At 38.6% G+C, this 144,179-nt stretch overlaps 1 protein-coding gene across 1 annotated transcript; it reads right to left on the reverse strand.

Annotated features, from left to right (window-relative positions):
- Nucleotides 1–17,607: 17,607 nt before the first annotated feature.
- LOC6036988 (transcription factor Sp9) lies at nt 17,608–74,195 on the reverse strand. The gene is made up of 4 exons (XM_038254666.1): nt 72,827–74,195; nt 23,883–24,193; nt 22,910–23,700; nt 17,608–22,849 (listed from the first exon to the last, which is right to left on the reverse strand). The coding sequence occupies exons 1-4, from the start codon at nt 72,929–72,931 to the stop codon at nt 22,467–22,469; spliced, it is 1,590 nt and encodes a 529-aa protein (XP_038110594.1). The 5' UTR covers nt 72,932–74,195; the 3' UTR covers nt 17,608–22,466.
- Nucleotides 74,196–144,179: the final 69,984 nt, after the last annotated feature.

The raw sequence follows: 144,179 nt of genomic DNA on the forward strand, positions 1-144,179 counted from the left end.
AATGTGTAAATCGCATAATCGAAATTAAAAAAGGACCTTTTATTCAAAGGTTCTCAACGACTAGATTGCAACCTTCAAGCAGTGACATTGGAATATTACCTTGTTATAAGTTCCAAGAATCTAGCCTTCCGCAATTTCCGATTCAAATCCGTTAATCGGTTTCGCGGTAATTGAGAAATCAAGTCATAACCACGACGCGTGAGTGCGCAAACTATTTACGCGGTTGAATTTAATTAATCCACCGAGCTGCTGCTGCTGCAGGTTCAGGTTTCAAAAACCCCGCGACAGATTTCTTGTCAACGGCAACGGAACAATTATCGGCACACGCTGAGCTGAGTGAGCACAGAGTCATTGTATACCGGTCCATTTAACAGCATTGCTCAGCTGCCCCGGACCTTGCCCTCTTCGCCCTTGTCCCGAGGCATCGAGAATCTTGAAAATGTTTTAAAAAGCCCTTCTTTAATTGTTCAATGCACTCGAAGGAGGGACACTTTCGCGGTTCATGGACAACCCTTTTAATTATTGTTTTATAATTTAGCCCCTTCTTTCGTGCGATTTTTACGGTGAAGGGATTCTTTTCATCTCACATGTTTTACTTTTTTTTTTAAATGTTAAACAATCAACAATCGACATTGTTCACAGCAAGTGCGATCGAACGGTTTCAGTGAAAACAAACAAACTTAACCTCAAAAAAAGAATCAATTGGGCACGCTCACCGCGTGTGGCTTTTATTTAATTTCTCGTTTTTTTTGGGTTGGACGAAAGTCGATTGAACTGTCAACCGCACGTTTCTTGACTCATTGCTACGGAGTTCAGCGAGTTGAAAAAGTCGTTATCCGTCATCGAATTAAAATCTTAATTAAGAATAATTAAACAATACCTTGCGGCAAGCTGTTACTTTAAGCTATAGATTTTGTTTACCAAATCTGATAAACCCGTTTTTTTATTTAAAAATAAATCTAAAATCTCTCTTTCCAGGCCCAGTGAAAAAAATTTAACCCAAAAATGACGAACTTCTCTTCACAGCGTCCTGATGTAAAGATCGAGATCGAGCTGTCACAGCCCTGCGAAATTCGATGGCTGACATATCGGGCGGGCAATCAAAAAAACCAGCTAGAAGTCGCCTGACAAAAACATTTGCTCAATAATTATAATACATTATAAAACCCCGAAACAAATTCAGATAACAATGTAAATCCTCAAATAATAAGCAACAATGTTCGACCAAACCTTGCAAATTACCAGTGAAATTGCCATCCATTCCCACCAACCCTGCAACAGATGCCAAACATCCCGTCAAAAGAAATCCCAAAGTGTCACGGAAAAAGAAGGGTTCCCAGCGGCACTGACACATGCACTAAATCAACAAACAAGAAATGACATAAAACGATGAAGAATCCCATCAAAAGGGGGGAAGCGTTGCTACTGTTTTTATTTGCTTCCACACCCGAAAGTCACCGATGCAAATCGATGCTCCTGTGACGTCTGCCGACACGAGCATATTCGGAGAGGAAAGTGTCAAAAAGCAATAAATTAGGTGCGCTAGAGTGTGAATATGAGAGACAATATTTAAGTTAGAGCTCTAGATTTACCCCAATTTTGTTGGAGGTTGACTAAAGAGTTGAAGCTCTATAGGGGAGAGTGACTTCAGGTGGACATTGGTGACAACAATTGGTTTGAAAACGTCAGTTTAACAGCAGTTTGACGGTTTTCTTTGATTTGTAAATTTGATGAATCTAACTACAAATTAATATATCTATCAAAACATTGTAAACGGTCCAAATACAAAATGCAAACAAACAAGTGCTTGATCTAACGTATGTCACAAATAATATTAATATTTAATTTTTGACGAAATCTGAAAACGATCGCTTTTTTCCTAATGTTTCTATTCAGCAAATATCAAAAGCAAAGGGAGAAATCATTATCGTTTAATGAACATACACACCAAATAGCTACGCGCTTATGATCTGTCAGATTTTATTGCCTGTCAGGGCCGCGACAGACCTTAGAGCGGGCCATGGAAGATGGTTCTGCTACTTAAGGGGGAGATAATTAATGAAGTGGTTACGAGAAAGTGAAACCCGTTAAAGCGATGTTTGGGTAAAAGTCGTCATTACTCAACGAGCGTGTACGAGAGCGTATTTATAAACAAATGAACGTCAGGCTGCACGGTTAACTTGGACCAGTCAGAAGCGCCAGATGTTGCGGACTTTCTTTTGTTCTCGTCGGAATTTGAAAGGAGCGGCAACAGTTTGAAAAGAAATGTTGCACAAAAGTAATTTTTCTCTATTGTCGGTGTCATAAGTGTGCCAATTAATTGGAAAATTCTCGTCATTTGCAGCTTTTCAGTGAATTTTGAAAGTGTGGCACGACACGTGCCACCAGAAAACAATAGAGTTCCTTGCCAAAGTTTTGTTCCGGAACCCATTTTTTCAAGCGAAATTTGCCAACCTTATTAAAAACCGCAAACAACATCTGGGTAAAGAATGTTGCTGCTCAAAATTGCGGAGATGTTTGCGCAAGTTGTTTTTTCATGACCGAGGGGAGAGACGATTGTCACACACACAAAAAAGCACCAGCTTCGCCAGTAAATCGAGAGTTTTTTTTTCCTTTCTACTCGAAGAAATTCAATTTCGATGCTGATGTTCTTTTTGCGGGCGAATAAATTTCCATTTCATGAAAGTCGTCCGGATCGTCCTAATTTCACATTCAAGTCAATTCAACGAGAAGGCAGCACAAAAAAAAAAAAAATCTCGAGACAAATTTACATATTTTCACCATTCGAATCACACGCAAATTCTTGAGCTGCGACAAAAAAGACGACAAATTTGCGGTGTATGACGAGTAACTTCCAAGAGTTTCCGCTCCAAATAGGGGATGATAAAATAATGAACAAAACACATTCCGAAAACATCATTTATCTCCTCCTTGTTGTGTCATTCAGCACCAGTCAAACCCGACAATGACGGTTAGAGATCATTAACGATGGTAATGTCAACTCGGCAACCCCCTCGGTTCCCACAACAATCTACGGCGAGGGTGACACTCGGCTTGCTGCGATTGCGGCTTGCTGAACGAAAATGGGGGGTGGTTGCCTTTTTGACAGGCCAAACATTTAGGCCGTAATGCCTTGGCCCTAGGCTTGACGGGCTAGGGGAGTTTAGGCAAATTGATGCACTGAAGAAGCGACCATAACGAGTGGAGTGATTTGCATAAACATCTGGGAGCAATTTGGTGGCAGTTTTGAGATTGTTATAATAGGTACTGGCAATGGAAAATACTTTAAAACTTAAAATATTTAGTTCCACTAATTATTTAGAAAATAGTATTTTATTCTTGATTCATGATTTTTTTTTTCATTTGGAGAATATTTTTGTTGTTTATTTACATTTTGAAAGTACAAACTGGTTTATTTTGGTAATTCTCTATCTCTCTTTTTGATGTCTAGGATCATTGTATATCGATTCCTTCAGCCCAAGGAAGGAATTTTGTAAAAAAATTAAATAAATTTCATAAAATATTTGCACCGGTTGTATTAGTAATGTACAAAAGGGACCATCCATAAGCCACGTGGACACTTTTTTGAAATCTCAAACCCCTCCCTTTGATAATTTTTCCAGTGTCTTTTCGTACGATCTTTGTTTTCAATTTTGAATTGTGTCGATCCTTGACCATCAGCATTTTTTCCTAAATTTCCTGTTTTGCCCATGCAAAGATTGAAAATAAGGGAGAATTTTTTTTTTTGAGTGCATACACTCAAACCCCGATGGTTTGACACCAACTGTTGTCAAACGAACGGGGTCACTTTTTAGTTTGTCACTCCTATTACACGGAGTTCACACACACACACTACCAAACGTTTGTTTTGATAGTGTCCGTAAGCGCCGTGTAAAAAGTGACAGTTCGTCACTTTTTAGTTTGCCTTTGACCAACCAACGGGGTACAAACTAAAAAAGTGTCAAACGAAAAAGTGACCAACCAAGTAAGTAAGTAAGTAAGTTGAGTGTATTTCACATTTAGTGATTTGTTCACCTTTTTTGGTACCCTCCGCAAACGCCAAACCATACAAAATTGCTGCCGGATCTTTTTCCGGATCTCTCCCAGAAAAGATCCGGCAGAAATTTGTAATGATTTGATGTTTGCTGAGGGTGCCGAAAAGTTTGGTTATGTTCTGCTTGCAAAAGACAATATTGTGAAAGCAGACAAATATCAAAATACGGACACCATTTGTTAAAGACTGTTGCGCCAGTGTACACGCTTACGATAAACCACTCAGTGTTTGTTGCACAGGCAAGAGATATAAAGAAGGTATTTTATTTAAGTACACTCATCCCTCATATTCGGAACAGTTTACAGATCGGCCAATGTTCAATAAATCATATAAAATCGATAATTGAACATAATGATTTGCTTTTACCTTCATGTGAAAGCTCTTGCGATCTTTCGATTGATGTATAAACCGGCTGTACATTTTTACGATTTATATCAAGTTTTCGAAGAAAAACATTGACCATTGAAATCCACAAATTCGGAACAGTTTTTTCTTACGATGTAAACAAACTTTTTTTTTCTCTCCAGGTGTACATATTTTTTGCAAAATAATGACTTTGCACTCTGAAACCAATAGAACTCATGGTTAGTGATGTTTTATGAATGGTCTGATAACTTTTTTGTGAAAATATCAGTTAAATTCAGGTGTTCCACAATTGTGGGAGACATAATAACATCCCACAATCATGGAACGGGCAATTTGGAGGCAGTATTTTGCTGCTCTGGATAAAATAGTCTTGAAATGCAGTTTTTGTTTGAAAAGTATTACTTTTACTGGTGAGAGATTTTCAAAAACAAAAAATAACGAAAAAAATGGTTTGTTGGACCTTTTTTTAAACCTAACTCCAGAAGAATGAAGAGTATGAAGAGTAATGGCTCAAAAAGCCATGTGAATAGTTCTCTAACTACAATTTGGCAATTATTTTTCCCGATTTTCAAATTAGGATGAAACTTTTTCCAAGAATTTCTGCAAAAATTCATTTGTCATCATTAGTTTTTCCGTACAAGTCTCCATACAAATTAGTATGTAAATGTATGAAATTCCCTACATGAAAATAGCGGAAAATATCCTACCTTTTAATTTAACTTTTCATGACTAAAATGATTCCCCAAAATACGTATTTTTTTTAAATTTTTGATTTTTTTTTTCGAGTCGATCTGGCTCGGGATCGAGCCTGAATCGAGTCGAAGCTCGAAGCAAAATTCTCAGTGGGCATCTTGGAAGTTCAAAAAACAAACACTGGAAATCAGTATTATTAATGTTACTTTGGTAACACGAAGTGTGTTATCCTGGTTAAAATCAAGTCCCATGCAAATGTGTAAAAGCAAACTGAAAAATGTCTTATGACGATCGGCCAAAAGAAGAAAACAAAAAAAAGATTAACAGAAAAATCACATTTTTTCGATTTAAATTTTCAGGCAATATTCAAGGATATGATAAAATTTGCCATCAGCAATAGAATTCACGTGTTTTTTTCAGAAATTTATCTTTTTAATTGCAAAAAAATATGAAAATCAAAAACCCAAACAATGATTTGTTATGGGCAACCATTTGACAGCTAGTGCTTTTGTTGTGGGCTCTCATTTGACAACCGTGCTAATGTCGACTGTTGTTAGTTTGCTTTGGTCGGAACAGGGTTGCCATCCCCCCGGGACTAGAAATACATCTTTGAGCCATAGGGCGTTGATAGTGAAAAATTTCGTTTAGAAGATATTTTTATTAGAAAAATAAAGTTTTTGGAAATTATCAAAAATCTAGACAAAAAAAGTAATAAAAATAATTTTATTTTTCTCATAAAATGATCAAAGCGAGCCGATGTTGCTCACCTGACAATCGCAATTTTAAAGTGCGAATGTCCAGTTAGGTGAAAACTGCAACTGGAAATGTAAATAAACAACTGCTGGTTGCCTAGTTTTTAGAAATTTTGTTGTCAAAAGTGCGAGAGAAAAGTGCGGGCCAAATCCAAGTTACAGTGCAAGGATCAATATTTTTTTTGATAAAATTTGCCGTTTCCAAGTTATAGCTATTTTCACTAGCGTGCACAGGGTGGGGCAACATGGGGCAATTGCCCCACCATCCACAGAAATTTGTTCTAAATTTGGTCAGGGGGTATCCACTAATGACGTATTTTTTTCAAAACGTCCATAATATTTCCCCACCTTCCTCAAAGAACTGGGCACGCTAGTGGCTATTTTACATATTCGTTATTTTTGGAAAGCTAAGATTTTTTTTTATTATTTTCTCTTAGGAACTTTCAAAATCCCTACTCAAGATATAGAATTTCATACATTCATCGTTTTCCGTACAAATTAGGGTATGATTCAAAAAATGGGTAAGTAATTTTTTAAATCAAACCCCTAATTTGTGCGGAAAACAAATGATGAGCAATTCTCTACGAAATCGGTCTTTTTTCTTCAATTTTAATTTTTGTATTTTTTAATCCGGCTTAAACTTTTTTGGTGCCTTCGGTATGCCCAAAGAAGACATTTTGCATCATTAGTTTGTCCATATAATTTTCCATACAAATTTGGCAGCTGTCCATACAAAAATGATGTATTAATATTCAAAAATCTGTATCTTTTGAAGGAATTTTTTGATCGATTTGGTGTCTTCGGCAAAGTTGTAGGTATGGATATGGACTACACTGGAAAAAAATGATACACGGTAAAAAAAAATTGGTGATTTTTTTATTAAACTTTTTATCACTAAAACTTGATTTGCAAAAAAACACTATTTTTAATTTTTTTAATTTTTTGATATTTTTTTGAGGACATAAAATGCCAACTTTTCAGGAATTTCCAGGTTGTGCAAAAAATCATTGAGCGAGTTATGAATTTTTTAATCAATACTGATTTTTTCAAAAAATCGAAATATTGGTCGCAAAAAATTTTTCGATGTAAAATCAAATTTGCAATCAAAAAGTACTCTAGTGAAATTTTGATAAAGTTCACCGTTTTCAATTTAAATCCATATTTAGGTGACTTTTTTGAAAATAGTCGCAGTTTTTCATTTTTTAAAATTAGTGCACATGTTTGCCCACCTTTGAAAAAAACATTTTGAAAAGCTGAGAAAATTCTCTATATTTTACTTCTTCGGACTTTGTTGATTCGAACTTTAGTTGCTGAGATATTGCAATGCAAAGGTTTAAAAACAGGAAAATTGACTTAGAAGTCTAACCCAAACAGCCCACCATTTTCAATGTCGATATCTCAGCAACTAATGGTCAATTTTCAATGTTAATGTATGAAAAATTTGTAAAATTTTCCGATCTTTCCGAAAACAATATTTCAAAATTTTCAAATCAAGACTAACATTTTAAAAGGACGTAATATTGAATGTTTGGCCCTTTTGAAATGTTGGTCTTGACTTGAAAATTTTGAAAATATTGTTTTCAAAAATATCGGAAAATTTTACAAGTGTTTCATATATTAACATTGAAAATCGGACCATTAGTTGCTGAGATATCGACAGTAAAAAATTGTGGGCTGTTTGGATGAGACTTAGAAAACATCAATTTTCCTGTTTTTAAACCTTTGCATTGCAATATCTCAGCAACTAAAGGTCGTATCAACAAAGTCTGAAGAAGCAAAATATAGAGAATTTTCTCAGCTTTGCAAAAATATTTTTTTCAAAAGTGGGCAAACATGTTCCCTAATTTAAAAAAATGAAAAACTGCGACTATTTTCAAAAAAGTCACCTAAAAATGGATTTAACATGAAAACGGTGCACTTTATCAAAATTTCACTAGATTACTTTTGATTGCAAATTTGATTTTACATCGAAAAATTGAAAAATTTTTGCGACCAATATTTCGATTTTTTGAAAAAATCAGTATTGATTCAAAAATTCATAACTCGCTCAATGATTTTTTGCCCAACCTGGAAATTTCTGAAAAGTTGGCATTTTATGTCCTCTAAAACATATCAAAAAATTAAAAAAATTAAAAATAGTATTTTTTGCAAATCAAGTTTTAGTGATAAAAAGTTAAATAAAAAAATCACCAATTTTTTTTACCGTGTATCATTTTTTTCCAGTGTAGTCCATATCCATACCTACAACTTTGCCGAAGACACCAAATCGGTAAAAAAAATCCTTCAAAAGATACAGATTTTTGAATTTTCATGTAACATTTTTGTAAGGACAGCTGCCAAATTTTTATGAAAAATTATATGGACAAACTAACGATGCAAAATGGCTTCTTTGGGCATACCGAAGGCACCAAAAAAGTTTCAGCCGGATTAAAAAATACAAAAAAAATCGAATAACCGAAATCCTAGAGAACTGCTCTGATGCAAAATAACTTCATTCAACATAGGGAATGCATGGACAAAGTTTCATAAAAAAAATACAAAAAAAAGTTGATTTGCGAAATCGTAAAGAATCACTCATGTATACATAAATCATAATAAATATTTGTTTAAAACATCAAAATATTTAAATTAAAAACGATCGGTGAAGTTTGCTAAAATTAGTTTTATGCTATTAAAAGCTACTAAAAATAGTTTTTTTAAATGAAAACTGAGGCCATTTTTTGTGGAAAATTCTCACCATAACCTATAACTTTTTTAAAGACATGAAATCGTTCAGAAACTCCTTATATTAGATTTTTCCAGAGAGCTTTTGTATGAGCAATTTAAAGTTCTCTATCGATAGCCAATTTACTAATTTTGATGTAGATAGAAGATTGTCAATGATTCATAGATATAAAACAATACAAATTTGCGAAAATAAAGATATTTTTTCCTTAAAATTAAATATAAATTCAGGAGCTGTAAGAACAACTTATTTTCAAAAATAATAATAATTGTTGCGAATTTATTTCAAAATTTACGGAAATGCATTTTTCATTCACTAATTTTGACAAAAAAAATGCAACCTCTCAACCTTTCAAAATTCAATTTCCGAATACAGAAACCACTTGTTTAATAGAGCCTAATCCATTTATAAAACTTTCCAGTGGAGTTCTACGAAGCAAATCAATTCCAGTGAAATCGAAATGATACCTTTCCCCCCATTTTCAAGTTCAATCCGCCTAATAACAAGCTCCAGCAAAACTGGCGACAACAGTGTTGTCCGGAATTGAATTGAGATCTCTCAACCTCAAAGTCCCTGATTCAAATGGTAATCGAAACCCATCTTAAAATAACGCAAATCGCAACAAGTTCCGCGAAGTGTGCCGCCGCAATTTGCAAAGTGTAGACTGATGTAACGTGTACGGGACAAGTTTCTCAATCAATTAGACTTTGAGTTGTGTTCAGCTGCGCACGTCTAATTGGCGCTTGATTAGCGTCAGAAAAATCTCTTAATTAAGACGATTATTTGCTCGACGTACCTGTCGATTGCGTTCAATGTAATTATTTCAGACTGTGTACGACAAGCTCTACGCATTCATTTCAACGGTTGAAAATTGTAATTATATTAAATAACAATTCTTAAATTTGCTGATTTGTCTCAAGATCTAGCATGAGATGACAATTTCCTCAAATTTCCCAAGAATAGCGCCAGTCCACAATAACCCTTTTTTTCAAACGCCACTCCCAGCCACTTTGGACTTTTTTTTTCAAAGTTCTAAACTCCAACTCCGTGTCCAGTTTCCGCCCGGCCCGGAAAGTCATAATTCACACTTGCAGGCGCCGCCAAAGTCATTAAATCGGCCGACCCTCCCCGCTGGGGGACCCAGCTCGGAACCCTCGGACCATCGGAGATAATAAATTTAATTTGGGGAAAAATGTGTCAAAAGTAATGTTCTGGACAGCGGCGGCATATTCTTTCAGAGAGGAAGAAGGCGGCATGGTTCTGTGAGCGCCGGGCGAAAATCCGTGTGACGACGCTGAAAACCACACGCAGTGCAGGCGAATATTAATGAATGTATGTATGTATGTATGTATGATCCCCATACCCGCAGGCAACTTGGTCCTGGAACACATGTGAGCGCTAGGTGAACAATTCGATCATCTTTTACTCCGTAATCTGTACACCCACGTGCATAAGTTTTTTTGCACGAATTTTAGTGCCACAAATACCGGCGCAAAGAATAAAAAGAAACCCCTTTCCCCTCCCCAAGCACCGGAAATTTGTAGCGGGTGTAGGGACACTTTGTATAGACGCCCTTGCTCCCATCACGTCACTGAGGGTATGGAGCGACGAGAAATTAATAAGCATGCCCCCCTAGTCGAACCTTCATTAGAGAAGCAGGCAATCCACAACTCACAGCGAACGACCAAAGGAACACCCTACCGCGTATATAGTAATATTGGCGTGGTTTGTCTTTACTGAAGTGTATGGATGTTAGAGTGAATGTTTGTGTCAATTGGAAATAAAATGGAAAGCTCTCACCAAATACGAAGAATCTTGGATACAGCTCAATTTCGATCGCCTCGCAACATGACACTTGAAACTTCACAAATCTTGAATTCCTGCCTTGATCAGCAGAACCTCCGGCAGCAGTCTTGGTACTGCACGAATGACTGCAAGCGACCCAAAACTTTAAAGTGGCTGGATGATGAACGCCACCCACATCTGCTTCGACAATTCTTGAAAGACGTGGAACCACAGGAACGCTTAAGCTTATGGCCACTTCGTGAGGTTAACAAGCTCCTATCTTATTGCTGCTGACATCTCCTTCCGGTGGAGCAACTTTTCCGAGTCGTGGAAGACGTATTTCAAAATTTCACAAAATTGTCACTTCCATCAATGTCTTGAAACGGAAATAGGAACGAGATTTCCGGATTTTGCGAAACTTTTCACTTTTGAAGACAATTAAAAAGGTAAAAAAAATGACAGCAATCAAAAACGCGTCCGACCACGGGCACAGATTGCTTCGATCAGCCAGTGCAGGCGAATATTAATGAATGATGCTAAAAGGGTTAGTCTAACCCTTGGTTGACCAAACATCTAAAACTTGTTTGAATTCAAAAGAAGTCTTCAAAATACAAAAAAGCCAGTTATAAAAATTTCTTAAAATTTTTAATTTCAAGAATTAAAGGTCTCCGAACCTTGATCAGCCAAGGGATAGTCCCAGCGGGAAGATCTTCACGCTGCTCGCAGCGGGTCATCTTTATCATTTGTTGTGGTGGTGGACATGTGCAGGGACCGAAGTTGCGTTGCAAAGATTGTGGGAGATTGTGTGCCCCGGGTGAGTGTCAGCGCGCGCTTCGGTATGGCAATTACAATTAATTGAGAATTAAATCAATTGGTTCCCGGAAAGCGCGCGGCGGCGCCTTGGCTTCAAAGCAGTGGTTCGTGGCGCAAGAAAAAAACAAACCCGCAATGTTTGCAATGGTGATATGAAGTGGATATGAAGTTTTCTTTGAAAATTTTATAAAAATTTGAATAATAAAAAATGCATCTACAAATAGTTTCTTTCATTAAAATACCATGATCTGACTTTGCCGAGCCAGACAGGAGTTGAACCCATCACCTTCCGTTTACAAAGTGAAAACCGTAACCCGTAAGGCTGTTTATTGAAGGAAACCGTGAAATAATTTGTGTTGCCAATGCAAATTTTAGATCAAGTTTTTTTGCCCACCCCCTCAAAAAATCAGGATGCAAAAAAACAATTCCTTCTGTATTTGATTTTTTTATTGAGCAATTTTTTCAGATTTCGGTCATTTGATTTTTTTTGTATTTTTTAATCCGACTGAAACTTTTTTGGTGCCTTCGGTATGCCCAAAGAAGCCATTTTGCATCATTAGTTTGTCCTTATAATTTTCCATACAAATTTGGCAGCTGTCCATACAAAAATGATAAATGAAAATTCAAAAATCTGTATCTCTTGATCGAACTTTTGATCGATTTGGTGTCTTCGGCAAAGTTGGAGGTATGGATAAGGACTACACTGAAAAAAATGATACACGGATGAATTTTTTTGTTGATTTTTAATTTCACTTTTTATCACGATAACTTGATTTTGCAAAAACACATTTTTTTCATTTTCTGATAAAATGCCAACTTGTCAGAAATTTTCAAGATTGGCCAAAAAATTTCGGCCGAGTTATGAATTTTTGAATCAATACTGATTTATAAAAATCGAAATACTGGTCGCAAAAAATTTCAACTTCATTTTTCGATGTTAAATCGAATTTGCAATCAAAAAGTACTACAGTAAAATTTTGATATTGAATAACTTTTTTTTTTAAATAGTTTCAGTTATTCATTTTAAAAAAAATTTGCCCATGTTTTTACCCACCTTTGAAAAAATATTTTTGAAAAGCTGAATTTTAAAATTAATAATTATGAAAATTTCCAATATTGTCGAAAACAATATTTTAAAAATGTTCAAATCAAGACTAATATTTCAAAAGGGCGTAATTTTGAATGCTTGGTCTTTTTGAAATGTTATTTTCGAAAAGATCGGAAAATTTCACGAATGTTTCATATTTTAACATTGAAAATCGGACCACTAGTTGCTGAGATATCGACATTAGAAAATGGTGTGTTGTTTGGGTAAGACTTAGAAAACATCAATTTTCCTGTTTTTAAACCTTTGCATGGCAATATCTCAGCAACTAAAGATCGTATCAACAAAGTTCAAAAATGCAAAATATAGAGAATTTTCTCAGTTTTTCAAAAATATTTTTTCACAAGTGGGCAAACATGGGCACTAATTTAAAAAAAAATGAAAAACAGCAACTATTTTTAAAAAATTTACCAATTTGGCAATAATTTGAAAACGGTGCACTTAATCAAAATTTTACTACAGTTCTTTTTGGTTGCAATTTTGATTTTACATCGAAAAATGAAGTTTGCGACCAATATTTCGATATTTTTTTAAATCAGTGTTGATTCATAAAATCATAACTCGGTCAAAAATGTTTTGCCCATTCTGGAAATTTCTGAAAAGTTGGCATTTGATGTCCTCTAAAACATATCAAAAAATAATAAAAATAGTGTTTTTTTGCAAATCAAGTTTTAGTAACAAAAAGTTAAATTAAAAATTACCAAATTTTTTTACCTTGTATCATTTTTTTCAGTGTAGTCCTTATCCTTACCTACAACTTTGCCGAAGACATCAAATCGATCAAAAAATTCCTTCAAAATATACAGATATTTCATATTTTCATGCATCATTTTTCTATGGACAGCTGCCAAATTTGTATGGAATATTATATGGAAAAACTAATGAGGCATAATGGTTTCTTTGGGCATTTTAAAGGCACCATTAAAGTTTCAGCCGAATTAAAAAATACAAAAACTAAAACTAAAAAAAAGATCGATTTCGTAGAGAACTGCTCCATTAAAAAAAAATATAATTGGTAAAAAATGTTTTAAATGGTTGTATTTTTGGAATTAATCAAATTATGGTTTCAGCCTTTTTGCAAATTTTGGAACCACAAATTGAAAAGATCTAGAGATTTCTGGATTTTTTTCATGAATTCATTGATATTTTGTAAATTTTTGAAACTACCCCAACCGTTACAGTTTAGAATGCATTTTTGTGATATTTTGTTTCTGAATTTTGAGAACAGCATCCGTGATGAAAAGTTCAAAATCTTGAAGGCAAATAACATTCAAGAGGGGGAAACTATCGTTTCACAAAAATCTGGTGCAACACGAGAAAAGGGCGGATAAGCATTTTGACAGTCACAAAACTTGAAGTGTCAACCAGCAGCTGGCCTCCCCAACTACCTTTCAACACTGTGGGTTTTGTTAAATAGTTAACTATTGTCTCGGAGCTGTCAAAATGCTTATGCGCCCTTTCCAAAATGGACGTTCGTGCTGAACAAATCTTCTTTTTGCAGCTTGTTGCATATATTGGTATTCTTATTCTTAAAATTATTTTCTAATTTTCTCTCAAAAATATAATTTTTGATGTTTCAGACTTTATAATTTTATAGGTTATAAAGAATATTTAAATCAAAATAGCAATCGCAAATGAGTCCTAAAATTAAGCTTGAATTGCTGGTTTTAAATTTATTGAAATTTGTGTCATCTTGGTTCTGATATAAATTTTGCAACAAAATTGTACAGGACTGCGTTTTAAATGGTTAAAAAATAAGTGTTAGGATCAATTGGTAGCTTGACTGCATGTTTAAAATCTTAATCTTCAAGAAAATAGTTATTATTTTTTAATCTTGATGAAAAGTTTATTTTTATCAAATTGTTTAAACAGTGAGTAAAGTGAATCCATACTCTAGAAACAAAACATCTCTTTTAAACTTGCTTCTGTGACCAGTTTGAGAGTGTGTGATTAAGATTAACATTAATAAATAAAAAATCATTTAGAAATTATGTTTTTCATGACAATTTTCTTTTCTAGAACAAGTCATACTGGTTTTAGCTCTGCTCTTGAGAAAACTAGTATAGCTTTTTTGTTTTTTTTTTTATTTTTTTATTTGAAAATCCAACTTGTAGTGTTTTTTTACTCGAACCACCCCTTTTTTTATTCAAATATTTGAAGTAAGTTTTTAAAAATATTTTTGCATTAATTGAGTACCTTTCAAACGATACGAAGTTTTTAATTTTAATGGTTTTTGGTTTTCAATTTAATAAATGAATTCTCCTAGCACAAAAATATGATTTGAATTAAAAAATGAAGTCGTGAAAAAACAGATTCAGGGATAATATTCCAACGTCCTCACATTAATATACTGTTTTTTTCTGAAATAGAAATGTCTTACGACTGTTCTTTGAATTTAACTTACTAGTATTGTCAACCCCCAGTGGTTGGTCACTTTCTCGTTTGACACGTTGGTTGGTCAAAGTCAAACTAAAAAGTGACGAACTGTCACTTTTTACACGGCGCTCACGCACACTATCAAACCAAACGTTTGGTAGTGTGTGTGTGAACTCCGTGTAAAAGGGGTGTCAAACTAAAACGTGATCCCGTTCGTTTGACAACAGTTGGTTTCAAACCATCGGGGTTTGAGTGTATTCGGCAAAGTTGAAAATATTTTGCTTGCACAAACATTCAAAATTACTCAGTTTTCGTCAGTACCGAACTAACTCAGAAATGAGTAAATAGGGCATTTGTCAGATTTTAGTGAATTTCACTTCGAATTCAACGAAAATTGAGTGAACTTTACCCAGATTCATCATTTACTATTTTTTAGTAGGTCTGGTTTTGTAGCTCAAATCTTTTGATGAAAACTGAGTGGTTTGAAAAGAGGGTGTAGAACATCTAAGATATCTCAGGAAAAAGCTACAATCTAAAAAAAATACCATTTTAATGTGACTTTTCACACAAAATTTAATTGCGTAAACTATTTTTTTTAAATCTCATTTTTGGAAATCACAAAAAAATCCACCTTTTATCTTTGGCATAAGCTGGACAAAACTTATTTGGGAGTTTTGCCATTTTTTTCGATAATATCAATTTTTTTGGAAAACGTGGATATTTAGTAAAGTCGATTGTAAAACCATATTAAATGAATTTATTTGGATTTATTTTCACATTTTGTGACACTTTTAAGCTTAAAAACATTACTTAATGTCCTCACATTAATATACAGTGTTTTTTCTCAAATCCTATTTAGATACAAACGTTCTTTAATAGTAGTTGATGCAACAAGGTGCCAAAAGAGGGTTTTTTCCGCACGAGTCGTACATTTATCCAACGAGGTTCAGTGCTGAAAAGAGGCACTTTTCAGCATTTGTTTTGAAATGGGTTATTCGATTCTGAGATTTGTGGTACAGAAAAGTAGGCTGTTTCGTCGTTTAAGAATGACGGACGCACCTTCAAAATCACTCAAAAAAATCAAAATCAAATTATTCGCTCTACAGCATTGCCTTGGCATTCTCGATTGCGAGATTCCTACTCGAAACTAGGTGTCCGAAGGATTGGTTGTTGAGGCAACTGCAAACCTCTTTTTACACCTTAGCTTCCATCCACCCCGGGATTCGAACTGACGACCTTTGGATTGTTAGTCCAACTGCCTACCAGCGACTCCACCGAGGCAGGACCCAGGGAGACGACTCCTACACCTGTACTGAGCTAACGACCTAACCTTTTAGGTTAGACCGGGGCCAACATTTACTTCCCCATCCGACGGAAGGCGTAGTCAGACAAATCTCGTCTCGAAAAATGCCACCGGGACCGTCTGGGAAAATCACTCAGTTTTCGTCAAAACCGATCCTACCCAGCAATGAGTAAAAGGGCAACTGTCAGACTTGAGTTGCTCAGAATTCAACGAAAATTGAGTTCCCCATTTCTGAGAAGGTTTGGTTTTGATAAAAGTGAGTGATTTGAAACATCTCAGAAAACAAGCTACACTCTCAAAAAAAATTTCCCTTTTTTAAGTCGAATTTTCACACAAAATAATGAATAGCGCACAAGTTGGTCAAAACTCGTTATTCCTTAAGACATTGTCATGTATAAGGCTTTCTAGCCCCAGTGAAAAAAATATAGTTTAACCCAAAAATGACGAATTCTTCGTCACAGTGTCCTGATGCAAACAAAGACCGAGCTCGAGCTGTCACAGCCCTGCGAAATATGTTTGCTGACATATCGGGCGGTGAGTCAAAAAACCCAGCTAGAAGTCGCCTGACAAAAAAACTTTTGCTAGAAAGAGATAGGAAACCTGATGCAAACAAACGTCCAGCTGTGATGTAAACATACTTTGAATGTGTTGGTAAATTTCTGACTAGAAAGCCTTATAAGTGTTTTAGGGTCTTTTCAAGTGATATGGTTGATTTGAAAATTTTGAAAATATCGTTGATGATGGTTTTATTTTGAGACATTGAAATCGGACACATATATGCTTAGTTATCGTTACTTAAAAAAATCTACGCTACTTTGGTAATGATAAAAAAAAAAACATTATTTTTCCTATGGCTTCATCCATTATGTACGTTACGTTAATATTTGACAAAAATTGGCAACACTGTAATATGAGTTTTTACCAACTTGTGCCATGGATCATCAGGTTTGATTGTTTGTCATATAAAACTTGTCTAAAAACATATTTTGAAAAAATGAGAATTTGCAAAATTTTATTATTTTATGTATAAAGTTGAACTAAATATGAGTATATTTTTCAAGGCGTAAAGCTTTCTGAGAAATCCTACAACTTCGCCGAAGATACCATATTGATTAGAAAATCAGTTATCAAACTACAGATTTATAATATTAAAATATCCTTTCTGTAGGAAAAGCTACCAAAATTGCATTGAGACTTGCATGGATGAACTTAAGATGCAAAATGCATTCTTTCTTCTAAATAAAAAAATATTCTTAAAAAAATGCTAATTCCTGGAAGAATTGCTCACATACATTTGCTCAGAACTTGATTCTGAATCAATATGTGTATATGAAGTTGGAATGTTATAGCCTGTTATCAGTAAGGTGAGGAAGGTAAACATACGTTTTTGGAGTTCACAGATTAGTAAAAAAAGACGTATAAATTCAATGAATTTTTATTATGATCTCTATGATATTTTCAATCATAAATCGTTTGGCGATGCGTCTTAATGTTTAATTCAAGGTTGAAATTGAAAAGGAAATTTCGGACACTCAAGGGATGTGATATTTCAAAAAATTAAACAATTCTAAACCCATTAATTTTGCCATTCGTACAATTCAATGTTTAAACTTTTTTTTATTTTCCTCTGTTGTATTTGTTTAGAAATAATTAAAATATTTAATAAATTTAAGTTCCACTTTTTTTATCTTCCTTACATGCTAGCCTAGCCACATACTTTTCGCAAGTACACTGTAATAGTTTAATTTTTTTCATCTCCCTCCAATTGTTCTCATGTTCAACCTGTCGTCTTCTCTACTTCTAGTAGCGAAAAAATTCCGCGCAGGTGGCCCTGCGCTCGCGCATCATCGTTCGTCATTATTTGCAATTAATTGGTTATACTCATCGAATTAACAACGTGACTCGGGTCGCGACTGGTTCGTGCTCAACGAGGGGTCCACCACTGCACAAACTTGTTTTTTTTTTCTTGCGGCTAGTCGAACAATTACAATTTCGCCTAATAACCCCCTCGTCTTCTGTGCCTTTCGGAGTGTGGATTTTCGGGGTTGGGGATAGAAAAAAAAAAAACAAAATGCACGAGGGGATTAATTAAACTCCTTAATTTTTATTCTCATTACAGGTTTCGTTTTTCTCATTGAAGTTTGTGTCGTGTTTTGTTCTCTTGCCCAATTTGCTTCCACTTGTTTTTTTATTTATGTTATTCATTTGATATGTTACAATTATATTACATTAAGTTATAACGATAAGTATGTTGTTTTCCCCCGTCCTTCTCTTTTTCGCTCTTTGTGACCGGAGGGGGCCTGATCCGGTGGGACTAAATTCCCACCTCGTTACGCGATAAAAAGTTATGTTTCGTAATAAAATAGAATTTTACTTAGTGTGCTGGGTTTTGATCGTGTGTGAGTTTTCTCTTCTTTTTAAACTAGTTTGTTCTGCGAAGCAGCGAATAATTTACACAATTTAATTTTACTTTTTATTTTTACGATCTGCCGTCAATTAGTTTTCCGCTTTCGTCGTTACGAGCGCCCTTAATGGATAAGTTGATTTTTTTTGTTTACTTTGAAGAAAATAATTTAACAGTGTAAGTGTGCGGGGGGTGTCAGTGTGAGTGTACGTTTTAGTGTGTAAATGTATTTTTTCTTTATTGTTTATAACAAATTAACTATATACGAATAGACACATTTAATAGTTTAGAAATATCACCCAATTTACGCGTGCGCCGGGTCTTGCTACTTTTCTTGCGATTTAGCATTTTTTTAAAGATCAAGTTTTATTTACACATACAATAATTGTTATTAAGAGACATCACAAACTGATTTGATCATCTGTGTTCTTTTTGTGAGGGGGGAGGGGGTTGTTTGTTCGATTTGACAGCTTGCACGCTCATTCGAAATAACCCATTTCAGGGTCATTTCGCATTAAAACAAAATTAGCTTATTTTGACTCATATCAGATTGTTAGTGAAATTCATCAAATTCTCATTTAAAATCACCCAGATTTCGTCAAAATCGAACCAACTCAGAAATAAGTAAATGAGGCGCATCTGTTATTAAAAAGAAATAACTCAAATCTGATGTTTGCGCGATTTACTCAATTCTGAGTAGGTTCAGTTTTGACGTAAACTGATTGATTTGTAGGAAAGTGTATTCTGAAAAAATAACACTGAAATGCGTTGTTCCAAATGAGCGTGTTCATAGTTGTTTTTAATTTGTTTTATCTTTGACAAATGGAATTTTTGTCATCTTTGACAGTTGGAAAGTAATCTATCACAATAGGTATGCCGTGGGGGAGGTGAGTCAATGTTGTTGATGTTTTATTTTTCTACTCTGAACAAATCACATTTAATGCCACACACTCTGTGAAAAGAGGGCCCCCGCAGAACCAGTGCAACATAAGCTCGAATCGTAGGTTGGAATGGTTAATCTTTGACGAAATTGTCATTGTTTTCATTGTTTTTTTTTCTGGTTTAAATTCAGGGGGTAACGAAGAAAACGCCATCTTGGGAGTTCAGGAAACAAACACTGAGAATCAGTATTATACATATTGCTATGGTTACACGAAGTGTGTTATTCTGGTTGAACTCAAAAGTCCCATGCAAATGTGTAAAAGCAAACTGGAAAATGTGTAATGCCGATTCTCAGTGTACGGGCGCACTGTTTTGACGACCAAACGAAATAAAAAAGAAACAAAAAAAGGTAAACAGAAAAATCACTTTTTTCGATATTAATTTTCAGCCAATATTGGGATGGAATCTACAAGAGTATGATAGAATTCGCCATCAGCAACACAATTCACTTGTTTTTTCAGGAACTTGTCGTTTAAATTGTAGAAAATTTGAAGATCAAAAACCCAAACAATGATTTGTTATGGGCTACCATTTGACAGCTGGTGCTTTTGTTGTGGGCTCTCATTTGACAACCGTGCTAATGTTGACTGTTGTCAGTTTGCATTGGTCGGAATAGGGTTGTCAAACTCTTTTTAAGAAATAAATATCATCCACACGGAGAAAAAAGAGTTCCCAAAATTGTGAACAAGCGTTCATGAAAATGGGAACCTCAAACAAAGTGTTCAAATCCCATGGTACGATTTTGCCATGAAATTTGAACACTTTGTTCGTGGTTCCCATTTTCATGAACGCTTGTTCACGTTCTTGGGAACTCTTTTTTCTCCGTGCAGCTTTTATTATTATTGATTGTACTCAAGAAGAATATCACACGTTAGCCAATTGATTTGTAAAAAAATCCACATTTGAGTGAAATTACTCGTATTTGAGAAAACAATTTAGAATTTGAGAAATTACCAAAAGTTTAAGTTTAATATCCCCAAAACAATGTAAAACAATTCTGAGAAGGTTCTGATAAGGGGGGTAATTTGCGTATTTTTTTTTTAAATAAGCGTGTTTTTCTGACAGGTGCTTTTTACACGCTTAAATGTTTGTCTTGTCATTTGAAAATTTGGCTTCAACAGTACTTTAAAAAACATGCATTTTTCTATAAAATTTTCATAAAATGTATAGTAAACTTGGTCCAAAATGAAACAGATATCGTCAAGATCGGAATAAAAAAACAATTTTGAGTTTTTTACACTCTCATTCTAAATCACTTAGATTTCGTAATTCGTTACTCTTAGGGTTTCTATGGAGCTGTCAAATCAGGGATCCAAACAGAGACAAAAAAAAGCAAAAATAAGGTTGAGATCGTGAAAAAAACGAGATACTGTATGACAAGTTTTGTTGAACTATTGATTATAATAATGATAACTTTAACCAAAGTTTCACAAATTACGTCGAATCTAAAATCAAGTTTTTTTTTGTTTTATGTTCAAAATTATGTTGATTTGGTTGGAGTGAAAATCTAACATTTCCCTCACATACGCATTGCTCAAGTTTGGACACAGGTATGACGACCCAGATTTTGACAAGTGACAGCTGTTTGTTTACAAAACTAAAGTGTTCTTGTTGCTCAATTGGACACCTGATTTGACTGCTTATTTGGACCCCTCAGGGCAAATTTTCACCTCTCCATTAAGGTAAAGAAGACATCTTTCCATTTGTCTCGTCTCAGTGACAGCTGTTTGTTTAGTAAACAAAAAATGTTCTTGCTTATGGATATATTCTCTCATTTTTAGGTTTTTTTTTACTCATGTTTAAATGATTACTTAAATTATTCAAAAATACTCCAAAATTGAGCGAAAAAAATCAAGCTTTTTCAAACTTGAAAACCAAAAACAAAAGACAAAATTTGAGACAAAAATTAACGCAAAACTAAACTGTTTAGGATGAGCGTGCAGAATCTACACGCTCATTACAATAAATCAATTTCTGAGTTAGTTTCACTCAGATTTCGTCAAAATTGAACCAACTAAAGAATGAATTTCTGGGTGATTTTCTCTCAGAGGTCTTCAGAACTTTCAAAACTCATTCCTGAGTATGTTCAGTTTTGGATATGTCTGAGCGAAAATATCTTATAAATGAGTTGTTTGATTCGAGCGTGTAGCGATTTTGCCCTTGGTAAACAAACAGCTGTCATTTTTACGATTTCCCAAGCTGGACGTTTGTTTGCATCAGGTTTCCTATCTCTTTTTAGCAAACGTTTTTTGTCAGGCGACTTCTAGCTGGTTTTTTTTATTGACTGCCCGATATGTCAGCCAACATACTTCGCATGGCAGTGACAGCTACAGCTCGATCATTGTTTGCATCTGGACACTGTGACGAGGAGTTCGTCATGTTTGAGTTAAATTATATTTTTTTCACTTGGCCTAGAAAGCCACTTATTTCAAATAACTTATTTCTGAGTTATGTTTACTCAGGTTTCGTCGAAACTGAACCTGGCGTGAATTTCATCAAAATCTGACAGATGCCCCATTTACTCTTTTCTAAGTAGATTCGGTTTTGAGTAAAACTGAGTGATTTTAAAAGTGCTTGTGCGGATCTTTCAGTTGTGAAAACAATTAGTCAAAAATAGCACAAGAGGGCAGAGTTTGACTGATGCACGAAGTGATTTGTTTTCATTTTTCCAACTGTTCTAGCAAACGACAAACCATAAGGCTTTCTAGACCCAGTAAAAACAATATGATTCACCTCAAAAATGACGAACTCCTGGACAGAGTGTACTGATGCAAACAAAGAGCTGTCACTGTCCCTGTGACATTTGTTGACTGACATCGGGCTGTCAGTCTTAAAAAATTAACAGAAATGAGTCGCATGGAAAGGATCCGGTAGCAAGTTTGTTCTGGTTTGACGTTTGCCGTCAAAAAGTTAGGTTATGTTATTGCTTGCAAAAAACAACGAAAGTCAAACGTCAAAGATTACATTTTTGAACTGTCATCCACAAATTTCGAGGTTATGTCCACCATGCACTGGTCCCCACAAAAGGAAACTCCCAAACCCTAACCCTTTTTCGTCGCTCCTAAATTACAGTACTACGCTGTGTTGTTCAGTAGGGTGACCCCGTGACCTGGTGGTGGCCAAAGAAGGGCGTCGCCCCAAGCATTCCTCAAACGATGCCCGGCTTCACGTCCAGCTGCTGACCGTGACCGGGGTGCTGTTCCAGCCCTGGGCTAGGGGTGTGCGCCCCATGGTGCTGCTGCTGCTGCGAGGGGTGACTCAACGCACCGGGATGTCCCCCGCCCATGGCCATGAGGTGACCACCGCCACCGTGGCCCGCCAAGCCCGGGCTATGAGTGCCGACTCCGCCGCCAGCGCCGCCGCTTTGCATCTGCTGTTGGAGATCGGTTTGCTGCTGCTGTTGCTGCTGTTGGGCGTTGTTAGTGTCCTCGGAGTCGCTGCACGAGTCGGACGAGTTTTTCTTGGTTGGGTTGGCGTTGGAACCGGTGCCGCTGGATGACCCCGTGGCGCCGTGTGTTTTGACGTGTTTTGCTAAATGATCACTTCGCATAAATCTTTTGTTACAGACGGGGCATAAAAATCGCTTCTCACCTGTGTGGGTTCGTAGATGGCGCTGGAGTTCGTCGGAGCGGGTGAAGCGCTTGCCGCAGAACAGCCAGTTGCAGACGAAGGGCCGCTCGCCCGTGTGCCATCGAAGGTGAGCCTTCAGGTGACTTGTTTTCCCGTAGACCTTGCCACAGCCCGGAATGTGGCAGCTGTGGATGTTCTTCTTGCGCAGATGAACTCCGGCCGGTCCGAGCCGTTCCGCTTCCTGACAGTTGGGACAGTCGCAGGTGGCACGGCCGGAATAGCGGCGCTGGCTGCGGGGTGACGGAGCCTGCGGCGTTGGCGGAGCCGGTGAAGCCGGTGTGTGCGGCAAGCCGAAGCTGCCGACGCCCTGGGACGGCAGCATGCTCTTGTACGAGTCCGGCAGCAGGTGCTGCCCGGTCCCGAGCAGGTGGGCCGTGTTCGTGAGCGAGTGCGTCAACGTCGAGTAGTCCGAACTGACGGCAGCCGTGGCCGCGTAGTTGGCCATTGTGGCGGCATGCATGCCGGCGCTGCCCATGTCCAGCCAGCTGCCGGCCGCACCGTGCATGTCCCACCAGCCGGAGTTCATGTTGTCGGTCTTGTGGGCCGTGGCCGCCGACACAGCCGCATTGAACGGCCAGTCGTACGGGTGCCGCGAGTACACCGACCCAAGCGTCGTGCCCTCGACCTTGCCCAGAAGCCCGTGCTGCATGTGGGCATTCTCGGCACATGCCGGCGATGTGGTGGCTCCCGGGAAATACAAGTCACTGCCATAGGACGGCGCCGTACTGGCCGCGCAGGACGACGTGATTGGCCTGTTGACGAAAGTCGCTGTTTGTTCAAACCCTTCCGGAACCAAACCTCAAATGCCCCTCGTTCTCAATTTGACAGGTTACGTTACCTCCAGCGTTGATCGACATTGAACCACCTCGATCCAATGTCAACAAACACCCAGGTAACACCATCTGTCAAACCCAACCCCCACTCCCAAACCTACCTGGTCGTGACGTACGACATGGGACTAGCGGTGGACGAGGCAGACGAAGCGGACGACGTCGAGAGCGCCCTCTGTGTCGACTGTATCACGTTACTGCTGCTGCTGCTGCTGGGAACCGACGAAGTCTGGATCGACCCGTGTGAGCCCGAGTTGGGCGAGTGTGGCCCCGACGAAACGGTCGGGCTCTTCTTCCACGGGTGGAAGCCCTTGCCGACGGCGGCGTCCGCCAGCGGCGGCGGCGACTTGCTCGACAGCTTGTTGCACTGGGCGGCCAGCATGGCCAGCGGGGTGCCGCGTAGGCCCGGGTGGTCCTGGAAGGAGAGAGGGAGAGAGAAAAGGGGACATTTTAGTGACTTGAAAAAGCTTCAAATCTAGAACGGTCGACGTTTTTAGTTGATGTCAGCCCTACATACGGAATAAATCGCTAATTTCTATCGGGAATTTCGTTTGACAAAATGTTTTTTTAACTGTCAAAAACATTAAAAAATGTCAAAATTTACAAAATCGTCAATTTTGTTTAATTTGTCCAATTGTCAAAATTGTTAAAATTGTCAAAATGTCAAAATTGTCAAATTTGTTAAAAATTGTAAAAAAGGTCAAAATTTTAAACAAAGTGAAAATTGTAAAAAAAAAATAAAAAATATGTAAAAATTGTCAAAATGTCAAAGTTGTCAAAATTGATGAAATGACAAAATTGATTTTTTTTTTCAAAATTTAAAAAAATTACAAAATTGATAAAATTGACAAAACTGACACAATTGTCAAAATTGTCACCATTGTCAAAATTGTCAGAATTTTCAAAATTGTCGAAATTGTAAAAATTGTAAAATTTGTAAAAATGGTTAAAATTGACAAAATTTTAAAATATTACAAAACTGACGAAATTAACAAAATTGACACAATTGGCAAAATTTAAAAAAAAATACAAAATTGTCATAATTGACATAATTGTTTACATTAACAAAATTGTCATAATTGAAATAATTGCCAAAATTGATAAAATTTTAAAATATTACAAAATTTTAAAATATGGCAAAACTGATAAAATTAACAAAATTGATAAAATAGACGAAATTAACACAATTGGCAAAACTTAAAAAAAAAATACAAAATTGACAAAATTAACAAAATTGTCATGATTGACATAATTGTCAACATTGTCCAAATTGTCAAAATTGCAAAAAAAAATATAAAAGTTGTCATTATTGTTAAAAATATTAAAATTGTCAAAATTGACAAAATTGTCAACATTGTCAAAATGTCAAAATTGTCAAAATTAACAAAATTGACGAAAATATTTTGACAAAATTAACAATATTGACGAAATAGACAAAATTGACACAATTGACAAAACTTATAAAAAATACAAAATTGACAAAATTGACAATATTGTCAAAATTGGCAAAATTGACAAAATTGACACAAATGAAATTGAAAAAAAAAAATGTCAAAATTGTCAAAATTTGCAAAGTTAACAAAATTGACAAAATTATTAAAATTGACAAAATTGACCAAATTTACAAAATTTACAAAATTTACAAAATTTAAAAAAATTACAAAATTAACAAAATTGTCATAATTGACATAATTAACAAAATTGACAAAATTGAAAAAAATGGCAGGATTGACATAATTGACAAAACTGTCGAAATTGTCAAATTGTCAAAATTGTCAAAATTGTCAAAATTGTCAAAATTGTCAAAATTGTCAAAATTGTCAAAATTGTCAAAATTGCCAAATTGTCAAAATTGTCAAAAATGTCAAAATTGTCAAAATTGTCAAAATTTTCAAAATTGTCAAAATTGTCAAAATTGTCAAAATTGTCAATATTGTCAAAATTGTCAAAATTGTCAAAATTGTCAAAATTGTCAAAATTGTAAAAATTGTAAAATTTGTAAAAATGGTTAAAATTGACAAAATTTTAAAATATTACAAAACTGACGAAATTAACAAAATTGACGAAATTGACACAATTGGCAAAATTTAAAAAAAAATACAAAATTGTCATAATTGACATAATTGTTTACATTTACAAAATTGTCATAATTGCAATAATTGCCAAAATTGGTTAAATTTTAAAAATATTACAAAATTTTAAAATATTACAAAACTGATAAAATTAACAAAATTGACAAAATAGACGAAATTAACACAATTGGCAAAATTTAAAAAAAAAACAAAATTGACAAAATTAACAAAATTGTCATAATTGACATAATTGTCAACATAGTCCAAATTGTCAAAATTGCAAAAAAATATAAAAGTTGTCATTATTGTTAAAAATATTAAAAATTGTCAAAATTGACAAAATTGTCAACATTGTCAAAATGTCAAAATTGTCAAAATGACAAAATTAACAAAATTGACGAAAATATTTTGACAAAATTAACAATATTGACGAAATAGACAAAATTGACACAATTGACAAAACTTATAAAAAATACAAAATTGACAAAATTGACAATATTGTCAAAATTGGCAAAATTGACAAAATTGACACAATTGACAAAATTGTCGAAATTGAAAAAAATGTCAAAATGTCAAAATTTGCAAAGTTAACAAAATTGACAAAATTATCAAAATTGACAAAATTGACCAAATTTACAAAATTTACAAAATTTAAGAAAATTACAAAATTAACAAAATTGTCATAATTGACATAATTAACAAAATTGACAAAATTGACAAAATTGAAAAAAATGGCAGGATTGACAAAATTGACATAATTGACAAAACTGTCGATATTGTCAAAATTGTCAAAATTGTCAAAATTGTCAAAATTGTCAAAATTGTCAAAATTGTCAAAATTGTCAAAATTGTCAAAATTGTCAAAATTGTCAAAATTATCAAAATTGTCAGAATTGTCAAAATTGTCAAAATTGCCAAAATTGTCAAAATTGTCAAAATTGTCAAAATTGTCAAAATTGTCAAAATTGTCAAAATTGTCAAAATTGTCAAAATTGTCAAAATTGTCAAAATTGTCAAAATTGTCAAAATTGTCAAAGTTGACAAAATTGTCAAAATTGTCAAATTTGACAAAATTGTAAAAATTGTCAAAATTGTCAAAATTGTCAAAATTGTCAAAATTGTCAAAATTGTCAAAATTGTCAAAATTGTCAAAGTTGACAAAATTGTCAAAATTGTCAAAATTGTCAAATTTGACAAAATTGTAAAAATTGTCAAAATTAACAAAATTAACAAAATTGTCAAAACTGTCAAAAATGTCAAAATTGTCAAAATTGAAAAAAATGACAAAATTGACAACATTGACAAAATTGACAAAATTGACAAAATTGACAAAATTGACAAAATTGACAAAATTTCAAAAATTGACAAAGGTGTTAAAATTGTCAAAATTGATAAAATTGACCGAATTTGCAAAATTGACAAAATTAAAAAAAAATAAAAAATTTCAAATTCTAAAATTGAGAAATTTTAAAATTGTCAAATTGTAAAATTATCAAAATATCAAATTGTTAAATTATAAAATTGCCAAATTGTCAATTTTCGAAATGTCAAATTGTCAAATTGTCAAATTGTCAAACTGTCAAACTGTTGTTGATTGGCATTAAACAGACCGATACAAGGTTCATCAACAGTCAGGTAACATAGATTTTGACTAACCGAAGCAAGTGAAGCACGCTCGGAAGCACGCCAATCTTAGTTGAAGTTTGATCTAGAATCGACAAGTCCCAATATGTTCTGAACGAATTCCGGAATCATTTCGCCCTAAAGAGAAGCGCATCATTAGAACCCTTTTCCCGGACTGCTCGCAACCGCACTGATGAGAACAAAGCCAATTTCCCCACAAACACACCAAATCAACAGACAGAACTTCGGAAGTCATTGTCTGCGGCCGTTAAAAGTCTTCCGACGGCCCCTTTTCCGAGGAACAACCCCGGCTAATTCAATCGTTTTCTCGCGCTCCGCGCTCAAAACTCATTAATTCCAGTTCTAATTTTTTACCCTAATTTTTCAAACTCCTCTTTGCGGCCGGTTACGACCAACTCCAACTCAAGAGGAGACTTGAACGCGTGAGCCGGGAAGGGGAGGAAGTCATTATTTTCAGCGCAGCGTCTCTGAAAGACAACAACATCAACAGCTCCGGACCGGTTGACCGCGGCGCTACGCGCCCAGACACGCGGCGTTTATCATTTTTTTCGGAACTCGTGCGGTTGTTGTCCGGGGAAGAAATATTAATTCATAACGCCGCGTCCGCGGCCGGTCTTCCTCCCACACACCCGCTTCGGGGTTTCTCGGGATCGATTTTACGAGCAGGCCTTCGGCCTGTGGCTTTTTATGGTGCAATTTCTAGCTCTCTAACCTCATTTACAGCTTCCAGGTTGTAAACGACGCTGGGGAGCCTCGACTTTTTAAAGGGACGCTCATGCTATCTCACAATTGTAGCAACCTTGGTTGTTTTGACAGTTCTCTCGTTGTCGAACCGAGGGGCTAGACACTACGCCTCCTTCAAGATTTAGAGGCTCCCTAGTCCTGCCAACGGGGTTATGCAACCCCATCAGCGGGGGTTCTTGACGGACCTTCCCGGGAATTGTGGGCGATAAATTACTCTCCTTTGCGGCGGCGAGACCACTCACCGCCAAGGCCAGAGATCGGTTCAATATTTATACTGGCCTAGGTCGGTAGAATATAAAGCAATCTCGATGCCCCTTTCAGGGGCGGAGTAATAACCGTAAACAAATCAGCTCGAGTTAACAAGTGGCGCGTCGCTACAATGTTGTTGATTAGTCAGTTTGTTTTGCTTAATCGTGTAGCGATGACAGTTCGTTTTGTGACAGTTTAAATTGAGTTCACTTTCGCGCGCAGCGTGTAACGCTGACAGTTCGCGTGAAACATTTCACGCTGGCGTCAATTAGTGCCGGTGACCTCGAATGAGGTGAAATCAACGTAAACTTAAGTGGATTAGCGGCGCTACCGTTGATCGCTTTCCCGCGATAGGCCGCGCCTAAGTGATGCCTCCAATTCGTACGGGGGGCTTTTTTGGCGAGTAGCGGAGCCGGCTGGCTATCAAAATTGGAAATGTGAAGATCGATTTGTTGATTTGATTAAAGTGGTAGTGATTAGGGACCTGGACGTGCGCGCGTACGCCCGGCCTAAAGTGGTTCAGAGTTGAGGTTTTGAGAGTGGGGCGAAGGGTGTTCGGTGATAATGGAAAAGCTTTTATGCGCCGAAAACGGGGGGTAATTATGGGTGAAAGAGCGTTGGAAACGCTCTTTTTATCGAGGTAGAAAACGGGTTTGAGCACCGCTAGTCGCGGTGTTGGTGAGGTCGTTCCACCGAAATGACGTTTCACTTAGGTCATTGAAATGTTTCAAGCGTCCTAACAGAAGTCGGTAGATGCACATTCAAAATACATAAGGAGAAAATAAAATGAGTAAAATTTACCCTAATTTACCCTCCACTACTCATTTTTCACTAGGTTTGATTTGAGTGTGCACTCTCATTTCAAAACACTCAGTTTTAGACAAAATCAAACCTACTCAGAAATGAGTAAATGGGGCGCCTTTCAGATTTGGATAAACTTTACTCATATCTGAGTAAACAACACTCTATTTTCGTTAAGTTCTGGGTGAAATTAACTAAAATCTGACAGATGCCTCATTTCTGAGTTTCGGTTTTGACGAAAACAGAGTTATTTTGTGTAAACAGTGTGTAAACAAACCGTCTATTCTGCTAATTCGTAATGTAAACAACCTGTGACGTCAGCGGCATAGAACGCTTGTTTACACATCTCGAGGCGGGTTTTCAATCTGAATAATGTTTTGAAATGTTTCATTAAACAATTTTTACATTTTTTGTTGACAAAATGTGTGGCGGAATCGACTATTTTGTGACAAATGTTTAAAAAAACAATCAAAGTTATCACTCAATGACCGCTCTTGAAAAGGGGACCGCAAATTTAGCTTCAGCTGTCAAATGAAATATTTCAAGCACCACCTTGAAGAGGCAACTTCCGTCATTCAGGTGTAGGAATGCCCTCAACCTTTTCCGAACCGTTCGCCCTGATCCTCACCGGGCAAACGAACTAATTAAAGTTGCCTCAATGTTGCAAATTGCCTTCCGAGAAGCCATCCTTGGAGTGGTTATTGCACCTCGCTGTCCACAGTCCGTCGTTCCGTTCCTCCCCGGGTTGTTTTGTTTTATGATGATTATTTTCATTCATTATTGCCGATCAATTAGCGCTCCTCGAGAAGAAGTGGTCCTGGGCCCCCGCGGCACCGTCGCCGTCGATTCCGCGTGCGACACAACCTTGAAATGTTGCGAATCTGACAGCGCTTTGTTTACAAACAAAACGAGTTTTGGCGTAACCTTCAAAAGCACGATCCGTCACTTGTTTTTCTCGGAGAAAACAGAGTCGAGAGGTCGGATACCCGGAATGCCCATTATCGCCGGAGAGTCCGCACGCGATTTCGCGTTCCGCTGAGGGTAATTTTACTTTCCCAGAGGGTACCAACAATGTATGGAGCGGCTAATCTCCGCATGGAAGCTGGGCTTAGATGGCAACAAAGTTGCAGTCAAATCCAGCTGCGCGCACGTCAGCGCGCGATCGCTTCTGTCAAGAGTCCCGTGGTCGTGGAAATAAGACACTTAAATTGCTCTTCGCCCGTAATTGAATCCGTCCTGCGGGGTCTGACCCCGGTTGGCCACCACAGGAACGATTGCTTTTCCCATAGGGGAAGGGGAACCCACTAGAGCACGTCTAATTGGCCAACGCCGCTTCGTCGCAGGTTGAAGTCTTCATCGGAACGACCTCGCGGCGATACGCTAATGAGTTGGGGACCGTTTCTTTCGCTTTTCGCGCAGACGTAGCGGAAAATCGGAACGATGCGGTCTAGGTGGCTCTATTTTTAATGGGGTTGCTTGAAACGTTTCATTTGACAGTTCCCGTTAGAAGTTAGAACTATTTCATCAGCCAACTTTGAAGAACTTCACATAGAAGTCAGGTTCACATTCTTCAGCGGTTATTGAATGATAAATGAAATATTTCAATATTGACAGCACATATCGTTTCGACTTCTCCCACAGAAAATTTCATTCTAGAAGAAAAATAATGGGAGTGACGATCCCCTTGCTCGGTCCAAACGTCAAAATCAATTTCAAAACATTGTTTTTTTTCGTCAAAACTCGATCATTTTTTCTAATTTTCAACGAGAATCATAACAGAAGTCTTTCCGACGACCCCCAAAAAATCTCCCACAACTGCGGGGCTCTAATTGAAACCAGCAGCGTCCCGAGGGGCCTTACACTCCGCGTCAACGCAGAAGGCGACGAACCGCAAAAATGGATCCGGCGACAGCGGCGTGTAGCGTGACTAGGCCGTTTTACGCCGCCGCCGCCGTTGTTGTTGTTATTACACATTTTACGCGCGCGGGGCTCAAGGTGGTGATGGCGAAGGAGGTGAGGAACTGTCAGTCAGTTTCGTCGGCGATAGCGCCTATTCATCGCGTCTTGACGGGGTTCTTCTGAAGACGCCGAGTTATTGTTCTGAAGAGGTGAAGGCGCGGAAACCGCGCCAAAGTTAATTAATCAGATGATTTTTTGGACCGGCAGCGGACAAAGGCGGGCGCGAAACAATGACCGAGTCACGTCATTTCTCAAGCACTTGATGATGATTCAATTACCGACACTTGGGGCTGCGTGCCGCAGCGCGGCACAACGAGCCTGAAAGTGATCTAATTGAGGACTCCCTCGTTAGATCAGTTTCGGGAAGTGACAGAAAAGGGGCACACTTCCCGGAATCGGTTCGCATGACCGAATTCTACCCTCGTCCAAATGGAGTTCGCGAGACAGACAGACTTGTTTTCGTTTTTTTGCGAGCCCCAAAACTGACTCAAATTTGCCAGTTTGATGGCGGCGACCACAAAAACGTGTCCGTCTGACAGACGAACCAGAAAAAAAAACACAAAAATCTTTTCAACTCTGGCATCTTCAATCATCTCACCCGGACTCCGAAGATGAAGAAAAAAAAAACGTCAATCATAACTCTGGCCGGGAAGAACCAGAACTCCGGCGCTCTGTCCTTCGCGTATGACACGCCACCCCTGTGTGGTGTAGGGTCATCCGGCAATTACGCGCTACCGATCGAAATCAAACTCTTTCCCACAGCAATCAAAGCAATTTTCCCTCCGTCCGAACTTTCAAAGCTGGAAATCTTCACCGAGGCGGCACATAAGATCAATTTACTCTTCGATTGACGTCCCCGCTGCAAGAAAATGGGTAATAATTACCCTTTTTCTGACGTTTGCGGTGTGGTCCAATCAGTCGACTTTCAGTTCGATTAGATGTCATTCGAAGCGCGTCAAATCGACATTAGATCACATTCGCGTGGTACAGTAGAGGCCCCTACGCAGTTTCCGCTCAACGGATGACAGTTCGTCAACGCTACAGTAGAGGCTCCCCCAATAAGATCCCGCACTGCAATTAGAAACCCATTTGTCACGACGACCGTAAACCCTTTGGCCGGGTCTTGGTTACGACTGCGCCACGGTAATTTGCGATCGTGAGTTGCCGTCGCCGTAAGGTTAGAGGTCGCCACTTGGAGCTTTTTGCCGGAACTCACCGCCAACACCGTGATCGCACGACGGTCAAGGTTAATCGAGTCGGCGCGGTAGAACAACATTAGAGGTGATCATTTCCTAATCCATTTACCGGCATCCTGTTGCGGTTAGGTTGCGCTAATGACGCGACGCGTCAGTGTTGCCAGTTTGGTTGAAGTTTGAAGGCAGTGCTGCCAAACTGCATAGTCGGACGAGGGGTGATGCAATTATTCAATTTAATCGAGAAATGTAAAGTTATCTACCCCGGGGTTCAGTGCAATCTGAATTGTAAATACGACCATTAGCTGCACAGCGAGCTCAGTCATACATATTTTAATTGTGCAAAAGCTAGGCAGTGCAAGCTTAAATAAGTTGTTCCAACTTCACTCATCCCACCGGGGGCCCGTCAAGTTTGTGTTATATTGCTTTCTCCACGCAAGAACTGCACCTCGCAGTTCGTGTATAATTAATTCAAATAGTCCGATTGCACCTAGCCTCACTCTTTTGCAAGTAAAGTTATGCCCCTGCAAATTCTTGAATAATAAAAACAAAAAACAACTCCCAAGTCGTGATTTTCGGTCATAAAGCCGGCAAATGTGCGAAACATTGCGCATATACACAGATAAAACCGCTTCACACCATCCACCAGTGCAAGCCCTTTTACGGAAAGAGTCGGGGTTCGTGCTAACCCTCGTCGTCGTCGGTGCCGGCTTTTTCCAAGAACTTGAAAGTAATTTGTTACACACGAAACGTCAAAAGTTGGTGGTTGAGTATCTCGTTGTTTCGCTTTTTTTTACATTTTTGCAAGCGCCCACTTTTGAATAGGGTAAAGTTTGAGTTGAGTCGGCGTCGCCGCCGACGGACATGACCTCACATCGCGCCAGCGATCCTTCCAAGTTTATACGTTGCAGTGGCTCTTAATTTCAATTGAAAAGTTTAAAAAGTTTAGCGTGACATTCACGAAAACGCTGGCAACACTTTCGTTTGCTGTCAAAGTTTGGTGGCAGTCGACATTCGCCGACATAAATTGTGACGTTGACAGCGGTAGCTGTCAAACGAGGGGCGCGACAGTGCAACCATCTTAAAAAGCAGTCTATGACTGCTTCCGTAATGTCAACTACAGTAGAGGGCGCGGGGATTGTTTTATTGGTTTACCGTGCGCTCCCCTCGTCGTGGACCTGTTTCGCGCGGGGAGCAGGGGTTCGGCAACTGCTCCAATTGAGGCAACAATAACTTTGAACTACTTGAAAATGAGAGTTAAGTTGAAAATACCTATAATTTAGCGAGTACACACAGAGTTGTGTACGTACGTCGGCAATTTAGCCCGACTCGTCGACTTGGTCTAAGATCGCAGGGCAACACGAATCCGAGGAGAAGGTCTAGGAGGCGCAAAAAAGAGTCGAGTAAATATCGAGTACCGTACCTCTCGTTGGTTGTTGCGGGGTTGCTCCCGGTACGGTACTCACAGAGGTCTACCAATAATAAGATCTTGCGCTCCGCGCAAGTACGTATTTGTTTTCAATTTGATACTGATTGAAGCCGCTGCCGCGGCTGCTGCCACTGCAGTGGCACGGCCAATTACCCTGAGCACCGATTATGGGCCAATTTGGTTCGGTTTGGCTACATTGTGCCAGCGGCCGCTACTGTAGTCGACGCAAGCTGTCACTTTGACAGGTGCTGTTCGACCAAGGTCCTTCAACCGCAAAAAAACCCGCACCGACTCTTCCGCGTAGCAAGTCAACGAACCCGAAAATGACCCACTTTTCACCCCGACCGCAAAGGACGACGACGACAACTGTCACTTTCTTTTCCCCTTCGGGATGACAGTTGGCACCGCCAACTGTTCCAGCTTCGTGGTCGACTTAATGGTTTCATTTGGGACCCCGTTTCGCAACTGTCGACGACCCCGTCGTCGTTTTCCTGCTCTGCTTGGGGTGGCCACAGAACCGTAAGTCCTGTGTGTGTGTGGTCGGGATGACGCCACCACCTCTCTGGAACACACCGCTAATGGGCTTCCACTTTTCTCATTTTGCGGCGGACCCTGGTGGTCGATTTCACGCATATGTTTTATTTGTTTTAAGATGTATTAAAATGTTTGCCCCTCCTTCTCCTTCGCGGACGTTCCGTCCGCAGAAGCCGACTCGGAGAAGAGGCTTTTAAACATTCCCGATCGTCGAGAAATTGAAAGAAAAGAGAGGGGGCACCTTTTGCGGTTTGGCTTCTTTTGTTTTTACATATTATTTCGTTGCGCCCCCTCCCTCCTTCCTCTTTCGCAATTGATCTTTAAACCTGCCGAACCCAGAGACCCTCCCCCCCCTCTCCTTCGGAGAGCGGCGCGTAGACCGCGAGGGGCTCGACCCGAGGTTTGTTCTATTACTTAAACCTATATTAAGCGAGCTATAATTATGTTGTCTTGAGGTTTCAAATTTATGTTTAAAAGCACTTTCCCCTCGCGCGGTTCTCCCCCCTTCCTCCGACGCCACTGAACCCGGTCTTTCGATTCTCGAGCTTTTTCGGGAGGAGCCCCCTTGGAGCGGCTCAATTTCGCGTAAATCTTGCCTGCTTTTGGCGGCCGCGTCGTTTTGGTCGATGCTTTTATCGATTTGAACGTGCCCTCTCCTCCCTTGGGTCTTCCTCGTAGGTTTGGCCGTGCGCCGGATGCCAACTCGCCGCCGCCGACGGATTGACGGCCGTTTGATGGTTCCGCGCGAAAAGTGCGGGTGCCGCGGCTTTTGAGCGAGTTTTGTTGCAACCTGGATGTAAACAAAGGGCGAGTCGAGCAATGGTCGTCCAGTGTCGACTGGACAGAGAGCCGGTGACGTTTGTGGTTTTTTTATTGGGTTGAGGTTACAGTAGCTGCCAAAGAAGGAGTTTGTTCCATTTCATTCAGGGGTGGGAGGGTCTTGAAATATTTCATTTGACAGTTTCTACAGAGCGGATTCGTTAATTCGAATTTTGCTTTGTCATATGCTCGATAATTCGAACGTATTTGAATTAAAATACACTCAACCGTCAAAACCAGTTGTCAAACTGATGTTGTCACAAACGAGTAAAGGGGCATCTGTCAGATATGAGTGAATTTCACTCAGAGTTGGGTGGATATCACTCAGGCTTCGTTAAATTATGAGTGAAATTCGCTTAAATCTGGAAAATGTGATGATGGAAACGTGATTCAAGATTTTGAAATTACCACGTAATATCTAACACGCCAAGAATGGTCGTACCATCTGTCAAAATTTCTAGCCTCAAAACTTTGTTGCGATTTGATTTTCTGCTCTATTGACAGCAACGATTTCCGTTTTCGCCAGGGGGTAGCGAAGAAGCCGCCATCTTGGAAGTTCAGATAACAAACACTCAGAATCAGTATTATTCATATTACTTTGGTAACACGAAGTGTGTTATCCTGGTTAAACTCAAAAGTCCCATGCAAATGTGTAAAACCAAACTGAAAAATGTGTAATGCCGATTCACAGTGTACGGGCGCACTGTTTTATCGACCAAAAGAAAAAAAGCAAAAAAAGGTAAACAGAAAAATCACTTTTTTCGATATGAATTTTCAGCCAATATAGAGCTATCTAAGCCCGATCTCACGCACACTAGCGCACCATTTGTTTTGCTGGCGGGTACAAAATTTAACCTCAATCTTTTTCGTGTACGTACACGCAATACATGCGCACGTAGATAACTCTATTGGGATGGAATCTCCAAGGATATGATAGAATTTGCCATCAGAAACACAATTCACGTGTTTTTTCAGGTATTTATCGTTTGAATTGCGGGAAATTTGGAAATCAAAAACCCAAACAATGATTTGTTATGGGCTACCATTTGACAGCTAAGCTTTTGTTGTGGGCTCTCATTTGACAAACGTGCTAATGTCGACTGTTGTCAGTTTGCTTTGGTCGGAATAGGGTTGCCATCCCCCCGGTTTTCGCAAACATAAACAAACCAAAAAAAAATGTTTGGTAGCAGAAGACACTTGTGGATTCAAGATTAAATTCATTTCAAAACATCGATTTAGATCCAATCAAACTGCAATCTAAACTTATCTGATGATTAAAACGTACGCTGGGTGGGGAGAGATCGGACAGCAAGTCGAGTAAGAAGAATTACGCACGTCTTGTATGTTGCACTGGTGAACAGCGAAAGAGAGCGCGACAACCGTCGCGTTGATGTTTTATTCATTTCTTTGTGAGTGTATTAGTGTTACATTTTTAGTACAGTTGTTTGGCCCAAGGCCCGTATGCAACAATGATGAGCTATTCGAGTTCGCCTATGACGTGCAAGCCCCCTTCGGGAACGTCCGTCAAAATAGACCAATTCCAGTCCGTCAACCGTCAAGGTTACCACACTAGCGTGCGATGCACCCGGTAGGTCAGTTAACCCGCTGCATCCGTCCACGGGTTCCAAATCTCCGTCCTGAAGAAACAAAAACGAACGCTCGTGTAATTTCGACGCGCCCTGCGGGCCCCTCGACCGATACAATGTTGTAACCAAACTAATCAATTACCGTCACACGCATCTCGCTTCAGAACACTCTGGAGTTTTGCCTAATGACGTGTCGTCGTCGCCGTTCGATCTTCTTCAGCCAACTGGAAAGGTTTTGAAAAAGCTGCGATTGGAAATTGGCTTCCTAATTGTGTGTGTGTGGTGCTGGCAAGTCAGTGGACACGCACCGAGGGGCTTTGCGTGTTTTAATTTTTAACTGCAGCAAATTGACGTCATTTTTTGCCCTGACGGATGCGCTCCTCGGCACCAAGAACTCCGGTTTGGGCTCGCAATTAAAGATTCCAACAATGTTGCCGACTCGGCTCAGCTGTGTAGCTTTGTTTACGTCGTGCCCTGCGGGCACGGACTGACCGTTCCCTTCGCACATCCGTAAGTCATCAACCTCGGCACCTAGAACGAATGCAAATTCCAGGTAGTTCCGAGGGGCACTCCGATTGATGATGACAGGCAACCGTTTAGCGCGCACAGAGGCTCTGTTATTACTCTAGCTCACATCAAAATGTGCGCGATGTGACTGACTGATGGTTTTAATTACAGATTTCGCCCTTGTAATTAAGAGTCGGCCAGGGCCGATCAGCTGATACGCGGGTAATGTGTCGCATCTGACACCCCCCGCGAAACGTCATCGAAGCCATGATGGCTGCGGCAGGGCCGCTACTGTACGACGAGGTCGAGTGACCGAAATTCAAGTCCAATTAGCGACTCCCACGGCTGCTCGAAAAAAGGGTTCGAACTCGACACCCCTCCCCGACGACGACGACCCTAATTGAGGGTTGAATTAATTAAAGTGACTTGGATGTGCGGGTGGATTGAGGTTAGGATCCGAGGGGGGATCAAATTGCACCTTCTACTGTCGGTCAGTGTGTGTGCAAAACGAAAAGCCGATAATTAGCGCCATTATTGGCAGAGGCTCCTCCGGAGAAAGAGCGCACAACTTCGCCCTCCGGAACTTGAGCCTGGCCTCGCAATTATTATTTATTTGATCTTTTAATTTGCTTCGGTGCGCTCCTCTACACATAAAACGTGTTAATGATTTTGACTTTTTCCCGCAATTGGTCTTTCGAGAAAGTGGTCGGAAGGTGGCCCTGTAATTACCGTCGACCTTCTCCTACGAGCCACTTTCGTTAGCGCCCTCTAACAAGGTTCATTTTTTCGAACGCATTCTTCCGGAGGAGCCCATTAAAACCTCGTAAATTTGTCACCTCGCAAATCGACATCGCCGCCGGTGGCGGCCACCTCACCAACAAATGTGTCACATTACGGACGAATAAAACAAAACTAATTTGTCATAATGCCATTAGCGATGGAGGAGGGGCGGAGTCCCGGGGCCCCATCCGGTTGTCGTCTGGTCGACTGCGTTGGTGGCGTAGAACTAGAACGAATAGAGTTACAACTTGAAAAGATGCTTATCGTGTTTAGATCGACGCGACGCGTCACCTGACACCATGGTGGATGCGTTGATTACCCCCTGTAGCGGAGTGATCTGACAAGTCTCTGTGGGACGCGCGGTCTGCGCGGGTTGGTAAACAACTCGTGCGCTGTCATTAGCTGGAATTTGAGGTTAGGAGAGCAGTAAGTTGTCAAATTAGGTTACGAAAAGTTGTTGAGTGATTGGCCCCTTGGTCGTTTCTTTAGTTTTTTTGCTCAATGTTGTTTTTCGTTCAGTGACGTACCCCTTGGTTATGTCAAAAGTCAAATGTCCACAGATGACTAGAGTGGATGCCATTGAAAATCTAACGATTGGTTGTTGAGCTATCATGGTTATGTTTGAGCCGACCAAAACTCTATTTTTTAAAAAAAATGTCCTATTTTCATAGGAAACCCATGACTCATAGGTTGTTTTGAAAATTTACTCTAGAACTGATGTCTGCTGACAGTTTTCGAAAACATCGCAAGCAATTTTAGGCTAAAAGTGATTTTTTTAAAATTTCACCACGTTTTCACAGCGCTAAGACATGAAATTGCTTCCAACTACCGGTAATATATTGTCTTGCACATGCTTAGGTTTTAGTACGGTATGCAGATCAGAAGGAATGCGGTCAAGAAATGTTGCGTGTTCTTTTCCTGCACCCCCATCCCAAGAAAAGTTGACAGTTCGGTATGAGCGCGTTTGACGGTGTGCGCGCTTAAGGTTTTTTGAGGGAAAAAATAAAAAGATCAAAAATATTCAAAAATTAAAATTGAATAACATAAAAATGTTCATTCAAAAACTTTAAACAATTATTAATTATAAAAAGAAGTTGAAAATTGAATTATGCGGAAATCAATAATTTAAGATTTATTCAGAAAATCATAAAATTAGAAATTCACAAATTCTCAAACAAGACTAACTAAAATTATAAAATTATGAATTATGTAATAATGAAATAATGAAATTAGGAAATTAAGAAATTAGGATGTTAGAAAATTAGGATATTAGGAAATCATAAAATTTTGAAATTAGGAAATAAGGATGTTAGGAGAGAGGAAATAAGGAAGTTAGTAAATAAAGAAACTATGAAATTAGGAAGTTAGGAAATTGGGAAATAAGGAAATTAAGAAATTAGGAAATTTGGTAATTAAGAAATTAGGAATCAGAAAAAAAGAAAATTTGGAGATTATGATGATAAGAAGCTAGGAAATTGAGAAATTAAGAAATTATGAAATAAAGAAATTAGGAAATTTGGATGATAGGAAATTGAGAAATTAAGGAAATTAGAAAATTAAGAAATAAGGATATAAGGAAATCAGAAAATTATGAAAAATTGGTAATTAGGAAATTTAGAAATAAGAATTTAGGAAATTAGGAAATTTGGTAATTAGGAAAATAAGAAATTAGGAAATTAGAAAGTTCGGAAATTAGGATGTTAGGAAATTAGGAAATAAGGAAATTAGGAAGCTAGGATATTAGGAAATTTAGTAATTAGGAAATTAAGAAATTAGTAAATTAGGTAATTAGGAAATTAGGAAATTAGGAAATTAGGAATTTAGGAAATTTGGAAATTTGGAAATTATTAAATATTTCTAATATTCTAAAATTCATAATTTCTTGAATTCTTAAATTCATTCAGGTTTCGAATTTTTATTTTTTTGATCTATTGAATTTACACATTCTTTAATCTCGACTTGAATATTATTTTTTTCAATACTGCATATTTTTTTGAATTTTCAAAATAATGATTTAAAAAATGGTTGGAATTTCCTTCATATTATTTGTTATTTAAAATTTCTGAAATATTTGTTTTTCCATATTTTCAAATTTTTATTTCTGAATCATTTGTATTGTCGAATATCAGATTATTGTTGAATTTTTCAGTAAGAAAATAGATATTTGTATGATTATCGTCAAGTTAATTTTCACTCCGGTTTATTTCATTTCGGTCCCGCCAGGGTGGATTAATCGGACAATGTAGTGAACTCACAATCCAAAGGTTGCTGGTTGGTACTAGCAATAGATGGCGACACGTGGGCCAACAGCAATAAAGACAACTTCTATTTTTTACTCCGTTTCGACCAAAAAACTAAATCTGTCCTTTTAATTTCAAGATTGTGCATTTTGAGATTCGCTGGGATTTTCTATTTGTAGGGTCCTGCCCTCCGAGTGTGCAGCCCCTTGGCACAAGTTGTGGGAGAAGAGTGGTGAGCGAGAGAGAAAGGACACGAGGGAGTCAGTCTGGTACGACCAGCGAGCGAGAGCGCAGGGAGTGACGCGGTGGAACAACGCGAGTGCTACGGGTGGATTCGGGAGTGATGCTCCGGAACGGCCGGCGGAGGAACCGACGGAACGGACCGTAGGTCAGAGGGCGGTTGGGAGGAAGACCTGCAGCAATCCAGCTGCGTCCGGATCGTCGGGACTCCACAAATTTGGCGACGAGGATGAAGCTGAGGTAAACTATGTTTATTTTTGGGAATTGGCGCAAGTGTTAAGCTGGGCCACTGTTTTGAAGAAATTTCTATGTTTTTCTTTCTTTCTAACGTGGGAGAGATGACGTGCATTTGTTGTCTTTCAACTTTGGATCGAACTTTTTGAAAAGTGGCGAAGTGACATTAGCATGGGTGCGTTAAGTGGTCCAAAATTAGAATAAGTTGTCAAATCATAATGACGTAGGATTACTATCGCTGACGATGTTTTATTTTGTTTCAAATGATGTTGACGTAGGACTTTGATTTAATGAGGAGAATAACGAGATCGGAATTAATATAGTTTAAATTCAAAACATAATATTCAAATAGGTTTCATTGGTGTACATTTATGAATGGCATTGCGATAACGGTTAGCAAAACTTACGGTGCATAAGATCAGGCTGAGATAACTCATTTGATATTAAATTTGATGTCTATCTATGATTTAATCAAGCTATCTTCAACAGGAGGAGTACGTCATGTCTGTCTGTGATTTAACCAAGATATCTTCAACATAATTGAGTTCGTCGGGAACCTGGTGCAAAAGATCGGTCAAGGCCCGTTCTTGCACTGAAAATTGAGAATTGCGATATCTTCAACATAATTTGGAATCCTGTGGCAGCCGTTGAAGGAGCTTTGAAATGTCCCTGTAATTGTACAGGTGGTGAACATGAAGTTGTTCACGGGTGAAATGTCCCTGTAATTGAACAGGTGGTGAACATGAAGTTGTTCACGGGTGAAATGTCCCTGTAATTGAACAGGTGGTGAACATGAAGTTGTTCACGGGTGAAATGTCCCTGTAATTGAACAGGTGGTGAACATGAAGTTGTTCACGGGTGAAATGTCCCTGTAATTGAACAGGTGGTGAACATGAAGTTGTTCACGGGTGAAATGTACCTGTAATTGAACAGGTGGTGAACATGAAGTTGTTCACGGGTGAAATGTCCCTGTAATTGAACAGGTGGTGAACATGAAGTTGTTCACGGGTGAAATGTACCTGTAATTGAACAGGTGGTGAACACGAAGTTGTTCACGGGTGAAATGTCCCTGTAATTGAACAGGTGGTGAACATAAAGTTGTTCACGGGTGAAATGTGCCTGTTATTGAACAGGTGGTGAACAAAAGGTTGTTCACGGGTTAAGTATTCAATTGTCTAGCGGTTCAGGAATTGGTTGGAACTGTCCCTATAACTTTTATAGGTGGTGAACAAATGGTTGTTCACGGGTGAAATGTTCAGTTGTCTAGCTGTTCATGAATTGGTTTGAACTGTCCCTATAACTTTTATAGGTGGTGAACAATGGTCGTTCACGGGTAAAGTGTTCAGTTGTCTAGCTGTTCACGAATTGGTTGGAAATGTCCCTATAACTTTTATAGGTGGTGAACAAATAGTTGTTCACGGGTAAAGTGTTCAGTTGTCTAGCTGTTCACGAATTGGTTGGAACTGTCCCTATATATTTTATAGGTGGTGAACAAATGGTCGTTCACGGGTGAAGTGTTCAGTTGTCTAGCTGTTCACGAATTGGTTGGAAATGTCCCTATAACTTTTATAGGTGATGAACAAATGGTTGTTCACGGGTAAATTATTCAATAGTCTAGCTGTTCAGAAATTGGTTGGAACTGTCCCTATACATTTTATAGGTGGTGAACAAACGGTCGTTCACGGGTGAAGTGTTCAGTTGTCTAACTGTTCACGAATTGGTTGGAAATGTCCCTATAACTTTTATAGGTGGTGAACAAATAGTTGTTCACGGGTAGAGTGTTCAGTTGTCTAGCTGTTCACGAATTGGTTGGAACTGTCCCTATATATTTTATAGGTGGTGAACAAAAGGTTGTTCACGTGTAAAGTGCTCATTTGGTGAGTTGTTCATAAAGTGTTCAGTTGTCAAGGTGTTTACAAATTGGTTGGAATTGTCCCTATAATTATTATAGGTGGTGAACAAAAGGTTGTTCACGGGTGTCGTTCGGTTATCTAGCTGAACATGTTAATAAATCGAATTGTTTGTAAATGTAACAAAAGGTGAAAAGATGGATAATTGTATATAAATTGTCACTGTAGCTGTCGTTACAGGTGATGGACAAATGTATTGACCACGGGTATCATTGTAACTGTGTTTGCAGATGGTTGGAAAAGCTTTTGCTCACTGATGTTAGTAACGATCATCATGTTCTATGTTCTCTAGGTTAGACGGTATGAAAACACTGCTATAGAGATACAGGTAATGAATTGTTGTAAAAATTGACACTTGTTGTGATAATCCCATACGTTTTCCGGAGATTTTTGTAGTTTTGGAAAGGCATGTTTGAATTTTGATTGAGATTTGTAGCGGTGATCACTACTTTGCAAACGTGTTAGTTTTAGTGGTGATATATATATTTTCAATAATTTACATGTTCATCAAATTAGATCCAGCTGATGCCTAATGACTGTGACTGTAATTAATGGGTTGTTCAAGTAAGATCAGTTTGAGGCATGATTTTCAGTGCCCATTTGGTCACCTAATTCAATATTCCAATTAGGAGTTACTAGTAAATAAGTCGGTTGAAATAAGAAGCAATAATAATAAACTTCAGTATATTTGGGGATTAAGTAACACGATTAATTTAATACTCATCGAACGAGATATAATTAAAAGAAGCACAATCAAGCTTACATAAAAGAATGCCATGATAGTTAATAAGATATCGCTAGGGCAAAGTGAGATAAATAATATAACTGTGACTAAAATTTAGAAGATTCAAGAGAAAGCAATTTGTAATAATTTAAGCTACTTAGGCATTTTTTGTGACTCTGTGATTTATTGAGTAGTTCAGAGTAGGTTAAGTCCCTTTGAATGTTGGATAGTGGAGTTATTCACCATGAGTGAGTTGGATGCTGAATTTATGGTTGAAGAAAATGAATGTTTTATTATACATTTTTTTCGTTGAAAAGAGCCTAAGAATGATGTTTGAAGTATCGAGTGCAGGAAGGCTATAATATAGATCTACATGAGTACTCCAAGAAAGGCACACTTTAAACAACGTATATAATCTTATTTAAAGTAAATGAAAATGCTTCAATTTATTTCAAGGCATAAACGTAACCGAATAGAAAGCGTGAATGCTCTTGTAAGATATAGCCTAGTAGTGTGCTAAATCTAGTTACTTAAAGAGTAGTTATAGAGTATGAAGATAAGAGGTGTCACACTTGAAATATATAGGCATTTATAATTGACCAAGTAAATGTTGGTTTTTGAAAATAATGATTTTTTTAATATTTGCCTTTAGAAAGATTATTAAACAGATATTACTAAAATTCAAGTTCTACTTTCAGTTATATATGCGATAACAGTCATGGTTATTAGATTAGATGGATTAGATTAAATATGCAAAAAACAGTCATAGTCAATCCTTATCGATAGAAGCCCAGAATAGTGAACATTATACGCAGTTGATGAACTTCATGCGAAGTTATGATTTCAATGTGTTGGTAGTTTTGGTTTTAACATGAAGGGTACACATTTTGTCAAAGTTATATTAGAGAGTGTTAAACACACTTCAGGCTTTGAATTACGGATAACTGCTATCAATTGACATTGTGGTCTATGTTGAGTCAAAACAAGTTGGATAAGTTAGGGATAGGAACTATAATCAAAAGGGATTTATGAAGGTGTTTTGTATCCAGGATGGTTGACCAGGAATTGTACTTCAAATTTCGTTACTACGAATTTTCACTAATTTGACGGTAGCTAAAAAACACTCAAACGTCAATAACCAGTTTGATGTTGCATTTCGAATTTATTGTTGGTTGATTTCCGACCAGTATATTTTCGTGTTTTTATACCTGTCATTCGTTCCATCTAGCGAATTCGATTTAAATAAATTGAATAACACTGTTTATGATCCAAATCAGTTTTGTCATTGAGTAAAATGTTTGCTGTTATTATCTAATGTTGAAATGTGTAGATGGAACAAACCGAATAATTGAGAATCAGTTCCAGAATAATGTAAAGCTGTGAGTTTAAGAAAGTTAAGAAAGAAAGTAAAGTATGAAATCATACTGGAAGCCTTGTTCTCTTGTTCTTAAACAAAATTGAGATAGATGGAATACTTGGTGTAAGGCTAATCAACTCGGGAAACTGGTTAAGTTATTTCACGATGAGGCTACGTCTTGTTCCAATAGGGTTTTGTTTCGGATAAACTGGAAAAGATAACAATGTAAATAGCTTTTAACCACGTCGTACAGGAATATGATCAACATTAACATTAATAAATGTAAAATGTATGTTGTCATAAAAAAAAACAAGGAGAGGAAGTAGTGTTATCAGAGCTACATTGAAGTATGGTTTATCTGTTGAAATTACTTTCAGAGGTATCTGAACTTAAATTTAGACAAAGGCTATATTTGTTAGTTTTACTTATGTAAAATTGTGAGTCGAAAAACGACAAACGTTAGGACCAAAGAATATGCCTCAGGGGAAAATGAACTGCATGAGCCGGTAGGTTGTAAATTAAAGTTGTTGTTTTATTGGGTACGGTAATTTGTTCGTTATCAAGTCAATGAAGAAACTAAACGAAAATGAGGAAATGGTGGAAAATGGTAGTTTCATCAGACAGGTGAGAAGCAACCGTAAAACCACTGTAAGGTTCTTTTTTTATCCAGTTTTATTTTGTACAACAGTGTTATAAAGGAGAGATCACTTAAACTGTACCTATGAACAAAATAACGAACTATGTTTGCACGTATCTCGTAAGTGTGGTTGTATTTGTAGGGTTCCACCAAAACCTTGTGGTGTGCTTGTGTGAGTGCAAGAAACGTAATGAAGCTCTACAGTCACATCTTTCAAATTAAATCAAAGGGGGGATTGTAGGGTCCTGCCCTCCGAGTGTGCAGCCCCTTGGCACAAGTTGTGGGAGAAGAGTGGTGAGCGAGAGAGAAAGGACACGAGGGAGTCAGTCTGGTACGACCAGCGAGCGAGAGCGCAGGGAGTGACGCGGTGGAACAACGCGAGTGCTACGGGTGGATTCGGGAGTGATGCTCCGGAACGGCCGGCGGAGGAACCGACGGAACGGACCGTAGGTCAGAGGGCGGTTGGGAGGAAGACCTGCAGCAATCCAGCTGCGTCCGGATCGTCGGGACTCCACACTATTATTCTAAAGAATTTAAAATTATTAAAACGATTGTATCTTTCAGTTGCATTCAAAAAGTAAATTTTTTTTTGATTTTTTCATCAAAACGTATTACAAACAAGCACCGCGTGAAGAAACGTCAAACGCCGCTTTCCGTTTCTGTTCCTTCTCAGCTGCGTACCGCTTTAGAAAAATCTTTTCGTGACCCTTTTCGTGACCGTTTCTTGGGCGTTTTTTTATTTGGAGTTTTGCGTTCCTTCCGATCTGCATATCAGCCTTTTCACGTGAAAAATAATTCCGAAACATGGTATCAATTAGCAATCGCTATCAAAAAAACAAACGCACTTGACGTTTTACCAGGATTTACCTATTCTCGTCGAAGGCTGATGAAAACGAGCATGAAACGAAGTCCACCAACACCACCAGCAGAGCGTATAAAAGCGAGTCAGTGTTGCCAGGAAACTGTTTTGAAAAGTCACTTCTAGTGAGTGTTCGCTTAAAATATCGTCACAAATGGCAGCACTGGGCAGACAAAAAAAAGAGCGCTCAAAGAAACAAGAACTCGTCAGACCAGAATAGACTTGGGAAATATTTTTGTAAAATGCTTATAAAAGTAATACGAATAAATTTTACTAAAAGCAAGTTTAACAGAAATGTTCACCAAAAGCTGCTCTACAGATTAGTGTACTTGGTTTCAGTAAATTTCAAGTAACACTCCAGATTATCCGACCTTGTTCAGACACGATAGCTGGGTCGACCTTGCCAGTAAAACCAAAACATAAACAACAACAAAAGTTAAGTGACGAACATTAGTGTGTTATGTCTTCTATTGTTTATGTTTGTTCCAGGTTCAGAAGGGATTCATAAACCGGGATTTATTCGGGATTCCCGTTTATCTCCCCTTAAGTACTCTCAACAAATCCATCTTCAAACACGCCAATAAATCACCCCGGCGCTTCATCGCCCGACTCCCTCCCGCTGCGCAACCCATGCCAGTTCCGGCAAATGCACAATCGGAACCGCTGGTGCGCTGACACCGCGCTACCAGATTACACCACACAGATTAAAACATCATTTAGCGCGTCCCCACCATCGACCCGAACTGCACTCTCAAAAGAGCAGCTTAGGGCATCGTCAGCTCCCAGCGGTAGGTCCCCGCGTGGCCTACTGCGCCGAAACGATACTGTTCGTCGTCGGGTTCTTTTTTCGGAAGAAGCCTGCTGCGATGATAAATACGGCGGCGGCCGTTGTGACACCCTGGGAATCCTGGGATCAATTAGGAGGTCGTGTTGCGACTTTGCTTACCTGTGGAGGAGAAACGGAGAGAAGAGAAATAATTGCGTTAGGAAAAAGCGAAAGGAGCGATTGAAACAAAGTATATGAGAGCAGAGTGCAAAATCAATAAAATGACAGGAAGCGGTTGGACGGTTCTTGGAAAACGGCGTAGCCGTTGCAGAGGGAGAGATGAAATCATCAACCTTTGGACTGTTGGACTCTGCTACCGAAGAGGTGCACGGTGATGATGATGTTTCCTGAATGCAGAAGGCGAAACGATAACGTATCATTAAGGGCTGAGGGAACGGTCGTTGGGGTCCGTCCGTAACTAGAAGCAGCTCTCCGTCACGATACAGCTATTAAAGGTCCGTTCGGACCGGCAGTTCCGGCGAACTGACAATCGCTTCTGAATCATCGCGTCGGCACAAATCAATTTGAATGAGATTGTTGTTGTTGTTGTTGTTGTCGTTGGTGCGGATTATGCATGAGGCGTGTATCCTTCGGTGCACGGTTCAGTAATTATAAATTATTCACGATTTATTACTAATCTGTGTGCATGAGCAACCTACACCAGGGGGTTGCCAGCGTCACAACCGTTCTGGCAACCCTGACCGCGTGTACTGTTAATCGTCGATCACCTCGGCACCAACCCCTCCAGGGATCGACAACAACTTCCAACAACCTCCACTGGAAGCGATCAAGCGATGCTTATCTTAATCACATTTGCATTATCCGACGTCGTCGTCGACGACGACCTAAACCTAGGATCTACGCGTGTCCCAAAAACCTCATCTCCGTAACCAAGATCTTCAACCGATCCCCCGGCGGGCACGCGTCCCACACCGGACTTCCAACGCGCTCAAAAAAAAAACAAGTTATTGATGGTTTGTTGATGTAAAGTGGCCAGCGCTCCCTCCCCCGGTGCAACTTCATCACCACGCCTTGGCGCGAACCTCGAAAAGCGCAGATCCCCGGGGGCGCTTTCCGTCGTCGTCGGAACGTTTCAGAGTGCAGGATAATTTATGCCAGTAAACCACCGCTGAACTCGGCCGAACACCACCACCACGTAATATCGATCAAGAGATAATGTCCTGCTCCCGGAGGGCGCGAGTTCGCGCACCCGGCCATCCCGGAGATTACACGTCCTCCAGAACACAGTTAGCTGGGACTGGTTTTTTTTTGCGGTCGTTGATCCGCGGGAATTACGCGCCCTTGGGACACTTTTGTGTGATGGGCGACGAACTGCGCGGAAATGGTTTGGGGACCATGCAGCAAAAGGGGAGGCTGCACTCAAAATTGGGGGAGATTGCATGAGCGTGTAACGAACTTGACGGTTTATGCCGTTTTTGACAGTTTAATGTCAATCGATACACGCTGAGTTGGGAACCTGCACTTTGACGACTAACAACTTTAGTTTAGAATTGCTGAACGTCATTTTTGAACTCCATTGAGTTTGGAGATGCTCAACATGTCCCAGTGTAACTCGTCGGAGCTACCTGAAGCTAATTCACCATTCAAATCATTGATTTAGACAGCCGTTGATCTAGTTGACCGTCATTTCTGAACACCATAGAGTTGGGAGATGACCAAGAACTTCTCAATAGACCATAGATCTACTCAGTGTAACTCACTGAAGCTACTTGTAGGTATTCCACCTTCATTACATTGATATAGGGCCCCATTGATTAGATTGACCTTGATCTCTGAACTTCGTAGAGTTGGTAGATTTCCTAGAACTTCTCAATAGACCTTATTTCTACCCAGTGTGACCTGGAGCTTTTTCACCTTCAACCTGGAGCTTCTTCACCTTCAAAAATCATCAATTTATGCGGTCTTTGATCCAGTTGACCTTTATTTCTGAACTATATTTGAGTTGCGAGATGTCCTAGAACAACTTACTTTACAAAACATAGTCGTGAGCAGGATAGATAGCTGGTTTACGAAAAAAAAAAATTTGCTCGTTCGTGCTTTTGACAGTTTTTGACAGTTCAATGGCAAACAGCTACGCGCTGACTCGAAAATCGGGAGTTTAATGTTTATTCAGACTTTCGGAACTTTAGTTTTGAATTGCTGACCATCGATCATCGATATAGGTGACCATTGCTCCTGTTGACCTTTATCTTTGAACGCCTTAGAGTTTAGAGATATTCTAGAGCTGCTCAACAGGTCAAAGAACTACTCAATGAAGCTGACTGAAGATATTTAAGCTTCCAAATTATCGATAAAGGCAGTCATTGATCTAGTTGACTGTCATTTCTGAACTCCGTGGAGTTGGTAGATTTCGTAGAACTTCTCAACAGACCATAGATCTACCCAGTGTGACTCACTGGAGCTACCTGAAGCTATTCCACCTTCTAAGTTATCGATATAGGCCGTCTTTGATCCAGTTGACCTTAATTTCTGAACTCTATTGAGTTGGGAGATGTTCAAGAACAACTTTGCAAAACACAGACATGAGCAGGATAGATAGCTTGTTTACGAATCCACTAAGGTTTATTTACTTTGTTTTGCTTGAAATGATTTAGTTAAAAAGTTGTTTGCAAAATTCAAGGAAAATATTCTGGCATCACTTCCAGCTAACTGTCAGATTTGTTATTGTTTATTTCAGCGAAAAAAAGGTACAACCTTCAATAAAGCTTGACTTTTCGATGCATCAAATTAAAGATACAAAACTCGAAAATAATTTGTCGAGCTTCGATTTTCCTAACGGGAGCGAATGACTCATAGGTTTAAAGTTCCGCTAAAAAAACTACAAGGTTGTTAATCGATAAAATTATCGTCGTTAATATTATCGTCTGACGATAACGATAATCTATCGTTATCGTTATTTCGATAGTTCTATCGGCGATAATTTTATCTCATAACTAATTTTTTAAATCTTTCTAAATTCGATTAATCCAAAAGTTATTTTAAATTTTCAATGCTTTCACTAAAAATATATTTTTAGAAAATTTTGTGAGTTTCTAAGTAAAAATATGCACTGAAAATTGTTCCCAACATTCAGTTTTTTTCGAAAATACTCAAATTTTAAAAATTTACCATATGGGTGCCAAACGAAGCGAAATTTTGAATGCTTTTTCATTTTTTTATATTATTTTTTTTTGAAAATTCAAAAAAAAAAAAATCACAAAATACCGTTTTTTTCAAATATACTCAAAATTTCAAAATGTGCAATATGGGTACCAAGCGAAGCAAAATTTTGTTGGCTTTTTTCACTTTATTAGAGTTTTTTTTGGAAAATACTAAAATTTTCATAAATTACCATATCTTTTCGAAAATACTCAAAGTTTTCAAATTTGCAATATGGATATCAAAAGAAGAGAAATTAAGTATGCTTTTTTTTGTAAAATACCGTATTTTTTCGAAAATACTCAAATTTTCAAAATATGCAATATGGGTATCAAACGAAGCGAAATTTTGCCTGCTTCATACATACATTCAAATTGTGAATGCTTCATATAAAAGTTTGCGTCGTTTGATATTGCAAATTTTAAAAAATTGAGTGTTTTCGAAAAAACACGTAATTTTAGTATTGTACAAAAAAAAAGTCATATAAAGTAAAAAAAGCAAAAAAAAATCGCTTCGTTTGGTAACCATATTGCATATCATAAAAATTTGAGTACTTTCGAAAAAAATACGGAATTTTGTGAAAAATTTTATATTTGAAAAAATACGGTGATTTGTGAAAATTTGAATACTTGCTTTAGCCCTTTTAAAGGTTTCTGCAATTTTGACTGTTCACACGTCGAATTTCAAACTTAGAACTGCAATGTGTTGAGCTTAGAATTGGGAGGAAATAAGGCAATTTTCAAAGTGCGCTATCACCTCTTACCAAAATGTCAAATACTGAAGCTAGACTTTACCGATCTAGCTCATATTTTGACAGTGGATGTGTTAAAGTATTGCCTATAAATTGTCGAGTCGGTTTTCCGAAGAAATGTGCCGGTTTCGATAAATCTTCACTTTACTGAAAAATCCTAAATGATGTCATTGTTATCCGAGCATTCGTTGGTGAAGGTTGTCTGAATCAACATGACTCGTCGCGTCCCGGCGCAAAACGCCGGCAATATTGCCCTACCTGCGGCTCAAGCAGGCAAAAAAGTGGGAATTTCCAAAAGGAAGGTTGAGGCCTCAACTGATGGCCAAAAACCGGGGATTTCCAAAAGGAAGGTGCTTTTGGAAGTGACATCAAACAGCAAAAAGACGAAAAAGAGCGACGGTACTGTACCGATGGATGAGGAGGAGGAGAACTCTTCGTCCCACGAGGAGCAGCTATTGAAGAACAACAAGTTTGCTGGACTGCCTGACGAGGACCAGGTAGCGGAAGCAAAGGAGAATGAAGTGAAACAGCGAAAGGAGAAACTGCCTCCTTTTTATGTGCGGCAATCAGCAGCAACGATCGACTTTCGAGCGGGGCTGGTTGAACTCATCAAGTCTGGGAAAGTCCTAGGCAACATTCGTCTGTGTCAGGACGGATTTAAGGTGCTGGTGCAATCCAGGCAGCACTATCAACTGGTCAAGGATTACTTGACCGAAAACGAGGCGGAGTACTTTACCCATGATGTCGCCATGGATAAGCCGTACAAAATCGTCGTCAGAGGTCTGTACGACATGCCAGTGGAGGAATTAGCTGCCGAGCTAAAAGTTTTGAAACTGGATGTGTTGGCCGTGCACAAAATGAGCCGACGCAACAAAGACATCAAGTACCGTGACCAGCTCTACCTGCTCCATTTGGCTAAGGGATCGACGACGCTTCCTGAGCTGAAGGCAATCCGAGCGTTGTTCAACATTATCGTATCGTGGGAGCGATACCGACCAGTGCATCGTGACGTCACACAATGCTTCAACTGCCTGGGTTTCGGGCACGGAGGTAAGAACTGCCACCTGAAGCGTCGTTGCGCCAAATGTGGTACCGATGCGCACATCACATCCCAGTGCATCCAAGATTCGCTGGTGAAGTGCCTCAACTGCAACGGTGAGCACTCGTCAACCGACCGAAAGTGCCCCAAGAGAGCTGAGTTCGTGAAAATTCGGCAGCAAGCATCGACGAAGAATCAGCCTCAGCGTCGTAGAACTCCTCCAGCCCTGGTGGAGGAAAATTTTCCACCTCTTCAACCGCGACGCCAGGTCCCAAACTTGGCACCGTTGCCGTTGGATCCCAGGAAGAGAGCTGAGGTGAATCATCCACGGCCGGGTTCCTGCCAGGAGCCGAGACCGCCACCACCGGGCTTCAGCCAGGAGCCAAGACCAACCCAAGAACCAGCAGTTGAGGAAAATGGTAATGATCTTTACACCTCAACCGAACTCCTCAATATTTTCAAACAGATGTCCGCTGCACTGCGTGGATGCAAAACCAAGACCCAGCAGATTGAAGTGCTGACCTCGTTCGTCATCCAGTATGGATCGTAGGTCCCTCAAGCTGCTGAATTGGAACGCTTGCTCCATTAGGAGAAAGAATTTAGAGCTGGTGGATTTTCTTCGCGAGAAGGAGATCGACGTAGCTGCCATCACGGAAACTCATCTGAAGCCCGGTGAAAAAGTTTATCTGCAAAACTACAAGATCGCGACGCAGCTCGATAGGACCACCTCTGGAGGAGGAGGTGTGCTTGTCGCTGTTCATCGTGATCTCAAGCCACGCCGGCTGCCACACTTTAAGCTGGACATCATCGAGGCCGTTGGAGTGGAAATTCCCACTTCGGTTGGCCCAGTACTCTTCATTGCTGCATACTGTCCACGTCAGGTGAATGCCAGAGATGGTTCAGCAGCAAAACTGAAGAGCGATATCCAGAAGCTGACACGGCGGAGCGCAAAGTACATCATCGCTGGTGACCTCAACGCGAAGCATGAAGTTTGGGGCAACAGCAGGAGGAATCGGAACGGAGTGATTCTGCACAACGATCTGCAAAACGGATACTACAACGTTGTGAGTCCGGATCGTCCAACGAGGGTGGCTCGGTCTGGGAATCACTCAATCATCGACTTCTTCATTACCAATATGGCTGAGAACGTGGCTCATCCTGAGGTGTTTGAAGAGTTGAGTTCTGATCACTATCCGGTGGTTGTGGAGGTTGGAGCTTCCGTTACTCCGCAGCGGCAACCAACCCGGAAAGATTACCACAACGTTGACTGGCAGCAGTTTCAGCAAGTGGTCGACAGCAACATCGACTATGATCAACACCCGGAAACTTCTGCTGATATTGATCGTTCGCTGGAGGTGATCCAGCAGGCTATCAACCAAGCAGAGGCTGCCAACGTTCGGGAGGTTCCTGTTAATTTTAAGGTAACTGATATTGACGTAGATACTAAACACTTGATTAGACTTAGGAATGTTTATAGGAGACAATATCAACGGACTGGGGACTATGACAAAAGATTTCAGTGAACAATTTGAACAAAATCATACAAGACCGACTTGACAATATCAGAAATCAAGAATTTTCAAAACATGTAAGCCAGCTTGGGAATTATTCAAAACCATTTTGGAAACTTTCAAAAGTTCTTAAAAACAAACCAAAGCCTATTCCTCCTCTTATTGTTGAGGATTCTCCTTTGATTACATCCGAGGAAAAGGCAAATGCACTTGGGCTTCATTTTGTTAGTTCACATAATCTTGGCGCTTCCATGACCAGCCGTAAAGAAACATCAGTTGCCAATAGTATTTCAACAATCAATGACTCTACCTTTGAATTTCCTGCAGATTCCCATGTTTCTGGTGAGGAAGTCAAAGTTGCAGTTAAACAAATGAAAAATATGAAAGCTCCAGGCTTTGATAACATTTTAATCTGGTGTTGAAAAAACAGAGTGATCAGTTCTTTCAACATCTAGCCAATATTTTCAATAAATGTTTGCAACTTGGTTACTTCCCCACCAATTGGAAGCTGGGCAAAGTCATACCAATTTTGAAGCCTCAAAAGATCCAACATCGCCAACAAGTTATCGTCCCATTAGTCTTTTGAGTAGTCTGTCCAAACTCTTTGAGAAGGTCATCTATTCAAGGCTTTTGGATTTTACCAACGATAATAATATAATTTTGAACGAGCAGTTTGGCTTCCGAAAGGGACATAATACTGCTCATCAGCTTACGAGAGTAACTAAAATCATCAAGCAGAACAAGCTTGAGTCTAAATCAACTGCTATGGCTTTGTTGGATGTTGAGAAGGCTTTTGACAATGTTTGGCATGATGGTTTGATACATAAACTGTATTTATACGGTTTTCCAATGTATCTTATCAAAATTATCCAGCACTATCTTTCGGAGAGATCGTTCAAGGTTTTTCTGAATGGGATTGCTTCTGGATTATTCAACATTGATGCTGGGGTTCCCCAGGAAGTATTCTTGGCCCACTTCTGTACAATATTTTTACATCTGATTTGCCTACTCTTCCTGGTAATGGTGTGTTGTCACTTTTTGCTGATGACACTGCCGTTATTTATAAGGGTAAAATAACCAGATATTTAGTTGGCCGTCTTCAGAAGGGTCTTGACGTTCTTTCCGAATACTTTGGCGACTGGAAAATTCGCATAAATGCAGCCAAAACTCAAACCATCATTTTTCCACTTTCCAAATCGGCCAGATTTGTCCCAAAGGATGATGTTTTGATAAAAATGAATGATGTTTCGATACCCTGGTCAAAGGAAGTTGTCTATTTAGGTCTCATACTTGACTCGAAACTTTTGTTTCGGCAGCATGTAGATAAAATATTGAACAAGTGCAGCATTCTCATCAGGTGTTTGTATCCTTTAATTAACAGAAAATCAAAGCTATCTTTGAAAAATAAGTTAGCAGTTTACAAACAAATAATTTACCCCGTTATTGAGTATGCAGTACCTGTTTGGGAGTGTTGCGCTAGAACTCATAAATTGAAGCTCCAGCGTGTCCAAAACAAGGTACTCAAAATGGTTTTGAATGTTCCTGGCTGGACAAGATCAAGTGAGGTTCATGAATTAGCAGAAGTTAAAATGTTGGATCAGAAGATTCAAGAAAAATGTTTGAAATTCAGGGAAAAATGTGCTATCCAGGTTTTTAAGCGAAGATGGCGCTCGAATGGTGAACGCCCGAAATGTCAAAATCGCGCAGTAGCACCAACATTAGAAAAAAAATATGGCTGTCATGCCATGGCACACTTGTTCCGTAATGTTGGTACCACTGCGTGATTTTGTCATTTCGGGCGTTCACCATTCGAACGCAATCTTTGCTTAAAAACCTCGATATCTGAATACCCCTTGATTCAAGGATTGGTTTAGTTTATGGTAAGATTAAGTTAGTTTTAGGTTAGGTTATGTTTTCTTAACATTTTTTTTCCTCATTGTACCTAGTGTTACAAAAATGATAAATCATATACTTTTAAAGTTATAAAAATGAACAGTGTTTAAATCACGAAAAGCAAATTAAAGCTGAAGAGCCACAGCTGACCACTTATTATGTAAACCAAATGTAATTATTATAAGAAGGATTCAATAAAGTATATTTAATTCAAAAAAAAAAAAAATCCTAAATGATGTCTTTAGCCCTTCTATGGGTTTCTGCTGTTTTGACACTTCGTTGGCATCGGTACACATTGATTTGAAAACCGAGGAGTACAATGTGTTGAGCTAAGAATAAGGCAATTTTCAAAGAGCACTGTTACTTCTTACTAAAATGACAAAAACTCAAGCTAGAGTTGAAAAATTAAGCTCATATTTGGACAGTAGATTGGTAAAAGAATTGCCTAAAAGTTGTCGAGCTGGTTTTAAGAAAAAGGTGTACCGCTATCGAGACATCTTAACTTTACGGAAAAAAACTACTAAGTATCCAAGTCCAACCTCTTAGAAAAAGACAAATACTCAAGCTAGACTGAACCGATCAAGCTCATATTTGGACAGAAGATGTGTAAAAATAAAGACACCAAGTTGTCGAGCTGGTTTTCAAAAATAGTGTTCAGCTTTCGAGATATCTTAACTTTTTGAAAAAAAAACTCCCAGTCTCTCTAGTCCAACCTCTCACAAAAAAGACAATAACTTAAGCTAGACTAAACCTACCAAGCTCATATTTGGACAGAAGGTGTGTAGAGGTAATGCCTAAAAGTTGTCCAGTCAGTATTGCGAAAACGTTAATCGTTTTCGAATTATCAGTACTTTACTGAAAAACCTAAAAACTTTAGCCACTAGTCGTTTATGCAGTTTTAGATAGTTCATGTGAAACGGTACACGTTGAACTTTGTCTGTTAACCCTCTCCCGCCGTTTAAACTTCAAATTTAATAGACCAACACAAAAAAAATCAACAACCTTTCCGGACGCAAAACCCGAAAATCATTAATCACCGCCAGAATCAGATCTCCGGGTATCCTTTTCTGCCTCTCCTTCAAACAATGCGTGCGGTACAAGGACACACCAGAAGAACACGACTTCCTCCGTCGAAAAACCCAAAAATTAACCATGGAAATTAAAACACACAGACCGACTTTATTCTCCTCTCTTCGAGAGGAGTGAGAAATGACTATTTAAATTTCATGCCTTATTGCTCGATTTCCGAATTCCCCCTTGCTCGAATCCTTGAATCGTTTTCAAGTGGTCGATTCGCTACGGAATCGTTTTTCCGAGAGTCCTCCCGGAAAGTGGCCGTGACCGATTGGCGTCGGAACCGGAATTTCTCGGGGAATTGCGAAAAGTCGACAGAGTCGTCGATGAAAAATGATGACACGCCAAATCAATTAATTCCCCATGAATCAAAAGTGAGCGGGGAACCTTGAGCCATGCTGGCAACCCGGCGCGGTTTGACAGCTGCGCAGTCTAGTCGCGCTCTCGCGATAGAGAGCGGAAGAGAATGCATTTACATTAATCAATCAACGTTCTGACGCGCTGCGCTGCGCTCAGCGCAGCAGTGATGCTGGACGCTGCGCGAAATTCCTTGATTACATTAAAATTGCAGTATAATTTTCTAATCGTGCGCCACCGGCGGTAATTTATGATAATCGGACAGAGTTTATGGATTCTTTCCAATGCGTTTGACGCAGAAGGTGTAAATGTAAATTGCGCGCAGTGTTGCCAGCGAGGTAGCGTGTGAAAAAGCTTCATTAACACGTGTCCAACTGTCAAAATCACTTAGCGGCAGTGCACCCAGCTCACGTCACACTCACACACACAAAACGGCTTAGCTTATTGAATAATTATTGTAATTAACGTTGTAGTAATTTATTATCTATTCGAAAGAGAGTGCGATACCCCAATTTGCATACACACTTGACGGTTTGCTGCTGCCGTCGTTGACGGGGGGGAGCGAAACGATTTGTTGACAATGTAAACGTCCGACCGCGCCGACCGACCGAGGTTGACTGGTCTGAGAGATTTATGACGGGTAGTGTGGTTGTAATCCGTGGTTCGGTCGAACAAAAGACTTGTGCAAATGTAAACAAGCGCGCGCGGAGTGCGAGTAGGTTGATTTAAGCGTGTAACGCATTTTTTGACAGTTAAATCCCAACATTTGGCTAAACTTTCGATAGCGTGCAGCGCGCTTCGCGCTGCAAACGATCTTTTTGACAGATAAGCGAGCACTTTGCTGTCAACCACACCTGCATTTACCACGTTGGCTTTGATCCGCACGCGATAAACACTGTTTCAGCCGGGATCGCTCGTATCCATCGCTAGACGAGCACGGTATCGTTCGCTGTTTATCGATTTTTAAACGATTTCACGCGAGTGGGAGCGAGCAAAGTGATATCGCGCCCTCTCGCCCACACCACAATTTTTATTGATATTTGCTTTTGAGGTAAAATGAGCGCCGTGAGTTCACTTTATGCTTGATATTTTTTTCAATTATTTCCTCTCCTGTGGTGTGGTTCCGAAGACCGCCACCACCTTTTTGTGGTTTCGGCGCGCGCGCTCGAGCCCCTGATCCAAAGTATAGACATTTAAGGCTGTAATGATAGAGGTGCGCCATTATTGTGGTGGTGGATCGACTTTACGAGCCGGTTGCTGGGCGTATGAAATGGCGTTTACGGTAATGTTTTTGAGCGTGGTTATCTGGCGCGATCTTCGCCGCTAGTCGGCCGGCCGATTTTGAGGTTATGTCGTGAAAATGGGCTGAGAATTGTTTTGAACAACGGGGCTTAGCGCCGCAAAGTGAGGTTAAGTGTTTATATTGCCGTCAAAAGTAAACAAATGTGACCCGTAATCCCGCTCACTGAGCATTCACTTGGATGAACGGGAAAGATTGTTTGTTTAAATCAAGATTCTTTTTTGAAATGTTTTTTGAACTGTTTGTTTACAAAATTTCCGCCAAAATATGAAGAATTTGTCTCCAGTTTTGTCAAGACACACGAATTACAACTCTAAAAACTCTAAAAAAACAACATAAAAACGTCAAAGTAAGTTTGTAAACAAACATGACATTAGACTCGTTCTAGATGTAAACATTCACTAGTCACTAACTTTGGGGCTCAAACAAATGAAACAGAACAATGTAAATGGGCCTAGAATGAAGGGTGCAGAAATTTGTATGTCCAAATCTCACCCCCAGACCCAATGTCGCCCCTGATGACGGTAAACAAACATTCCATCCAACAACAGTCACGTCAATTGATGTTTATATAAATTTTGGCCTATTTACAAGAGATTTTAGGTCGTGATGTCAATTGACAGCTCGCGTGCACTGTTTACAAAGTCTTCGTCGATTTTCGACGAATTTCCCCAAACAAAATCGACGACAGTCGGGTTTTTTAAGAGATGGAGTTGAAGTCGGAATCGGAGTCGCTAAATCTTCAGAAGCCGGAATCGGAGTCAGTTTTCAACAGTTTTGAACGAGAGTTGTTGTTGGAGACAGATCATTTTGGAAAACTGGAGTCGGAGTCGCTGAATCTCTAGAAGCCGGAGTCGGAAATGAAATCGCTGAATTTTGGAGAACCAGAGTCGTTACCCGTTTCAACAGCCATGGAGGGCAGGGTGCACAGTTTTTTGACATTGTTTTATTTTTCAAGATTCAGCTTGACCTCTCAAGATTCAGTTTCAATTATTTGAACTGAATTATCAAAATATTTGAGAAGGAAGTGATCTCAAAGAAAAACAACTTGGTAAAGCCCTCGAGCAGCAATGGAATAATCTTTATCAAACGAATATAAACAGACTCACTTATAGAGAAAATTGCAAAAGAATTTTTCTCTCCTCGTTTAGAGTACGAAAACCAGAGATGAAATTATCTCGAAATTTCAGGTGAATTCGCTCACTTAAGAGGAGTTGAAAAATGACAAAAAAATCATTCGTGAACATTTACACCAGTAAATGATTTTTTTCGTAAATTTCCATGTAAACATCACATGAATTAGGTTACAGAGTGGATTCGATAAATCGAATGAAGCTGCATTCGAATGAGCGAGTCCGAATTCGCTAAAAGCTTGAAAGACGACGAGTTTTCTTTAAATTGTATCATGAGTGAGAATCAACAGAAAATCTTTCGATGAAGATTTTTTTCATCACTGGTAATTAAAAATATATATTCGGGATTATCGAGCGGACTTGTCACTTTTTAATAGCTAAACTATATTTGCAAACAAAACAATTTAAATGAATGAATGTGACGATGAAATAAGATTAGAGCCACAATCAAGATTCCATCAGGAGTGATGAATAAATTGAGAGTTGGAGTCGACAAATCTCAAGAAGCTGGAGTCATAACCAATGTCGCTGAAAAATTTATCCAATTTCACAGCCCTAGTGAGCGTGATGTTTTTTTTGTTTACAAACTCATTACAGACCTTTCACGCTGTTCTGAAGATTATCAATTTTCATGCAAATCGGACCATCCCCTTCTTAGAAGGCTTTCTAGTCGAAAATATACCAACACATTCAAACCATGGAGTGTCACAGAAATTTGTTTGTTTGCATCAGTCTGTTTTTTGACTGATCGTACGTTGACAGGCAACGTCAGGACACTGTGATGGAGCTTTATTCATTTTTGAGTTAAATTACAGTTGCTGAACTGGGCCTAGAAAGCCTTATTGGAACAGATTGGAACCACCCAAAATTTTCGCATTTTTTGTGAAGTTTGTGCAAAACTTTAGTTTTCAAATTGTGATATCCTTGGAATCGCAAATATTTTAACCGTACATGGACGTAGAAATCAAATCTACTGGAAACATTTTATTCGTTGATTCTTCCAACTGTCAAATTTCTATGCAAAATTCCGATATGATCCGCATCACAATCGTGATCAGAGTTATTCAGTTATTCCGAGCCACTTTCCGTAGATTGAGAGGCAACGAGAAGAGTGAGGTGGAGGTGTCCTTCCCTCGGGGTCTCGATTTTTCATTCGAAACAAAAGGAAAATTACCCACCTCCAAGTTCCACCCCGCTCCCGTTGGGGAGGGGGGGACGCTGAGTTCCAAAGAACACAAAATACCAACCCATGGCACACAAACAACCTTTGAAAGTCAAGTACACATCATGCAAAAAAAAAATCCGAAAAGGGCGCACATAAAACAACATGCAAACCAACGATGATTGCTCTTTACACTTTGGCTACGGTAATGTTGGTTCAGGGTGAAGGTGGGCTAGCACAGCATAAAAATATGATAATCAACACCCGTCTGCTGAATCGAGCTGAAGAGGGAGAGAGATTGAATTCGTAATCGGAGCCCCGAGTTCCGAGAAGTGAATTTCATCGCTGGTGAAGATCTGCAAGTTGCGATTCAAAGTGCGATTGTTTTACCTTTTTTGTTGGTTTTTATTTGTTCCCAGTTGAAAAGGGTTGGATGAGCCGAAGAAAGGGTCTTCACGATTGGATAGCTGTGCTCTTTCCTACGGTGATTCATGTTTTATGCAAAGTCGAACATATTTGCTACGCTTGAAATGTAGACGAATTCGAAACAGAAAATGCCGATCCTGAGCCCACTGCGAAAACTATGGTTGAGATCAATTTCACCCAAAATTGGTACTTTTTTTGTGAGTGCACTGTAAAAACAATGTGCTGTCAAATTTAAAAAAGCTTTGCGATCAAAGCAGTACATTGCAAGAAGTGACGTAACCAAACTACCTTCCCTCCGCAAACGTCAAACCAGTCTAAAAATGCTGCTGCTGCATGGCTTTCTACCTAAGGTACTCGCGATTGAGTGTGTAGTAGTGCGGTTGTCAAAATCGCTATCTCTGACTCTCTCACTCCACTGACATTGACATTGTTTATGTTTTGGTTTTCCTGGCACGGTCCTTTGTTCTTTTGTTATTGTTTTGGTTTTAGTGGCACGGAGTCATGCACTCACACTAATGCAAAGCAAGATGACGAGTACCTTTGATATACAGCCTTGCTGCTGCTGAATCTTTATTTCAAACAAAACAATTCAAAAGGGTCAAAGCTGGTCTCTACAAAAAAAAAAAAAAAAACAATGCACCTTGTAGTAAAACCACCTTGTCCAATGACAACTCCGCATGACCGTCATGACGGGTGCCCCCAAAGACCCAAATCCAGCAGCTGCTTTTCCGCGGGGATTGCCTCCAAAGCCATGTCCCGAAACCACGAGATGATTTACGACCCTGTGAACCTCATTTTCGCGAGGAGTCTCCGAACGATTCGCGCTTTAATATCTGTCAAAAAATATCATTTTCGTTCGGTAGTTCAGCGTGCCGGAGGCGCTATTCCTCTGCGAGCAGCAGTCGGGACCGGAATTAATGTTTACATTTGCATATACAACCTTCTTTTGGCGAGTCGTGGCGATCTTGGCGGCCGCGAAAACAAAAAAAAACAAAACCAGTAGCTCGTCGAAGCAATCAGAAACGGAACGTAAACAAATTCAAAATAAATTAATGAATATTGTAATAAAAATTTATTCTTTCATTTATTTCGGAACGCCGGAGTCGGAGACCGAGCCGGTGTCGGCCAAATGACTGTCGTTTTTCATTATATCGATTCTGGCCCCCGGGGGGACTCCACCACCAGCTTCGGTGGCTCCAGCAATACATATGAGATCATTTTTTCCATTCTCATGGCGCAATAAATATTAATCACCCGACTGTCATTGGTTGCAACTGCTGCTGCACGCACAGAAGGTTGCCGGGTTGCATTCGTTTGTGGACGTTCTAAATCACCTCAACTGAACGTAGGCCGATTCTTGCCAGAATCGGCTTGACCTAAATGCCATACCTTCTGGGCTCAACATACCGTGAACGCAGCCCTGATTTTGACAGATGCTTACCTTCTGCGTTGCTTGCATTGACGCGTTGAGAACACAATCAAGGTTGCCAACGCCAAAGGTAGTGCAACTGTCAACTTTGCACGTCAGTGTCTAATCATTTGACAAATTCATGCAAAGGCAAACGGCGCTCAAAATAGACCAAGAAAATGAAATTCGTTTGCCCAAGTGATCAATTCGCCCCGGGTGTGTGTGTGTTTGCCGACGTGTCTGGACCCAATTTGAAATTACAATAATATTTGTGAAAATTCCGGTCGACTCGGCTCGATCTGAATGTCGTAAGGTCGGTTCGTTTTAATAACAAATTAGGCTTGTATTTGTTCGCCAAAGTCGTCGTTCCAGAACGTTCCGGACGCACCCGAGACGACCGAGGTGTCCGCGACCTGGTTGCCAGGTTGGTCGCAGCATAGACATATCCATGCTAGAGCTGGAAGGAGACATTAATCAGATGAATTAATTGGCCTCCGGAAAGGCAAATGCACGTTAATGTATTCACCGAGCTAAGTAATGTCGGAGTTGATCGACCCCGCCGGCTTGGCCGGCGCGACGCGATCTGTGCCGACTGTCAATCCGGCGTGGTGCTCGCAAACGTGACCTATGTGCATCGGAACCAGAGAGAGAAAATGCAGACGGTGCTGAATAAATGCATCCAACGCGAAATGCAATCAATGAAAAATTTGCGAAAGCGAAAAATAATGAGTCGACTTAAAGAGTCGACATACGAACTGTCACCGCGCGCCGCTGCGCGGCAAAAACTTCAAACCGCTAAACAGCTCGTTGAAAACCGCAAATCCGTTGCGAAGAATCCAACACACAAAACAACACAAGTTGGCGGTCTCTTAAATGCCGTACGGCCATAAATCTCGTGCTACTCACCGTGGCCCGCCACTTCACCACAGTCGGTACGACAGTCGAGCCGACATGTTTTCAAACATGTTTACAGGCCATCGACGGCGGCGTTCCGCCACACTTTCCTCTTTGTCGACCGGAGGAGGTTGGAATTTCGGAGGAGGTTGGAATTTCTTCGCGCCCTGGTAATTTCCAGTGTGTCGCATTCCGAAATTTGTCAACGAAACAATCGTAATTAATCGTCGGTTGGAATTCCGGATCGCTGGCGGTGTCCGGGAATGTCTTCTTCCTTGCGTTGCCACGTTTGACACGTCGATTGACACTTGCTGGTGGTATTTTTTCGTTGGAGCGATCCAGATGTCGATTTCATTGTGAATCTCGATTTGATGTATGCATCTCTTGGAGAAAATCAAATTTCATCACTAGTTCTAATGAAGACTTGTCACAGGAAAGATTTTTTTTACATATTTATTTCTCATATTGAACTCCTTCTAAATGACAAGTGAGAGTAATATTCGAGAGAAATGATGAAATCTTAACCAAATCGCTTGCTCGTGAGTTCTCTTATTTTCCACGCTCAGCTTGCTCATGTTTTGACAGTAACTGTTGTCAAACATTCTCACTCTCATTTTCGAGCTCGAGAGTGGATCTTTTGCGAGCACTAGTCAAAATACTCATACAGTCATCCCACATATTCGGAACACCCACAAATTCGGAACACTTTTATGATAATTTGTCAATAGCATGCCAAAAGTAGCTTTTCTGTCGACCTTACTATTTTTAGAACCTTCGATTGGACATTATCTTGCAATTTCACTACTAAAAGTAGTACTTTTTGAACAAAAAACTTCATTCCAAGACTATTCTGTCCAGAGCAGCAAAACACTGCCTCCAAATGGCCTGTTCCATAATTGTGGGATGTTATTGTGCCTCCCACAATTGTGAAACACCTGAATTTAACTGATATTTTCACAAAAAAAGTTATCAGACCATGGATAAAACATCACTAAGCTTGAGTTTCATTGGTTTCAGTGTGTGAAGTCATTATTTGGTAATAAATATGTACTCCTGGAGAGATCCAAAGTTTGTTTACATTAGTAAGAAAAAAGTGTTCCGAATTTGTGGATTTCAAGGGTCAAAGTAATTCTTCAAAAACTTCATATAAAAGTTAAAATTTGCAGATGTTCGATACAGCATTCGAAAGATCGCAAGAAAAGCTTTCAAATGAAGGTAAAAGCGAATCATTAAGTTCAATTATCGATTTGCTGTGATTTTTTGAACATTGGCCGATCTGGAAACCGTTCCGAATATGTGGGATGAGTGTACTTGAAAATACTTCTCAACGAATTTAAATTTAAACAAAAATTAATCCGCAATGCAAGCAAAACAAGCAAATGAGCTAAAAACAAAAAGTAAAAAACAGAAAGCAACCTTGTTTACTTTGAGTTCTTCTCTTTTTTTCTTGATTCTTATTTTTTTTCTAAGACAATTCTGCCTTTGAGGAGCTTCGAAATGTTCGCTAAAAATCTATTTTGAATCAATGTTGAATCTTCAAAAACAATATGAAAGTAGAAATATTTTTGATACTATGAAATCTTCGGTTTGTTGATATTACGAATGTATGACAAAAGGTCGAATAGAAAAATGTTCGAATGGACAAAAGATCGAAAGTGGAAGAAACGTCAAAAGAAGATAAATTATTAATTTTATTTTATATTTTAGATATTTTTTACCGAATTCGGTAGTTAAAAAACGTAAGGAATAGATCTGTAAAACATCTGTCAAAATAAACAAAATTTTACCGAATATCGGTTGTACGACGAAAAATAGTGAACTTTATGACCGAATTGTGGTATTTTTTTTACTGAAATCGGAAATTTTCAGTTTACCGGTCTGTTCAGCAGTTGAAAATTTGGTAAACTTTACCGAATTCGGTAATCCGGTGTGTGGGGACATAAATTTAATAAGAGGTAGTTTGACCATCAAGGATAAATTAAAAGAAAGGATCGAAAACATCCAAAAATATTCACGAAATCAGACTTCATATTGTCAAGAAATAGTTAAGAAGTCAGACATTTTTTTTCAAAAAACTTTTTATATTTGAAAAATGAAAAAAACTGCCAAAATTATAACGATAACTAGGAAAGGAAGCCAGCCCATTTTTTCATGTTTATAAAAATGGAAAAAATTACGACAATTTATTAAAAAATAGTAAATTTCCCAAAATATTTCAGGAACTTAACATTTTCTTTTCAAAAGAGCTACTCATATTTGAAATAATGGGATAACTCACAATATCATTAGAAAAAAATCAAGTAGAGATACTGTCTAAAACAGATTGGAAGTTATGCTTTTTCTTTGAAAAAAAAAAAAACACTACTCATTATTGAAAAAAATAAGGTGAAAAACTCACAGAAAAATACAGATTTGTTTGCAAGAAATTATTTTTTACAAAAAATAAAAACATTTTCTAATCGGACTATTTAAGCATATTTTGGAAAATGTGTATTTTTTGTTAGAAAATTTATAGAATATTGTTTAAATTTTTTTTTTACATTTGACCTTTTGAACGTTTTACCCATTCGTCCATTACATATGAAGGCTACCCAGTAAAAAAAATTCCAGGTTTGAAAAGTCTCATAATATGTTATCAAAATAAAAAAAAAATAAAAAAAATACTGCAAGTTATGGAATACAGCAAATAAAATATAACTATTGAAGTTAATTGAAAAGTCCAAAAACTAAAAAAAAATTAAACAAGTTAAATGTATGAAACGAGAGACAATTTTATTTTCGCTTAACAAAAGTTGCTCGAAATGACCTCTTGAGAAAAAGGAAAAAAACATTTTATTGATTGAAAATGATAAAAAAGCTACTTTATATTTTTGTCAAAATCAAGATTTTTGTTGCAAGTGGTAGAAAAAATTCCCATGCATCTTCTAAAAACTTAAAATTTTACTGAAATCTAATATCCCATTCGAAAGGGAATACATTGAAAATATTAATTCGAATTGTTAAAATAATAATAGCAATATTTTCAAAATTTTCGTAAATGATTAAATACTTCGCTTCGCTTGGATTTCGAGTTCAGGGTGCTTAGGGGTTTGATAATTGGAAATAAAAGCAAACAGATCTTCGTCACCATTGTAGAGTCGCAACCGGGACTCCTTGAGATACGACGTTCCGGACGCAGCACCATCGTTGCCGATCATTAACCTCCCAACCACCCACTGACCTCATGTCCGCTTCCGTCGTGTCCTGCTCCGGATTCCGCCAACCGGTTCCAGCACAATTCAATCACACTCATCCTTCCGCGCCAATCGTTCACTCTCCACTGTCCACAGCGTAAACATAAACACGCGCGCGCTTCTTTTCATGCGCTGTCAACAACCAAGTACACGCTTCAGTAAGGGATAGTCTGTTTCGAGTTATTATTACCCGGTCAATATATATTTATATTGTTTACATTATTTTGAAGTACGAAAACCCTACAGCCATGACAGCCATTCGGCGGCAGGCTTCCATCTCCACCGCGCACCAGGGACAAGGAAAGGGATTTGGATGTTAGTTTTCCACTTTTTTAGGGGATAAGGGAAAATCTCCACAGTATCCCCAAATAAGTTTGGCTTGGAGTTGAACAGTTTCTGGGAAGTTTTAAGCTCTAGGATACTCTGTAAGCAAGCGTTGCGACCATTGGTATGATATTTTTAAGAGGTATGATTTTATTCTCAAGGCAAGCAATTGGATGCTACGGATTCAAAGATTATTTCTAAGAAAAAAAAATCAACAATTCAAGCTCAAACAATCACTTTCTTCAAAACAAAGAGAGAAGATAAGCTCGATTCAAGTGAAAAATAAACAGATTTTCTCCAGCGTGAAGTGCACTTTTTGTCAAAAAGTAAAACTCGCAAATCCATACCCAGAACAAAAAACCTGCCAAGAATGCACACAATTCGCACTAATCTAGATTATCGATCCCAGGGTGAACCAAACAGCAGCAGCAACAATACTTCAAACAATGTTGTTGTGCTGCACGCAAAAGGTACTTGAGATTGAGCACTTTTTGGCACTCCACAGGACTCTCTCTCTCGTTCACTGTGGGGATTCAGAGCTAACAGTGACAAACAAAAACGGGCCTAAACATAGTAATGACTGCTAATGCCACTCCACGGAGAAAAAAAAACCAAAGTACAGAAAAACTGTCATATTTGTTATTATTTGTCCAGCATCCAGCTGGGCTTTCGGGAGCTGCTGCTCCGAAAAAGAAAGAAAAACTCTCAAAAGAACAACAGAAAAACCAGATTAAGTCAACGGCCAACAAGAGTCGGGAACGGAACCCTCTTGAGAAAGACCTAATTTTTACCGGGAAAGAAAAGGGACTTGCGAGGACGTGGCACTTTGCAGAAGAAGCAAAAGGGCAAAGCGACGAGAGGACCCCTTCGGGCGATGTGTTATTCTTTCACTCGGGGAACCGAGAGAGGGAAAACGGGCCGATTTGTTCTGGACTTGGTCCTTGAAAGCGAGTGAGGTTATGTTTGGGATGGATTAGTTACGCGCTTGAAGCGGTTGGTTGAGAGGGACTTTTGCGTAGAAAAGTGAGCAAGTTTTGTGAGATTTGAGATTATCTTGAGGGCTGAGAAACATGACTTATAGTAGATTTAGTGGAAATTTCGTTTATGTTTCTACCTTTTTGGGGAAAAAATTGGTCGAATTTTAATTACTTCTAATTTTTTAAACGCTCAACATCTCTTTTCTTAATTTGAATTTTTTTTTCATAGATTAATGATCATTAAGATAAAATCGATACCCCAAAAACCAATTTTGTCAAAATCAGAAAGGCGATAAGGCTTTTTAGTCAGAAATTCACCAACACAATTAAATTATGTTTACATGACAGCTGGGCGTTTGTTTGCATCAGATTTCCTATCTCTTTCTAGCAAAAGTGTTTTGTCAAGCGACTTCTAGCTGGGTTTTTTTGACTGACCGCCCGATATGTCAGCCAACATACATCGCAGGGCTGTGACAGCTCGAGCTCGATCATTGTTTGCATCAGGACACTGTGACGAGAAATTCGTCGTATTTGGGTTAAATTGTATTTTTTTCACTGAGCCTAGAAAGCCTTTTATGTAGATTAAGTTAGTTTTCTTGAGTAAACTTTTAAAACAACCTTTAAAAAATGTATTTAGAATACTGCATTTGGCATTTTTCAGTTTGTACTTCGTTGTTTGAGTAATTTCAAACGTAAAAAGCCAGGTATATTTATAACAAAAGCTTTTCTTTCTCCTTGAAAGAAGGCAAACTCACTAAGTTGCGTAACCACCCCACAACTTCTCAACAAAGCCGAAATTACCCAAATCCGCTTATCCATTCCATCACGAAACCATGACAGATTTGACTGAATTAGGATTCTCCGTTACAATATCCTTCTTTATTCCCTCTCCTTCAAATAGCTGTCAACGCCGTCATCCCATCGACTCTCTCCACTCAAAATACACACAAAAACACCCGAGAGGAGAAAAACACACCGTTTCACCTCTTGACATTTGGCAGGGTCCTTTTTTCTGACGTTCGTTTTGGCAAATTTTGATTGACTTATGTGCATGCCGTAACCCAACAAAAAGGGCCAAAGATCCTTCGTCAAAAAAGTGCAGTTTGGCCCGGCGCGCACACAGCGCACTTGAAAACAATTTTCTCTTTGTTGTTTTGCTTTTCTGATTTGAGGAGAAATCTGATTTTTTAAAAAGGTCCGACCCTCTGATTGTTGTCGTCAATAGAGAAAAATCTTTTTCCGACTCTCGAAAATTGGTCCAATTAGGCTAATTTTCTTCTAGAATTACAACGTTTTGTTGGTAAAAGTTGATTTCCCTCGTTCTCCAAACTTTCTGAATGGTCGTCTAGCCTCCTCGGTGTAGATCACGTAAGCTCTTCAAGCTGATCGGTTCGCCTAGATTGTGAGTACAGCTCTCTGCTTCTTCCAGCTTCAAGGGAACTTCGACTTTGAGATTCATCTCCGTCTGGCCGTCTCCGGATTGTACGGAGTCCCATTTTCATCGTTTCAATCGTTTTTATTGTGTGTAAAAGGCGCCAACTTTACTGACTTTTTGACGCCTAGTTCGCCCTCATCGGGACCGTTTTATCTCTGTTGTTGTTGTTGTTCTTTCTTTCTTTCTCTATTCGCTCTCTATTCCGAACGGGGTTCGCCCGTTCAAATAGAGTCGAAGGAAGGCCCATAAAACTGGGCACGGTTCTACGAGCGGCGATGATGGCTTCTGTTTTTATTGTTTTATTTTTATGGTTTATTTTTTCATGTTTTTTTTCCGCTTTGGGATTCCGACGATGGTGTCAAAGTGATAGTGTCAACAGAGTAACGACGACGGGGATGGCTTTCTGTTGTGATGAAGCCCTTCCATGGGAAGTTTTACGGGGAAATCGAGCCTCCAATTGGACATCTTTGCGACGGTGCTGTTGGGCGTTTAAAGAGGGTCTGGGATTGGTTACTGGATTAAGATTGAAGATCTGAAATTTATCAATATCAATATCAAATTCGGCCAAAAATGGCTTTAGGTCTCAAAACATTGAAGATGTTTTGCCGCATGTATCTATTGAAATATGCCGTAATTTGCTATTGATTTTTGCCAGAAATGGTTGAATTTGTTTTCCAAAATTTATTTGCAAACTTGACTAAACACAATTCTGACAGTGTTTGTAATTCCAAATCTCGCAATCACAGTCAACACAACACACAGTGGTTTGACACTTTTAGTTCGAATTGTCACTTTTTATACGGCGCGCACGTACACTATCAAAACAATCAGACAATCTTTCCTGCAGTGGAATACCACCTTCAGCAAACATCAAGCCAGTACAGTGGACTCTCTCATGCATCTTGAAGGAACTGCAAAATTTATTGACAGGCAATATTGATATCGACAAGATCGACAGCCAGAGAGTCGACTGTACAAATCAGTGGCCGAATCGTTGACCGGAATCCGGCAGCAGATTAGTTTGGCTTTAGGATGAATCACTTCTAGTTTCATGCAATTCTTCAAATATACAATCTAGCCTGGGCAAAGGTTAAAGCCACTTGACTATCTTCAACCCGGTTGGAAACGATGGCCGCATTTCGGGCGACTGTCTGGGTATTTGCGCTTAACCCTCTGACAGATTTTCCCCAAGATTTGTGCCCTAAATTTTGGCGAATGTACAACTAACCGGTCGTGCACGGCTCATCCGTTTGTTTGTTTGCCAAACAGCTGGCAGATATTCCACCCGATATTTTTCAAGATATCGTCAGATTAGCATGTCGTTAAGAATAATTTGCCCTTTTGTGCACGTCAAATGGTCAATATTTTTATTCACACACCCATTTTTTTCATTTCAGCAAAATAAATAACTGAATGCGATTCAGGTACCATCACTTTTGTTGTAATTCGGAAAAGAAACAAAATCATTGCTGAAAAATCAATAAACAATAATCTGTCGAACTGAAATGTCACTTATGACACATTTTTTGTGTTTGATTTTTCTCAAATGCAAACCAGTTATTTTTTTAAAGTTTGACACGAATAAAATGGCATAAAAATCAAATCACGCGTGGCATTTCACTTTAACTGCAAAAACCTGGCAACAATGCCAATCGAGAAGATCGACAAAAACAAAACGCGCTTTATGCGATTTGACAGCGCGTATTTGACGTAAGTGCGGCGTGTCGTTCCGAAGCTGGTTGGCCGCGTGTCTTTTTGGGGAATATCCGAAATAATCGAAAAACCAGCAACGATTGCTGATCCTCCAACAGAAATAAAGCTACTGAAGGTTCAGCAAAACAAACTGACATTTCATGTGCTGTTGTTGTTGTTGTTTTGACAACTGTTTTAGGGAGCGTTTTTATATTACGTAACGCAAAAATTGGATTTTTAACCCCTTCTTCCCTCGAACAAAATTTCCATACAAGTTTTAAAATTATGGAATGGAGTGCAACACGGCATTCGATGCCCCCCTTCTCCCTAACTGCATTTCGTAATAAAAGAACGCTTCCTTACTGAAACTGCAGTCAATCATCGGTCAAAATTACAAATAAAAATTGACTGAGAGTTCCTGTAAAATCTAAATTGCTGAATGGTTTACTAAAATTCTAGTTGATTTTACTGATATAACTTGGTTGAAAACAACATTGCTGGAAAGTCGCAGTTGGAGCCGTTGGAGTCGGGTACTTTTAAGGACTCGGAGTCGGAGCCGAAAAAGGCTGAGAACACGGATTTGAAGTCACTAAATCTTCAAAAACTGAACTCGGAGTAGGTTAAATTTCAACAACTTTGTATGGCAGATGTTGTTGGAGTCGGAGTTGGAGATGTTGGAATCAAAACATTTTCGGATCCCGGATTTGTAGTCGGAATGAAAGTCGTTTCTAAAGCTACCTAACTCTGCAGCCCTGGAAAACATACATTTAGTAGATGTCCTTAACAAAAAATACATTAATTTTGATTTTTTCATGAACATCACTTAGAACATTACAAAGACTTGCAAATAGTGACCGGTTTAGAAGCTTATTTCATAATATTTATTTGTAAACATTGAGAAATCGCTTGCTAACCATGCAAAATAGCCTTTTGATGTATTTTGAGCACAAAAAGAAAACAAAATCGGCCCTTTGGTCTCGATTTGTAGTGAAGAAAATGTGCCGTCGTCAACAGTAGGCTAAAATCCTATAAACTGAGCTGCTGGCGAGCTATCAAATACGTCACATTGACTTTTTCCTAGCTCTAACTTAATTTTGCCATAACCCAGTCACGACGTGTTCACACTCAAACGCCACACCTTTGTTCAACGATTTCCGTGCCCATAATTTCATGCCTTTGACAGCTGTCAGTCGTTCCAACTAGCGAATTTGGATTAACTGCTTCAAATACAGTTCCATTCGAGTTAGCGCGTCCGCTCTGTTATGTTATTATTGGCTGATTTGTTTACACTTTGGCGACTCTTCTCGCAAACGTCAAAAGATACAAAATTGATGCCGAATCATCTCCGGAAGGGATTCGAAAGTAGATCCAGCAGCAATTTGTCCTCATTTGACGTAAACATTATGATCGGAATACTAAAGACTTACGGAGAATTATCAAATGTCAAAAACCATTATCAAGTCAATCCCAAAAATTGAATCATTCCGCCGAATTCTTCCCAAACACCACCCAAAAACCTCGCACGACAGCCCAGCAACCGCCAAGCGCCTTTTCATCGCCAATTTCCGGCACCATCCATCATCGCGTGATGTCGTGCCGCCGTCGGACCGCCGTCAAACGCACCGCAAACCGAAACTTCATCAAAAAATTCTGTGTGACGACGGCGCCGGACCGCCGCCTTCGTTTGCCAAATTTCGCACTCAATTCCTCGGAAGAGAGTCCGACTTTTACGACCTGACACAAATCATCTTCGTCACGGACCTTACGGTCACGGGGCGTCTAGCCCTCGGAATCCCCGGGACACGACGGGGTGCCTGCTTAAAGTGCCAATCACAACCGCGGGGGGTCCGTCGCCGGTGTGATTCTAAGAGACTGTCAAAGGCGCAAAGCGCCTTTTCGCGTGACAGACGAGTAGGCGGGGTGAGGTGACACTTACCGTGGGTTTCTGCATGTGCGTGATGTTGGTGATGTTCATGCCCATGGCCGGTATCTGGGCGCCGTAGAACTGTCCGGCCGCCGACGGACTCATGTCGGTCAACATGCTGAACGTCGTGTGTTCGAGCCTCCGCGTGGGATCCGACGTTTTGACGGGCGTTTTTGTGCTGCGTTCCGGGACAATACGAGCTTCTTCCTCTTCTTCTTCCTCACAGACTACGAGCGCTCTATTTTTACGAGTTCGCCTTAGCGCCTTAGCTGTTCGAGGGGCCCTTTTTTCGACTCTTATCTACCTCGATCGGTTCTTCGCCCAACAACTGACGTACGGACCGCTCGGTTTAGTGCGGGAGCAATTAAATCAAATGAGTCATCTTAAAAACACTCACTTTTAAGGTTAGGCGTTTAGTTCTGCTCGCGAAGCGCTCGTTGGCTCTCGCAAGAGCTCGCTCTCTCGCGATTATTTGTTTAATTTGATATTTAGAGAAAACGATAGGCCGAGACTGCTCGCGGCAACTTCTAAAACATTTTTCCTTTTTATTCGATATTTTTGCTGCTGCCTTAAACTCTTGGGAGCTATTAGGCTTTTTGTGTGATTATTATTATTTGGCGGCTGCCGAGCCCGTTCGAAAAACTGCGCTCTTTTCCACCGCTAATTGCGCGTTATAAAAATAACAATGAGCAATTTTACGTGTTCATTACTGGTCTTTCGGCGCGCACCGACACACACACTTGAAACTTTCACAAAAGGCGCCTTCGCGCGAACTAATCAGCTGTCAATCACCGAGGACCCCGCTGTGGCGTAGGGCGTTAGGTCGCCGCTCCGTCCAAGTGATGTCGCGCGCGGTTCGAATCCCGTCAAGATTGATTGTTTCTCTTCACGATTTCGCTAGCTGTCACCATGCGCGCGGAGATGATCCAAGATGGCGTCGTCGTAACCGGAAATGTCACACACTCGCGCGCGGCGACTGGAACTGTTGAATAAGGCAGGAACCTCGGGTTTTTCGTTCACCTCGGCCTCCTTGGTTTGACAGATTAGAATTTATTATTTTTCCTCCTCGACGACCTAGGGGTCGGTCACTGTGCACGAAAAAACAAAACACACTCGCCGCTTTGACGCGTCGGAACACTGCTGCGGCGGCGGCAACTCAACACACTACACAAAAACGAAAGGGGTCCCTTCAAAACAAGCACCCAGCGGCAGACCAGCGCTTTCCCATTGATAAATTAGAGTTTTGTGTACGTGTACGTTCACCATTCAAGATTATTCTTTCAACTAACTTGAATAGTTTTTTGAATAATATGGAAAAACTTGTTTGATGATAAATTACTCATACAACAGCCGAAGCGAAACGAGCTCGTGCACGACTGAAGGCAAAAGCGAGAAAGCATGAGCTCATGAGCTCGCCCGAACGCTCGTAAACCCCTCAGCAGAGAGAGCGCACCGCGCTCTCCCTTCTCTCACGCACACCACGAAAAAAAACCTGCTCAATCGCAGCAGGCCGCTGCTGCGAAACCGGTTCCGAAGCCTGCTGCGATGGTGTGCTGCACCCAAACGTCACACAAACACGCAGAGCAGCTCCCGCTGCTCTCTCTCTCCACTTTTGCTACCAGTTGGTATTGGTGGGGGCGCACAGTAGGCCCCGTGTCGTGGCTGCCACGCCCTCTTTCTCCCACACACAGCTGCGCAAGAGAGGAGAGCGCAAAGCGTGCTGTCACGCCCCGTTTTTTTTGCGAGCGCAAGCGTTTGTATTTGTGTGAGTGGATACCCGAACAGGGGGGGAGTTGATCAATTTTGTGATTCTTTTCTTACTTGTTTTTTCGAGGGTGTGCGCGCGCCCCCTTTTTTTACCAGTCGCGCATAGAATTTTATTTCGTAATTTTGTAGCGCGGAGCCGAATCAAAAAAGTAAAATATTTATGTTGTGTACACAAATTTGCACCATAACCTCTAAATCACCGCCGAAAGAGTCGAGATTTGTGCGGTTTTCGATGTGAATGCAGCGAAATTAGGGCGAAAGAAAGGTGCTGAGGTGCTGATTTATGTCGTCTTTGCATGGAATGTGTGATTTGAATCAGCAAATTGTGTGTGAACGGTTTGAATTTGTTGAAGAAAAATAAGGAAACGTGGTTAAATTTATTGTTGGAGCATTTTGAGCTTGTTTTTTTACTAATAAAACATGAAATTTCTGCCGAAGTTGAATGTTTTTGTCAAGTTTGCTTATTCTATCAAATTAATGTAGTTTTTTATATCCGTTGTTTGGCTGCTTTCGGGGCTAACTGTTCGACGTGAAGCCAGCATTTTTAATAGGGAAGAATTTACTGAGACAGCTGTCATTTCCCTTGTTACACATTCAGAAAAATGTCTTATTTTAGGCTTACATTATTTTTCCTTGTATTATTTATAAAAAATATTTATAAATTTATAAAATATTATTATAAACAAACTTCTCTCTTTTATAAATAATTTTTTGATCCAGATTAAAAAAGAACAGTTTTTTTCAGTACTGAGATATTTTTGTTTTGAACTTACTTAGCCGAATTCGTCTAATCCGACAAAAATATTTACCCATTTTGACAGCTAATGTGATTTAGCGGTCCATTTGACCACGGCAAAGCCATAACGCTGCTACTGTCAATTAAAGTAAATGTTATGGTCTGATTGCATGGTGGATTTCACTCAAAGATTGTAATATATTTTATTTAATTCAATTCAATTTGTTTTTATGAGTAAATAATCATCATACCCAATAACACTCTGAATAACCTCTAAAATTTTAACGGGAGTTTTAAAATAATATTGAAAAAAATGCATCGCTTTCTTCAGTTTATCTATCGAAAAATGTTTACCTCAAAGTATTATTCTGCATTTAATGAACAAAAGTAATCAGAAATAGTTTTATGACGTGGCGTGTTGGTTTTCATAAAAAAATACTGAGAGCTTCATGACTGTTTTGACAATTCCGGAGTTTTTTAATAGGTCCTATAAAAATCTGAAACAAAATAGCTTATGGGACCTTTATTTTAATATAGAATTGCTTATTAAAAAGCATCAATTCGGATTTTTTTTTAATATTTCACAAAACAAGCTGTTGTTTTTTTAAATCGTATTTAAGAAAGTAATACAGCTTAAGCAACATTTTACGGTTTTTTTCAATTACACACTACCATAAATTCAGACTTTATAAAACAAATAAGTATATTTTAGGTAATTTATCGACAAAAAAATGCAATGTTTTCAAAAAATCTAATTTTATTTTTAAAAAAATTCCAGTTAATTGAAATATTAATAATTTCTTTGTCAACATTAATTTTTTTTCAAAATGTTTGAAATTGATGTGTAAAGGATATGTAAAGTTTATATTTTCTTTTTCTTTAAAGCGCGCTGATCAGAAAATAGCAAATTTGTTTCGCCGAATGGACATTTCTCTGAAAATTGTTTGGCCAAAAATAAATCAGTTGATTGAAATTTCGTGATTTTTTTACATTCTTTGTCGCATGACGAGTTCTTTGAATAATTAAAGAAGGTGATTCTCATTAAAAAAAGAATGAATTTTCAAATCAATTTTCCTGTTAGTTTTCTTTTCTGGTTTTTCAATAAATATTTTCTTGAATTTTTGTACTTTTTTGAACATTAGCAGTTTTTGAGAATTTCAATGAGTTTTTGAATTCGTTCAAACATGGACATGGGAACATGGGAGTTCATATTCAAAGAATCTAAATTGGTTTAAAAACTTTTGACGGGAAGTCTTTTGAATGTGAGCAATTAAATTAATGTTTTCATAAAATAATGTTTAGGACGTTTGCATTCTTTTGAACAAAAGCGGTTTTTGAAACATTTAACTAGATATTTATTATTTATTTTTGTGTCTGCAATGCATTTCTTTTGAGCATCAGCAGGTGCTTAAAAAATGAGCAGTTTAAAAAAACATGTTTTCTTGTAATAAATATATGATGAAAAACAACTTAAAAGCAGTTCTTTAACATCATGAGAATAAGATTTCTTATCTATTTTTTGCGTTAAGGAGGTATTAGACTATGACAAACAAACAAAACAACTCGAGCATTTTGACAGTTTGGAAGTTGTCCTGCATTTGTTTGCAGAAACGCCAGCCTGCATATATTTTGCTTTGTTTGCGAGATTGCCGCCCACAAGTTGACGCGTTTGGCAAATTGTCAAACACGAAAAAGTGTGAGGTTGTTAGTTTGTCTGTCATAGTCTAAAACCTCCTTTATTTTGAACATGGCAGTACAGTCCTGGCTCGAAGATCCGAAGGCCTAGGCAAAATTTCACTTCGGTTAATCGAAACTTCCGACAATCGCATCATAAACAAAACAAAAGTTGTGTTATTTTTGAATGCTTATCCGCCCTTTTCTCGTGTTGCTCCAGATTTGCTGTTAAAAGTAAGAACATAAACAAAACATAAAAAAAAACATTTTTCATGATTCGATTGTTCGTAGTCCCATACAAACCTCCGAATAATCGAAACTTCCGATAATCGAGTCTGGACTGTATATGAATTTTTAAATCAATTTATTTTTGTGAGGTCTTGCTTGTTTAAAACATGAACAGTTCCTTGGATTGGAAGGTCATGAGTATTACAATAGAAATAATTCTGTATTTTTTAGAAACATTGCCAGATTTTTAATAAATTCTCGGCAGCTATTTATAGAAAGTACCTGATACAATTAAATTGCTGAGTTTTTGCATTCTTTCCATCGAAAAAAGTTCGAAAAGAATAGGTTTTATGTAAAAACAAGATTCTCTTAAAATATTTTGTTTTCTGTGGGTTTTGCGTTCTTTTAAACATGACCAGATTTAGGAAAAAAAAAAACGAATGAAGTTTCAATGAGTTTTTGCTTACTTTTAAAGTTCAAACACGTTACAAAACCAAATTTCGAGCCAAACATTTTACTAGGGCACAAAACCAAAAACCGCGATTCGAGAAAATCGCTTGCAAAAAGTAGACAGCTTGTTTCAATTCCTATTTTAAAAAGAAGCTTGACTGATGGTATTTTTACTGATGATTTAAGAAAATTTTCGATATTATTCGATAAAACACATCATTATCCTCAACTCTGCTTTAATGCTTCTTAATTTATGTTGATTTTCGCAATAAAACTCATAATTTTACAAAATCGCGCTATTGGACCCTTTTAACTTTCCAACTGTTGTTCATAATGGGCCCTTTCTTAATGCAATTTCGAAAAGAACTGAAAGGGCACTAAAGCGCTGTCACTTGATTGTTGTTTTTAATGATGTTTATGGGCCTTTTTGTTTAGTTAGAAATAATGAGGAATTCAGCGGAAATTTTGATAATTTGTGAAGTTTTGTGATCGAATGGTGTAGATAAGGTATGTGAAACATACAAATTCTTCAAAAGTAAACTGAACAGCAGCCGCGGGCCGTTTTAAATATTGTATTTCGACGAAGTTTTTTTTTGCAGAAATCCTTGGTGAAACGTAAACCAAACTTTGTTTTGAAGTGGATTAGTGTTAAGAATGTATGAAAAGTTCACTTTATAACATAGAAAGTTCCTTAACCACGAAAACCTAACGAAAAAGAAAAGGGCACAATTGAACTTTTTTTCTGGTTTAGAGTGAACATTGTTATGTGCCCTTTTGTTTTTTTGATTTTTCAATAGGAATGTTTGCTATCGATCTGATTCTTGGAGAAATTTTGGGAGTGTACTAATGAATGGAATAGTGGAATAATTCCAAATGTTTACGTTTTGGTTTTGTGCCCTAATGAAATGTTTGGCTCGATTTATCGATTTTTCGACATTCTCCAGCGACAACAACGACACGTTTTGGATGACAGGTCTTACATTTTAATTATTTATTCGTTGTTTCATTGGTCCAACCATCAATCGCAGCTAGATTAACAACCAGAAATGTTTATAAAAAGTAAAACTTGAACCAAAAAGGGTCGAAATTTCGCTTTTTCTCACTCCGTTGCAACGTCACGGAGTGATCGATGTGGCAAATGAAAACTTCGTCCTTAATTAGTTTTCCATAATCACTACTTGAAGAAAATTCAATTTCCAATCCGAATCTGTGATAATAATAAGTTTGGGACAGGTTTTGATAGCATACGAGCCATAACATTTATGTTTTCATTCAATTTGTTATGTTTGCAAGGTTAAAATCATAGAATTAGCTCAATAATCAAACTAAACAAGGACGATAGTTTATAAATTGCTTAAAAGAAATTAAAATGGTTTTTTTTTTCTTTGTTGTGCATCGGATTTTAAATGAACTACAACTCTTTTTTTAATGTTATTCAAATTAAATAAGTATTTTTTTTCTAACATACTTTTCATATGACATGACTAGAAATGTTTTGAAAATTTCTATGAAGTTTGATGAACAAAGATTAAATAAGAATTTTGTCCCGGGAATTCCCAGGATGGACGCACTATGAATTTCCATTAAAAATTTGAAGTTTTTTGAAAAAGAATGTTTTTTTTTCAGGAGAGCCAGACACATATTTTTGATTTAAAGCTTTCAAAAAGTATTTTAAATAAGGATATTTCTTGATTCTTGATGATCAGTATGAAGAAAGAAGGAATGAAACCTGAAATTGTTTTATTATTGAAATCAAACCTAGAAAAAAATAATTAAATTTCAAGATTTCAGTGAGGAAAACCGTGCTTTTCGTAGACTTCCAATGAACTTCACAAAGATATTTATGTTTACTCATTGATGTTCCTCCCAGAGTATGAGAGAGAAATCTCTTCATTCCATTTTCACCACCGCTCATATTTGTTGGTTGTTTAGGTTAGACTATTCCATGTCTGTCAATAGATATAACTGTCATTTGTTTGATAACATTTCATTGCTAGTCAAACTTTCTTCCTACAAACTTTCTATCCTACTGTACCAAAAAGTCAAAAACTTCTCCTAAAAACACTTCCATCCTGTTGTTTCCCTGCCCAATTTGTCCCGATTAAACATTCATTACGGTTCCAGGTGACGCCACAAAATATGACTCCACAATACCCGCTCTCCCCTTCTCTTCAGCCAACCCAGTTGGGCTTCTCCGGGTTCGTGACCTGCCACCCAGGCTAGGTGGCCATGGCCATCGCCCCGGAACATACAAAGACAGAGAGAGAGACACCGCTGCCAAGGTAAAATTGAGATACCATTTCGTTTCGGTGGAACAAAATCCTCGACCATTTAATTTTCCCCAGCTGTCATCGCGGGCGCGCGGTGAATTACGAACTCGACATTTTTTTTTGTAATGAAATATTTACAAAAATTTTCCACTCCGGGTGCGGTGACTTTATATTCGGAACCCGAGGAGGGGTAGCGTTGGGAAGTTTGAGGTTATGTTTTCCCTCGTGGAAAAGTCACTTCAACTGAGCCGCGAGCTCAGGGAATCCAGCAAAGTTATTCCACTGGAAAATGGAGAGTTGTTGTAGAATTGAAAACATAAATTTTTCTGGTGTTTCGCCCCCTCCTCCCTCTTGAAACATTGGCCAAGTGACCCATCCGACACGGTGAAAAGGGAGGTCGGACAATTCCAGATTCACATGCACGGAAAATAGTCGAAAAATCGATTTGACAGATGATATTTTGAAGTAACGTCACCTTCAGCGTTTTAAACATTGATAGGTGCAGCACAATCAAAATATAAAGCTAAAGGTGAGACAAACTGTTAACGTCATCTGTCAAAATGCAAAAAGTCAAAACAAATTCAACAAACTTTCCGTGTCGTGGTTTTTTGGACGCAACTAGAGTCGTCGTCGTCGTACCTTGTAATTATTGAAACAAGAGCGCTCGACCGATTGTACCCCCGGAATTCATCCGTCCTGGTCCTCCCCAAGCCAACAACAAACCCTGGACAACGCTGCTGGAAAATGAAATGCCAACCACGAACGTGTGTGTGTGTGTGGCTGGGAGTAAAAAGTGAAATTAAATGAATTTTGAACGGAACTTTAAACTAACCTGGTCAGAGACAAATGGACCTAAACTAACAAACTAACAAACTAACAAACTAACAAACTAACAAACTAACAAACTAACAAACTAACAAACTAACAAACTAACAAACTAACAAACTAACAAACTAACAAACTAACAAACTAACAAACTAACAAACTAACAAACTAACAAACTAACAAACTAACAAACTAACAAACTAACAAACTAACAAACTAAGAAATTTGTTTAGTTTTTAGATTTTAGTTTTAAATTTCTTTTTTTTTGGAATAAGCTGTTATTTTTCGACAAAAAACGTCTTTTTATCTGTGATCACTCCATGCAACAGTGGTAGTCGGTTGTGGTTTTGACTCCAGTGACTAAAGGGCTAGTAGCTACGGCTTTTCGATGTGAAGCGGTGAATGGCTTAAGCTCTGACGGCCTGCCCTGAAATGGTGGTGGTGGAGCTGGACCAACAACAATCTACAAATTGTTTATAATTGCTCCCCCGGAATAATTAATTCAGGTTTCATTTTTATTACTTTTTTCACGACTGCGACTATATTTCACTGCGGTTTGGCGGTTTGTCGAGCGGTGTGAGAGTTTTATATGCTGCTACATAGTGATGAAATAGAGACATTCTTTGTAGTGACTTGTTCTGGATTAAAAATTAAGCACTTGAAAGAAGTGTTTGTATTTATGTAGACATTTTTTTTTAATTCTAAAGAAAACCTCGTAAGGTACATTCGAAAGCAGCTAACAATCTCTTTCTCAATCATAACTCGACATGTCATCTCCCAATTATTCCATAAATTTTTAAAACATCTGTCCCACTCCCGAAAAAATAAAGTCGTCAATCCAGATATCGATGAAAACACGACTTCCCATCACTCAGTTAAGTATATGGGCCGGTGCGTGTAATGAACCCCGCGTCCACCTCCTACTCCTCCTCCCCTTAACTAGAGTTCAAAAATTGTCCATCTGCAACCTAGTTTTTGTGTCACGCCAAGACCACGAGGGAAAAAAGGGGGCCGTCCACCGGGACACGTGTTCCAATTCCAGCACGCTCGGAAGACCCCGGGACCGGAAGTGCTGCACTGAGATTTTTTTTTGTTGTTTTCTTTGTTCCGATTGTCGAAGGAAAAAGGGGGAAGGGAATTGATGCAGAGAGATGTGCACCAATCGATAAAGGAAACGCACAAAGGTCCTGCTCGTTGTTGGGCCGATTGAGGTCCTAGCCGTAGAATTTTCCAACGAGGAGACGGATTGGTGGATTTGTTGGCGCATTGTGGAATATTGTTACTTTAGGGGAGGATGTGGTTAAGTTTATTAAACTTTTACTAATTCTTTATTTATTTTAATAAAATTTCAAATTTTCGAAGAAATGATGGATTTGAAGTTATAAATACAGATATTGGATCTATCCTCTAGAAAAATAAATCCACGATTTTTTGGGATGCACTGTATGTAATTTCAAAAAGAGACGAAAAGATCTAAAAAATAAGCGAAAACTCAAATCTTATCAAACATTGAGTGTATCATAATTTAATACAGTTGACTCTCTGGCTCCGTCTGCAAAAAAAAATCATTCCCTTCTAAATCATACTTCGATCTTTTGTTCAATAATTCGATACCTTTCGCACTTGACGGTCCCTTCAATATTGACGTGAAAAAAGTTCACTGTATCATTTGTAAACTATTTTGAATATACTTCGTAACCATATTTTTTTTAAATTTTTAATTGAATAAGACACGTTTAAGCATTTGGTTCCATCAGAGTTTCAATCATCAGGCTTGACATAAATTTAACACATATTTTAGTTTAAGCCATCTTTATGTTTACTTTAAGAAAATGTTGAATTTTCATTTGGTTGTGTAAATAAGTAGGTATGCTATGAAGCGAATTTCGAAAAAAAGTCTTAGAAGGAAAATTGATTGACAATTAAGTAAACTTTTTGATTATAATCAGCGGTCAACATTGCTGAACACAAATTTCAGAGCAGAAAAAAAAACAAAAATATTGATATCAAAGAGTAAAGAGATTGCTTGCAAGCTTTACGAATTATCATAATTATACGAAATTTTGTTTTAAAAAAGTTTCGGGTTAACCAATTTGGGTAATTTAGTGTCGTTTATTAGTTTCGCCTTTCAAACTCATTCCCAGGCTTTCGATAGTATTTCTGACGCTTTGACTGTTTATTTCGGTTCGTCTATTTCTAAAATGTGAAAAATACCTTATTTTAGCAATATTCAAACTCAAATAAATGTTCGAGAAATCAATAAAATGTGAAATTTGCTTTACATTTCGATGAAAAAATACTTTCAAATTCTTAGAATAGAGTTTTACCTTAAACTTAAAAAAATACAACTGGTTTTTCTTTAAAGTACTATAACTTGTAAAGAATGCTAACAAACTCTTCCCTTTTATTTTTATTTTTTGATTCTTTTCTCTACAAATATGTAGATCATTGTAACACTCAAGAAATAATCCTCCAAAACTTAAAAAATAAGTATTTTTCCTCATAAATTTTTTTCCCATGAAACCAAAGGGCAAAACAAATTTCTGCAAATTGAAAAAAAGTACATTCAATTGTATACAGTTGCGAACATATTTTGAATTGTTTATTTATATTTTTGATCAAATATAAATCTTTACAATCTTTTTAAAATATTATTTGTTTTAGAATCTCAGATGGAAAAGACGGGAAATTTTTTAGAAAAAAAAATCCATAAAATTCATTGATACTGTGAATATTTTAACTGAAGGACAACTGTTATACTGTTTAAAGCATTTTAAGATACTTTTTCTGAAAAGAAATAAAAATGAAGATTGAAATTTAAAACTCACCCACACAGAAAAAAATCATGGTAATATTACATCTGGGAAAATGTGTAATTTTACCTCTGAAAATGTGTAATTTTACCACTTTTCTGTTGTAATGTCGCTTTTTCAGTCTTAATTGTCTTAATTACATTATAAAAGAGGTAATATTCAACCTTACAAAATTACACCTACCACATTTACACAATTTTTTACTGTCCACTTGACTTAATTTAATTAAATGTGGTACTAGCCTAATTAATATTTGACAAATTTAATTACATTTGCTAGAATTACGCTTATGCATTATTGAAGACAAGGATCCTGATTTTCGGCTCAAAAATCAGAAATCACTCACTCATTGCCGAGCGAATCTTTGCTCGCAATCGCTTCTCCCAGCGATACAAATTCTTCGTGAATTTCTGAATGCCCACTTCGTCCGTCGACCCGAGTCACACACGAATACGTTCAGAGAGGAGAGAATCTAACAAAATACCAGCTCGGCGCTCTTTTGGCCTGCGCTACCACAGTTTGCCGTAAATTTGTATTTGGCATGATGGATATTGCTTGTAAATGTGTCTTTGATGTTTTGTTATCAACAAAATAGCAAAATAAAATTGCAAAACAAAATGAGCAAAACAAAGCCGATCGCAAACTGTTTCGACTCAGCGACTGAGCGAAATAGCTCTATCGGTCTCTCCGAGAGCAAAGAGAGAGAATATTCTCTTTGCGTTAGATTTGTGGTCGCGAGTGAATGAGTATTTTTAGAGCAATCAGGATCCTTAGTTACAGATTCGGACATTTAACTTTAAAATTTTCCATCATTGGCGTTATTCATAAAGTATTTCACGCAAAAATCTTCCTCTTTTTAAATTTGGTAAAGTCCGACAGATAAAATATTTTTTTTAAAAGCAAAATAATTTTCATGTTTTTTTTTTTAATTAAAATAGAGGCTATATTTGAAAAAAAAATCGTTCAAAATATTTAATTTGTTATTTCAAAGATATTCATAAAAAGCATTGTTTTCAATTCAACAAAAACATTCAAAATCAATTCGAATTCTAATTAATTCAAATATCTTAGAATAAAAAAAGCTAAATTTTAATATCACTTAAAAAAATGCAATACTAAACGAATGTTTGGTAATATTCTAATGTTAGGGTTCATATTTTTTGGTTCATTTTTATCATTTTGAAATGATAAACTGAAAATATTCTGCTGCAAAAAATAATGCTGATAAATATTGATGTAAATTAAGTTTTTTGAATTATGTTTTGCTTATCATCCTAAATATCTTAATTAACATATTTAAATGCAAACAAAATATATCTAAACTCCCCTACAGAAAAAAAACCGTGAATCCTTCCGCATCGCGCATTCTTAAAGTCCTCAACGCAATTTTCTTGCATAAAAACAAGAAAGAAAGCAGCAAAAAAAAAGTCATATCAAAAGGACCCAGAGCTCTCCAAGCCCAATCGCTCACACCCAGTTCCGGTGTGTCGTATCGTATTTTTCCCTCTGTCAGTATGTGAATTGCTGGCACCTTTTTTCCTTCCACCGGGTTTTATTTCGTTATTCCGATTGTTCAGACTCATGTGGCCAGGACCCAGGAAGAAGAAGCAAAAAAAGGTGGTTAACTATTATTGCATTACTTGGTATAAATTTTCAAAAGCAATCTCAGCTCCCTCCTTTTTTCTACTTTCTACTCAAAAGGGGTCCTTTTCAGTTGGATAAAATTGCTCCATTTATTGCAGTTAGCAGCTCCCGGGTTGAATGGAAATTGCTCGCTTTGGGTTACCTCTTTTTCTGCGTTCACAAACGTCTTGCTCTACTTAAGGGGTTCCATTTTATTTCACTCTGCCAATCCGTTTGGTTGAATGAAACAGAATATCCTTCTTCCTGGAACTTTTTTTGTCGTTTTTTTATGCCCTTTTGCTGCGATTACACTGCTTTAAGCCCTTGTTTCATTTCGAGTAAATTGGTCCGGAAAAGTAGTTCAAAGTGGTCGTCAGTTTTCTGATGGCCGAAAAAGGATTATCTCAGCTGGTGGTGCAGAATGATGACAATTCCAGTTACTGTTGGAAGCTTCGACCGTTAGGTATGCGGAAAAGATTGTTGTTTTGAAACTTGCAAGTTCTAGGAAATCAATCATGCTTTTTTCTAAATGGTATTGACTAACGAAATCAAATAAATTTCTGCTTTTTTAAATAAAAAATTAATATTTTTGCAATTTCATGCTTTAGGGATCTTTTGCGAAAATTGACCTATACAAATTTTGTGTCATAAAAATTGTCACATTTTATTTACAAAAAAAAATGAATGATTTTAAAAAAGTTGACAACAGTCCACAGAAACTAACTAAGTTGTTACAGAAAAGACAATCATGTCATTTTCAATATCAGGGTTGATTTGAAAAATGTAAAGAGCAATTCCATGTCAAATAGGGAATCGGTTCTACCCGACCCTCTCCGATTTCAATGAAACTTTGTAGACATGTTATCCTACGCTTATATAAGCCATTTTTGTGTATATGGAGCCAGTTACACTCAATAATGACAGAAGGGCGTAAGTGTTTTAAATATTTGTGTATTTCGTAATTTAAATATTGCTTAATCTTGAAGCCGTTGTATCGTATCAAAAAGAGGTCACAGACAAACTTTTAGGAAATTTGACGGGCTTTCTAAAAAAAAAAACCATGAAAGAAAAAAAAACAGACATTTTTACTCCAGTCTCCATATTGAATATTGTCCTAAGTCCAATCCTTGTGAAGTTACAGTGGGTTTAAAAATAAAAATGTTGAAAAAATAGACTTTTTGTTGGTTTTCGGCAATTTATATATGACAGACTTAATTTTTCATTCTCAAAAATATTTTTACCGGAAGGCTCGTTCAATTTCTCATAAGTTTGTCTTTGACCACATTTTAATTGGATGTTTGGGCTTACAGATATAAGCTAATTTACTATCCAGGTTACTATACTACACTTAAAAAATATTATGTTCTCTGTTATGAGCAATGTAATTAGCTTATATCTGTAAGCCCATACATTCAATTGAAAAACAAACTTATGGGAAATTGGACGAGCTTTCCGTTAAAAATATTCTCGAGAATGAAAAATCAAGTCGGTCATATAGAAAATGCCAAAAACCATCAAAAAACCTTTTTTATCAACATTTTTATTTTTGAAATCTCTGTAACTTCACAAGGGTTGGACTTAGGACAATGGTCAATGTGATACCAGCGTAGAGCCCCTCGATCGTCACAGCACGAACGAGTGAGTTCTTACCCAACGGAAAATGGGTAATACCGAGGAAGCGTGTAGGTGAGGCGGGGAGAGAAACAGAGAACAGAATTCTGAGTGCAAACCTCGTGTACGGAAGTGTAATAAAAGCGGATTGATAAAACTCCAAATAAACTTAATTATTTAATGAGAAATCCTCGGTACTACAAACTGGCGACGGGCTGGAAGAACCACAGCGTGAATTTGGTTACTCAACAGGTAAATTATACTACAAAAATCATGCAAAAGAAGACGAAAAAAAAAAATAGGTCATTTGTTATCCGAGCATTCGTTGGTGAAGGTTGTCTGAATCAACATGACTCGTCGCGTCCCGGCGCAAAACGCCGGCAATATTGCCCTACCTGCGGCTCAAGCAGGCAAAAAAGTGGGAATTTCCAAAGGAAGGTTGAGGCCTCAACTGATGGCCAAAACCGGGAATTTCCAAAAGGAAGGTGCTTTTGGAAGTGACATCGAACAGCAAAAAGACGAAAAAGAGCGACGGTACTGTACCGATGGATGAGGAGGAGGAGAACTCTTCATCGCACGAGGAGCAGCTTTTGAAGAACAACAAGTTCGCTGGACTGCCTGACGAGGACCAGGTAGCGGAAGCAAAGGAGAATGAAGTGAAACAGCGAAAGGAGAAACTGCCTCCTTTTATGTGAGGCAATCAGCAGCAACGATCGACTTTCGTGCGGGGCTGGTTGAACTCATCAAGTCTGGGAAAGTCCAAGGCAACATTCGTCTGTGTCAGGACGGATTTAAGGTGCTGGTGCAATCCAGGCAACACTATCAACTGGTCAAGGATTACTTGACCGAAAACGAGGCGGAGTACTTTACCCATGATGTCGTCATGGATAAGCCGTTCAAAATCGTCGTCAGAGGTCTGTACGACATGCCAGTGGAGGAATTAGCTGCCGAGCTAAAAGTTTTGAAACTGGATGTGTTGGCCGTGCACAAAATGAGCCGACGCAACAAAGACATCAAGTACCGTGACCAGCTCTACCTGCTGCATTTGGCTAAGGGATCGACGACGCTTCCTGAGCTGAAGGCAATTCGAGCGGTTTTCAACATTATCGTGTCGTGGGAGCGATACCGACCAGTGCATCGTGACGTCACACAATGCTTCAACTGCCTGGGTTTCGGGCACGGAGGTAAGAACTGCCACCTGAAGCGTCGTTGCGCCAAATGTGGTACTGATGCGCACATCACGTCCCAGTGCATCCAAGATTCGCTGGTGAAGTGCCTCAACTGCAACGGTGAGCACTCGTCAACCGACCGAAAGTGCCCCAAAGAGCTGAGTTCGTGAAAATTCGGCAGCAAGCATCGACGAAGAATCAGCCTCAGCGTCGTAGAACTCCTCCAGCCCTGGTGGAGCAAAATTTTCCACCTCTTCAACCGCGACGCCAGGTCCCGAACTTGGCACCGTTGCCGTTGGATCCCAGGAAGAGAGCTGAGATGAATCATCCACGGCCGGGTTCCAGCCAGGAGCCGAGACCGCCACCACCGGGCTTCAGCCAGGAGCCAAGACCAACCCAAGAACCAGCAGTTGAGGAAAATGGTAATGATCTTTACACCTCAACCGAACTCCTCAATATTTTCAAACAGATGTCCGCTGCACTGCGTGGATGCAAAACCAAGACCCAGCAGATTGAAGTGCTGACCTCGTTCGTCATCCAGTATGGATCGTAGGTCCCTCAAGCTGCTGAATTGGAACGCTTGCTCCATTAGGAGGAAGAATTTAGAGCTGGTGGATTTTCTTCGCGAGAAGGAGATCGACGTAGCTGCCATCACGGAAACTCATCTGAAGCCCGGTGAAAAAGTTTATCTACAAAACTACAAGATCGCGACGCAGCTCGACAGGACCACCTCTGGAGGAGGAGGTGTGCTTGTCGCTGTTCATCGTGATCTCAAGCCACGCCGGCTGCCACACTTTAAGCTGGACATCATCGAGGCCGTTGGAGTGGAAATTCCCACTTCGGTTGGCCCAGTACTCTTCATTGCTGCATACTGCCCACGTCAGGTGAATTCCAGAGATGGTTCAGCAGCAAAACTGAAGAGCGATATCCAGAAGCTGACACGGCGGAGCGCAAAGTACATCATCGCTGGTGACCTCAACGCGAAGCATGAAGTTTGGGGCAACAGCAGGAGGAATCGGAACGGAGTGATTCTGCACAACGATCTGCAAAACGGATACTACAACGTTGTGAGTCCGGATCGTCCAACGAGAGTGGCTCGGTCTGGGAATCACTCAATCATCGACTTCTTCATTACCAATATGGCTGAGAACGTGGCTCATCCTGAGGTGTTTGAAGAGTTGAGTTCTGATCACTATCCGGTGGTTGTGGAGGTTGGAGCTTCCGTTACTCCGCAGCGGCAAACAACCCGGAAAGATTACCACAACGTTGACTGGCAGCAGTTTCAGCAAGTGGTCGACAGCAACATCGACTATGATCAACAGAAACTTCTGCTGATATTGATCGTTCGCTGGAGGTGATCCAGCAGGCTATCAACCAAGCAGAGGCTGCCAACGTTCGGGAGGTTCCTGTTAATTTTAAGGTAACTGATATTGACGTAGATACTAAACACTTGATTAGACTTAGGAATGTTTATAGGAGACAATATCAACGGACTGGGGACTATGACAAAAGATTTCAGTTAACAATTTGAACAAAATCATACAAGACCGACTTGACAATATCAGAAATCAAGAATTTTCAAAACATGTAAGCCAGCTTGGGAATTATTCAAAACCATTTTGGAAACTTTCAAAAGTTCTTAAAAACAAACCAAAGCCTATTCCTCCTCTTATGGTTGAGGATTCTCCTTTGATTACATCCGAGGAAAAGGCAAATGCACTTGGGCTTCATTTTGTTAGTTCACATAATCTTGGCGCTTCCATGACCAGCCGTAAAGAAACATCAGTTGCCAATAGTATTTCAACAATCAATGACTCTACCTTTGAATTTCCTGCAGATTCCCATGTTTCTGGTGAGGAAGTCAAAGTTGCAGTTAAACAAATGAAAAATATGAAAGCTCCTGGCTTTGATAACATTTTAATCTGGTGTTGAAAAAACAGAGTGATCAGTTCTTTCAACATCTAGCCAATATTTTCAATAAATGTTTGCAACTTGGTTACTTCCCCACCAATTGGAAGCTGGGCAAAGTCATACCAATTTTGAAGCCTCAAAAGATCCAACATCGCCAACAAGTTATCGTCCCATTAGTCTTTTGAGTAGTCTGTCCAAACTCTTTGAGAAGGTCATCTATTCAAGGCTTTTGGATTTTACCAACGATAATAATATAATTTTGAACGAGCAGTTTGGCTTCCGAAAGGGACATAATACTGCTCATCAGCTTACGAGAGTAACTAAAATCATCAAGCAGAATAAGCTTGAGTCTAAATCAACTGCTATGGCTTTGTTGGATGTTGAGAAGGCTTTTGACAATGTTTGGCATGATGGTTTGATACATAAACTGTATTTGTACGGTTTTCCAATGTATCTTATCAAAATTATCCAGCACTATCTTTCGGAGAGATCGTTCAAGGTTTTTCTGAATGGGATTGCTTCTGAATTATTCAACATTGATGCTGGGGTTCCCCAAGGAAGTATTCTTGGCCCACTTCTGTACAATATTTTTACATCTGATTTGCCTACTCTTCCTGGTAATGGTGTGTTGTCACTTTTTGCTGATGACACTGCCGTTATTTATAAGGGTAAAATAACCAGTTATTTAGTTTGCCGTCTTCAGAAGGGTCTTGACGTTCTTTCCGAATACTTTGGCGACTGGAAAATTCGCATAAACGCAGCCAAAACTCAAACCATCATTTTTCCACTTTCCAAATCGGCCAGATTTGTCCCAAAGGATGATGTTTTGATTAAAATGAATGATGTTTCGATACCCTGGTCAAAGGAAGTTGTCTATTTAGGTCTCATACTTGACTCGAAACTATTGTTTCGGCAGCATGTAGATAAAATATTGAACAAGTGCAGCATTCTCATCAGGTGTTTGTATCCTTTAATTAACAGAAAATCAAAGCTATCTTTGAAAAATAAGCTAGCAGTTTACAAACAAATAATTTACCCCGTTATTGAGTATGCAGTACCTGTTTGGGAGTGTTGCGCTAGAACTCATAAATTGAAGCTCCAGCGTGTCCAAAACAAGGTACTCAAAATGGTTTTGAATGTTCCTGGCTGGACAAGATCAAGTGAGGTTCATGAATTAGCAGAAGTAAAAATGTTGGATCAGAAGATTCAAGAAAAATGTTTGAAATTCAGGGAAAAATGTGCTATATCTGAATACCCCTTGATTCAAGAATTGGTTTAGTTTATGGTAAGATTAAGTTAGTTTTAGGTTAGGTTATGTTTTCTTAAAAAAAAATTTTCCTCATTGTACCTAGTGTTACAAAAATAATAAATCATATACTTTTAAAGTTAAGAAAATGAACAGTGTTTAAATCACGAAAAGCAAACTAAAGCTGAAGAGCCACAGCTGACCACTTATTATGTAAACCAAATGTAATTATTATAAGAAAGATTCAATAAAGTATATTTAATTCAAAAAAAAAAAAAAAAAAAAAAAAAAAAATAGGTTATGTTGACATTTTTTATCGCAGCTCTTGGAACACAGCACTGTGGCTGTGGTGGTCCCGAAGGCCGAAAAAAAAAGAACGCAGTTCGACTGTGGTGGCTCTGAGGCCGTCGTGATTTTGGACACAGTGCAACTGTGGTGCTCCCGAAGAGCGTGACCGGATGTAAACAAAGAACGGTGGTCTTCGAGATCGAAAATTGAACGCAAAAGGTTGCGGTGGTCTTCGAGACCGGAATAAAAGGAACACAGCATAGCTGTGGTGGTTCGTAAAACCGATAAAAAAAGGTAAAAAAAAAGGAATGTAAAAAAAAGCGATGTTTGGAAATTGTTTTTAAATACCTTTCAGGTCACGTGAAATGGACAAATGGACAATTCAGCCGTTCAATTTCAAAGCTCTTCCGTCGTCTCAAGTACGGGACGAGTGGTTGAAGTACAGAAGGAACTTCAAGTACATCGCTCTGGCAAATGAGGAAACCGACCAAACCAAGCTTAAGAACGTTTTCTTGGCCAGAGCCGGTCCTGAAGTGCAGGAAGTTTTCAGCACATTGCCGGGGGCAGATGTGGATGAAGACAAGGAACAGGGCATCAAACCGTTTGATGTCGCCATCGCGAAACTCGACGAGTATTTTGCACCACAACAACACGAGATTTTTGAACGGCACGTTTTCTGGACGCTCAAACCGGAACCAGAAGAGTCATTGGAAAGATTCCTTCTGCGAGCCACGGACCAAGCAGCAAAGTGTAACTTTGGAAAAACCAAAGCTGAGAGCGGAGAGATAAGTGTCATCGATAAGATCATTCTGTTGGCGCCGGCGGACCTGAAGGAAAAGCTGCTGCAACAAGCAGGCCTGACATTAGACGAACTGACGAAGACGATCAAATCTTACTCGTCCGTTAAATTCCAAGCAGGCCAGATCGGAAATGCGACTACGCCGTCAACGTCCTTCGTGAATAAACTACAACCATCATCTCAACACGGAACGTCCGAATGCTCAAGGTGCGGGTGGACAGGGCACTTTGCGAATGATCCTTCGTGTCCAGCTCTCGGCAAAATTTGTGACAAATGCGGTAGAGCAGATCATTTTGCCAAACGCTGTAAGACCGTTCCGTCGAAACGTTTAGTGGCCAACCATCAACAGAAGCGAGGAGGCAAACGACCTTACAGCTTCCCCAGCCAGCACGGATCAAATAAACGGCAGTGCAACGCCATCGACTCGATACACAACACGGAAGAGTCTGCCAGTTTCATCTACAGTATCAGCACCCGGGAGGAGATGGTTGGTGTCACAGTGGGAGGCGTCCTGCTTGAGATGATGATCGACTCAGGTTCATGCAAGAACATTATTGCTGAACGCACTTGGCGTCACCTGCTCATGAACGGACTGGAAATGAAGAACCTGCGAGATGAATGTGATTTAACGTTTCGTCCATATGGGCTGAAATCTGAACCTCTGAAAGTGTTGAAAGTGTTTGATGCAGCAACGAGCGTGGAGGATGCGGGAAAAGTAACCAAGCAGGAAGCAACATTCTACGTGGTGGCGGAAGGATCTCAGCCAATACTGGGGAAAGAGACAGCCAAGGCCTTGGGTGTCCTCATAATTGGGTTGCCCAGCACTCGTGGTGTATCGGTCAGCACGATCAAACAGGACAGCAAGCATTTCCCGAAGATTCGTGGGGTAAAACTTTGCATTCCGATCGACAAGGAGGTGTCTCCAGTAGCGCAGCGTGCTAGGCGTCCGCCGCTAGCTTTGATGAGTCGAATTGAGGAAAAACTAAACACCCTGCTCGCAGCGGATATAATCGAGCCCGTTGAGGAATATAGCCAATGGATTTCACCGCTAGTGGCCATCGTGAAGGATAACGGAGAGCTGAGACTGTGCGTGGACATGCGACTAGCAAATGCGGCCGTTCTTCGCGAAACCCACTACATGCCAACCTTTGAAGATTTTCTACCCGCATTGAAGAAGGCCAGGTTCTTCAGCCGATTGGATGTGAAAGAGGCATTCCACCAGGTGGAGCTTGAGGAATCCTCGAGGTAAGCTAAAAAAAAAAAAAAAACGGTGTACGTTAGTTTTCCCAATTGGATATTAAACTTGTTTATCGCATAGGTACATCACAACATTCATAACCCACAAGGGAGTTTTCAGGTACAAAAGGCTCTTGTTCGGGATTTCGTGCGCCTCGGAGATGTACCAAAAGATCATCGAGCAGATACTCGCAGACTGCAACAATGTCGTAAATTACATTGATGACATCCTCATCTTCGGCGCTACGGAGCAGGAACACGATGCATCTCTCCAGAAAGTTCTCAAGACGCTACAATCCCGAGGAGTGCTCTTGAACGACAGCAAGTGCGTTTTCAAAGTGCCGGAAGTGGAATTTTTGGGACACCACCTGTCGGCTGAGGGTATTCGTCCGACCGAAGAGAAAACCGATATCCTCAAGTCATTCAGAGCACCGTCTAACGTGGAAGAACTTCGCAGTTTTTTGGGTATGGTTACATACATCGGGAGGTTCCTGCCAGACCTCGGCACGGTAACAAATCCACTTCGAGTTGACACGCAAAGGAGTCTCGTACGATTGGACGGATTGTCACGAGCAAGCGTTCCAGCAAATCAAGATGATGATTTGCGAGATAAGTAATCTACACTTCTTCGACAACAACCTACGCACACGCTTGGTAGCGGATGCGTCACCGGTAGCCCTAGGTGCCGTTCTGCTTCAGTTCACCAACACCGACCCAACTCCAAGAGTAATCAGCTATGCCAGCAAGAGTCTAAGCGATACGGAGAAGAGATACTGCCAGACGGAAAAGGAAGCTCTAGCTCTAGTGTGGGCAGTCGAGAAGTTCGCTGTTTATCTGCTAGGGCGGAAGTTCGAACTGGAGACGGATCATAAGCCGCTAGAAGTGATCTTTTCCTCGAGTTCGAAACCCTGCGCTCGTATAGAACGATGGGTGCTTCGATTGCAGTCGTTCATATACGAAATCAAGTACCGTAAAGGTAGCTCAAACGTAGCAGATCCATTCTCGCGGTTGGTAAGGTTTGGGGCGAACAACTCGGCTGGTGGCGTAGATCTGGACACGGACAACAAGTTCATGTTGTTGGCTATTCTGGAATCAGTAGCAGTGGATGTAAGTGAGATCGAGAACGTTTCTCAAGCCGATCCCGAGCTGGTCACTCTGCGGGAAGCAATCCATTCAGAGAGGTGGGACAACCCGGCAGCCAAACCGTACGCAGCGTTTCGTGCGGAACTGGGTATTCTAGATAACATCGTTGTACGAGGAAACAAAATGATCGTTCCTGCGACGCTACGCCCCGGTTGCTGTCTCTGGCGCACGAGGGACATCCAGGAGAATCCGTAATGCTCAGGAGACTCCGCGATCGTGTTTGGTGGCCGCTGATGGAGAAGGAGGTCCAACGAACGATAGCAGTTTGCGAAGGATGCCGTCTGGTGGGTATACCATCGCGTCCAGAACCGATGGCGAGACGACCTCTGCCTTTGAAACCGTGGGTGGACATTGCATTGGATTTTTTGGGACCCTTGCCGACCGGCGAATACCTACTTGTAGTGATTGATTACTTCAGTAGATATAAGGAGATAGAAGTCATGACACGCATCACGGCCAAGGAGACTACGGACCGGCTTGAACGGATCTTCACGCGACTCGGTTATCCTGTTACCATCACCTTAGACAACGCTCGTCAGTTCATAAGCAAAGAATTTGAACAGTATTGTACGATCAGAGGCATTCACCTGAACAACACCACGCCATACTGGCCACAAGAGAATGGCCTCGTTGAAAGGCAGAACAGATCTTTGCTGAAGCGATTGAAAATCAGTCATTCTCTGGGTCGTGACTGGAAGTGTGATCTGAACGAGTACCTGATGATGTATTACACAACACCTCACACTGTCACGGGGAAGACACCCTCGGAGCTCTGTTTTGGACGCACGATTAGATCAAAGCTGCCTTCGCTGCAAGATATCGAGACAACTCCACGGAACGACGAAGTGTATGACAAAGACCTGCAAGCGAAACAAAAAGGGAAGGAAATAGCTGATCTTAAACGTCGTGCAACTCCATCAAATGTTCAAACAGGTGACACGGTATTGCTCAAAAATTTGTTGCCGCAGAACAAGCTGTCTCCAAACTTCCTGCCGACAGAACACGAAGTCATCGACAAGACTGGAGCTCGGGTAACGGTGCGAAACACTGAGACGGGGAAGGTGTACCAGAGAAATTCAGCCCACTTGAAACGTATTTCTAGCACCCCTGGGCATGGCCAAGCAGAACTCGAGCCGGAAAGCATTACACAAGAACAGGATGTAGCTGAACAACCGATCCAACAACCACATGACGAAGACGACCATCAAGAGCAGCCACCGACACAGAGACCGCGGCGTCAAGCTCGTTGTCCACAACGTTTCGAGGACTTCCTGATGGATTCCGAGACTTCGTCTCTGTGAGAAAAGGGAAGATGTGATACCAGCGTAGAGCCCCTCGATCGTCACAGCACGAACGAGTGAGTTCTTACCCAACGGAAAATGGGTAATACCGAGGAAGCGTGTAGGTGAGGCGGGGAGAGAAACAGAGAACAGAATTCTGAGTGCAAACCTCGTGTACGGAAGTGTAATAAAAGCGGATTGATAAAACTCCAAATAAACTTAATTATTTAATGAGAAATCCTCGGTACTACAGTCAATATGGAGACTGTTATGTAAAAATGTCTGGAAAATTGACTCTCGTGTTCTGTTTTAGGAAATTTTGATGTTTAGAGCACTTTTGAAAAAAAAAAAAAACAGTTTCAGTAAATGATTTTTGTATTTTTTTAGGTGAGTTGCACCATCCTGCATTTTTCATGAGTTTTTTTGTAACATCTCAAGCAATTTTCACAAAAATTTGAACGTGAGCTCAATTTTAAAATAAAAATCAAAAAATCTCATGAAAGTTGCGTGTTTTTTTCTTTCAGTGTTTTTTTTTTCGGAGAGCCCGTCAAATTTCCCACATGTTTGTATTTGACCACTTTTTGATACGACACAACGGCTTCGAAATACAGCAATATTTAAATTACGAAATACAAAAATATTTAAAACACTTACGCCCTTCTCAAGTGTAACTGGCTCCATTTACACAAAAATGGCTTATATAAGCGTAGGACAACATGTCTACAAAGTTTCATTGAAATCGGAAAGAGTCGAGAAAAAGTACCTAAAAAATTCCTGTTTTGGGCTGGAATTGCTCTAAAGTTATATTGAAAAGAGTCTACTCTTACAAAGGTATATTTTTTAACATTGCAAATCAAACAAATTGCGCAATTAGATGCCTTTTGGAAGAACCTATTTTTCACAAAATTTAAACTTTAAGAGGCGGATTCTTTACAATTAACTGTTCCTTTAGCAAAGTTTAAAATAAAATTTTCTCATCTTCTGAAAATAGTTTTTGTGGGGGTGCTTTTCCTTTGTGAAGCGTTTTTTAAGAACTAGAAAGACTATATTATTTTTAGAAATTCAAGCTTCAAATCAGTCGATTTTGAGCATTCTATTGTATTATTTGGCTCATGAAAAATAAGCCAATTTGTGTCATTGTTTTACCCATACCCAATTACATATACCAATTCCTTATATTTTTATTTGTTTTGTGCCGCCGAGCGGTAAGGATTGGCGCATATGATGTGATATTAAAGTTATTTAAAGATCAAAGTTTATCTCTAACAACTATATTATGTTTCTAAACAATTAATGACATCGATGTTATTACTACCGCGGCCTAGCACTTAATAATCGAATCAATTCCCTGGTAAGACACTCGATGTCCCCAGGGGAAAAACAAAAGCCCACATCAGCAAAGCTGGCCGTGTGCTGCAAAAACTGCACCGCCGCGCGGAGCGCTCGTCTGTGCTGACGGTGTGAATAAAAGCACCTTTGGCCACTGTGCCCAACTCAAGTGAGGGTCTTTGCTATAATTTAAGTTAGGGTAGGTCGCACGGACTAAGTCCGGTGCATGTCCCCCTTACCGAGCTTGAGCTTGGCCTTGAAGAGGCCGAGCTCAAGAGGTAAGACGCTGGAATAAAATAAGGTTTCGTGGATACTAAAGACATACTATCAACTATTTTTATTTTAAAGCTAATTATAGCCTAACCGTTATGATGGAGCTTCTTCGCGAACCGGCTTCTAAAATCGTGCAGATAGCCATTGGCGGGTCGGGCTTTTAGATAACTGGCTTAATTCCTGTTGTTTTCGGTGACACATCCATCGTCTACTTTTCCTTTCGAACCCTCTGTACTAGATTTTGATTATTTTGCTGTTTCGTTGGGGCCTAGAACCAACTACGCCTTTTTTTTAATTGCTGTTATCGTTGATTGCGTAAGGTACTGTTTGCTAAAATACACTGCCACGAATCTAGATTATTTTGCTGTTTTGTTGGGGCCTAGAACCAACTACGCCTTTTTTGTGAAATAGTTTTGCAGTCTTAGCGTATTTGTATCTTCAGTAAAAGTCTTCGCTCTATCCATGGGCCGACTTACGGGATGCTGTCCTTGCGTTTTAAGATTAAATTAAGATTGGCTCAAATTTTGCCATGCTCTTGTTTCTGGTGTCCGGGGTTCGAATTCTTCCTTTCGCTGTCTTGTAATAATGAATACTCCTTGGCGTCACAAATTCACCCGCTATCTAATGCCCGACAGTGCCATTTCGTGCTATCTGTCGCTCGAGCCCTGGCGAGCCCCCATCTGGTTCTGCGCGTGCCGTTTTATCCGTAAGCTCAGGTGCAACTAAACCTATTCTGATTGATTCTTTTGTAAAAGACCACTAGGATATCTAATTGTTTTTAATCTACTCAAATTCCTCTTTGCTTTTAGTTTGAAATGTTCCGATTTACATATCATATTTAATTTTATTATACATTGAAATATTTTTGAAAAGAAAAAAAAAAAGGATTTGTTGAAACTACTACTCTATTTTTAAAATGTCAATTCATATCAAGATAGAATTCCAGCGTTTTAGTGTCATCAATGCGTTAAGTCGCCCTCTCCCTCCTTGAATGGTGTGCGTTTTTCCTCTGGTTGCTAATCAAAGGGATGCCTGAAATTTGTGTGGAAAGAAAGAGAGAAAAAAAAACTTGCCACGAGGCATTAGCTCTATTATTAATGATGTTTGTTATTTTCTAAGTTCCATAAAAATTAAAATAGCCCTTTTTTGTACCTCAGCGGTTTTTACGGCTTACTTCTACCCAAGGGTTTGAATGTTTTAAAGGCCATCTTCGGAAATTAATCATTATATTTTTAAGTCGGTTGTTATGAACCTTTTCTTCTTTATTTCCATTAAGAATGGTCGAAGTTTGCTCGCTATCTAATCTAATTACCAAATAGGGCCCCCTCCATAGCTGTTGGAGTTTTCTTCCCATACCCATGGGGTTATCGTGAACCATAACCGGATCTCCCAGCTCTGGTTGCCAATCTTCAACATTTACATCGTATCTTATCTTATTCCTTACTTTACTAACAGCAAGGTTTTCCTTAGCCATTTTATGTATACTGCTGAAAAGGTGCTTAATTTCGTCCAAATACGTTTCGTAATTTGCATCCGTTGTGCTTTTGTAGATTGAAGCTGGCATTCTTGCCACTCTTCCGTATAGTAACTCATACGGTGAAAATCCCGTAGATTCGTTCGGTGCCGTGTTGTACTCAAAAAAAAATATGGCAATTTCTGATCCCATGACCCGGTGTCTTTTCCGACGAATTGACGCATATATTGCTTCAATTCTCGATTCGATCTTTCGACCAAGTTTGCTTGTGGGTGATAGGCACTTGTGTTGATTTTCTTTATGTGAAGTAACTTACAGACTTCTTTCAGCATTTTACTCATAAAATTGGTACCTTGATCTGTAACTATCTCACATGGCGTACCAAATTTACAAATCACACCTTCTACTAACGCTCTAGCAACTGTAGAGGCTTCTTGGTTATGAATTGGAATGATTGTTAAGAATCGTGTCAAGTCATCTTGCACAGTCAAAGCGCAGTTATTGCCCCAATGTGATTCTGGGAACATTACTATATCCATGTATAGTTTTTCAAAAGGCTCTGAAGCCGTTGTTGTTATTTTCATCGGTATCTTGTTTGATTTGTGAATTTTGTGTCTTTGGCAGGAGTCACACTGCCGCACATAGTTCAAAATATCCCTATTCATATTCTTCCAGAAATATGCTTGACTTATCCTTTTATCATTCTGCGGGCCCCAATGTGGCCGCCCAAAGGTGCATCGTGAAATTCTTGGAGGATAGTTTGAATTTGATCCGCCTTTGCGTTGACGATCTCTGAGCGGTTATTGTAGAAACATATCTTTGTTTTTGTCTTCCAAGCGGCGAACTCTATAATTTGCAGAATTTCTGGCTGCCGAATTTTTCTAAACGATATTAGATGAATCCGTTTATTTGCACACTCGCTGAAGGTGTGAATGTAGAACAAAGCAAATGTTTGGAAAAACTTTTGCTGTCGATTATAGAATTGTGTTTACCATCTAGCATCACCCCATAAAGATTATCATTAGGAAATGCAAAATTTCCCTCTTGAATTATGTTTCTTGCACCATGTGGAAGATTGTAAACCTGGGAAATCTCGGAAAACCCTGACTTTTTGTTTGCTATCACGAAAGTATGACTGCAATTTGATTCATTGTCTAAGGTTTTGCAATTCTTAATTTCCGTAGCGTATGACTTGTTTTCTTCGGCATATAATCTAAATTCTTCGTATAATTTCGAAAAGTATTCCTCTTCGGGTAAATCCTCATTCCCGTCACTAATATCAATGTTTGACAGCTCTCTAAACATCACATCATCGGATGAATCGTAGCCTTTATTTGCAGAAGTAGATAGTTTATCCCTATTTTGGTTTCTGAGTTGCGCTCTAGTTGTTGCGCCAACAGTTTCTGGATTGATTTGTTCTGTTTTATCATGATCAATTCGAGATAGAAAATCTGCAACAGCATTTTCTCTTCCCTGTTTATAGCGAATTTCACGGTCTAGCCCTAACAATTTAAGGCGAAGTTTTGAGAGTGTGGTAGACGTTTCTTTCAGGCTATCGATAGCGACCAGTGGCCTGTGGTCTGTATACACTATAAATTTTTGGTTAAATATATAGTGTCGGAAATACTGGGTTGCCCATACAATAGCTAGTAATTCTTTCTCTATAGCATGGTATCGAAGCTCGGCACCTTTCAATGCTCTACTTGCAAAGGCGATCGGTTGATCCATGGTTTGTGCATTGATAGTACTGCTCCAATGGCAAAATCACTTGCATCTGTAGTGATTACAAAAGTGTCCTTATAATTCGGCCTGATCAGTAGAGGCTCCGATATCAGGCACTGTTTTAAATCCTCGAATGCTCTTTCACATTGGGGAGTCCATGAAAATTTTACGCCTTTCTTAAGAAGGTCATTTAATGGTTTCCTTCTAGCGGCGATGTTAGGAATAAACTTACCGTAAAAATTTATAGTGCCTAAAAATGATCTAACCTGTCGAATATTAGTTGGTCGCTTAAGATTAGTTATGGCTTTAATATTTGCATCAGTAGGGCGGATACCATTTTTGTCAATAATGTGCCCTAAATATTCAATCTGTGTTTTCAACATCTGGCATTTTGCCGGTTCGATTTTAAGATTATGCCTGCTTAGAGCGTCTAGAACCTTTTTGAGAGTATCATTGTGGTCTTCCACTGTATTCCCAAAAACAATTATGTCGTCTAGATATACGAACGCTTTAACAGCCCCTAATTCGTAAACTACGGTGTGCATCAGTTTTTGAAAGGTACTTGGGGCATTTTGAGCCCCATTGCCATACCAACAAACTCGAAGTGCCCTTGAGGCGTTGAAAACGCTGTCTTTTCGGTATCATTGGGGTTTATAGAAACTTGGTAAAAACCCGATTTTAAATCTAGGCATGTGAAGAGACTATTTTCACCGATGTTATCCAGAATTTCGTTTATTAATGGAATTGGATACACGAAACTTCTAGTAATTGTGTTAAGTGCTCGGTAGTCTACGACCATCCGGTACTTCTGGTTGCCATTTGCATCTGGTTTTTTTGGGATGCAAAGGACTGGTGCGTTCCAGGGGCTCGTGCTTGGTTTTATAATTCCTTGCTCTAGCATTTCTTCGACCTGCTCTTTTATATGCTTCTTGGTTGCTTCCGGAAATCGGTATTGGCGCTTGTTAATCGGAATGCAGGTTTCTGTTTCGATATCATGTACCGCTGCGTCAGTACGCGTAAGGCGATCCCCTTCTATAAAAAGGTATTTTTAAATTCAGAGATTATGTCAGTAATAGATTGTCTATGAGATGAATTCAAATGGCCTAGATCAATCTTTTCCATCAGAGTAGCTACTCGTTGAGGACCTTTTATCTCTTTATGGTTCTTGTATTCTAGGAAATCGCAATCTTGGTGAGCATCAAGATCGATAGCGCTTTCCAGTATAGCCTGTTCCATGGATTTTGTGGTGTCAATTGCACCACATGTTGCAATTGCTGCTTCTGCTTGTATTATTACGGTTTTTCCAATACGTTGGGATTTTTGTTCGTTTATTGTTTCCTTATGGTAGTCGTTTTTCGTATTTTGTTTCGTGTTATTCGTTGATTTCTTTACTGGGAAGCGTTGAAATGTAATATAATCAAAGCAACTTCCAATTGTTGAGGTGTGGTTTTTTAAAAATTCCAGCCCAATGATTGCTGGAACTATCATATTATCCAGAACGTGGAATTTGATAGGGAATGTACTTTCTCCAATTATCAATTTTACCCATATCGAACCACAAGTCTGTGTTAACTGTTTGCCGATCCCTTGAACGGTGTGCCTGTCATAATGATTTATATTCTGCATACTTAAACCTATAACTTCAAGGTGATCTTTATGAATGTAGTTATTCGGTGACCCCGTATCTAACATGTAACTTGAAGGCGTTTGTGGGTTGGTTATAGTAGCTAGTTGGATGGCCATATGTTTTCCAACGGTTTTGTCTACTGGAACTATAATTTCTTGATTAGCTTTGAAGCCAATATAATTACCAGCGCTTTGATCTATTTTAAAGGGGACTGAGCCGTATCCGACTTGTACGTCCCCTTGTATTAGTTTTTTGGTACGTGTTGCGTACTGTTTTGATTACTATTGAATGTGCTATTAAAATCTGGGTTGAAGTTCATTGTATTATTCAGTTGACTCATTTGATTTGATTGTGGTGGACCTCTACCCCACCTGTCCATTGTCATGTTTTCATGATTTTGTACATGACCGTACGGAACTAGTGTTCTGTTTGGATTACCAAAGTTCTGAGTTTGATTGGGTTGCCATCCAATCATTTGATTCGGCATCATGGTATATGGTTGGGGAATTGGACCCAACGGTGGAGGTTGTGTAAAGTTACTTGGGTGACCCCATACTGGGTTTCTCCACGTGTTATTTTTTTTATTGCTCCAATTTTTATTTCTGAGGCTGTTTCCGCCACCATCACCGCCTTCAGTCGCATTTGAAGAAGAATTTTTCATCTTCTCTTTGTGTGCTTCGTAGATACGTTCTAGCGTTTTGCCTCTTTCTAGAATTGTGTTCGCCAGGTCTTCGTATGAACATTCTTCTATAGTTGCAGCGAACTGCATGAGGGTGGTACTTTGCAGCCCACCGATGAAATTTTCTTTTAAAATTTCTTCGGCTGCATCGTTTCCCCCTTTTTGTTTAATTTGCCTATTGAGTTTATCAGCTCTGCGGCGGTATTCTTCCAGGGATTCTTGTCTAGTCTGTACTAATTTATTGCAAGAATTAAGAATCTCTGGCCATGTATTTTTTTCTTGATACAGAGTGTTCAAGTTATTTTGAACCTCTTGCCAAGTATCAGCCATAATATCTATCGCCCTCTCCTTGGCGTCTTCTTTTAACTTTAACCGAATCACAGCTAAAAACTGGTGTAACTGGTCGGCGTTTCTCGCCCCAATTCTAGCATGGAAAATATCAGCGATGTTGATAAAATTTTCAACGTCATCGAAATTACCGGTGAATTCCGGTATATATTGGAGGGCTTTTTCAAAATCAAATTGAGCCATCTTAAGTGCGCTGTCAAAATAAGCACTGGCCGATAAAAATTCTTGAATTACCGTTTCGCGTTTTTTATTCAAAATTGCCTCGGGTGTATCTTCCAATTCTGGATACAGGAATTGGTCAAAAAGGCTTTTATCGAAATTGACTTCCTTAAGAAAGTTTTCGAACTTTTCAAAACTTTTTTTGGCACTTTTTGCGCAGTACTTGCTGAGCCTGATGGGTGTTGACGAAGTCTGACACTCTTCCAAATTTAATTTTTCTAGCCCTGAGTAGGACGTATTTAGTTGTTTACTAATGTTTGTCTTCGTCGAGAGAGAGTTCGACCTCTTTATAGGATTTTCTACGGTTCGGACTAATGTTTTCTTGGACGAAGACTTAATATTCTATCCGTCATTCGGACCCTGGAGAAGCGCACTATGACACAAACTGATCAAAGTTAATTTGTTTAAGTTTATTTTGCAAACATTTAAAATCTGCTAAAATTTTGTGTTTTTAATTTTTTTCAATAAAATCCAATCTAGAGTCAAGTTCTGAGGAAATGTCTGTGTGTGCAGGATTGTGTTGATTATCTCACTACTGGCTGTACCGGTGTTGATAATAACGAACGAACGAAATAACGAAATAACGACACACTTAATTTAGTAGTTCCCAACACAAACCGGGGAATAGTTAAAAAAAAAGGTACTTACCAGCACAATAACACTGCTCCAAACGACACGTTGCACATTGTACTCTAAACTAAATTACTAAATTAATTTAAGTTACCGACTGTCACCACATGTGCCGCCGAGCGGTAAGGATTGGCGCATATGATGTGATATTAAAGTTATTTAAAGATCAAAGTTTATCTCTAACAACTATATTATGTTTCTAAACAATTAATGACATCGATGTTATTACTACCGCGGCCTAGCACTTAATAATCGAATCAATTCCCTGGTAAGACACTCGATGTCCCCAGGGGAAAAACAAAAGCCCACATCAGCAAAGCTGGCCGTGTGCTGCAAAAACTGCACCGCCGCGCGGAGCGCTCGTCTGTGCTGACGGTGTGAATAAAAGCACCTTTGGCCACTGTGCCCAACTCAAGTGAGGGTCTTTGCTATAATTTAAGTTAGGGTAGGTCGCACGGACTAAGTCCGGTGCAGTTTTATCTTATCACCATCGTGTTCCTCGCACAATTTTACATAATAATCAACGTATACCTCAAACTAAAATGAACTTTTGGTGAGAAACAGCGATTTTACTGAAAAAAAAGATTTTGCGCAGCACTCTGGCCTTTGTTTTCTATAGTTTATTTTAATTTGAGGTCTACATTGATTATTATGTAAAATTGTTCGGGGAACACGATGGTTATAAAATAAAAAAAAAATTGAAAAAATGTTATAATTCATTTGAAGGGTGTTTTCCGGAATAAAAAAAAAAGTCGTTTCAACTGGTTGCTCAACCTGTTTTTTTTAAACACGTTGTATTTATTCAAAACGGTGAATCTCGTTGGATAATTGTACGACACTCATGCTGTTTTTTTTTGGTGTTTCATAAACTATTATGTTAAATTTCTCACCAAATTTTTCAAAATGCCGAACTTTGAACTTTGAAAAATTAGGTCATAAGGTTTATAATTTCGTTTGGATAAATAGACATTAGTTTGCTTTTAATTGAAATTATTTTGTTTTAATATGAAAAAATAGCATTTTTTTTCAAAATTTAGAAGGAGCTTTTACGACTGCAGTTATTTCCCATTTAAAAATAATTTCTCATTATAACTCCAACTAGGGGTACGTTTCAATATTTCCCGTTGCTTGTTAAACCCAAAGACATCATTAGCCGCCGCAAACCCGAAGAAGACCCCGGCATCACTCAGTTAGCCGATTTCCATTGAATGCCAATTGATCACTATCATTACGGAGCAATTTAGATTCAAATTCGCCACCACTAATTGCCCATTGCTCCAACTGCTCAGCAAAGAGACACTTTCTCCCATTAAGGCAGAGATATTCCAACCCAGACGTCTCAAAACATTCATTTCTCTTCGGCGTTATGGCGTCATAAAAATGTGGCAGTCACCATCTTGGAAAACAACGACGGCGGCTCGTGTCATCGTAGTTGGCTGCGCCGCCACCACTCACTCACCTCTGATTGATAAATCACATTTCACTCACTGCTGAGCGAGCGCAACTCACTCAACTCAACTCGCTCGCTCCCACAAATTGATTGTTAAAAGTACCCATCAAGCATTCATCGACACGGTAATAACTATTATTAAAATTTTTACACATTTTAACAGGTTTTTACCCACCTCCTCGCTCCCGTTTCCGTGCGCTCTGACTCTTTCTCCCGAGAGAGGGGAGGGGGACACCCCCTCCCCTTACTTGGAATATTTTGTTGTGCGAAAAAATAACAAAAATAAAAATATTGCGCTCTAAAAGCGGGGGTCTAACCAAATTTTTAGAGATCCAAAATTTCCCATGGCCAACTCTGTGGGCCGCTCGCGTAACAGAACGAGCTGAGGCCGTGGCAACATTTTCATGCAGCTTTTTGTTCAAACTTACGACCATTTGCCACCCCGAGGGTAAGGAAAATGTTGTGAGCGAGCCCGAACCGTGTCCACCACCAAAGACTGCTCTCACGGCGGTTTTTTTGGTTTTCATGCTGGGGAGCAGCACAAATTTGAATTTCGCCGAAGGGACATTTTGAGGTTAACCCTTGAAGGGACGTGTGTGGTGAAAACAAGTTGAAGAAAATCGAAACGGGGACATTATGGGACTACAGTCTAAAGAATGTTGGATTTTAGATTAATTAAAAACTCAAAATTCATAAACTAATATACGCTACGTGCAGCTTTCCTGAAATTCGCAATTGAAAAAATATAAAATCTGATTTATTTTTTTTGTATTTTTTTTATTAGCATGGAACTTTGTCCATGAATTCCTTATGTTCGAATAAGCAATTTTGCATCATTAGTTTCTTTCATACAAGTCTCCACACAAATTTGGGGGCTGTCCATAGAAAATTGCTATGAAGACAATAAAAAATATTCAATAAAAATATGCAGGGAATTTCTGATCGATTTGGTGTTTTCAGCAAAGTTGTAGGTTATTATTAGGACCATTCAGTAAAAAAAGTAACACTCTTAAAATAAAAGTTAAAAAAATTAAATTACAGGACGCCGTTTCAACATTTCAATTACACAAATATTCTTAAATGCAGTATGCACTATATGCTCGGCAATCAGAAGTACCCACAATTTATTCCTGCGAGAGAGAAAAAAATTAGCGGTGCTGTAGATTAGAATTTCATAAAAATAAAATGATTATCAATGCAGAAAAATGCATTTTAGATTTTTTTTTGTTGAGGTAACTTCTATTTTCATTAAAATTTTAAAGTTTAAAATAAATTTGCCCCATATTTTTCGGATCAATTTTGAATATAAACATAAAGTTTGAAACATATTGGCGGTTTTATTTTTTTATAAAAAAAAAAAAAGTTTTGAAAATGGTAATTATAAGCCATATTAACATTTCGATGAAAAAATGGTTAAGAATGTATTTCACACTAGTTCAGTTGTAATGAAATCATTTTTTTAGAAATGTAAAATGTTACACAAAAAAATGCAACATCTTAACCGACCATTACTCATTTAAAGTAGCTTCTTAAAATAATAGTATTCAAATTAACTCTTTTCAAACTGATTCTTGTAGTGTTTGCAGTGTCGAGTAATAACATTTTCTCAAAAAAAAACATATCGAAAATATTCAAATTTTCTTAATTTGCATTATAAGGATTAAAAACAACAGTTTGATTTTCACTATACTATTTTTTTGTTAAGTAATCAAATTTGCATTTTTTTTTAAATAAACATATAAGGTTTAAAGTATTTTTTTTTATTTTAAATAAACCGGTATTAGCTGATATTTTAATTTAATGTGGAGCGGCCGTGGCTGACTGGTTACGGTGTTCGCTTTGTAAGCGAATGGTCCTGGGTTCGATTCCCATCTGCTCCCAACGAGAAATCATAGGATATATAAATCTTGAAACTCTGAACATGAACGAAAAATCAAAGTCGCTCGAGTCGGGGTTCGATTCCCCGTCCTTTGGATTGGTAAGCAAAAATGCTAACCACTAGGCCATCGCGACTTGGTAGGCTATGGCTGGAATTAGGAATACTGTTACTGTTACTATATACGCGCTGGGTCCTTGTCCATTTGTCCAGGGTTCGGAAGTTCTAAATAACGTTTGAATCCGATTGATGCAAACGTTCTTCAGGGCGGGGCTTGTCGACTCAAGCTGAGGGACCTCGCGCTTGGCTAGCCAGCGCAGAAATGGGTCACCGAAGCTCGACAGAGCTAACACCTTCCAAATGCCTATGCGAGTTATTTGCATGTATAGAATGTAGATCTAAAAAAAATACATGAAAACAACTCAATTTGTAAGAAGCGACCGCGTGGTCCCGTTTGGTTGGTTGCACACACACACACACACATTAGCTGATATTTTAATTTAATTCATTAATAGTAGTTTATGCAACAAGTTGCGAAAAGAGGATTTTTTCAGCACGAGTCGTACAACGAGGTTCACCGAGTTGGTTAAATACGACGAGTGATGAAAAAATCAAGTTTTTCAACGAGTTCCATACAACGTTTTTTGCAAATCCGAAAACACCCTTGGAACAAATTTATAGGATAAATGTCCATGCATTGAGTCAATGAATCGTTTGATTAAAAAAAATGTTGAAAAGTATAACTTTTTGAAAAAAGTGCTGAAAAGTTCAACTTTTCAGGATCAATTTCAGTGCTGAAAAGTAGAACTTTTCAGCATTTGTTTTGAAAAGGGTAACTATTCGATTCTCTTATTTTTGGTACAGAAAAGTAGGCTGTTTCGTCGTTCAAGAATGACAGGAAAAGTAATTAGTTTCACGACGGAATTGCAAAAAAAATCGTCATTTGACACCCTTATGCAAACTTTGAAAATGAGGTATTTTTCAAAATACGGTATTTTGCTAAAATTGAAAGCTCTAACGAAGTGAAAGTCTGTACAACATATGGTTTCTTTCGAAATCCATTTTGAAAATTATTTTTTTTTTGGATTTGAGTACTGCATTTGAAACTACATTGTTTGAAAAACTTTACAAAGTTTTGCTTCATTTGATACTTTTATTGGAAATTATGAAAATTCGAGTATTTTCTAAAATACTGTGTGCAGTATGAACAGCATTAACCTTATTGTTTAAATTGAGAATGTTTTTTATTATGATGGTCCAACATTTCTTCTTTTATGATGTAGTTTCACCTGAATTCAGGTTTATATTATTTCAATTCCAAATTTTCTGACATAAATGATTTTTTTTCTGTTTCAAACATTTTATTTCAATTTTGAAAATTTTAGATGTAATTGTTACTGAGACAAATTTATTTGTTTATGTAATTTTACTTCAAATCATTTTTAAAATATCTTGCAATAAATCGAAAATTACCTAGTAAAAATGTTAATATAGATGTTTGCGAAATTAAAGGGGTGAATTAGTCGATTTTTGACATAATTTCACCTAAATTTAAAACAAGTTAAATTGCATAAAAATTCTGGAGCAACATTTGAAAAAGACGTATGGACATTTTGAAATCTTCTACTGTTTGGCAAATCTCGGGGTAAGAGTTTAAAAAGTTTTATTTTGGAAGTAGGAAAATTTGATTGTCAAATATTACTTCTTTTTCAATGTTTTTTTTTTCCGCAATTTAGGCCGTTGCAAATATTTTTCAAAGTTTATTTTTTTATTTTTATACTTTTTTTTTTATTTTTTTTGCCCCCCCCCTCGACTTTTGGCAGAGTCGAGGGACATAAACTTCAAAAAATATTTGCAACGGCCTATGTGGTAAAGTGTATTTACACGTATTTTTTTTAAAGTTTACTCATTTTAAGATTATGTTTTGCAACATTTTTTCTGATACAAAATCTGTCTACCTTATTAGATGTTGAGGGCTGTTCAGAAAAAATGGCACTTTTTCACAAAAAATCAATTTCCCAAAATCCATAGTTTTAATTATTTTGATATGTATGTGTTAGGGGACAAAAAACCGCAACTTTCGAGCTATACAAAAATATGGACTAACGATGTTTTAAAATTGCTGTGGAACGTCAATAAACTATTTGATCTTCACTTTCCATAAGGTTATTACCATTACCAATATGATTCAAGTTAATATAATGTATGTTTAGGAATAAGCTTTGAAGTGCCTACTTTTGCCTCCCTAAATCCAATGTGGGCTCTACCGTGGATCCAGTTTTTGCTAACTAAGGTAATCAAGGAATGAATGATGGGTAAAAACTAATCAAATATTCTCTGAAATTTATATAAGCATGTATAGTTTCAATTAGTAAACAATATATTTAATTCCAAAAATCTTTTAAAGGAGTTGTAGTGCTGGGCAAAAATTAAATCTCTTTGTTTTTGACGACCCAAGAAATCGCTTACTTTATTTTATAAAAAATGACTATGAATTCAGTAAACCGTTAATTCTGATTGATTTGATGTTATGGAAAATGATTAAATTTGTATCCCTGCATAATTTTGGTCAAATACAGGCTTCATTAATCCAGCAATTGTCGAAAACTGGATCCTCTGCCCTAAAACTGTCAAAGTTTTTAACTCTCGTTTTCTCGTATTGATCCGGAATTGATGTTTATTAGGCTCGCTGATGAAATTATATACATTATGTTCAGCATAGGTTGAAAATGTGTAAAATTAAATACCTTTAAAAAACTTTTCAAAACAAATAAGGTTGAACCTAATCTAATCGAACACAGACGCAGCCAGTCCGATGAAAGCATGTTGGAAAGTCTTGTGATAAGATTACGCCCCAAGCACTTTTCTTGTCAATATTAATAAAAAATGTATTACATAAATTAAAGCGGCCAGGCCTACTGGGTTGTGTTTGCCGCAGAGAGTATTCTGTGAACGGACCATATTTCACAGAATCAAATAAGCTTGAAGTTGAAATTCTCATCCAATCAATTTTATTATACACAAAATATTCAAATTTAACTTTAAATCAGAGGGATCTGCATTGCTGCATTGTTCTGTAATTAGCTTAATTTACTTTTATGCACATAGAATCATGAAAAAATCAATAAGGCAAATTTAGGTAAAAAATTAACAAGTATTGATTGAATAAAAATCATATTTTTTTATTTAAAAACATTGATTACAAAAATTATTATTTAAATGTCACATCAAAGGTTAACCTCCAAAAGTGGATATGGATCTCGCCGAAAGCAGAACGCGCCGACGAAAATTCGAGCAACTTCGACGCGCCAACCTTGCGAGTCTGATCGATTGATTCTGACAAAGTTTGACGTTCATGTATGCACAAAGGTGCATACGATCAAGCCGCGGACATGAGCATGCGAATCTGGGCGTGTGTGTGTGACTTCATTATTTAATGTGGTTTAATAGTTATTATTATCGTATCTAGATTAACATTTCAGTGGATATGGTTTCACGGTGTAAATTTTGATCGGGTTGCCCCTTGGGATAGTACCTTGTTAATCTATTAGAGCTTCTTTTCTGGAACTGGTTTATACATTACTTTTTTGGTTGTTTTAGATATTCTTCATTTTAGCAATTTTTGGCAAGAACGTTTTCCCGAACCCAATTCTCCACGCAGATCCGCCAATCTTCCAGCGAGGATGATTGATTCGACCGGGACCGGATTCCCGGAATTCGTCCCAAGATGTGCAACATTTCCCCCACGTCATCATCATCATCATCATCATCATCCTGGCCTGGAATCTACGCTGGATTCGCGAAACCCCAAAGTGGCTGGACCCTTATCGAGTCCCTCAAATCTCGTCGACTCGAGATTCGACGAGGTTAAACCCGGCGAGGAAAATGTAATCGCACTAAAACAAAAAAAAAATGTTATAAAAAGAAAAAAAAAACACACGATCCACTCATCGTCTGCTCAGTGGAATCGGGGGGACGTGATGGATTTTTGTTATTATAGTTTTTTTTACTTGCTTGACTCGCTTGGTTAAGGTCCCAAAACTCGCCGAAAGCGAATCTTTTCGGTGGAGGGCCTTTGATTGATCCGAAAAGCTGCCTCCCTCCGCTAACCTCGCTTTGCCCTGTTTGAAGTTTCGAACAAGGTTATGTTGCTGGAAAGAGGCTTTTCTTGATAAAAATGAAAAGTTCGACGCGCCAAAAGTAGTCAAGCCACAGACAAACGGAGTTGGAGCTGGGTGACAACTGGCGACATCTGTTGTTCTGTTGTGAAAACAGAACTAATCGATGTCAATTTGATTGGTGTGTTAACAATTTGAATGTAAACAAATGATAGTAGCGCCATCGGAGCCGCTTGCGGCGAATGGCGAAACTTCACTTTGTATTAACCTAAAATTCAAAATGACCGTTACTTTTCGGATCACGCAAAATCAACGAGATCTGATCTCCTTGTCTGTGGATCTGAATCGTGGCGTTCCTTCGAGTTCTGCGGCGAGCAAACCGCGTGAAAGCATAGTGATTTTGATTCGATAATGAAAAGTGTAGCCTTTTAAACTGTCATGTCGGCTACCGGTTTGGGGGTTAATGAATATTATTTGGCATTGTCTTGGGCGAGCGCTTCCAGCCAGCGGGATTGATTGATATAATTATTAGGCTGGAGGTGAAAATATTGCTGGCGGATTGATGGACCCCTGATGGATTGGAAGGGTGCTGGTTGGTTCAGCTGGTCCACAAGAAGGAAAAGGAAGGGTCTCGTTTTTAATTTTCGATGCAGTCATAAATCAGAACGAGTGTTGATGATTTTTGTGCGAAGCTGCTTTGAGAAGTTAATTACAATTTGAGAGAGGACGATGTACTTGGAGTCTCCTTTCTTTTGAGATAATGAAGGACTGTTTCAAACACGTTAATGAACAAAAATATTGGAAATCTTTTTTTTTTGTGTCAGATAAATCAAACAATAGAGGTTGATCCCGCTAAATCAAATCAAATCAAATCAAACGCAGACAGTTAAATTCAAATTATGGGTTTATATTTTTACCTTTCAAACAAGAAGTATTGAAAAGCCCATTAAATATTTTCTTTAAGAGAAGACTGAACACAGACCATCGTCAATCAAAACTGCTCGCTTGAAATTGCTTGTCTTCCTATGATTAAAAAAAAGATAAATACCTACACGGAGAAAAAAGAGTTCCCAAAATCATGAACAAGCGTTCATGAAATTCCGAACTACGAACAAAGTGTTCAAATCCCATGGTACGATTTTAAAAAACGTACCATGAAATTTGAACACTTTGTTCGTGGTTCCCAAATTCATGAACGCTTGTTCACAATTTTGGGAACTCTTTTTTCTCCGTGTAATAACTATGATTTTTTCTATCAATATGCCCGTTGCAAGTATTTGTCAAAGTGTATGTGATCTCATTTCAATATTTGTTTTAAATAAGGGAGCATAAAAAATAGTATTTTTTTACAAACTTCAATGTTTCAATAAAAATGAATTTAGAGAAAACAGCTAGAGAACGATTTTTTACATTCATAAACAAAAATAATACCCAAATCATTATTTTTTGTGTGAAAAAACCATACCAAAAACTTATGTTTTATTTGGTATCAATGTTAAACCTGGAAAAACTAATCAAAAATCTTTCAAAGGTTTTTATTGCTTGAAGTTATTTGAAATACTGCGAAAATTTTCTTCAATTATCTTTTTTGAACATGGTTGATCCGACCTATGGTTGCTGAGATGGACTAGCGAAAAATCAGAAATACGAAAATTATTTTCAACCCGATGATATCTTTGAATCTCTACCAACTCACACGAAATCGGAAAAAGTTGCCCCGACCCCTCTTCGATTTGCGTGAAACTTTGTCCTAAGGGGTAACTTTTGTCCCTGATCACGCCCGATTTGATGGCGTTCTCAGAATTCCGAAAAAAAAACGTATTTTTCATAAAAAAAACATTAAAAAAGTTTTAAAGATTCTCCCATTTTCCGTTACTTGACTGTAAAAATTTTTAGAACATGTCATTTTATGGGAAATTTAATGTACTTTTCGAATATACATTGACCCAGAAGGGTAATTTTTAAATTTAGAACAAAAATTTTCATTTTGAAATTTCGTGATTTTTCTAACTTTGCAGGGTTATTTTTTAAAGTGTAACAATGTTCTACAAAGTTGTAGAGCAAACAATGAAAAAGTTGCGTTTCTTTTTGTTTCGTCGTCCGTGTCTGTCGCGGGTGACCATGAACGGCCATGATCGATGACGACCAACTTTTTCAAAACTTTTTTTCGTAAAATCGCGATAACTCGTGATGTCTTCAAGCAAACCCCTTAAGTCTATATATCAAAATTTTTGTAATTGTCTGATCTACAACTTTGTAGAACATTATTACACTCTAAAAATAATCCTGCCAAGTTAGAAAAAAACACGAAATTTTAAAATGAAAAATTTTGTTCTAGATGAAGAAATGACCCTTTTGGGTCAATGTATATTCGAAAAGTACATTAAATTTTCCATAAAATGACATGTTCCAAATTTTTTTACAGTCGAGTAACGGAAAACGAGAGAATTTTTAAAACCTTTTTAGAGTTTTTTTTCGATGAAAAATACGTTTTTTATCGTTCAAATCGGGCGTCTAATTTTACATAAAAGTCCCTTTGACACCAAATTTCTATCTCATCACCGTTTCAGGCTGAAAATGATTGAAAAACACCTCTTTTTTCGCATGTTCAAAAATGGAAGGGGTCGTACCACCCCTCCGTCACGAGATATCAAAAAACGGACCTCGGATTCGTGATCAGGGACAAAAGTTACAAAGTTTCACGCAAATCGAAGAGGGGTCGGGGCAACTGCTGTGTGAGTTGGCGGAGAATTACCCTAATGTTAAAAAGGCAAGCCCGTGTAAACTTTTCAGAACTATTTGGGAAAAATATGTTAAGGTTTTTAAAAATCACGACAAACATCTCAAAAGGACCAAATAATTCGATTAAAGCCCTTTCGAAATTTGAATCGTGATTAAAAAAATCTGAAACAATTTTATTCAAAGCGGTTGAAAAACTTTCACACGAGTTAAATTTTTTAACATTAAAGTTTTGAAAAAGTTACTTCTGCGATTCGCTTTGTTTCGTCGTCCGTGTCTGTCGCGGGTGACAATGAACGGCCATGATCAACGACGACCAACTTTTTCAAAACTTTTTTTTTCGTAAAATCGCGTTATCTCGTGATGTTCATAAGCAAACCCCTAATGTTTATATAGCCAAATTTTTGTTATTTTCTGCTTTACAACAAAGTTAGAAAAAACACGAAATTTTAAAATGATAATTTTTGATCTGAATGAAAAAATTAATGTAGATTCGAAAAGTTCATTAAATGTCCCTTAAAATTACAAATTCCAAAATTTTGTACAGTTTAATAAAGGAAAATGGCAGAGTTTTTAAAACTTTTTAAGCGTTTTTTCCAGTGTTGGTATTATCCGGCTCTCGCGAGAAAATTTTCTCTCTCTCGAGTTCTCGCCGCGAGTCTCGAGCTGCCGAGAGAAACTCACCGTTTGCCCGTGCTCTCCTCCGCTCGCGAACGGGCTTTCTCGCGAGCCAGAATTGCCCGTTCGCGAGAAGTTGAACGTGTTAGAAACGAACAAAAACAACACACTGATTGAAGTTACACCTCTATACCATCGCCTGGTTCTTATTCATAAGCCTGATAAACAAATTGCTAGCTTGGGGCGAACGGCTAGCACGAGGCGCTCGCGAGCGCTCGCGGCGAGAGCGAGAACGCGAACGAAAATGCGAGCGCGAGCGAGAAGAGAAAAGTACTACAAGTTCTCTCCCTCGTTCGCGAGCGAGAAATGCTTTCCTTCTTCTCGCTCGAATTCCAACAATGGTTTTTTCGATGAAAAAAACGTTTTTTCGAAATCTTGAATACGCCAGCAAATCGAGCGTCCAATTTTATATAAAAGTTCTTTTGACACCAAATGTCTATCTCATCACTGTTTCAGGCTGCAAATTATTGAAAAACACCTCTTTTTTCGCATGATCAAAAATGAAAGGGATCGTACCGCCCCTCCGTCACGAGATATAAAAAAATGGACCTCGGAATCGTGATCAGGGACAAAAATTACCTCTTAGGACAAAGTTTCGCGCAAATCGAAGAGAGGTCGGGGCAACTGTTCCCGATTTCCTGTGAGTTGGTAGAGAATTACCACGGACGAACGGACATGACACCAGGAACAAATTTTCTTCAAATTTCAAGCTGTCCAAGTAGCATCGCGCGATTACGCATGATTTCTCAAAATGTCTTATGCAATAATTAATTAAAACATTCAGCATTGGTATGGTGCTAGTAACAGTTGTTTTGACATTAAGTTTGTCTGTATGATGCTATGTAAATTTGATAAAAATTGTATTTTCAATATAAATTCATACGACCATTTTAAAAAGTGAACATGAATTTGCATCATCAGCTGGCTTTGTTTACGTTTTAAGCCACGTGGCGTGAAGATTTGAAACCCCGTGTCATGTCCGTTCGTTCGTGGATGTACTCATATCTGGAGTTTTTTTTTGAGGTCCAATAAACCAAATTTTCAGTTTTTGCTTTTTGGGTGTTTTTTAATACCCTTGACTCAAGGCGGTTTCAAAAACACCCAAAACGCAAAAACTTGAAAATTGGTATATTGGACCTTTTAAAAAAAAAATATAAATAAACTCCAGATATGCAAGATTCCAGAAGGGTAATTTTTTTACGAACAAATGTTTTCATTTTCAAATTTCGTGTTCCTTGTAACTTTGCAGGTTACTTTTTATTAGAGTGTAACAATTTTCTACAAAGTGCAAAGTTCTATAGATAATTTCCAAAAAAATATATGTAAACAAATATGCAATGTAAATACACGTCTTTTTTGAATGTTCAAAAATGAAAGGGGTCGTACCGCCCCACCGTCACAAGATATCGAAAAATGGAGCTCAGACTGGGGTGAGTTGGTGGAGAATTACCCAAATACATTTACATATAATTTTGTTGTTTATGGAGTAAATAAAGCATAAAAAAAAATTCAGCTCCCTCCGTGTACGCACGAGAGCATGCAGCTAGTGCTCAGTGCTCCATCGTTTTTTCGATTTTTTTCGCCGTAATTGATTGTGGTTACCCGCGAGTTTGCTTCTCCAGCATGCCAAAGGCCGGCCGTGGCCGTGGCAGTTCGAGTGCGGCCTCGAAAACCCGCGAAGTTCGTCTACCGGCCGTGTGCAAAAAGGTAAACAAACCAACGCCGTGTCGGCCGCCATCGCGCAGGGGAGCGTCAGCGCTGAAGGCATCGACAAAAGTTACTACATCCTGGATATGTCCCAAGATCACCAGTGCGAACCCGTTCCGGTACTTCCGGTGCCACGACCAGTGGCACATCAACATCCGCCAACATCCCCATCAGGAACGAGTTCCAGATGCTGAGCGACGACGAAGAAAATAACAACTCTGACGGTAGCAGCACTACCGACGACGACGACGACGATGATGGTCGTGCACGGAAAAAGTGCCGACGTCAAAAAGAACAACTCTCCAGCGGAACGTAGACCACCTCCATTTTTGTTTTGGACACGTTGGCGGACGATGTTGACGAGTTGCTGGAAGGCCTCGGATATTGTCTGAAAATCGGTAAGTCGGCAGTGCAAGTGATCACACTGACCAAAAAGAATTTCGACCTGGTGTTTGAAGAATTGAAGCGTAGCAACTTCAACTTCTACACATTCAACCCCGAGAAGCCCCCTGTTAAGGTCGTCTTACAGGGTTATCAAGACCGTCCGATCTCCGACCTGAAGGGCCACCTTTCGGACGCCGGAATAAAACCGCGGGAGATTAAAGTGCTCTCGCGCAAGACAACGGTAACAGGTACACACACACTGTACCTGTTGTACTTCGACCGCGGCACCGTCAAGATCCAAGACCTGCGGCGGACTAAAACGTTGGACGGTTTTTGGGTAAACTGGCGGTTTTACACCAAGAACCCGACGGACGTAGCGCAATGCCACCGTTGCCAGAAATTCGGCCACGGCTCGCGGAACTGCAACCTCCGGCCCCGCTGCGTGAAGTGCGGTGAGTCACACCTCTCGGAGGCGTGCGCACTGCCACGAAAGGCGGACTTGGGGGACAAGGCAGAACAAACCAAGCCGCGCGTAAAGTGCGCCAACTGTGACGGCAACCATACCGGCAATTACCGCGGATGCGTTGCGCGCAAGGTCTACCTCGAGGAGCAGGAAAAGAGAAAAAAGAAAGCGTCCAACCCTCCTCAGCGAAGTACGAGCGCAGCCGTTCCTGCAGCTGGACAGCGTACGGTTCCAGCGGAAAACTCAGCGTTCCCTCCTGGTTGGGGGCGTTCGTTCGCCAGCGTGGTCGCTGCCGGTAGCGGCAGTACGGCCCAGCAAGAAGTCACCGGGGAAGATCTCTTCACCCTGCCGGAGTTCTTTGCTCTCGCGGGGGAGATGATGACGCGGTTTCGGAGCTGCCGGAACAAGGCAGAACAATTCCTGGCCCTTGGGGAACTGATGATCAAACACATCTACAAAGGATAAATTTTCTGTGATCTAGTATTAAGCTTTCTCTTCCTCTATCCCCTTTCCTTTGCAATTTCTGTAAGTTTTTTTAATAGTTTTTTCTTACTCTTGCTAGTGCCTTAGTTAAAGAAATAATTGTTCCTAGATGGATTATGATGCAACACACAGCTGTAAGGAACTCCAAAACTCTGTTATGCACTTCAAAATAACTCATTGTATCTTGATTATTCACCAATAAAACCGAATTGAATTGAATTGAATAAAGCATAAAATTTATTAGAACAGTTGAAACAACTTGGCCAACTGAATAACTAATAATATTTCCGAAAATTAACTTTTGAACAATTTTTTTCTCACCGACACCATGGGAAAGAGGCCATTAAGATCAGAACCTGCCGCCATTCGAAATTCTCCGAATTGTACTTAGACGATTGAATCCCCCACACCAAGGAAGAGCAAAACCAGAACAACAAAAAATATATATTACATCGAGATAAGCCCTCTAAATTCGCGATCCCTTTTACTTTTAACTCATCCACTGCCTTCTTTTTGCTGGACTAGAAGTGTGCACACCGAGAAAAAAAAACCAAACGCTGCAGAAAAGATGAAAATTCAAACCAAAGTTCCCGAAACTTAATTACAAGGTGCAGCATTTATTAATTTCTTTTGTCTTTAGTCATTATTCTTAGCGAGGCAAAACTCCCAACTCTTAGCAAAGGGGGCACCCCAAAAGTAAGAGAATAAAATACGCAGTCTGCGTCGAAGAGAACAGAATGAAAAACTCGTTTCGCAATATTCAAACATTATTTAAAGCGCTTTTCGGTCGCGCGAAAAACAAAACAAAAAGACGCAACTCGAAAAGCAAAACAACTCAAAAGAAGATACAAAAAAGTGTTCTCGCGGAGCCCTTTTTATTGTCTTGAACCATCTTCCTGCTTCCTCCCATCGCCAAAAGTTCTAAGCCGAGCTAGACTTAATTTAAAAGTTCTCACGATCTGCTGAGACGACGGCGCAGAACTGGCGCCGAAATTTGCGGCGAAGGTTCCACGGGGTTTTGATGATGATTCCGAAATTAGAAATGAGCGCGGAAGATTTGCCCCCGCGCCGAACACGAAATCTCATCATCATCAATTTTTTAGGGGGGCGATTTTGATCGCTTAAAATTGTTTTTTAGGAAATTTTTCCAAAAAACAAAAAAATAAAAACATTTCCGAGTTTTTTAAGTAACATAGAACAAAACAATCCAAAAATAAATGCTATTAGCAGAAGCCTAATCAAAATTGATGATAAATATGTCAAAAAATTAACCCAAATGATCAATACTAAACCCAATTGATTGACGAGCAAGTTGTAAACAACGCTACAACTTTTCCTTTCAATGTTCCGACTCAAATTTCGCCCCAAACATTACCTTGTCATCAGAGTGGTGACACCTTGCGCGATGACATTTTCTAACCCGATGACAGGCGTCGTTTCTGTCATTAAGTAAATGACGATTAAAATTGTCTATTAATTACACTTGTGTGCCCACATGCGACGACCACCCCGGGTAATTGATGCCGTGTAGAATAACTAAATGACCACCCCTTCACCCGTTAACTCCGCTCTTTCCCTCAGACCTTAATTCCACTCGACGACCATGTGATAGATTGATCATCCCTTTTCTCTTTCTGTTTTACCGTGTATCGAGAGAAAATTAAAAACATTGAGGAAATAGCCGGGGCCACAAGATAAATTCCGTTGCATTTATTTTATGGTAATTTTTTCGACGGTAAAGTTACCGTGCTCTGCACGGTACGGAGTCCATTTCACGCAAAAATGGGTTTTCAATTTCACTATCTGCGGACCATCAATATTCGATTTTACATTGGTTTCATGTGCACGCGCGAACACACACACACACACACGTGGCTTCGACGACGACGACGTCGTCGTGGGTAAGATAACTTTCCGAAGATAGTGTACAAGTTTGAGGGAATGCACTCTTAAAAGTTAAGTGCTAATTTTCCATCAATTTCATGTCAAATTGGGCCAAGTTGGTAACGTCGTTCCTCGGAAGGCACCGTCGACTTGAACTGTCAAAACAACCTTTTTTTTCACAGTGCGTTCATACACGACGTAACTTGCAGCTCCCGCGTAAGCGACTCATGAGCAGAGAGCTCGGCGTACACGCGAAAAAATCGCCAGCAAAAGATTTTAATTAATTGATAAGCGGGCTGATTTTGCTACAAACTTTGCACAACGCAGCTCTTGAATAATTGCAAACATAAACAATTTCGCATATTTTTCCCGCTCCTCTTGCGATCGATTAGAGCTGCTGATGGTGATGCTTTCCGGTAGCGACAGTGGCGCTCCCAGCGGCGGCTAGCGGTACCCGTTTTGACGTGTTGTTTTTGTTTCCAACTGTCAGTTGGCGGGACAAATTGGCGTTTGGGGTCAAGTGGCACGTCTGTTTGTCTGTGCCGAAGGCATTCGGGATCTGCACGGCCAACGTGTACAGATTTGAAATTTATGTAAAATGTAATTAGCAAATGAAAAATGTAAATAATTCATGCTCGCGCATGTACCTGCACCGACCATTATTAATCTGAACTTGGCTTCGATTAACTGCGGATTGTAACGGGCTCCGATGGTGTATATCTAACTAGGTACATCGACTCTCGAGAGATAACAGGTGAAGGGAAGTGAGTTTGGAAGAGCTAAATTTAAGCAGCGCAAGGCTGCAGCAATAAAAAAAACAGTACATTTGGTGAAAGGTCTGCGGCTGGGTACTTTCAATTATTGGGCAGAAGGAATTTTAATAACCCAATTATCGAGTTGACTTTACTTTTAGAGCGCGCAAAAAGCGTCGGCTTTGATTGCATATTTTATTAAATAATAGGCCGAAAGTAGACCAGGCAGACGGGTAATTTTAGGTGTTGAGATGTAGATCGTCTGACTACCTTGAAACTGAATATAATCGAAAACTCGATAATTTATCAGATTTCAGCTTGTCGGGCTGACATCCACCGAAATTCGCTTGACATAGAGCTCCCCTTTAGCAACTGGGAGCACTCAAAAGTGACAGCTGTTTGTTTACCCCCACAAAGACGATTGCACGCTGACACAGAAAGACTCATTTTCAACCCATTTCAACCCACGACAACAATGTAGTGCGCCCACAAATGACAGCAATCACCATTTGCCATAAAACTTGTACACCGTTTATCCACAGTGACACCTCGTTAATTTGACTTTAATTGCTAGAACTCAGTCACCGTGTCGTCGCCGTCAGACACGTAAGGCAAATATTAGCGCAGTGTTGAAAATTTCATCACACCGGCAGTTAGTCAGTCAGCCGTAATGGTGACTACTCTGCACAGCCATCAACCTAACCTGGACCACTTTAAGTCTGTGGACACAAGTTTGGTTCAAATTTGTCAGCGCGCCGTGGTATGTAAGCCCGTGTCTTCCCCTAAATGATTGACACTCGTTAATCTTGCAGTGCGTCCAGAACCTGTCTCAAAATCTGTCCATCGGAACGTTGACCACCGTTTCCGAAGAGTCGCGACAACCATCCGTCATGATTTGACTGCAGATTTGTCATTTGTTTACATTTGACTTGGTCCGAGCTGACATTAGTTTGTGCTACAATGTCACGCCATCCGTCACAAGAGGCAATCTTGCAGTTCCATTTCCAATTTCGCGAAATAATTGAAAAAAAGAGGGGTGAATAATGTGACAAGTGCGCGACTTGAGCGCCCCCCTCCCTTTCAAAATTGACAACAAGTGACGAACCTGTTTGAGGAGGAGAATGTCGCATCACTGCTTTTCGCTGCAATCGAAAAAGATCGTTCAAATTAAGCACCCTTCACGGCGGCGGCGGCGACGACGACGGGTCCTCGTCGTGTGGCCATCGACAACCACCCTGGGGGGACATGGGGCCACTTTCGCTTGCCGCCAGATTGGGCCGAACTCGGCGGGGCTAGGGAGACTGTAGTTCTTGGAGGAGGCGCAAATAGAAGATTTCTTTGGGAGTTCCAGTGATGATGACGACGATGATCTGTCAAACTCAGTTAGAACTGTCAAAAGACTGCTCAAGTGAACTTGTTTGAGAAGTCGGAGTCGAAGCTCACAATTTGTATCGTGATGTTGACAGCTGTCAGTCGTTCCAAAGCGAATTTCGATTCACAAATTCGAATGCAGTTCTATTCGAAATAGCGAATCCGCTCTGTATTCACCCGGATAGATGTTTGTAAGCTATTTTGGTGAATCTTTGCTGTCGAATTTGTAATCCTTGAAATATTTGCAAAATTCGAAAAAAAAATTTTGAAAACATTTTCTGTGAAATCGAAAAAAAATTCGACGATTTTCAATAAATTTCTTCTTTATTTATGTACAATTCCAACAACATAAAGTAAACGGTTTTGCTAGCAGGATTTCTATCCGTAATCGAAATCGGAATTGGAGTTGGCAAATTTTCAACTTCTTTGTAATATTGTTGTTGGAGTCGAGTGGTCTTTCCATATTAACTATTAAATTGGGCGAATCTGTAGATGTAAACAAACAGTCTATCCCACTTGCTCTAGTGACAGTTCACGTTGAATAATAGACTACTTGTTTACATCTACAGATTCGCCCTATTGGAAAGTTAATACGGCTTTGTAGATTTGAAGTCAAAGTCGGAGTCACAAAATCTCCGGAAGTTCTCTGAATCTTCAGAAGCTGGAGTCAGATTCGCTGAAATAGTCCTCTGACAACTGTCAAAGGAATACCGATTTGAGATAGAAACTTAAGCAAAACAATGCAATTGGCAAATTTCAAAGTGTAAACAAAGAGTCTATCCTGCTCATGTCAGTTGATGTTTACATTAGGAACGAGAACGACAGACTCTTTGTTTACACTTCGGCATTGGCCCATGAATCTCAACCTTTGACTTTGACCAAGTCAAACTAAAAAGTTACGATCTGTCACTTTGTACATGGGACTCACACTCACTATCAAACAGAACGTTTGGTTTGTGTGAACTCTGTGTGAAGAGGGGTGTCAAACTAAAAAGTGACCCTGTTCGTTTGACAACAATGGGCGTCAAACCATCTGGGTTTCTGTGTAGTTGCTTGCGGCAACCCAATGAGAAATCTCGCGATTTTCGTTTGAATTTAGTTTCAAAGTGACAGCTATTTGTTTACCTTTCGAATAGCGTTCACGCTGACATAGGGTGACTCATTTTTGGGTTGAGCCAACGTTGAGCGTACACGCTGACACAGAATGACACATTCATAGGTTAAAACGAGGCAATTCCTCCCAAAGTTACAGGTTCCCCACTCTGAGGTCGCCGCAGCTTCGCGCTGATGAAGCTTGAGCGTGAGCAAACGAAACCGGGCTAATCAGACCGGAGTCATTGCATGGCCGCCGCCAGCAGGAGGAACGCGAGGGGGTCTAATTTCGGGGTCCCGGGCCGAATAATGGCGCTAATAGGACCATAATAATGAGCTTATAATCTCTATTTAATTTTGAGTGGTACAAGATAAATCAGTTTTTTCGTGAGTCCAATCTTCTTTCGGGATGACGAAGGGTGTCTCTTTTACAGGCCGCGATTGACGAAAGAAAAATCAGCCCTGGCCCGGAAGGGTTTGCCGGTGGACGGGGAAGGGGTTCGGTAATATCCTGGCCATCCGGTTCCCGTGGAGTGTCATTCTGACGGCGGCGGTGGTGGCATTAAAATTTCATTTTATTTGATGGTCTTTTAATGATTTTAGAGCAGGCTCTGGAGACGCCCCCTTCGGGACCGGGAAGGTTATTTTGAACGGGGTACTTGCTGGAATTGAGCTGGAAGAGCGGGTTGGAATGATCAAATTGGGCCGGGTTAATATTGAAAAATGTTGAGAAATTGACTACAAGCATGAACTATACAACTCTGTTTACATTTGGATTTTGTACATCCTTAGTTTGACAGCTTTCAAATTCCATAAATAAGGCTTTCTAGTCAGAAATTTACCAACACATTCAAAGTATGTTTACATGACAGCTGGACGTTTGTTTGCATCAGGTTTCCTATCTCTTTCTAGCAAAAGCTTTTTGTCAGGCGACTTCTAGCTGGTTTTTTTGACTGACTGCCCGATATGTCAGCCAACATACTTTGCAGGGCTGTCACAGCTACAGCTCGATCTTTGTTTGCATCAGGACACTGTGACGAGGAGTTCGTAATTTTTGAGTTAAATTATATTTTTTTCACTGGGCCTAGAAAGCCTTATGACAGTCTCCAAAACAACGCCGTTGACCAAACGAATAGAACATTACTCTTGAGAAGTGTCGCTCAAATTTCAGAAGCTTCTAGTCAAACATTTACCAACACATTCAAAGTATGTTTACATAGCATCCAGGGTTGTTTGCATCTGATTTGCTATCTCTTTCTAGCTATGTTTTCTGTGAGCCGATTTCTAGCTGTTTTTTTGTTGATCGCCCGATTTGTCAGCCAACATATTTCGCAGGGATGTGACAGATCGAGCTCGATCATTGTTTACATGAGGACGAGGTGTTCATCATTTTTGGGTTATTTTTTTTTTTCACTGGACAGAAAGCCTTATTAGGTTGGAATCTCTGAAAAAACTACCAGACTTCGCGCAGCCTTGGTGTTGAGATTGACAGCTCTTTGTTTACATCATGACACTCTGATGAGAAGGTATTCATTTGTTGGGTAAAATGTTTACCATTCATTTTTTTCAATCCTGCAATCATCTAAAGGAGAGCGGGATTTTATTTCGATAAATTACAATCTAAATATTTACCACGGAACCTGTAGATTCGCCAAAAGCGGCATTTTCTCCGCAAAACCCAGCGCTCACGATCATATAAATCTACTCTAGTTAGCTGATAATTTATCTTCATTAAACCTCTATTTTGGATTCCTTTTGCGCGAGCTTTCAAAAGTCCACGAAAGAAAGCGACCGCGCACGCTTTTGACGTTTCGACTTTCCTGCCCAGCGCCTCATTTGTTTATGTAAACAAAGTGGCGGTGCGCGCACGTGTTCTGCCGGGTCAGAGCAGGCGGCCGCGCCTGGGGGCCACACTATTCTTCGTTCCGTTCCGTGGCCTCCCGCGGTCTCGTTCCTTCAGCATAGATTATACGCACATTAAAAATTAATTAGTTATAAAAAAACGAATCGCGGCCTCCTTCGATGCGAGCGCCTTTTGTTCTGCGCCTGGGTTTGTGTGGGTTGATTTTTTGACGTTTGTTTTTTTGTTTTTCACTCAAAATATTCCACACGTTGATGCTACCTGAAAAATCACGTAACAACGATTTTCCCCTCACTAGGTCTGTTTTACGTGACACACGTATAAATAATGTGAAAGTGTACTGGCAGAAAAATGTTTTCACGTTGAAGTTACGTGAAAAACCATATAGTATTTTTCCACTAGGGTTGTCCATGTAACTTTTATGTGTTTTGAAATGTAACTGCAACGTGAATCGAGTGCGCCATTCGGCCTAATATCTACGTGATTATTTTAGTGTGAAAATTGAGTGCGTCCAGTTAAGAAGTGCTGTCGGACTTGTTCCCGTAAAATTTGATTGCAATAGAACGGTAAGTTAAATTAAGCTAGAATAATAATAATAATAATAATTTAATTTTTTCTTGCAGAAGTCTATCCTTGTGAGCAGCATCTTTTTCTCCGGTGGTCACTGGAATGTAAGCCCCGTGTTTTACATTAGTGGCCGGTGTAACCGTGGTGTTTGACACGCAGGCGCAGGCGAACTGGAGCAGCACACAAACGTAGTTCCCTGGACATGTATTTATCGGTGGCGATTTTGCACCTGGCTAAGGGACTCAACTACGAGATCACGGTTAAGCACATAGCGCATTGTTGATCGCTGGTGCACAACGATAGGAGCGTCGACATGGCGGAAGGTCACCCGCGATCTTTTTTGAATTAGCAAACGGTGAAATCACCCCGAAGAAATTTATTAGTTAATAAAGGAATGAGTTTTAGCAATTACTCTTTATTTATCATTATTTCTATTCGAAAAAATATTATTAAAAACTATAACCATAAAAATCATATAATGTTTACTACAGCAAGCCCGTAGAATTCATCAATCGATTCAAATAGCTTCTACGTGTGAAACACGTAGAAACAACGTGAAATGATCTAGCCAAGCATATTCCGTTTCTACTAGAGTCACCTCGTAGAAGTTACGTGAAAAGTTTAGTGGAAAAATACCACATAGCTTTTCACGTAACTTCAACGTGAATATTTTTTTGAGTGTTGTTCTCTCGCGATCGCGAGCGATCATCAGCGAGAAAAGTTCATCGCGTGATTCTGTCGAAGACGCGCGGGATTCAGACTTTGACAGTTGTGCCGGCGGCGTCGACGTCCGAGCGAGGTTTGACGGAGGATTTTTCCTTTTTTTTTTTGTTTTCGAAAGATGAATGATCTTTTCGCAAATCCACAGATCCAGCCGGTCGCGGTTCCCATGGCCCGTTGACAGCGTCACGTTCTGACAAATGGCCACGATGGCCGCCGCCGCCGCGGTCGATAAATCTGTCAGCTGGCTAATCCACGGAGCGCGTTGCAAACAATCAAACGGCAATAAATTATGGTAATTTCGCCCGGGACGGGTATTAACATAATTTTCCACCGATATTATTTACAATTATTATCATCATATTTTCCCCCGCTCCCAACTAACGCGCTGCACTGGGAGTTGGAGTGGCACCTTAAGCAGACTTAAGGTACCACCGCATCATCACGCATTCCCCAAACAAATAACGCAGCAGGCCACGATCATCGCAGGAAAGGAGGTTGCGCGGCCAACTGCGTTTTCAAATCCAGAGTCAAAGAGCATAAATTCCGACCGCGTGACAGGAAAATTACGCGCGCGCTGAACCTCCTTGGTTGGCAACACTGTCGCGCATGGAGCACTGCGAAGCCGGGTTTGAGATATTTATTGAATCCACTTAAACGCAATAAGTCTATGTCAGATGCGGGCAGAGAGTTGCGGGAAATCGAATTGCGCCGGCCAGTTTAGGACATCTTGGGCCATATTTTACCGGACAAACTATGCTAGCCGGAAGGCAGTGTATTGAAAACCGAGGTTCGGGCGAAATAAAGATGGATCGTGAGAAAGTTAGATTGGTGACTCCGACTAACATAACCTCAAAAGAATGTGTTCTTCAACATCGCCAAACAACAAAACAGCTCGCTGATGGAATGTGTTTAAAATCATCAAAATTACGCTGTAATTTGCGTGCCATTATAAAGAACCCATCATCAAAAGTGCAGTCAGAAAGCAAGAGAGTCCAAACAACCACCTCACTTGGCGCAGGTTAAACGTCGCTAACGAAACTTGGCAGGACCCAAAATTGGCGTACCAATTTCGATTTGGATCCCTTCAGACCTGCTCCCGAGACCGCAGTCCGGTCCCCGGCGTAATTATTATCATTAACATTAAAGTTTATTTTGAAGATGCAATAAATATTTTATTTATAGCCGTAAACACGACATTGAGCAAGCAGCCTCAGGTGGTGACGAGGGGTCCACAAGTGTGATGACAAAATGATGAATCACCTGGCGGTGATCGAGAAACCACGCGCGCGAGCAGGACGTTCCGGGACGGTTTATGCAATGTTTATGCAGATCGGTACAACTATGAGGCATGTTTTAATTGTTTACAAAAAAAAGTCAAGTGCCAGGAGGTGGCCTACCAAACTTGTACGCAACCTTGCACGCAATTACAACTAAATTTTGAACCTAGCACCCGAAAGGGTGCTCGGAACCCGGTACGCGTACCACACCACCACTCCCCACAAAACGCCTAATTGTTCAACATAATTACGCGATCACAAAGCAACAAAAACAACGACTACATGAATTTATGATCAGTCGGGCGCTGGCACCATTGATGAGCCCCCCATGAGTGAAGGGGGATAGGGGAAAGGTGTGCAAGTTTCCATCAAATTATGCATTCAAATATCAACGCACACACACATTTGCATAATGACGACTGATTTGAATTTCCAGCCGGAGGCACTTGGCTGGGAAAAAAATCGAGCAGATGGAGTTTTGGAGCCGATGGTGGACCCCTTGGAGGTTAGTTTCGAGCAGGGAGTGATTTGTCTACGGGACGGTTTGATTGAAGACACCTGACTAATGAAGATTTATTTGATGATTATGGGTCAATACCTAGGTAGATGCATCATAGGTATGCGTCATCTTGGATTGTATTAGTGTGAGTGCATCGCTCTAAACCAATAAAACCAAAACAATAACAAAAGATCAATGGACCGTGTGAGAAAAACCAAAACATAAACAAAGTAAATGGCAGTTGAGAGACAGAGTCAGAGATCAGCGATTTTGGCAACTGCACCACCACTACCAGTCCACACATTGTTCCTCCCTAGAAAACCAGCACCGCTTTGCTGTTTTGAACTTTTTTTGTAATTTTTGTAATTTTTGTAATTTTTGTTATTTTTGTAATTTTTGTAATTTTTGTAATTTTCGTAATTTTTGTTATTTTTGTAATTTTTGTAATTTTTGTAATTTTTGTAATTTTTGTAATTTTTGTAATTTTTGTAATTTTTGTAATTTTTGTAATTTTTGTAATTTTTGTAATTTTTGTAATTTTTGTAATTTTTGTAATTTTGTAATTTTGTAATTTTGTAATTTTGTAATTTTTGTAATTTTGTAATTTTGTAATTTTGTAATTTTGTAATTTTTGTAATTTTTGTAATTTTTGTAATTTTTTTTGTAATTTTGTAATTTTTGTAATTTTGTAATTTTTGTAATTTTTGTAATTTTGTAATTTTTGTAATTTTGTAATTTTGTAATTTTGTAATTTTGTAATTTTGTAATTTTGTAATTTTTGTAATTTTGTAATTTTGTAATTTTGAAATTTTGTAATTTTATAATTTTGTAATTTTGTAATTTTGTAATTTTGTAATTTTGTAATTTTTGTAATTTTGTAATTTTGTAATTTTGTAATTTTGTAATTTTGTAATTTTGTAATTTTTGTAATTTTGTAATTTTGTAATTTTGTAATTTTGTAATTTTTGTAATTTTGTAATTTTGTAATTTTGTAATTTTGTAATTTTGTAATTTTGTAATTTTGTAATTTTTGTAATTTTGTAATTTTGTAATTTTGTAATTTTGTAATTTTGTAATTTTTGTAATTTTGTAATTTTGTAATTTTGTAATTTTGTAATTTTTGTAATTTTGTAATTTTGTAATTTTGTAATTTTTGTAATTTTGTAATTTTGTAATTTTGTAATTTTGTAATTTTGTAATTTTGTAATTTTGTAATTTTGTAATTTTTGTAATTTTGTAATTTTGTAATTTTGAAATCTTTGTAATTTTGTAATTTTGTAATTTTGTAATTTTGTAATTTTTGTAATTTTGTAATTTTTGTAATTTTTGTAATTTTGTAATTTTGTAATTTTGTAATTTTGTAATTTTGTAATTTTGTAATTTTGTAATTTTGTAATTTTGTAATTTTGTAATTTTGTAATTTTTGTAATTTTTGTAATTTTTGTAATTTTTGTAATTTTTTGAATTTTTGCATTTTTTGTAATTTTTGTAATTTTTGTAATTTTTGTAATTTTTGTAATTTTTGTAATTTTTGTAATTTTTGTAATTGTATTGAGAGTTTATTTAACAGCGTTTATTTTTTGCACTTAAATGCTTTTTGCAAATTTGATTTTTGAGACCACAGAAACGTAAGACGTGCAACTTTAGGAAGATTTTTTACATGAATTAAATTGAATTTTCACAATTTTTAAGGTAGATGCATTATTATCGTAAAAAACGGCACAACTTTCAGCATTCATGCAATATTTATGTCTTTGAGATATTTCTTTTTATTTTTTTTTGAAAAGTTTGCAAGTTATGTCTTTGAGATTTTTCGATAATTATTAAAAAAAAGTCTTACCGTACCGTCATCAGGGGTGTCATTGGGCCATACAAATTTCAGCATTTTTGTATGACCCAATGTCACCCCTGATGACGGTACGTTATTTTAAATACATTAAATTTGTAGGAAATTTTGAAATTAATTTAACGTGCAAAAATTTTGATATTCACCATCTTTTCTCTATTTTTTTTTTAATAAAAAAAAATTAAGAAAACTTGCAAAAAAAATAATTTTCATAATTGATTTCATGACGAATATTTAGCCTCTGTGAAACCGAGAAAATAAAAGAAGGAAACCGTAAAATCTGTTTTTTGAAAAGTTTATAAGTCTTCCGCTGATGAAAATTATTTACAACAATGTTTGACTCTTGCAGGATTAGGTCCGTAATTTTGGAATAAGAAGAAGCAATCTCCTTGATTGCTATGCACCTTTAAGCAGAGTTTTGATAATTGTAAGGTAGGATGTTGATGATGAAATTGATTTACAGATTAAACTTTAGCAAACGATTTCAAATATCTTTGAAGAATCTTTTTCCAAGTGTCAGTTTGCTTTATAAGTTGGCAACACTGACATGATGCACTTTTTGATAAAACAATCCAAAATCAGGTATTTTTCCTTGTTACTCGCTTTATTTATTTTACTGCAAAACATTTTCCATTTCCCAAAACCTCCCCCCTTAAAAAAGAAGCCAGGAACGAGGGAGTAATGAATCGTTTTATTGCAACAATATCCTTTCTAAATCCCAAAAACCAGACCATAAAATCAAGTGTACTTCCTCGGGGGAAAAACCCTCCCCAAGGCTGACGCCAGGTCGTAAAAATCCACAACCTTATCACCTCTCTCAAGAGAGGGGGGTAAAAGTCTATAAAAAGTAAACAACACCACCAACTCGCTTTCTGTCTGCGGCGCGCGGTTTTGAGTGCCTTTCCAGCAGCAGAACCAGAAGTAGAAGTAGATTAGAAGCAGACGAAAGATCAAAATAGACCGCCCCCAGCTTCCCCTCGAAAGAGACTTCTCTCAGAATACAGATATAGGGAGGATGGGGGTGGGTGGATTTATTTATTGCTTTTCATTTGTTACACATCAAAATAAATAACCATCAAAAGCGGAAGAACTGCCGGGCGCTTGGTTGGGAAAATCAGAACTTGTGGAAAGCGGAGGGAAAATTCGCCACCCTCGTCGTAAAACCGAACTCTTCAGTCAAGTGGTCTTCGGACAAATCCCTGCGGACAGTTTGGACTGGTGGACGCGATTTTTCGTTGGGCGATTTGGAGAGTATGAGGGAAACAGTGGGTTAAACTGGTTCTTTTCATCAAGTTTGGATAGTTTTTTGATTTAAATTATATTTAAATCGATTTTAATCTTTTATTTTTTCAACAGTATATCAATTATAAGATGATAATATTAAAGGAAATATATTTTGAATATTCCTTTCAAATCATATTCATTAGGGTATTTTTCATTAATAACAACACACGGCGTGTTTTCTAGAACAACCTTATCAGGAAAAAATAGTCATCGCCACTTTCAAATGTGTCTTATAGGAAATTTTCTCAGCTTTCCAATGCTTCTAAGAGCGAAATGTTTCAGCGGGAAATTTCTGAGATATCTCCATTTTAAGTTTTTTGGTTTTAAATTCCTTTATTATTTATTGGAAACTTTATACTAACAGTTCAAAAAACATATCAAATGATGTGTATCATGAGTCATTTACTCATCAAAATGTTTGCACATTTTGATGAGTAAGACAAGAAACAACTTTGTAGAAGGTTGCAAACCGCTAAACATTTTGAAAATTATGTTTTGCCTAAATTTTTGGGATTTATTCGGAAATTAAAATCATAGAACAGTGTAAAAATGTATTTTTTCAAGAATTATTTGATAATTACATATTTTTTGTGTACAAATATCACGTGTCTACTCTGATTTAGCTTGTTCAACCGAAACTTTGGCAGGTTTGTGATTGTTAATGAATAAATTTGATATTTTCTTAAGCAAACATTAACCAGGAACATAAATACAAATTTGATTTGAAATCGAAAATGTACTAAATATTACTGTAGCAAGCTTCAAAAGTCATATTTTCATGAGTATAAAATAAAGATAAAATTTTATAAAATGTTTTCTGTAGAAAATGCACTTAAAAGTAGCAATAAAACTAGAGTCTTCCAATTCAGAATTCTGAAAAAACCGTCACAAACATTTATTTTTGTTTGAACAAAAATTAAATAGTATTTTAACAAAAAAATCTAACAGAAACTTTTTTTCCAAACTATTTGAACAAAAATCAAGACATATATATTTTTTTAAGATGAGATTGAAGATGAGAGTCTTATAAACTTCTAAAATATTGCTAACTCCTTGATCATTTAATACAAAAAAAATCATTTCATACTAATGAAAAGTATTTCTCCTAAAGCTAGCAACAGTAATTTGCAGTATAATTTCGAGTTTAAAACATGCTTTGTATCCATGCAACTAGTTAGTTTTTGATTAAGGAAATATGATATTTATTCATAAAAATCTTGTAATACCCTATCAATCTCAAACCTATAGAAATTCCGGTTGTATCAGCTAATTCCAAGCTGAATCAGAGCAGACCGGTGTTATTTGTACACAACAATTATGTAATAATCTATTTGTTCTTGTAAAAATAATATTTCAATACGATTTTATTACTTTAGCTGGAGCGGCCGTGGCTGACTGGTTACGGTGTTCGCTTTGTAAGCGAATGGTTCTGGGTTCGATTCCCATCTGCTCCCAACGAGAAAGTTAAGTACACAGAATTTGAAATGATCAATATGAACGAAAAATCAAAGTCGCTCGAGGCGGGGTTCGATCCTCCGTCCTTTGGGTTGGTAAGCAAAAATGCTAACCATTAGGCCATGACGGCTTGGTAAGCTTGGACTGGAATTAGGAATACTGTTACAGCGAATTGTGGCGCTATAACCACGGCAAATAGTGTCCAGGGCATTCGTGGAAATACAATGTCCCATCCCAGAGGGTCCCGGAGTACCAAACCTTCTTAGCATGGTGCTCCCAACGAATACAACCAAATCTCGGAGCGTTTGGTGGTGTTTCCCCACGCTTCTTCCTCCCCTGTCGATTCAGAAATGTGTTGTTGTTCGAACACTCAGTGCTCAAACTCAACCCAATTACGGATCATCTCTGCGATACGGCTTTACGCAGTAGGCCTGGCCGCTTTAACGCTTGTTGTTTCAATGTTTCAATGCATTCCGATGCAATGGTGCACTACAAATGTTAATAAATGACAAGAAGAGTGCTAGGCGTCATCTAACCTAAGGCACTCTCCAGGATCCCTTCGAAAGATTGGCTGCGCTAGGATCTGATTAGATTAGATTAGAATACGATTTTATTACTTTATTATTTGAATAAATCCCACATATTCAAAAAATCTGTTGAAACTTAATTTTCAAAATGTATAGCAACCTTCTACAAAGTTGTTTCTTGTCTTATTTTGCACATTTTGGTCAGTAAAATACACATGAAACACATCATTTGACAAGTTTCTTGGACTGTTATTTAAAAGTTTCCAATAAATGATCAAGGATTTTAAAAGAAAAAACTTCAAATAGAGATATCTCAGTTATCTCCCGATGAAACATTTCGCTCTTAGAAGCATTGGAAAGCTGAGAAAATTTCCTATAAGACACTTTTGAAAGTAGTGATGACTATTTTTTCTCCTTACGGTTGCCCAGAAAATACGCCGTGAACAATTTTACATATAGCCAACCATGTCAGAATATTTTATGGGAGATCTGTATTTTCTGAAATTTAAGTCTGTATTTGTAAAATTCCGAGCCGTAATTTTTTTTTGAATTTTTTACGCTAGATCATATTTAAGTATAATTTAATCACAAAATTGTTGAAATTTTTCAATATACATTTTAAAAATTATTGTATCTACAGATAATAGTGATTTTTTGGATCGAAAAATCTATAAAATACAAAAAATTTCTTTCAAAATCAAAACCGCAAAGTTTGATTTGTAAGATTAGTGCGCTGACCACAGGGACGCGCTGTCTTGTTTTTGCATGCTCATTTTCATTTCTTATGTGTCGCTGTTTGTGTGCTTGGGTGCGTGGTTATTATATATAGGTGAAGGGATTTTATTAAATGATCATTATATTGCATTATTATATTTAATATTTAACACTATATTTTACACTTAACACATTATACAAAACACACATGAAACTGTAAACAGAAGCGTTTGGTACGGTATGTCCACGCATCCTTCCTCCCCTGTAGATTCTGTGAAATGCGCTCCGTTCACAGAATCTGAATCTGCGGTTAATGCAACGCAGTAGGCCTGGCCGCTTTAATTTGTGCAATACATCTTCGGGGTTACTCAAGTGTACTGCAATAATTAATATTGACAAGAAAGAACTTGGGGCGTAATGTAACCCCAAGTTCTTCCAGGATGCTTTCTTCGGACTGGCTGCGCTTGTGTTCGATTAGATTAGATTAGATTAGTTCAAAACCGCAACGTTTGATTTGTAATTGTATTTGATTTGGGGGTTTGTTGGACAAAATGACTAACCTGTTATTTTTTGGACCGATTCTGGTCAAGTTAGATTAATGATAAAATGGCGTTTGTTTTGAAAATTATGGATTGTTGATGATTTTGCTCTCGTAATACAACTTTTTTAACAACTTTTTTGTAAGAGTTTTATTGCGGCTACATCACAACTTTCATCAACATACAAAGCGATTGATTTGGTGCGTGGCGTTTGAAAAAGTCGTATTCACTTAAATTACAAGAATTTCAGATTTGAACTAAAATATTTATAAAACTTTCTGGTTGTCAATATCGATGGAGCCGTCAGTAAACAAAACGATGCAAAATGAAAATTCATCAAACTGAAATATATAAGTTATGAACTCTCTTCAAAGATCTGTTTCGCAAAGAAAAATGTATATTAATTTGGAATTATATTTTAAAACCACACGTAAACAAAGTTGGCTATTGCGCGTATTCCCGAAAAAAACACTCGGCATACATGCAGAAAAATGTTTTGTAGAATCAGCCTGTACGAGGTTTGTTTCAACAAAAATTTTGTTGAATATAATCAACGCCGATTTTGCGTTGAAACAAACCTTGATTTTCTCAATTCCACAAAAATCTTTTGTTGTTTTGAAAAAGTTGCTTTGACGTTTAGCGTTGATTCAACAAAAATCTTGATTTTCAAATCAACAAAATGTTTTGTTGATTCAAATATTCCTTATTTTTCTGCGTGTACCAGCCTCGAAACGACGCGCCGCACTTTCGGCAAATGCGCGCTGTCAAATCCCATACTACGCGTTTTGTTTTTGTTTATCTTCTTCTTGGAATCGCTTGCCATTGCTGCCAGGTATGTTTTTATTGCACTAAAAGGGCAGAAAATCGCTGGCATCAATGTTTATGGCACATTCTTAAATGCCGCGCGGCGTGTACCTTTGAAAGAAACGGACAATACAAGAAACTGCATGCGTGTCAGATCCTGAAATGTTTATGATTCCAGAAAAAATAGGTTAGATTTTGACAACGGTTAAACTGAAAACATATTTCCTGATGATAACGAAATCAAAGAAACGTAATCAACTCTTTGAACAATTCCTTGAAAAATGCTATGTTATATCACAGACACCAGAGGTAGCAGCTAGAACAAATTAATTTGAAAGTCGTGTGTAAAACCATGGCTTGCAGGGGCCGCATTCTAATCCTCATCAAGTTGATTTTTAAGATGCTATTTTTTAAAAATAAATTTAATTTTTTGCCATGAAATTAGTCAACAATAATCTGAAGCGAAATTTCAAAACTATTTTTGATCTTCACGTCGATTTTCTCAACCAAAAGAGGCATGAAAATTTTAATGAGAATGACTCCAACGCCAAACCACGTGCTTTTCAATGTTTACACTTGAGAGCAGCGTGGGAGAGTTGTCAAATCTCCTCTGCGACGACAGCGCCACAAACGGCCTGCCATTCTCGATAAAACCCAGGGGGGGTGCTAAAGGCCGCCATATTGGGTGATTGAGATTGATAACGCGCGCAAACTGCGCACAGTGAAAACAAAAATGTTTTTTTTATTCATAATTAAATTTTTGTTATAAGAATTACTGTAGTGAAAGTCAAATTACACAGTAGTTAAGTTAAACGTTTCATGTGATAAAAGTACAACTTTAAATGAGGTCATCGGCCTGATGTGCTTAATAATCCCAGCTTTAGTTGTTTATTTCGCAAATAAATTGATAAAAATCACCTCACAAACATACACTAACTTTTAAACGTACATTGCGGTAAAATTTAACATAAAAACAATAATTACTTTATTTCCATTTTATGCCTGCAGTTTTTGTACTTTTTTTCACAGTGCGCAGTTGCTTTGTTTTGATTCCGTAACGAACAGCTGTTCTTTTGTGCTGGAGCCGAAGTTGACATTTCCCTTTTGTTCTGGCGCCGAAGTTGACAGCTTGTGTTGGCTACGGGCTAGCTGCCTGTAGTGAGATATAGATGTCGCCCCCTGATAAAACCGTTGCATGTTTATACCCAAGATGGTGATCAAGCCAACAATGTCTGTTTTCTGTGGTCATTTATTATTTTAACTTGGCTTGGACAAAAATATTTGAGCCTTTTAATCAAACTGAAAAAAAATGATTCGAAGGAATGTTTCAAAAAAATATAATTTTCTTCTTTTGTTGACTCAATATCGATCCAAACTTCAGTAAAAGTCAGTGTAATGCGTGGTAGCAAATTTGTGATAGTGTATTTTTTTGTATAGGATAACACAAAACCGGGGTAGGTATTGAAAATTATGTTTTATTAAAAAATACCCGTCTAAAACTAAAACAACAAAAGGTGTCGACTGCAGGAAATGGACCAGGAACCTTTAAGAGATTATCTCAATGACTTAACTGCCACGGCCACCACAGCGTCTTGAGTAAAGTTTAACAAAATGATTTGCAGGATTCTTAAGTTTGTATTTAGTTAGCATAGCATAGCATAGCATAACGGGTCTGCACCACGCTGTAAGGGGTGGCACAATAGGGACGTGGGGTTACATCGTGCTGCCATCTGGTTTTTTTAAGCGCAAGAGTGGAAAAGTGCTGAGTCATCGTCTAAAAATAGACGGCGTCCTATCTCGCCCAGCAAAATGAAGTCGATAAAGTAGTCGGTTTCGATGAGAAAAAGTGGAAAACGTGGTCTAAAAATAGCGACGCCATCCCCCTATGGTCAATTCAATATTCTTAGACAATTTGATTACTGCCCGGTACAACCAAGAATATCTAAGAACGTAAATTTCTACACTGTGCTCCATGGCTACGCCCATACAGTCCCGTGGGTATTTGGGAGGGGATGTTATTGTTGTTCACTGGTGGCAAAAGTGCAGGGAACCCATGTGTTTGTGCAAGACGTCATTTATGTACGTCCCATATGTGTTTACATCCCGCAAGACAATGTAGTTTAAGTTCTATTGTAACTGCTCAATAAAAGTACTCTGCCTCTTCGCGCGCTGACCACCGTCCGAGACGGTTGGCTCAGCAGTCTCAGCAAATCGATTGTTTTATTCAATTACGAAATATTCTACGCGCCTGGACAACAACAACAACAACACAACGTAGGGAATTCTGAGTCGGCCCCTTGGCCGAACACCATGCGACTTTTAAAAGTGAACGAAATATTTTTGGGAGGTTTGGAATGGGGATTAGAGGAAGGAATAATATGAACATTTAAATAAATCATATAGTGAGTAGATAAATTTAAATGTAGACATTTAATTTGAAATAATTCCAGGAAGCTGTAAAAATAAAAATAATTGTAAAACTAATACTCCAGATGGAACCACAAATAAAACAATAGAGATACAAGAATCCAAACATGCGGCTTCACACCTTCCACAGAATTCGACATGAACACGACCACGAATACTGCACAAAAAAACCACAAAAATCCATCTTCCCGGCGCTGCTGCCCACACGATACTCTGATTCTTAAGTTTTTATTTAGTTGTCTCATTTTCAATGTCCCCACCCTCTTCCAAATCGGGACGAAAAAAAAATTCAAAAAACTTGAAAATTATGATGTTATTAACAGTTAATTTAAATTTATTTTTTAGGCATTTTATAATGCTTAAAAATAAAAGTTTATTCAACTGCATTATTTTCTAAAGAAATTGTTGTCAATGCACAAATTGTTTGTCCAGATCGCAAAATTAAGTGGAAAATTGATTTTCCGAAAATTTCCATGTAAAATTACCATTTGAACCCAAAATATGACAAAAAATCGGGTTTTCGATACTTTAGCTCAACTCTGAGGGCGGATTCAGCGGGCAAAATTACATGGAAAAACATATATTTGGACAATTTTCAAATTTCGTCAGGGTGGTCCCATATGAAAACCAAAGTTAGACTTTTTCAACAGAAGATATCTCGAAGACACCTCTGAAATTTTTTCAGCGTTTGTACTGTTGGATCTCCTATTTCAAATGCAACCCGACCACTTGAAATTTGGCTTGCGCCTGTTCGAGATATTTGAGTTTTCAATTTGCATCTTTTTTACCTTAAAATGACTGTAACTTTTGACGCTTAAGTCCAAATTGACTTGTCAAAAAAAAAGTTTGTTTTTTAAAGTTCTAAAAGTGCCCCGAATATCACTTTTCTATGAAACTTAACCTAAGGTTTGATCAGATGCTTGGTCGTAGCAGGCGTAAATTACGAGATAAAATTTTGGTATTTCGACAAAGTTGCTTGGATTTGCAAGCCCAACTACTTTCTAGAAGAGAAAAAAAAATCCCAAAAACATTCTTTAAATGTTAGATTTTAAAAAATCATCCTTATCGTGAACTACTCTAATTGTCAATTAAACCAAAAGTTGCCACAACTCTTTTGAAGACACCAATAATAATAAGCGCCATGCGAAGTCACTCACACAGTTACATGATGTCACAAATACATTCGCGCACATCACGTTCGTTTGACATCACGATCACACGAGCAAAAAAGAGAGAGGTCGGAGAGAGCAACGTGCGGCTACTTGAGTGCAAAGTACTGTTTCGTTCGTTTCAACTTCGTGTGCGTTCACTGACGGTCCCATCGTAATGGCGAACATGACAGCTTAGGTTTTGTGTGTTTTACAAATTGTTTATTAAATTTTGTTGACTAGCTTCGTTCAATATTTATTATTGTTTAAAAGCTGATTTTGGAAAAATCAAAAGTGACATGTATTTAATGTTTTATTTTGTAGATTCGTTCTAAAATCAAATTATGCGGAATAAATGCTGTATATACGAATACATATTTTTTTGTGTTATTTCTCTTTAATAGCTCAAGCACATTTTCTCCAACTGTTCCGTACCACCCAACCTCGATAAAGATGCGTGAAATAACCACACTGGGCAATATTGTTACCAAATCCAAAAACCAACTCCTCTGAATCCCAAGCAAATGTGTGTGTTTGTGCAAATGACGAAAGTAAATGTTCCGGCTTTGGGAAAAAAGTGAGGGTGAAAATCGCACCCTCCATTTTCCAGCATCCCGAGTTTGAAGCAGGAAGAAGCCGGATTTTTCCTAAATATCTCTCCCCTCTCTCTCTGTTTGAAAAGGCTCGTGAGGCAATAAAAATAACATCATTAGCAGGACCCCCTTCGGCAGACTGCTGTCGGCGCAAAAGATCATCGCTCAGGACGCTAAACGACGCCTGATCTCGAGAGGGAATCAAGAGGGATAAATTTCAATCAGAGTGTTGATGTCGTTACAATCTCTGCGAGGGGTGAACGAGGGGTGGTTGAAACGACCGGCGACGACCGGTAGTAATGAAATAAAAATTTCATTCAATTTTGATTTGAAAATTTTTCCCCACACATAATGTGGAAATCCAGATCAGCAGACGGTTGGCGAAGTTATTATCAAATTCATTAGTGGTGGGCGGTGGTTTTTCGAATGAATTTCATTAGCACAGAATGAGGAAAACTGGATCCGTTTTTCAGAAAAATTCCACAACCCCTCCCGGAAAATTGCTTCCAGGAGATAACGGTTCGTTCAGTTTTTTTTTGTTGGTGTAGAAGCTGCTGCTGCTAAATTGATTATCGTGAAATATTGCCGTTTGCGTGTTCGACTTGGAGGACGGAAATTCATTTAAAAATAAATAATTATCGTCGCGACAGCGACTGAAAGGATGTTGGAGGTTATTGGATTTGGTCTACACTGCTTGCAGTGGAAATTGTGTTTTCCGAGAGATTTACTATATTGTCAATTTTTAATTATATCTCATATTTAAATGACATATTTAACTAGTTTGAGTTATAAAAAAAAATGTTACCTACCAGTAAATTATTCATTAATTTAAAAATAGTTGCTTACCTGGAAAGAAAATAAAAAAAATTAGTTGTTATTAGGATGTTAAAATATTTTTCAATTTTTTTGAAATTGTCAAGGTTTTTTTCCCGAAAAATTGATGTTTCACAATGAGTCAAATTTGTTAAGGTCCACAATACACCCAATTATACTTTTTTAGTTTGCAATAACGAATCTATTACACAAATCATTAAAAGCCTTCATCATAGTGCATTAACGAAGCTACAAATCTACCCGCAAATGGCAGGTATTTATTTTTCGGCAAAATTTTGGTTCATACATGTGAATAGCTTAAAAGATGCGGGGTTTTGTTCCCTACACGGTGTGTTTTTTAGAACAAACTAATGATAAAAAATTCGGTATGTCTGGTATTTGGCACCGTGAAAGAAGGGCTCTTTCCCGACATTTTGCGGTATACACTCAAACCCCGTTGGTTTGACACCAACTGTTGTCAAACGAACGGGGTCACTTTTTAGTTTGACACCCTTCTTACACGGAGTTCACACACACTACTAAACGTTTGTTTCGATAGTGTGCGTGAGCGCCGTGTAAAAAGTGACAGTTCGTCACTTTTTAGTTTGACTTTGACCAACCAACGGGGTACAAACTAAAAAAGTGTCAAACGAAAAAGTGACCAACCACCGGGGGGTTGAGTGTATACCGAAATATTTTGTCGGGGGGCCTAGAACAACTTTTTTTTTTTGAAGATTATTTTTCGATTTTATGGGATATTTGTTAAAAAAAAATCACAGAAAATCGGTGCATTCATAATGATATCACTCAAATTTCTTATGAATATGCCTTGGGGACTCTAACCAACTAGATTTGACCAATATTCGACCTCCAATAAAAAAAAATCGAACCAAACTTACCAGATTTCTAGCTTTCTTTGAAATTACCCCAAAATTCAAGCTGAAAACCCCGATAAGACCGAAAGTAAATCTTTTCTTTGTACATTTTGTCATGAAATTACAGCATCACACTTCTCGGATACAAATTTTAGCATTAAACAATACAAAACATAGATTATTTATTAATTAGGCTGTTTATTACCCAATAGGTTCCAAAAATTATTTTTTTGCAATTCCGCTGTGAAACTGTCAACTTTTCCTGTCCTTCTGGAGAAACGAAGCGGCCTACTTTTCCCTACCAAAAATAACAAAATGGAAAATTAATACCTTTCAACACCAGTGCTGAAAAGTTCAACTTTTCAGCACTAGTATCGAAAAGTAACATTTTTCAATATTTTTTTGTTTTGAACGGTGAGTTTACTTAACACATGAATAATTGACATAAAATTCCATTCAAAAAGCGTTTTTCGGAATTGCAAAAAATGTTGTAAGCAACTCGTTGCAAAACTTGTTTTTTTTCAGCACTCATCGTATTTATCCAACTCGGTAAACCTCGTTGGATAAATGTACTACTCGTCTAATCTAATCTAATCAGACCCTAGCGCAGCCAATCTTTCGAAGGGATCCTGGAGAGTGCCTTAGGTTAGATGACGCCTAGCACTCTTCTTGTCATTTATTAACATTTGTAGTGCGCCATTGCATTGAAATGCATTGAAACATCACAAGCGTTAAAGCGGCCAGGCCTACTGCGCCCAAGTAGCAAGACAAATGCTTTTGATTCTTAAGCATTTTTATAAAAGTTTTATCAAATGCAATAAAGTTTTGTTACGTCTTTCACCAAATCCGAAAGGTTTTACCATTCTATAAACTTAAACATATTTTAAAGAATTCTGTAAGATATCATAAAGAATTTTGTTTAGAAGTTTTAATTAAGCTTTCAAATTTACACTTTAAGTACGCCTGAAGAATTCATGATGTAGCTTGATTAACTTAACAAATTCTGCTTTAAATCTGTTAAGTCTTCCGTAAGCATTTTATCAAACTTGCTAGATTTGTACTTTCACTTTGACATATTCAGTTGTACGTGAACAACGCAGTGAAATACATCAAGAGGCGAGCTGATTTTTTAAAAGCGCTTCTGAGAAAAAATTACTAGTGAATTTTCGGTTAAAGTTTTAAAATTACAAATGACTTAATAACTGTGTGTTGATGATAATAAAATATTTTTGAATTGGTGGTTTTTTATTGTGTTTGAATGGTGATAGAATTGTGAGAAATCGGAACATTCCACCGAAACAGAAATTCGTTTACTTTGCAATTTATGCATGTACTGGTGCTGTGCATTACAATTGGGTCATTCCATCTGAAGCGGAACAGCATTTGAAAATTACCCTCTCCGATCCTGCTCAAATTTGGCAGAGCTGTTGATACTATCAAAACATGCAAGAATCCCGAATTTCATCCAAATCGGACCACCCCCTCAAATTTTGTACCTCCCCAAAAAATTGACTTTTTGGCGATTTTTGACCAAACCTCCTAGTTTCAAACGGCGATAGCTCAGGAACCACAAATCTCAGAAGGTCGGTCTTAGACTCAATTTTGAAGGAAATTGGACGTAGAATCCATTTCCGTGATCAAAATTTTGATTAATTTATTTTTTCTACCTGTATTGCGCAATTGAAAACTTTAAACGGCCGTATCTCAAAACACCCCAACTTATTTTTTTGATTTGACCTCACCATCGTGTTCCCCGGCCAATTTTACATAAGAATCACTTATCGACAGAAATGAATATGTTTCATTTCAGAGATATCAAATTTTAAAGTTTTGTGTTTTCTAGATTACCTACATCATCTTCATTCGCCGCATTTGCTAGAAGCACACAGGCGAGCTGATCAATAGGGTAGGGTAGTCATCAATGAGACACTTTTGGTTTTCAACTTTCAACGATTTTTCTATTTTTTTCATTAGCATGTTTTAATGAGCTTTTAGTTGCATTATCTTTGTTTTAATGTGTTCTAACATTGACCAAAATATGAGATCGATCCGACATCTACAGCCATAGTTATTCAACTGTCTCATTGTAGACGCACTTGGCAGGAACAATGAGACAGCTGGGGAACAATGAGACACTCTACGAAAATCAATACTTTTCTAGTAAAACATCATGTTTTTGTATTGTTCCATTACAGGTGACTTGCCTTGAACATTTTAGAACAATTTTGCCAACATGAAACTTTAATTAACAAAAATTATACTAAAAAGTATTTAAATTTTGTAAAATCCATATATTCATACCATATAACATTGTATGTTTGGTTAAATGAAGTTAAAACTCTATAAATATGCCAAAAATCACTTCCAATTCATGTTTTGAAAGATTTACATAGATTTTGAAATGTTTAATGAAGAAAAATCAAAGTGTCTCATTGTTACCCATGGGCTAAATTGAGTGGGGAACAATGAGACAGCCCTGGATTCTAGGTATATTCTAAATTTTGGTCAAACCTAATGAAAAGACATTGTAGCCCAACTCAATCACTATGGAACGTCGAAAGAAATTTGAAGAAATATTAGTTTTGGTGTAAATGGCAGCCTACGAGCGAAAAAGTATTTTTGTCCATGATTTACTTTTACACCCCAGAATCAAACATTTATGAATAACTTTTGAAGGGAGCGTTCATAACCAAAGCCACTATTATAGCAGACGTGTATTCAGTAGATACACCTTTCCCCCAAATATGAGCCTGATTGGTTGAAACTACGACTTGTGAGAGTCATTTTATCATTGTTCCCCGTGTCTCATTGATGACTACTCTACCCTAACTGCTACCTGGTCATTTATTGAAATAATATTTCATCATAAATAATCTTTATCAAATTGGGCAAAAAATAACTGTATAACACTGTAGGAATCTGGAGTTTAATCGCGAATGTGTATCTGCTCAAAAAAATAATGAAGTGAATTTCTGTGCTAACCCATAGGATAGAGTAATAACGACACACAGTTAAAGGCAGAATTGGAATCCGACGAAGCGAGCAG

The sequence above is a fragment of the Culex quinquefasciatus genome, chromosome 1 (assembly GCF_015732765.1).
Source record: "Culex quinquefasciatus strain JHB chromosome 1, VPISU_Cqui_1.0_pri_paternal, whole genome shotgun sequence".
Lineage (NCBI taxonomy): Eukaryota > Metazoa > Arthropoda > Insecta > Diptera > Culicidae > Culex > Culex quinquefasciatus.

Coding starts and splice junctions, on each gene's coding strand:
- LOC6036988 (XM_038254666.1), bottom strand. CDS start 72,931: ATGTTGACCGACATGAGTCCGTCGGCGGCCGGACAGTTCTACGGCGCC. Junction 23,701..23,882: donor ATGTCGTACGTCACGACCAG/GTAGGTTTGGGA, acceptor TTTCGTCAACAG/GCCAATCACGTCGTCCTGCG. Junction 22,850..22,909: donor CCATCTACGAACCCACACAG/GTGAGAAGCGAT, acceptor GTGATCATTTAG/CAAAACACGTCAAAACACAC.